We start from the raw sequence: 104774 nt of genomic DNA, 5'->3' as shown, positions 1-104774 counted from the left end.
TTTCTTCTCTCCTTCATATATTTATATATTTTCCCTTTAGACCCTTATCAAGGAACTGAAGAGCTTGTACTACTTTCTCATAAGCCTTTTGTTTACTATTCTTGAATACGTTGCGCGGAGGTCATGTGAATTTGCTATTATAATCACATTGTGTTTTAAAGTGTACTTGTCACTTCAGGTGACTTTTTAGAATTAACGTTTTTCCTTGCGACAATTACCATATATCTGGCCGTGATATTATTTGTATCCAGCAAATATGATTTGCTCCATACATCTGCATCACATGAAGTTTTATATCAAAGCAGAATGTTGTAGAACCTGCTGATTCCTAAAACCATATGTCTTTAGTAGTGATGAGAGGCAGGGGAAATATTCGAATTTGCAATATTTCGCGAATATTTGGTAGAATATTTGTGAATTCAAGGTTATTTTCTTGATCGCGAAAAATCGGCAATGTAATATTCGCTTAATTCACGCACAATACAGACGTGGGTCACTTTTGCTACATTTTTTCAAGCTGCTAGACGTTTCCTGAGACTGGAGAAAATGGTCGGCACGGCAGAACATTACAATAGCTTTATATGCAGATAGAGTGCTCCAATATATTCACGATCGCGAAATTGGCACTAATGATGCAAATATTTTATCGCAATACGTGCAACTTCACATTTTATCAGGTCTGACTACTTATTAGCGATTGGTGCACTAAGTATTATTGTGAACTTGTGACATCACAGCACTATGTACAGTACAGACCAAAAGTTTGGACACACCTTCTCATTCAAAGAGTTTTCTTTATTTTCATGACTATGAAGGCATCAAAACTATGAATTAACACATGTGGAATTATATACATAACAAACAAGTGTGAAACAACTGAAAATATGTCATATTCTAGGTTCTTCAAAGTAGCCACCTTTTGCTTTGATTACTGCTTTGCACACTCTTGGCATTCTCTTGATGAGCTTCAAGAGGTAGTCCCCTGAAATGGTTTTCACTTCACAGGTGTGCCCTGACAGGTTTAATAAGTGGGATTTCTTGCCTTATAAATGGGGTTGGGACCATCAGTGGCGTTGAGGAGAAGTCAGGTGGATACACAGCTGATAGTCCTACTGAATAGACTGTTAGAATTTGTATTATGGCAAGAAAAAAGCAGCTAAGTAAAGAAAAACGAGTGGCCATCATTACTTTAAGAAATGAAGGTCAATCAGTCAGCCGAAAAACTGGGAAAACTTTGAAAGTAAGGGCTATTTGACCATGAAGGAGAGTGATGGGGTGCTGCGCCAGATGACCTGGCCTCCACAGTCACCGGACCTGAACCCAATCGAGATGGCTTGGGGTGAGCTGGACCGCAGAGTGAAGGCAAAAGGGCCAACAAGTGCTAAGCATCTCTGGGAACTCCTTCAAGACTGTTGGAAGACCATTTCAGGGGACTACCTCTTGAAGCTCATCAAGAGAATGCTAAGAGTGTGCAAAGCAGTAATCAAAGCAAAAGGTGGCTACTTTGAAGAACCTAGAATATGACCTATTTTCAGTTGTTTAACACTTGTTTGTTATGTATATAATTCCACATGTGTTAATTCATAGTTTTGATGCCTTCATAGTCATGAAAATAAAGAAAACTCTTTGAATGAGAAGGTGTGTCCAAACTTTTGGTCTGTACTGTATGTAGCATGTATGTATGGACAGCAGAACCTATCAGCTACACTATATCACTATCTAACCTACACTGGCTATCTGTATTATAAACACTGCTCAAAAAAATAAAGGGAACACTTAAACAACACAATATAACTCCAAGTCAATCACACTTCTGTGAAATCAAACTGTCCACTTAGGAAGCAACACTGAGTGACAATCAATTTCACATGCTGTTGTGCAAATGGGATAGACAACAGGTGGAAATTATAGGCAATTAGCAAGACACCCCCAATAAAGGAGTGGTTCTGCAGGTGGTGACCACAGACCACTTCTCAGTTCCTATGCTTCCTGGCTGATGTTTTGGTCACTTTTGAATGCTGGCGGTGCTTTCACTCTAGTGGTAGCATGAGACGGAGTCTACAACCCACACAAGTGGCTCAGGTAGTGCAGCTTATCCAGGATGGCACATCAATGCGAGCTGTGGCAAGAAGGTTTGCTGTGTCTGTCAGCGTAGTGTCCAGAGCATGGAGGCGCTACCAGGAGACAGGCCAGTACATCAGGAGATGTGGAGGAGGCCGTAGGAGGGCAACAACCCAGCAGCAGGACCGCTACCTCCGCCTTTGTGCAAGGAGGAACAGGAGGAGCACTGCCAGAGCCCTGCAAAATGACCTCCAGCAGGCCACAAATGTGCATGTGTCTGCTCAAACGGTCAGAAACAGACTCCATGAGGGTGATATGAGGGCCCGACGTCCACAGGTGGGGGTTGTGCTTGCAGCTCAACACCGTGCAGGACGTTTGGCATTTGCCAGAGAACACCAAGATTGGCAAATTCGCCACTGGCGCCCTGTGCTCTTCACAGATGAGAGCAGGTTCACACTGAGCACATGTGACAGACGTGACAGAGTCTGGAGACACCGTGGAGAACGTTCTGCTGTCTGCAACATCCTCCAGCATGACCGGTTTGGCATAGGTTCAGTAATGGTGTGGGGTGGCATTTCTTTGGAGTGCCGCACAGCCCTCCATGTGCTCGCCAGAGGTACCCTGACTGCCATTAGGTACCGAGATGAGATCCTCAGACCCCTTGTGAGACCATATGCTGGTGCGGTTGGCCCTGGGTTCCTCCTATTGCAAGACAATGCTAGACCTCATGTGGCTGGAGTGTGTCAGCAGTTCCTGCAAGACAAAGGCATTGATGCTATGGACTGGCCCGCCCGTTCCCCAGACCTGAATCCAATTGAGCACATCAGGGACATCATGTTTCGCTCTATCCACCAACGTCACGTTGCACCACAGACTGTCCAGGAGTTGGCAGATGCTTTAGTCCAGGTCTGGGAGGAGATCCCTCAGGAGACCGTCCACCACCTCATCAGGAGCATGCACAGGCGTTGTAGGGAGGTCATACAGGCACGTGGAGGCCACACACACCACTGAGCCTCATTTTGACTTGTTTTAAGGACATTACATCAAAGTTGGATCAGCCTGTAGCGTGTTTTTCCACTTTAATTTTGAGTGTGACTCCAAATCCAGACCTCCATGGGTTGAAAAATTTGATTTCCATTTTTTTATTTTTGTGTGATTTTGTTGTCAGCACATTCAACTATGTAAAGAACAAAGTATTTCAGAAGAATATTTAATTAATTCAGATCTAGGATGTGTTATTTTTGTGTTCCCTTTATTTTTTTGAGCAGTGTATATATAAGCTAACTAACTAACTAACTAACTAACTAACTAACTAACTATCTAATGTAATGACACAGTAAAGCACAGAGCACAGCAATAACACTGCTGTCTCTCTCAGATCTGCAACAAACTGCAGAAAATGGCTGCTGGGGAGGTTCTTATATAGTAAGGGGGAGGCAGCTTTCCTATTGGTTGCTAGGGATGTTGCTAAGCTCAGACAAAGACATTGCAGCCTTCTCATTGGCCCACAAGCAAGAAGCAGGGAGGTTACTGATGGAAAATTAATCTACAATATTCGAAATTACGAATATACACTGCTCAAAAAAATAAAGGGAACACAAAAATAACACATCCTAGATCTGAATTAATTAAATATTCTTCTGAAATACTTTGTTCTTTACATAGTTGAATGTGCTGACAACAAAATCACACAAAAATGAAAAAATGGAAATCAAAATTTTCAACCCATGGAGGTCTGGATTTGGAGTCACACTCAAAATTAAAGTGGAAAAACACACTACAGGCTGATCCAACTTTGATGTAATGTCCTTAAAACAAGTCAAAATGAGGCTCAGTAGTGTGTGTGGCCTCCACGTGCCTGTATGACCTCCCTACAACACCTGTGCATGCTCCTGATGAGGTGGCGGACGGTCTCCTGAGGGATCTCCTCCCAGACCTGGACTAAAGCATCTGCCAACTCCTGGACAGTCTGTGGTGCAACGTGATGTTGGTGGATAGAGCGAGACATGATGTCCCAGATGTGCTCAATTGGATTCAGGTCTGGGGAACGGGCGGGCCAGTCCATAGCATCAATGCCTTCGTCTTGCAGGAACTGCTGACACACTCCAGCCACATGAGGTCTAGCATTGTCTTGCAATAGGAGGAACCCAGGGCCAACCGCACCAGCATATGGTCTCACAAGGGGTCTGAGGATCTCATCTCGGTACCTAATGGCAGTCAGGCTACCTCTGGTGAGCACATGGAGGGCTGTGCGGCCCTCCAAAGAAATGCCACCCCACACCATTACTGACCCAATGCCAAACCGGTCATGCTGGAGGATGTTGCAGGCAGCAGAACGTTCTCCACGGCGTCTCCAGACTCTGTCACGTCTGTCACATGTGCTCAGTGTGAACCTGCTTTCATCTGTGAAGAGCACGGGGCGCCAGTGGCGAATTTGCCAATCTTGGTGTTCTCTGGCAAATGCCAAACGTCCTGCACGGTGTTAGGCTGTAAGCACAACCACCACCTGTGGACGTCGGGCCCTCATATCACCCTCATGGAGTCTGTTTCTGACCGTTTGAGCAGACACATGCACATTTGTGGCCTGCTGGAGGTAATTTTGCAGGGTTTTGGCAGTGCTCCTCCTGTTCCTCCTTGCACAAAGGCGGAGGTAGCGGTCCTGCTGCTGGGTTGTTGCCCTCCTACGGCCTCCTCCACGTCTCCTGATTTACTGGCCTGTCTCCTGGTAGCGCCTCCATGCTCTGGACACTACGCTGACAGATACAGCAAACCTTCTTGCCACAGCTCGCATTGATGTGCCATCCTGGATAAGCTGCACTACCTGAGCCACTTGTGTGGGTTGTAGACTCTGTCTCATGCTACCACTAGAGTGAAAGCACCGCCAGCATTCAAAAGTGACCAAAACATCAGCCAGGAAGCATAGGAACTGAGAAGTGGTCAGGTCACCACCTGCAGAACCACTCCTTTATTGGGGGGGTCTTGCTAATTGCCTATAATTTCCACCTGTTGTCTATCCCATTTGCACAACAGCATGTGAAATTGATTGTCACTCAGTGTTGCTTCCTAAGTGGACAGTTTGATTTCACAGAAGTGTGATTGACTTGGAGTTACATTGTGTTGTTTAAGTGTTCCCTTTATTTTTTTGAGCAGTGTATATCACTATATTCTAAATATTTGCAAATTCTTGAAGTGCCGATATTCGCGATTATTATTCGCTATTCGAAAATTCGTGACCAACGCTAGTCTTTAGTTAACCTGAAGAGTCTACATGGGAAGAATTGAAAGAGTCCTACGCTAGCTACGAAAGGAAGAGCCAACAAATCTGAGGGTATCAGGAAACATTTATAGACATCGCTTATTATATTTGACACCTACAGTACTCTGCATGTTCTCAAAGGTGTCTACTTCTCATGTCTTCCATTGCGTCCATACACATGGTCAGGCAGGGTACATCCGTGACCACTGATCCATTCACACTACTCATTCTGGTTTAGCAGTGAAGCGTAATAGGTGGCTCTGATCTCCTGTTTTAGTGATCAGTATGACCCAGCTATAGAGCCCCTGGATATAATACATATTAATACGTATCCCGAGGATAAGTCTTCAATGCTTTTTATGGGATCACGTAATTAAATAAAGGAGGAGTCATCTGTATCACTGAGTGTCAGCCAGAGGAGGATGAGGAGAGCTGCAGTTGTACAGTAGGATCAGAACAGGTGACAGCACAGAGGACCCCAGGGAAGATCAGATGGAGGAGGCTCAAATATACGAGTGGCTTCACCTGTTAGGTCTCCTGTCTCTATCATATCTGGTCCTAAAACAGGTGTGGAACCTGCTGGTTGGGTTCAAAAACCATATACTCTCCCGGTGGTGGAGGCCTAACTTCACGAAGTATGATGGATGGGCAGGTAAGTGGGGACGGGGTGCACTACGACTCACACCGACCATACTATAATCTGCCATTGGCTACACTGCTGATTCCCACATAATGTCAAACGATGAATAGAATGTCATACTTTGACCACAGTCATATACTGTCCACATAGTTGAAGAACATGCTCAAGGAGTGGCAAACTTTTGCCCACATAGATCCAGAAATTGCTTATATATATATCCATTGAGAGCCTACATAGTGCTCTACAGATAAATGGCCATAGTTCACAGTACCACCACCACCACTGACCAACCACGTTGTAACAGGAACCTGTCAGGAGCTTCATGCTAATGGAACCACACGGAGAAGAGTCACCCGAGCAGTTTCCCGCCAGCTTTTTCACAGGCCTCTCAGACAGTGCCCTATAATGTCCCTATTAACAGTACGAGTTAGAGACTTCTTGCTATTAACTCCTGGAGTCAGAGAGTCCCATGGATAAAAGTCTAGAACACTCACTTGAGTCAGAAATCCAAACCATGGTGAGTTCAGCCCAAGTAATCAAGAAATGGGATCCAGAGGGTAAATAAAATCCAAAAAGTTATTGAAGTAAATCCTTTAAAAATCAAATCCCCTTCTGTGCATTGCTGACAAGTTTCGACCAACTGTAGCGGTCTTAGTCGTAGCATACAAACACCACGAAAGCCGACCACAGGACCAATCCCGCTGAGCAATCTAATACCTCTGTGTGAATACCACGCTAGGGTCACGTTAATGATGATACATACGTCCACAAAGCGATCAATTCATATAATGATAAACACGGAATCAGTTCACTCAATAATGGGACATAAGGTCCATGGGAGCACGTGTGGTTAGAGTCATGATCCAATACGCCTCACTATCCTGGAGGTGATGTTCAATATTTCCTCCTCTGGGGGTGTTTTCACATCTCAATAGCCCTTACTCTGCAGGAGGCCAGCTATCCTTCATCGCACTCTTCAAAAAATGCCTGGAGGCCCCAGAAATGTTCAGATGATCACTTCCAGAGATACCATTAAGAGGCTCCAGGATCTGCATTGTTACCCATCTAGATGTGCAAACCACGAATGAGATGTCGCATAATGGGCATGACATTTAGTAAATAACTGATATTACAATTAACGTAATTCTTTATGTAAAATGTGGTTGTATGATTGGTAAAGCTTGTTATAGGTTTAGCGTACATACAGGTTCTGCACGGAGGCCACATCGATAAAAGCCACGACAGTGCAGCCACGTTTTATTAGATTGTACAGGACGTAGGGAGCTTGGACAAATGTGTCTACCTATTGTAGGTGTAGATTACTTTGCATCTCTGTCATAATAAAAATTGGAGTTTCTCATCTTCATAAAGTAATGGTAGGTAGCTAAATAGGATATCTCGTATTTGTGTGAACTGAGGGCTATATTCTCAAACTTCTACTGGAATGTTGTCTCTTTTTTGGATTTATTGCAATATGTTCCGAAAAGGAGATCCTGATGGGATCTTGTATCAAATTTACCAATAGCCCTGTCCAACAGAGAGTCAGAGAGTGCTCCATTATATCTGCATTATCAGTGTATGTCAGAGAGCGCTCCATTATGTCTATATTATCAGTGTATGTCAGAGAGTGCTCCATTATGTCTGTATTATCAGTGTATGTCAGAGAGCGATCCATTATGTCTGTATTATCAGTGTATGTCAGAGAGTGCCCTATTATGTCTGTATTATCAGTGTGGGTCAGAGAGTGCCCCATTATGTCTGTATTATCAGTGTGGGTCAGAGAGTGCTCCATTATGTCTGTATTATCTGTGTGGGTCAGAGAGTGCTCCATTATGTCTGTATTATCAGTGTATGTTAGAGAGTGCTCCATTATGTCTGTATTATCAGTGTATGTCAGAGAGTGCTCCATTATATCTGCATTATCAGTGTATGTCAGAGAGTGCTCCATTATGTCTGTATTATCAGTATGGGTCAGAGATTGCCCCATTATGTCTGTATTATCAGTGTATGTCAGAGAGTGCTCCATTATGTCTGTATTATCAGTGTATGTCAGAGAGTGCCCTATTATGTCTGTATTATCAGTGTATGTCAGAGAGTGCCCTATTATGTCTGTATTATCAGTGTATGTCAGAGATTGCCCCATTATGTCTGTATTATCAGTGTATGTCAGAGAGTGCTCCATTATGTCTGTATTATCAGTGTATGTCAGAGAGTGCCCTATTATGTCTGTATTATCAGTGTATGTCAGAGAGTGCTCCATTATGTCTGTATTATCAGTGTGAGTCAGAGAGTGCTCCATTATGTCTGTATTATCAGTGTGGGTCAGAGAGTGCTCCATTATGTCTGTATTATCAGTGTATGTCAGAGAGTGCTCCATTATGTCTGTATTATCAGTGTATGTCAGAGAGTGCTCCATTATGTCTGTATTATCAGTATGGGTCAGAGAGTGCTCCATTATGTCTGTATTATTACTGTAGGTCAGAGAGTGCTCCATTATGTCTGTATGATCAGTGTGGGTCAGAGAGTGCCCCATTATGTCTGTATGATCAGTGTATGCCAGAGAGTGCTCCATTATGTCTGTATTATCAGTGTATGTCAGAGAGTGCTCCATTATGTCTGTATTATCAGTGTATGTCAGAGAGTGCCCCATTATGTCTGTATTATCAGTGTATGTCAGAGAGTGCCCTATTATGTCTGTATGATCAGTGTGGGTCAGAGAGTGCTCCATTATGTCTGTATTATCAGTGTATGTCAGAGAGTGCTCCATTATGTCTGTATTATCAGTGTATGTCAGAGAGTGCTCCATTATGTCTGTATTATCAGTGTATGTCAGAGAGTGCCCTATTATGTCTGTATGATCAGTGTGGGTCAGAGAGTGCTCCATTATGTCTGTATTATCAGTGTATGTCAGAGAGTGCTCCATTATGTCTGTATTATCAGTGTATTTCAGAGAGTGCCCCATTATGTCTGTATTATCAGTGTATGTCAGAGAGTGCTCCATTATGTCTGTATTATCATTGTATGTCAGAGAGTGCCCCATTATGTCTGTATTATCAATATGGGTCAGAGAGTGCCCCATTATGTCTGTATTATCAGTGTATGTCAGAGAGTGCCCCATTATGTCTGTATTAACAGTGTATGTCAGAGAGTGCCCTATTATTTCTGTATTATCAGTATGGGTCAGAGAGTGCTCCATTATGTCTGTATTATCAGTGTATGTCAGAGAGTGCTCCTTTATGTCTGTATTAACAGTGTATGTCAGAGAGTGCTCCATTATGTCTGTATTATCAGTGGATGTCAGAGAGTGCTCCATTATGTCTGTATTATCAGTGTATTTCAGAGAGTGCCCTATTATGTCTGTATTATCAGTGTATGTCAGAGAGTGCTCCATTATGTCTGTATTATCATTGTATGTCAGAGAGTGCTCCATTATGTCTGTATTATCAATATGGGTCAGAGAGTGCCCCATTATGTCTGTATTATCAGTGTATGTCAGAGAGTGCCCCATTATGTCTGTATTAACAGTGTATGTCAGAGAGTGCCCTATTATTTCTGTATTATCAGTATGGGTCAGAGAGTGCTCCATTATGTCTGTATTATCAGTGTATGTCAGAGAGTGCTCCATTATGTCTGTATTAACAGTGTATGTCAGAGAGTGCCCTATTATTTCTGTATTATCAGTATGGGTCAGAGAGTGCCCCATTATGTCTGTATTATCATTGTATGTCAGAGAGTGCTCCATTATGTCTGTATTATCAGTGGATGTCAGAGAGTGCTCCATTATGTCTGTATTATCAGTGTATTTCAGAGAGTGCCCTATTATGTCTGTATGAACAGTGTGGGTCAGAGAGTGCTCCATTAGGTCTGTATGATCAGTGTGGGTCAGAGAGTGCTCCATTATGTCTGTATTATCAGTGTAACTCAGAGAGTGACCCATTATGTCTATATTATCAGTGTGGGTCAGAGAGTGCTCCATTATGTCTGTATTATTAGCGTGGGTCAGAGAGTGCTCCATTATGTCTGTATTATCAGTGTATGTCAGAGAGTGCCCTATTATGTCTGTATTATCAGTGTGGGTCAGAGAGTGCTCCATTATGTCTGTATTATCATTGTGGGTTAGAGAGCGCTCCATTATGTCTGTATTATTAGTGTATGTCAGAGAGTGCTCCATTATGTCTGTATTATCAGTGTGGGTCAGAGAGCGCTCCATTATGTCTGTATTATCAGTGTGGGTCAGAGAGTGCCCCATTATGTCTGTATTATCAGTGTATGTCAGAGAGTGCTCCATTATGTCTGTATTATCAGTATGGGTCAGAGAGTGCTCCATTATGTCTGTATTATCAGTGTAACTCAGAGAGTGACCCATTATGTCTATATTATCAGTGTGGGTCAGAGAGTGCTCCATTATGTCTGTATTATCAGCGTGGGTCAGAGAGTGCTCCATTATGTCTGTATTATCAGTGTATGTCAGAGAGTGCCCTATTATGTCTGTATTATCAGTGTGGGTCAGAGAGTGCTCCATTATGTCTGTATTATCATTGTGGGTTAGAGAGCGCTCCATTATGTCTGTATTATTAGTGTATGTCAGAGAGTGCTCCATTATGTCTGTATTATCAGTGTGGGTCAGAGAGCGCTCCATTATGTCTGTATTATCAGTGTGGGTCAGAGAGTGCCCCATTATGTCTGTATTATCAGTGTATGTCAGAGAGTGCTCCATTATGTCTGTATTATCAGTATGGGTCAGAGAGTGCTCCATTATGTCTGTATTATCAGTATGGGTCAGAGCGTGCTCCATTATGTCTGTATTATCAGTGTAACTCAGAGAGTACCCTATTATGTCTGTATTATCCGCGTGGGTCAGAGAGTGCTCCATTATGTCTGTATTATCAGTCAGAGAGTGCTCCATTATGTCTGTATTATCAGTGTTGGTCAGAAAGCGCCCCATTATGTCTGTATTATCAGTGTGGGTCAGAGATTGCTCCATTATGTCTGTATTATTAGTGTAATGCAGAGAGTGCTCCGTTATGTCTGTATTATCAGTATGGGTCAGAGAGTGCTCCATTATGTCTGTATTATCAGTATGGGTCAGAAAGTGCTCTATTATGTCTGTATTATCAGTATGGGTCAGAGCATGCCCCATTATGTCTGTATTATCAGCGTGGGTCAGAGAGTGACCTATTATGTCTGTATTATCAGTGTAACTCAGAGAGTGACCCATTATGTCTGTATTATCAGTATTGGTCAAAGAGTGCCCCATTATGTCTGTATTATCAGTGTATTTCAGAGAGTGCCCTATTATGTCTGTATTATCAGTGTAACTCATAGAGTGCTCCATTATGTCTGTATTATCAGTGTAACTCAGAGAGTGACCTATTATGTCTGTATTATAAGTGTATGTCAGAGAGTGCTCCGTTATGTCTGTATTTTCAGTGTAACTCAGAGAGTACCCTATTATGTCTGTATTATCAGTGTGGGTCAGAGAGCACTCCATTGTGTCTGTATTATTAGTGTATGTCAGAGAGTGCCCCATTATGTCTGTATTATCAGTATGGGTCAGAGAGTGCTCCATTATGTCTGTATTATCTGTGTGGGTCAGAGAGTGCTCCATTATGTCTGTATTATCAGTGTAACTCAGTGTGCTTCATTATGTCTGTATTATCAGTATGGGTCAGAGAGTGCCCCATTATGTCTGTATTATCAGTGTAACTCAGAGAGTGCCCTATTATGTCTGTATTATCAGTGTATATCAGAGAGTGCTTCATTATGTCTGTATTATCTGTGTGGGTCAGAGAGTGCTCCATTATGTCTGCATTATCAGTGTGGGTCAGAGTGCCCCATTATGTCTGTATTATCAGTGTATGTCAGAGAGTGCTCCATTATGTCTGTATTATCAGTATGGGTCAGAGAGTGCTCCATTATGTCTGTATTATCAGTATGTGTCAGAGCGTGCTCCATTATGTCTGTATTATCAGTGTAACTCAGAGAGTACCCTATTATGTCTGTATTATCCGCGTGGGTCAGAGAGTGCTCCATTATGTCTGTATTATCAGTGTTGGTCAGAAAGCGCCCCATTATGTCTGTATTATCAGTGTGGGTCAGAGATTGCTCCATTATGTCTGTATTATTAGTGTAATGCAGAGAGTGCTCCGTTATGTCTGTATTATCAGTATGGGTCAGAGAGTGCTCCATTATGTCTGTATTATCAGTATGGGTCAGAGAGTGCTCTATTATGTCTGTATTATCAGTATGGGTCAGAGCATGCCCCATTATGTCTGTATTATCAGCGTGGGTCAGAGAGTGACCTATTATGTCTGTATTATCAGTGTAACTCAGAGAGTGACCCATTATGTCTGTATTATCAGTATTGGTCAAAGAGTGCCCCATTATGTCTGTATTATCAGTGTATTTCAGAGAGTGCCCTATTATGTCTGTATTATCAGTGTAACTCATAGAGTGCTCCATTATGTCTGTATTATCAGTGTAACTCAGAGAGTGACCTATTATGTCTGTATTATAAGTGTATGTCAGAGAGTGCTCCGTTATGTCTGTATTTTCAGTGTAACTCAGAGAGTACCCTATTATGTCTGTATTATCAGTGTGGGTCAGAGAGCACTCCATTGTGTCTGTATTATTAGTGTATGTCAGAGAGTGCCCCATTATGTCTGTATTATCAGTATGGGTCAGAGAGTGCTCCATTATGTCTGTATTATCTGTGTGGGTCAGAGAGTGCTCCATTATGTCTGTATTATCAGTGTAACTCAGTGTGCTTCATTATGTCTGTATTATCAGTATGGGTCAGAGAGTGCCCCATTATGTCTGTATTATCAGTGTAACTCAGAGAGTGCCCTATTATGTCTGTATTATCAGTGTATATCAGAGAGTGCTTCATTATGTCTGTATTATCTGTGTGGGTCAGAGAGTGCTCCATTATGTCTGCATTATCAGTGTGGGTCAGAGTGCCCCATTATGTCTGTATTATCAGTGTATGTCAGAGAGTGCTCCATTATGTCTGTATTATCAGTATGGGTCAGAGAGTGCTCCATTATGTCTGTATTATCAGTATGTGTCAGAGCGTGCTCCATTATGTCTGTATTATCAGTGTAACTCAGAGAGTACCCTATTATGTCTGTATTATCCGCGTGGGTCAGAGAGTGCTCCATTATGTCTGTATTATCAGTGTTGGTCAGAAAGCGCCCCATTATGTCTGTATTATCAGTGTGGGTCAGAGATTGCTCCATTATGTCTGTATTATTAGTGTAATGCAGAGAGTGCTCCGTTATGTCTGTATTATCAGTATGGGTCAGAGAGTGACCCATTTTGTCTGTATTATCAGTGTAACTCAGAGAGTGCCCCATTATGTCTGTATTATCAGTGTATGTCAGAGAGTGCTCCATTATGTCTGTATTATCAGTGTAACTCATAGAGTGCTCCATTATGTCTGTATTATCAGTGTAACTCAGAGAGTGACCTATTATGTCTGTATTATAAGTGTATGTCAGAGAGTGCTCCGTTATGTCTGTATTTTCAGTGTAACTCAGAGAGTACCCTATTATGTCTGTATTATCAGTGTGGGTCAGAGAGCACTCCATTGTGTCTGTATTATTAGTGTATGTCAGAGAGTGCCCCATTATGTCTGTATTATCAGTATGGGTCAGAGAGTGCTCCATTATGTCTGTATTATCAGTGTAACTCAGTGTGCTTCATTATGTCTGTATTATCAGTATGGGTCAGAGAGTGCCCCATTATGTCTGTATTATCAGTGTAACTCAGAGAGTGCCCTATTATGTCTGTATTATCAGTGTATGTCAGAGAGTGCTTCATTATGTCTGTATTATCTGTGTGGGTCAGAGAGTGCTCCATTATGTCTGCATTATCAGTGTGGGTCAGAGTGCCCCATTATGTCTGTATTATCATTATGGGTCAGAGAGTGCCCCATTATGTCTGTATTATCAGTGTGGGTCAGAGAGTACTCCATTATTTCTGTATTATCAGTGTAACTCAGAGAGTACCCTATTATGTCTCTATTATCAGTGTGGGTCAGAGAGCGCTCCATTATGTCTGTATTATCAGTGTGGGTCATAGAGCGCTCCATTATGTCTGTATTATTAGTGTATGTCAGAGAGTGCCCCAATATGTCTGTATTATCAGTGTGGGTCAGAGAGTGACCCATTATGTCTGTATTATCTGTGTAACTCAGAGAGTACTCTATTTTGTCTGTATTATCAGTGTGGGTCAGAGAGCGCTCCATTATGTCTGTATTATTAGTGTATGTCAGAGAGTGCCCCATTATGTCTGTATTATCAGTGTATGACAGAGAGTGCCCCATTATGTCTGTATTATCAGTATGGGTCAGAGAGTGCCCCATTATGTCTGTATTATCAGTGTATGACAGAGAGTGCCCCATTATGTCTGTATTATCAGTATGGGTCAGAGAGTGCCCTATTATGTCTGTATTATCTGTGTGTGTCAGAGAGTGCTCCATTATGTCTGTATTATCAGTCAGAGAGTGCCCCATTATGTCTGTATTATCAGTGTATGACAGAGAGTGCCCCATTATGTCTGTATTATCAGTATGGGTCAGAGAGTGCCCCATTATGTCTGTATTATCAGTATGGGTCAGAGCGTGCTCCATTATGTCTGTATTATCAGTGTAACTCAGAGAGTACCCTATTATGTCTGTATTATCCGCGTGGGTCAGAGAGTGCTCCATTATGTCTGTATTATCAGTGTTGGTCAGAAAGCGCCCCATTATGTCTGTATTATCAGTGTGGGTCAGAGATTGCTCCATTATGTCTGTATTATTAGTGTAATGCAGAGAGTGCTCCGTTATGTCTGTATTATCAGTATGGGTCAGAGAGTGACCCATTTTGTCTGTATTATCAGTGTAACTCAGAGAGTGCCCCATTATGTCTGTATTATCAGTGTATGTCAGAGAGTGCTCCATTATGTCTGTATTATCAGTGTAACTCATAGAGTGCTCCATTATGTCTGTATTATCAGTGTAACTCAGAGAGTGACCTATTATGTCTGTATTATAAGTGTATGTCAGAGAGTGCTCCGTTATGTCTGTATTTTCAGTGTAACTCAGAGAGTACCCTATTATGTCTGTATTATCAGTGTGGGTCAGAGAGCACTCCATTGTGTCTGTATTATTAGTGTATGTCAGAGAGTGCCCCATTATGTCTGTATTATCAGTATGGGTCAGAGAGTGCTCCATTATGTCTGTATTATCAGTGTAACTCAGTGTGCTTCATTATGTCTGTATTATCAGTATGGGTCAGAGAGTGCCCCATTATGTCTGTATTATCAGTGTAACTCAGAGAGTGCCCTATTATGTCTGTATTATCAGTGTATGTCAGAGAGTGCTTCATTATGTCTGTATTATCTGTGTGGGTCAGAGAGTGCTCCATTATGTCTGCATTATCAGTGTGGGTCAGAGTGCCCCATTATGTCTGTATTATCATTATGGGTCAGAGAGTGCCCCATTATGTCTGTATTATCAGTGTGGGTCAGAGAGTACTCCATTATTTCTGTATTATCAGTGTAACTCAGAGAGTACCCTATTATGTCTCTATTATCAGTGTGGGTCAGAGAGCGCTCCATTATGTCTGTATTATCAGTGTGGGTCAGAGAGCGCTCCATTATGTCTGTATTATTAGTGTATGTCAGAGAGTGCCCCATTATGTCTGTATTATCAGTGTGGGTCAGAGAGCGCTCCATTATGTCTGTATTATTAGTGTATGTCAGAGAGTGCCCCATTATGTCTGTATTATCAGTGTATGACAGAGAGTGCCCCATTATGTCTGTATTATCAGTATGGGTCAGAGAGTGCCCCATTATGTCTGTATTATCAGTGTATGACAGAGAGTGCCCCATTATGTCTGTATTATCAGTATGGGTCAGAGAGTGCCCTATTATGTCTGTATTATCTGTGTGTGTCAGAGAGTGCTCCATTATGTCTGTATTATCAGTCAGAGAGTGCCCCATTATGTCTGTATTATCAGTGTATGACAGAGAGTGCCCCATTATGTCTGTATTATCAGTATGGGTCAGAGAGTGCCCCATTATGTCTGTATTATCAGTATGGGTCAGAGAGTGCTCCATTATGTCTGTTTTATCAGTGTATGACAGAGAGTGCCCCATTATGTCTGTATCATCAGTATGGGTCAGAGAGTGCCCTATTATGTCTGTATTATCTGTGTAACTCAGAGAGTGCTCCATTATGTCTGTATTATCAGTGTGGGTCAGAGAGTGCTCCATTTTGTCTGTATTATCAGTGTGTGTCAGAGAGTGCTCCATTATGTCTGTATTATCAGTCAGAGAGTGCCCCATTATGTCTGTATTAATAGTGAAGATCAGTGAGTGCCCTATTATATCCCTATTAACAACGCAGTTCAGAGAGTCCCCCGTTATGTCCCTATTAAAGCTGCAAGTCAGAAAGACCTCCAATTTGTCCCCATTAATAATGCTGGAAATAGAATGCCCACATTATACTACGGGTAAGAGAGTGCCCCATTATATCCTTAGGGCCAAAGAGTCCCTCATTATGTCGCTATTAACAGTAAGGGTCAGTAAGTGCTCCCTATTAACTCCTACGAGTCAAAGAGTGCCCCTTGATGTCCATATTAACAGTGCAGGTCAGAGTGCCCCATTGTGTCTTTATTAACATTGCGGTGTCAGAGAGCGCTCCATTATGTTTGTATTAGCAGTGCAGGTCAGAGAGTGCTCCATGTTAACACTAGGGGTCAGACAGTATGCTATGTTCCTATTAACAGTGGGGGTCAGAGTGCCTCATTATGTCCCTATTAACAGTGCGAGTAAGAGAGCCCCATTATGTCTCTATAAACACTGTGGTTCATAGCGTGCCCTATTATTTCCTTATTGACAGTGTGAATATGGGAGTGCCCCATTATGTCCCCATAAACAGTGCTGGTCAAAGAGTTTACCACAATGTCCCTATTAACAGTGCAGGTCAGAGAGAGACCCACCATGTCCCTATTAAATACTTGTCAGAGAGTTCCCCATTTAGTCCCTATTAACACTGTGGGTTAGAGAGCGCCCCATAATATTCCTTATTATTCCTTATTAACTCCCATCATGCCAAGGTATGTGTATTTTTAACACCACATCATAGATCCAGCTCAGTCTACAAACAAGCGTTTGCTCGAGGCAATGACTGGATGAGCATATATTCCTATAAACGTTCGCTCCTGATCATCGTCTTACACAAAGTCCCCTAAGACCCGCCCTGTCTTATGTCTTGTCTGAACAAGAGCAGCCTCTTCAGCTTATTTCAGCAGTATGATCTCCACAGGGTATTGGTTCTCTAGAAGCTTCTGGGCTTCTAAATCAAGAAGATCGAGTCTGTGCACTTTTACAGTAATATCAGCCGGAAGTCAACTGAGGGCAAGAGTGTGACACTCATGATCTGACTGGTGGGACCCTCCAACAATGATCTAACAATGGTCTATGGTGTCCATGTGTGTGATATGGTCTAGGAGGTCAATGAATGTTTGGCTTCAATGACACAAAGCAGAGACCCTGAAAATGATAGGGAACTGAAACAAAGTATGTTCCATATAACTATGGTCTGTTTATTCTTTCCACAGTGGTAACTGGAGCGACAGATGGAATCGGGAAGGCTTACGCAAAGGAGGTCAGTAGCCTGTGGTCTATCAGTCTATTTATCTATCTCTTATACCTGTCTCATACTTCAATGTCTTCTGTGTAGTTGGCCAGGAGAGGCCTCGATGTCGTCCTCATCGGTCGGAATGTAGAGAAGCTGGAAAAAGTTGCAGAGGAGATAGGTAAGGGGCAAGAAGTTCTTATCCATGATACCAAGTAAACAATTGCATTAGATACAAGATGAATGTTTACTCAAGACATCAAATATCAAGAAAAAAGACCTGATCTTCATATGTATCTTATATCCACAGAAAAAGAGAGCAAACGAAGAACCAAAATCATCCAGGTAGACTTCACAGAAGGGCTTGACATCTATGCAAAAGTGGAACAGGAACTGAGGAACCTGGTAATCTGTGTTTTAGGTAGGTCAAGATGTGCAACTGGTGTTCCTTACAGCTCCACTCCTGACGTCCACAAATCTTTATCCCACAGCACTGAGGAACCATCTAGAGGTTCCTTTTACAGTGTTAAGTCTTGATTTGTAGGCCCACTTTTGTCTGGTCTCTTATTATGGGGTCATCATGAACGTTGGTCTTAAGTGAATGTTCTCACTTGCTGAACTACCTTTAGGTGATCTGTGACCACTCGAGTCCTGGACAGCTTCAATATTATCCCTCATCATCTCCACCTTTGGTTCAACCCACATCCTCGAGGCTTAGCAATGGCTTAATATTCCTTACTAAGTTTTAAGTATCTTTGTTCAGGAAGTCCTATTAAAGGGGTTTTTCAGGACTTAGATATTGAAGGCCTATCCCCAGGATAGGTCATCAATTTAAGAGCAGTGTAGGTCCAGTGTCGGTGTACTGCAGGTCCACTCTCACTCGCTTGCAGTATCAGGCATGACCACTACACAGTGGACAGAACCCTGTGCTCCTGCGTCACTGTAAAGTTGCCAATGCCAGCTAATGCTGAAAACAGCTGATCGGTGTGGGTGCGGGGTGTCAGACCCCCACTAATCTGAAACCGCTGACCTATCCTGGGGACAGGTCATGAATATGCAAGCTCTTTAAGTTAGCAGCATGTTCCATCCGTCTATCCAGTGTGTGGGGATGGAGGAGGCAAACCTTTTAGTTTTTTTTTTTGCATGGCGCAGACCTTATGGTCACTCCACAGGAGGGCATGGTACATATCAAACATTGCATCACAAACATATCTACAGTCCATACTCTAAGTGGTTATGGCCCTCAGAATGAGGGTATAGCTCTTGATTGTCACAGTCTATTAAATGCACAGCACGCTTACTGGTTGCAGTAAGGGCAAATACACTTAGTGGTTACACATCTGTAGTAAAGAGGCAAAAAAAAAGCCTATTAGAAGAGGGACTGTCTTCAACTATTGACATTCCATAAGATGCAAGTTGCACCTTCTGGATCCAGGGTCAATGTTACAGCCTGTAGGCCTCAAACTCGGCAGTCTCCTCTAAGTTGTTATACCGTACTTACTTGGGGTATTACTCGTTCTGCTGTTCCAGTTTTTCTCGGGACTGACATTGGTTTCCCTTTGGCGCAGCAGAACTAAGGCTACTGCTTCAATTCTCAGAAGACCTTTGGTCACCTATAACGCACCTGGTTGTTGTCTCAGCAGTCAACATCTGCAACTGTATTGTCTTATTTGGTGGCATGTCTGCAAGGAAGAAGACTCCTTCTGTCATGCCACAGCTCAAGCAGCTGCTCAGATCCTCTCTTCATAGCCCTTTCTTAGGGATTACTTTTACAGACTAAACTGCTGGGCCTGCTATGCGGCCCATTCTTCAGTGAACCCTTCCTGACGTTCTTCTGCAGCTTGCCTTTCACTGATGCAGGTCCACCATGTGGCATGCTCCATGTTTACCCCACTACCAGACTTCCATTGGTGGTGGGGCAGTACCATCTAGTGGCAAAATTGTGCTACTACATCCAAGCTGCCACATGTTTTCAGCTTGCAACTCTGGAAATCAGACCAGAACTTATGTAAGAGGACTGAAAACAGCCTATTGCAAGAAAGGTTGCATCCCTTTCAGGTTTGGCCCGGTATTTGTGCCAATATCACCTACGTCGACCTGTTCTGTGACTTACTGCTTTGCACTGTTATGCTTATTGCATGCCATTATATCTCCCTGCACTTACAAGTGCCATGAAATGTAATGTGTCTTTAAGCCTCTGTGAGACGCTAAGTAATCAAATGCATATAAGCAATGCATAAAAATGCCCAATGTGTGTCACGGTGCTCCTACCTGGATACCGTCGCTCTCCAGGGTTAGTCTCCGCAGCAATAAAGGGGAGGATGATAGTTGGTGGATAAAGAGTCCAGACTTGGTAAAAGTTCAACAGCTTTACTTGAAAAAAAAACTTGCATCCAGACAATATTTGGTCTTTCTCTTGGCTTCAGTAGGTTTTGGGGTAAACTGGCAGGCAAACTTGGATACCTTCCTTTTTCTTTCTCTGCTATGCTAGACTCTGCCTGCTAGTTGGACTTCGGTCTGGTAGTTGGACTCTAAGACAGTTCTGGTACCCTTGAGGGAGCTGCCTTTGACTGTTGACCCCTCATAATACTCTGTCCGTAAACTGTAAGGAGTCAAGGTGCTCTATGAGCTGCTTCCCTTGGAAGACTCCTACTGCACCATGTTTCTTTTCTCCAACTCTCAATTATCGGCTGACTATAGCAGGGATGGCCAGCCTGCGGCTCTCCAGCTGCTGCAAAACTACAGCTCCCACCATGCCCTGCTGTAAGCTGATAGCTGTAGGTAGTCTGGGCATGCTGGGAGTTGTAGTTTTGCAACATCTGGAGAGCCTAAGGTTGGCCATCCCTGGACTATAGACTGACTACAGCTTCCTGCAACACCTCCCTTTGGTAGAAAACAGAACTAGCCCAGTTCTGCCCAAAAAGGTGGAGAATATAATGGTAAGTTACAGTCTATCTAAAAATCTCTCTCTGCCAGATACACTGCCACCTACTGGTCAACCAGGCACATTGCATGAAATATAATAAATAACTGTTACATAACAAGACTTTTAAGGCACAGTGTAAGAGGACCTGGAATAAATACACAGATGACATTATTGGCTAGTAGTATTGAGCAAACTTGTGATTTGCAAGTTCAGCCTTCGGGTTATCTAAGAATTCCATAATGGATTCCATTACCATGGACCATAACGGAATTCTATGATGGCATGCACCACGGAAGCCTATCAGAGGCATTCTGTATTGCATTCTGTCATAATAGAAGTCTATGATAGGCTTTCATGGTGCATGCCATCATAGAATTCCGATATGGTCCATGGTAACGGAATCCATTACAGAATTCTTAGATAACCCGAACGTTGAACTTGCAAATCCCAAGTTTACTCAACACTATTGGCTAGCCATAAGAGACAGTTAGCAGGGTGTAGGAATGGTAGTGCCCTCTCTGGGGTACTACAGTTGGGCTACTGGTATTGGATTATATGTGTTCAGGACCTTCTTGGCTCATATGTTCAAAAGATCCAGGCCCTTGAGTTAGGGTACTTTCACACTAGTGTCAAAGTTTTCCGGTGTAGAGTTCCATCGTAGGGGCTCAATACCGGAAAGAAACGCTTCAGTTTTGTCCCAATGCATTCTGAATGGAAAGCAATCCGTTCAGTATGCATCAGGATGTCTTCAGTTATGGAATTTGGCCGGAGAAAATACCGTAGCATGCTGCAGTATTTTCTCCGGCCAAAATTCCGGAAAACACTTGCATTAATTTCCATTTATAATGTATTAATGTCGGATCCGGTACCAAGTGTTCCTGATTCTTCTAACGCTAGTGTAAAAGTACCCTTAAATGGAGAGTATGTATTTGTGAGATGATAAATGGCTGGGCCCTGAAGGCCTCATGTGAGACTCTCACCACTAAACCCCTTGTAGAAGGTTTCTGACCACCAAGCTTGTAACCTCAAGTGTGGTCAATAAAAGCCAATGTTTCTGTCAGACCTGTCTCTATCACCATCCATGAGTGGGGAGCCATGTGTAGTACCACTTACAAGCTAAAACATGGCTAGGTATATGTGACAGCCCTGACGGCCGCAGGTGACGTCTCACCAGTGTTCTCTCTGGTTACAGTCAATAACGTCGGGATGGCTTACCACCACACAAGAACAAGATTCTACGAGGTCTTTTATATTAACAAGGTGAGCTCAACAATAGAGGATTACTGCTCTTTCTGACATAGAGAATGTATTATACAATATTCTTTGTATTACATTATGTACGATGAAGGGTTATTGTATAATATTTGAACTGGGTGATAAGTATATTCCGTTGATGGGATCACACAGAGAGGTTGGTACATGCTTAGCATATGTAATTAGTAATTAGCATATTCATTTAGGTCATGTGACCTTCAGGAAAGGTATATGTATTTGACTATGTTCACATTGTAAGTTGCTTGAGAAAGACCACACAGTTCGAAGCGTCGCACTGCATTGGTGAATAGACCTTTGGATACTGAAGACAAGGGTGGAACCACCACATAAAGGAACGGTATACCGCTTGTCGTTGTGCTGCTACACCTTTTTTCTTTCTTTTCTTTTTCTATGGTCATGATAATACGTCATTGGTGAAGGTGAAAACAGGCTGTGACTGATGGCACATGGTTAAATATCCTGTACTGATCCTGAGTTACATCCTGTATTATACTCCAGAGCTGCACTCACTATTCTGCTGGTGCATAATTCTATACATATACATTTATATTTTCCATTTGCTTTTATTTCCAGAAAATTAGTGACGTCATAAACTGCAATATACTATCAATGGTGCAAGTAAGTATCATTACTAGAAGTACTATAGGTCAAGACTTTTCAACTCCTCCTGCAGGGTGATACATATAGAAGGAGCTATGAGTCTGCCCCTCCTCCTGCAGGGTGATACATATAGAAGGAGCTATGAGTCTGCCCCTCCTCCTGCAGGGTGATATATATAGAAGGAGCTATGAGTCTGCCCCTCCTCCTGCAGGGTGATACATATAGAAGGAGCTATGAGTCTGCCCCTCCTCCTGCAGGGTGATACATATAGAAGGAGCTATGAGTCTGCTCCTCCTCCTGCAGGGTGATACATATAGAAGGGAGCTATGAGTCTGCTCCTCCTCCTGCAGGGTGATACATATAGAAGGAGCTATGAGTCTGCTCCTCCTCCTGCAGGGTGATACATATAGAAGGAGCTATGAGTCTGCCCCTCCTCCTGTAGGGTGATATATATAGAAGGAGCTATGAGTCTGCCCCTCCTCCTGCAGGGTGATACATATAGAAGGGAGCTATGAGTCTGCCCCTCCTCCTGCAGGGTGATACATATAGAAGGAGCTATGAGTCTGCTCCTCCTCCTGCAGGGTGATACATATAGAAGGGAGCTATGAGTCTGCTCCTCCTCCTGCAGGGTGATACATATAGAAGGAGCTATGAGTCTGCTCCTCCTCCTGCAGGGTGATACATATAGAAGGAGCTATGAGTCTGCCCCTCCTCCTGCAGGGTGATACATATAGAAGGAGCTATGAGTCTGCTCCTCCTCCTGCAGGGTGATACATATAGAAGGAGCTATGAGTCTGCTCCTCCTCCTGCAGGGTGATACATATAGAAGGAGCTATGAGTCTGCCCCTCCTCCTGCAGGGTGATACATATAGAAGGAGCTATGAGTCTGCCCCTCCTCCTGCAGGGTGATACATATAGAAGGAGCTATGAGTCTGCCCCTCCTCCTGCAGGGTGATACATATAGAAGGAGCTATGAGTCTGCCCCTCCTCCTGTAGGGTGATACATATAGAAGGAGCTATGAGTCTGCCCCTCCTCCTGCAGGGTGATACATATAGAAGGAGCTATGAGTCTGCTCCTCCTCCTGCAGGGTGATACATATAGAAGGAGCTATGAGTCTGCTCCTCCTCCTGCAGGGTGATACATATAGAAGGAGCTATGAGTCTGCCCCTCCTCCTGTAGGGTGATACATATAGAAGGAGCTATGAGTCTGCCTCTCCTCCTGCAGGGTGATACATATAGAAGGAGCTATGAGTCTGCTCCTCCTCCTGCAGGGTGATACATATAGAAGGAGCTATGAGTCTGCCCCTCCTCCTGCAGGGTGATACATATAGAAGGAGCTATGAGTCTGCCCCTCCTCCTGTAGGGTGATACATATAGAAGGAGCTATGAGTCTGCCCCTCCTCCTGCAGGGTGATACATATAGAAGGAGCTATGAGTCTGCTCCTCCTCCTGCAGGGTGATACATATAGAAGGAGCTATGAGTCTGCTCCTCCTCCTGCAGGGTGATACATATAGAAGGAGCTATGAGTCTGCCCCTCCTCCTGTAGGGTGATACATATAGAAGGAGCTATGAGTCTGCCTCTCCTCCTGCAGGGTGATACATATAGAAGGAGCTATGAGTCTGCTCCTCCTCCTGCAGGGTGATACATATAGAAGGAGCTATGAGTCTGCCCCTCCTCCTGCAGGGTGATACATATAGAAGGAGCTATGAGTCTGCCCCTCCTCCTGCAGGGTGATACATATAGAAGGAGCTATGAGTCTGCCCCTCCTCCTGCAGGGTGATACATATAGAAGGAGCTATGAGTCTGCTCCTCCTCCTGTAGGGTGATACATATAGAAGGAGCTATGAGTCTGCTCCTCCTCCTGCAGGGTGATACATATAGAAGGAGCTATGAGTCTGCTCCTCCTCCTGCAGGGTGATACATATAGAAGGAGCTATGAGTCTGCTCCTCCTCCTGCAGGGTGATACATATAGAAGGAGCTATGAGTCTGCTCCTCCTCCTGCAGGGTGATACATATAGAAGGAGCTATGAGTCTGCTCCTCCTCCTGCAGGGTGATACATATAGAAGGAGCTATGAGTCTGCTCCTCCTCCTGCAGGGTGATACATATAGAAGGAGCTATGAGTCTGCCCCTCCTCCTGCAGGGTGATACATATAGAAGGAGCTATGAGTCTGCTCCTCCTCCTGCAGGGTGATACATATAGAAGGAGCTATGAGTCTGCTCCTCCTCCTGCAGGGTGATACATATAGAAGGAGCTATGAGTCTGCCCCTCCTCCTGCAGGGTGATACATATAGAAGGAGCTATGAGTCTGCCCCTCCTCCTACAGGGTGATACATATAGAAGGAGCTATGAGTCTGCTCCTCCTCCTGCAGGGTGATACATATAGAAGGAGCTATGAGTCTGCTCCTCCTCCTGCAGGGTGATACATATAGAAGGAGCTATGAGTCTGCCCCTCCTCCTGCAGGGTGATACATATAGAAGGAGCTATGAGTCTGCCCCTCCTCCTGCAGGGTGATACATATAGAAGGAGCTATGAGTCTGCCCCTCCTCCTGCAGGGTGATACATATAGAAGGAGCTATGAGTCTGCTCCTCCTCCTGCAGGGTGATACATATAGAAGGTGCTATGAGTCTGCCCCTCCTCCTGCAGGGTGATACATATAGAAGGAGCTATGAGTCTGCTCCTCCTCCTGCAGGGTGATACATATAGAAGGAGCTATGAGTCTGCCCCTCCTCCTGCAGGGTGATACATATAGAAGGAGCTATGAGTCTGCCCCTCCTCCTGCAGGGTGATACATATAGAAGGAGCTATGAGTCTGCTCCTCCTCCTGCAGGGTGATACATATAGAAGGAGCTATGAGTCTGCCCCTCCTCCTGCAGGGTGATACATATAGAAGGAGCTATGAGTCTGCTCCTCCTCCTGCAGGGTGATACATATAGAAGGTGCTATGAGTCTGCCCCTCCTCCTGCAGGGTGATACATATAGAAGGAGCTATGAGTCTGCTCCTCCTCCTGCAGGGTGATACATATAGAAGGAGCTATGAGTCTGCCCCTCCTCCTGCAGGGTGATACATATAGAAGGAGCTATGAGTCTGCCCCTCCTCCTGCAGGGTGATACATATAGAAGGGAGCTATGAGTCTGCCCCTCCTCCTGCAGGGTGATACATATAGAAGGAGCTATGAGTCTGCTCCTCCTCCTGCAGGGTGATACATATAGAAGGAGCTATGAGTCTGCTCCTCCTCCTGCAGGGTGATACATATAGAAGGAGCTATGAGTCTGCTCCTCCTCCTGCAGAGTGATACATATAGAAGGAGCTATGAGTCTGCCCCTCCTCCTGCAGGGTGATACATATAGAAGGAGCTATGAGTCTGCCCCTCCTCCTGCAGGGTGATACATATAGAAGGAGCTATGAGTCTGCCCCTCCTCCTGCAGGGTGATACATATAGAAGGAGCTATGAGTCTGCTCCTCCTCCTGCAGGGTGATACATATAGAAGGAGCTATGAGTCTGCCCCTCCTCCTGCAGGGTGATACATATAGAAGGAGCTATGAGTCTGCCTCTCCTCCTGCAGGGTGATACATATAGAAGGAGCTATGAGTCTGCTCCTCCTCCTGCAGGGTGATACATATAGAAGGAGCTATGAGTCTGCTCCTCCTCCTGCAGGGTGATACATATAGAAGGAGCTATGAGTCTGCTCCTCCTCCTGCAGGGTGATATATATAGAAGGAGCTATGAGTCTGCCCCTCCTCCTGCAGGGTGATACATATAGAAGGAGCTATGAGTCTGCCCCTCCTCCTGCAGGGTGATACATATAGAAGGAGCTATGAGTCTGCCCCTCCTCCTGCAGGGTGATACATATAGAAGGAGCTATGAGTCTGCTCCTCCTCCTGCAGGGTGATACATATAGAAGGAGCTATGAGTCTGCCCCTCCTCCTGCAGGGTGATACATATAGAAGGAGCTATGAGTCTGCTCCTCCTCCTGCAGGGTGATACATATAGAAGGAGCTATGAGTCTGCTCCTCCTCCTGCAGGGTGATACATATAGAAGGAGCTATGAGTCTGCCCCTCCTCCTGCAGGGTGATACATATAGAAGGAGCTATGAGTCTGCCCCTCCTCCTGCAGGGTGATACATATAGAAGGAGCTATGAGTCTGCTCCTCCTCCTGCAGGGTGATACATATAGAAGGAGCTATGAGTCTGCTCCTCCTCCTGCAGGGTGATACATATAGAAGGAGCTATGAGTCTGCCCCTCCCCCTGCAGGGTGATACATATAGAAGGAGCTATGAGTCTGCCCCTCCTCCTGCAGGGTGATACATATAGAAGGAGCTATGAGTCTGCCCCTCCTCCTGCAGGGTGATACATATAGAAGGAGCTATGAGTCTGCTCCTCCTCCTGCAGGGTGATACATATAGAAGGTGCTATGAGTCTGCTCCTCCTCCTGCAGGGTGATACATATAGAAGGAGCTATGAGTCTGCTCCTCCTCCTGCAGGGTGATACATATAGAAGGAGCTATGAGTCTGCTCCTCCTCCTGCAGGGTGACACATATAGAAGGAGCTATGAGTCTGCCCCTCCTCCTGCAGGGTGATACATATAGAAGGAGCTATGAGTCTGCCCCTCCTCCTGCAGGGTGATACATATAGAAGGAGCTATGAGTCTGCCCCTCCTCCTGCAGGGTGATACATATAGAAGGAGCTATGAGTCTGCTCCTCCTCCTGCAGGGTGATACATATAGAAGGAGCTATGAGTCTGCCCCTCCTCCTGCAGGGTGATACATATAGAAGGAGCTATGAGTCTGCCTCTCCTCCTGCAGGGTGATACATATAGAAGGAGCTATGAGTCTGCTCCTCCTCCTGCAGGGTGATACATATAGAAGGAGCTATGAGTCTGCTCCTCCTCCTGCAGGGTGATACATATAGAAGGAGCTATGAGTCTGCTCCTCCTCCTGCAGGGTGATATATATAGAAGGAGCTATGAGTCTGCCCCTCCTCCTGCAGGGTGATACATATAGAAGGAGCTATGAGTCTGCCCCTCCTCCTGCAGGGTGATACATATAGAAGGAGCTATGAGTCTGCTCCTCCTCCTGCAGGGTGATACATATAGAAGGAGCTATGAGTCTGCCCCTCCTCCTGCAGGGTGATACATATAGAAGGAGCTATGAGTCTGCCCCTCCTCCTGCAGGGTGATACATATAGAAGGAGCTATGAGTCTGCTCCTCCTCCTGCAGGGTGATACATATAGAAGGAGCTATGAGTCTGCTCCTCCTCCTGCAGGGTGATACATATAGAAGGAGCTATGAGTCTGCCCCTCCCCCTGCAGGGTGATACATATAGAAGGAGCTATGAGTCTGCCCCTCCTCCTGCAGGGTGATACATATAGAAGGAGCTATGAGTCTGCCCCTCCTCCTGCAGGGTGATACATATAGAAGGAGCTATGAGTCTGCTCCTCCTCCTGCAGGGTGATACATATAGAAGGTGCTATGAGTCTGCTCCTCCTCCTGCAGGGTGATACATATAGAAGGAGCTATGAGTCTGCTCCTCCTCCTGCAGGGTGATACATATAGAAGGAGCTATGAGTCTGCTCCTCCTCCTGCAGGGTGACACATATAGAAGGAGCTATGAGTCTGCCCCTCCTCCTGCAGGGTGATACATATAGAAGGAGCTATGAGTCTGCCCCTCCTCCTGCAGGGTGATACATATAGAAGGAGCTATGAGTCTGCCCCTCCTCCTGCAGGGTGATACATATAGAAGGAGCTATGAGTCTGCTCCTCCTCCTGCAGGGTGATACATATAGAAGGAGCTATGAGTCTGCCCCTCCTCCTGCAGGGTGATACATATAGAAGGAGCTATGAGTCTGCTCCTCCTCCTGCAGGGTGATACATATAGAAGGAGCTATGAGTCTGCCCCTCCTCCTGCAGGGTGATACATATAGAAGGAGCTATGAGTCTGCCCCTCCTCCTGCAGGGTGATACATATAGAAGGGAGCTATGAGTCTGCTCCTCCTCCTGCAGGGTGATACATATAGAAGGGAGCTATGAGTCTGCCCCTCCTCCTGCAGGGTCATACATATAGAAGGAGCTATGAGTCTGCTCCTCCTCCTGCAGGGTGATACATATAGAAGGAGCTATGAGTCTGCCCCTCCTCCTGCAGGGTGATACATATAGAAGGAGCTATGAGTCTGCTCCTCCTCCTGCAGGGTGATACATATAGAAGGAGCTATGAGTCTGCCCCTCCTCCTGCAGGGTGATACATATAGAAGGGAGCTATGAGTCTGCCCCTCCTCCTGCAGGGTGATACATATAGAAGGAGCTATGAGTCTGCTCCTCCTCCTGCAGGGTGATACATATAGAAGGAGCTATGAGTCTGCCCCTCCTCCTGCAGGGTGATACATATAGAAGGAGCTATGAGTCTGCCCCTCCTCCTGCAGGGTGATACATATAGAAGGAGCTATGAGTCTGCCCCTCCTCCTGCAGGGTGATACATATAGAAGGAGCTATGAGTCTGCCCCTCCTCCTGTAGGGTGATACATATAGAAGGAGCTATGAGTCTGCCCCTCCTCCTGCAGGGTGATACATATAGAAGGAGCTATGAGTCTGCTCCTCCTCCTGCAGGGTGATACATATAGAAGGAGCTATGAGTCTGCCTCTCCTCCTGCAGGGTGATACATATAGAAGGAGCTATGAGTCTGCTCCTCCTCCTGCAGGGTGATACATATAGAAGGAGCTATGAGTCTGCTCCTCCTCCTGCAGGGTGATACATATAGAAGGAGCTATGAGTCTGCTCCTCCTCCTGCAGGGTGATATATATAGAAGGAGCTATGAGTCTGCTCCTCCTCCTGCAGGGTGATACATATAGAAGGAGCTATGAGTCTGCTCCTCCTCCTGCAGGGTGATACATATAGAAGGAGCTATGAGTCTGCCCCTCCTCCTGCAGGGTGATACATATAGAAGGAGCTATGAGTCTGCCCCTCCTCCTACAGGGTGATACATATAGAAGGAGCTATGAGTCTGCTCCTCCTCCTGCAGGGTGATACATATAGAAGGAGCTATGAGTCTGCTCCTCCTCCTGCAGGGTGATACATATAGAAGGAGCTATGAGTCTGCCCCTCCTCCTGCAGGGTGATACATATAGAAGGAGCTATGAGTCTGCCCCTCCTCCTGCAGGGTGATACATATAGAAGGAGCTATGAGTCTGCCCCTCCTCCTGCAGGGTGATACATATAGAAGGAGCTATGAGTCTGCCCCTCCTCCTGCAGGGTGATACATATAGAAGGAGCTATGAGTCTGCTCCTCCTCCTGCAGGGTGATACATATAGAAGGTGCTATGAGTCTGCTCCTCCTCCTGCAGGGTGATACATATAGAAGGAGCTATGAGTCTGCCCCTCCTCCTGCAGGGTGATACATATAGAAGGAGCTATGAGTCTGCTCCTCCTCCTGCAGGGTGATACATATAGAAGGAGCTATGAGTCTGCTCCTCCTCCTGCAGGGTGATATATATAGAAGGAGCTATGAGTCTGCTCCTCCTCCTGCAGGGTGATACATATAGAAGGAGCTATGAGTCTGCTCCTCCTCCTGCAGGGTGATACATATAGAAGGAGCTATGAGTCTGCCCCTCCCCCTGCAGGGTGATACATATAGAAGGAGCTATGAGTCTGCCCCTCCTCCTGCAGGGTGATACATATAGAAGGAGCTATGAGTCTGCCCCTCCTCCTGCAGGGTGATACATATAGAAGGAGCTATGAGTCTGCTCCTCCTCCTGCAGGGTGATACATATAGAAGGTGCTATGAGTCTGCTCCTCCTACTGCAGGGTGATACATATAGAAGGAGCTATGAGTCTGCTCCTCCTCCTGCAGGGTGATACATATAGAAGGAGCTATGAGTCTGCTCCTCCTCCTGCAGGGTGATACATATAGAAGGAGCTATGAGTCTGCTCCTCCTTCTGCAGGGTGATACATATAGAAGGAGCTATGAGTCTGCCCCTCCTCCTGCAGGGTGATACATATAGAAGGAGCTATGAGTCTGCCCCTCCTCCTGCAGGGTGATACATATAGAAGGAGCTATGAGTCTGCCCCTCCTCCTGCAGGGTGATACATATAGAAGGAGCTATGAGTCTGCCCCTCCTCCTGCAGGGTGATACATATAGAAGGAGCTATGAGTCTGCCCCTCCTCCTGCAGGGTGATACATATAGATGGAGCTATGAGTCTGCTCCTCCTCCTGCAGGGTGATACATATAGAAGGAGCTATGAGTCTGCCCCTCCTCCTGCAGGGTGATACATATAGAAGGAGCTATGAGTCTGCTCCTCCTCCTGCAGGGTGATACATATAGAAGGAGCTATGAGTCTGCCCCTCCTCCTGCAGGGATATAGAAGGAGCTATGAGTCTGCCCCTCCTCCTGCAGGGTGATACATATAGATGGAGCTATGAGTCTGCTCCTCCTCCTGCAGGGTGATACATATAGAAGGAGCTATGAGTCTGCCCCTCCTCCTGCAGGGTGATACATATAGAAGGAGCTATGAGTCTGCTCCTCCTCCTGCAGGGTGATACATATAGAAGGAGCTATGAGTCTGCCCCTCCTCCTGCAGGGTGATACATATAGAAGGAGCTATGAGTCTGCCCCTCCTCCTGCAGGGTGATACATATAGAAGGGAGCTATGAGTCTGCTCCTCCTCCTGCAGGGTGATACATATAGAAGGGAGCTATGAGTCTGCCCCTCCTCCTGCAGGGTGATACATATAGAAGGAGCTATGAGTCTGCCCCTCCTCCTGCAGGGTCATACATATAGAAGGAGCTATGAGTCTGCTCCTCCTCCTGCAGGGTGATACATATAGAAGGAGCTATGAGTCTGCCCCTCCTCCTGCAGGGTGATACATATAGAAGGAGCTATGAGTCTGCCCCTCCTCCTACAGGGATATAGAAGGAGCTATGAGTCTGCTCCTCCTCCTGCAGGGTGACACATATAGAAGGAGCTATGAGTCTGCCCCTCCTCCTGCAGGGTGATACATATAGAAGGAGCTATGAGTCTGCCCCTCCTCCTGCAGGGTGATACATATAGAAGGAGCTATGAGTCTGCTCCTCCTCCTGCAGGGTGATACATATAGAAGGAGCTATGAGTCTGCTCCTCCTCCTGCAGGGTGATACATATAGAAGGAGCTATGAGTCTGCTCCTCCTCCTGCAGGGTGATACATATAGAAGGATCTATGAGTCTGCTCCTCCTCCTGCAGGGTGATACATATAGAAGAAGCTATGAGTCTGCCCCCCCTCCTGCAGGATGATACATATAGAAGGAGCTATGAGTCTGCCCCTCCTCCTGCAGGGTGATACATATAGAAGGAGCTATGAGTCTGCCCCTCCTCCTGCAGGGTGATACATATAGAAGGAGCTATGAGTCTGCTCCTCCTCCTGCAGGGTGATACATATAGAAGGAGCTATGAGTCTGCTCCTCCTCCTGCAGGGTGATACATATAGAAGGAGCTATGAGTCTGCCCCTCCTCCTGCAGGGTGATACATATAGAAGGAGCTATGAGTCTGCTCCTCCTCCTGCAGGGTGATACATATAGAAGGAGCTATGAGTCTGCTCCTCCTCCTGCAGGGTGATACATATAGAAGGGAGCTATGAGTCTGCCCCTCCTCCTGCAGGGTGATACATATAGAAGGAGCTATGAGTCTGCCCCTCCTCCTGCAGGGTGATACATATAGAAGGAGCTATGAGTCTGCTCCTCCTCCTGCAGGGTGATACATATAGAAGGAGCTATGAGTCTGCCCCTCCTCCTGCAGGGTGATACATATAGAAGGAGCTATGAGTCTGCCTCTCCTCCTGCAGGGTGATACATATAGAAGGAGCTATGAGTCTGCTCCTCCTCCTGCAGGGTGATACATATAGAAGGAGCTATGAGTCTGCTCCTCCTCCTGCAGGGTGATACATATAGAAGGAGCTATGAGTCTGCTCCTCCTCCTGCAGGGTGATATATATAGAAGGAGCTATGAGTCTGCTCCTCCTCCTGCAGGGTGATACATATAGAAGGAGCTATGAGTCTGCTCCTCCTCCTGCAGGGTGATACATATAGAAGGAGCTATGAGTCTGCCCCTCCTCCTGCAGGGTGATACATATAGAAGGAGCTATGAGTCTGCCCCTCCTCCTGCAGGGTGATACATATAGAAGGAGCTATGAGTCTGCCCCTCCTCCTGCAGGGTGATACATATAGAAGGTGCTATGAGTCTGCTCCTCCTCCTGCAGGGTGATACATATAGAAGGAGTTATGAGTCTGCCCCTCCTCCTGCAGGGTGATACATATAGAAGGAGCTATGAGTCTGCCCCTCCTCCTGCAGGGTGATACATATAGAAGGAGCTATGAGTCTGCCCCTCCTCCTGCAGGGTGATACATATAGAAGGAGCTATGAGTCTGCTCCTCCTCCTGCAGGGTGATACATATAGAAGGAGCTATGAGTCTGCTCCTCCTCCTGCAGGGTGATACATATAGAAGGAGCTATGAGTCTGCCCCTCCTCCTGCAGGGTGATACATATAGAAGGGAGCTATGAGTCTGCCCCTCCTCCTGCAGGGTGATACATATAGAAGGAGCTATGAGTCTGCTCCTCCTCCTGCAGGGTGATACATATAGAAGGAGCTATGAGTCTGCTCCTCCTCCTGCAGGGTGATACATATAGAAGGAGCTATGAGTCTGCTCCTCCTCCTGCAGGGTGATACATATAGAAGGAGCTATGAGTCTGCTCCTCCTTCTGCAGGGTGATACATATAGAAGGAGCTATGAGTCTGCTCCTCCTCCTGCAGGGTGATACATATAGAAGGAGCTATGAGTCTGGTCCTCCTCCTGCAGGGTGATACATATAGAAGGAGCTATGAGTCTGCCCCTCCTCCTGCAGGGTGATACATATAGAAGGAGCTATGAGTCTGCTCCTCCTCCTGCAGGGTGATACATATAGAAGGAGCTATGAGTCTGCCCCTCCTCCTGCAGAGTGATACATATAGAAGGAGCTATGAGTCTGCCCCTCCTCCTGCAGGGTGATACATATAGAAGGAGCTATGAGTCTGCTCCTCCTCCTGCAGGGTGATACATATAGAAGGAGCTATGAGTCTGCTCCTCCTCCTGCAGGGTGATACATATAGAAGGAGCTATGAGTCTGCACCTCCTCCTGCAGGGTGATACATATAGAAGGAGCTATGAGTCTGCTCCTCCTCCTGCAGGGTGATACATATAGAAGGAGCTATGAGTCTGCCCCTCCTCCTGCAGGGTGATACATATAGAAGGAGCTATGAGTCTGCCCCTCCTCCTGCAGGGTGATACATATAGAAGGAGCTATGAGTCTGCTCCTCCTCCTGCAGGGTGATACATATAGAAGGAGCTATGAGTCTGCTCCTCCTCCTGCAGGGTGATACATATAGAAGGAGCTATGAGTCTGCTCCTCCTCCTGCAGGGTGATACATATAGAAGGAGCTATGAGTCTGCTCCTCCTCCTGCAGGGTGATACATATAGAAGGAGCTATGAGTCTGCCCCTCCTCCTGCAGGGTGATACATATAGAAGGAGCTATGAGTCTGCCCCTCCTCCTGCAGGGTGATACATATAGAAGGAGCTATGAGTCTGCCCCTCCTCCTGCAGGGTGATACATATAGAAGGAGCTATGAGTCTGCCCCTCCTCCTGCAGGGTGATACATATAGAAGGAGCTATGAGTCTGCCTCTCCTCCTGCAGGGTGAATGATATAGAAGGAGCTATGAGTCTGCTCCTCCTCCTGCAGGGTGATACATATAGAAGGAGCTATGAGTCTGCTCCTCCTCCTGCAGGGTGATACATATAGAAGGAGCTATGAGTCTGCTCCTCCTCCTGCAGGGTGATATATATAGAAGGAGCTATGAGTCTGCTCCTCCTCCTGCAGGGTGATACATATAGAAGGAGCTATGAGTCTGCTCCTCCTCCTGCAGGGTGATACATATAGAAGGAGCTATGAGTCTGCCCCTCCTCCTGCAGGGTGATACATATAGAAGGAGCTATGAGTCTGCCCCTCCTCCTGCAGGGTGATACATATAGAAGGAGCTATGAGTCTGCTCCTCCTCCTGCAGGGTGATACATATAGAAGGTGCTATGAGTCTGCTCCTCCTCCTGCAGGGTGATACATATAGAAGGAGCTATGAGTCTGCCCCTCCTCCTGCAGGGTGATACATATAGAAGGAGCTATGAGTCTGCCCCTCCTCCTGCAGGGTGATACATATAGAAGGAGCTATGAGTCTGCTCCTCCTCCTACAGGGTGATACATATAGAAGGAGCTATGAGTCTGCCCCTCCTCCTGCAGGGTGATACATATAGAAGGGAGCTATGAGTCTGCTCCTCCTCCTGCAGGGTGATACATATAGAAGGAGCTATGAGTCTGCCCCTCCTCCTACAGGGTGATACATATAGAAGGAGCTATGAGTCTGCCCCTCCTCCTGCAGGGTGATACATATAGAAGGAGCTGTGAGTCTGCCCCTCCTCCTGCAGGGTGATACATATAGAAGGAGCTATGAGTCTGCCCCTCCTCCTGCAGGGTGATACATATAGAAGGAGCTATGAGTCTGCTCCTCCTCCTGCAGGGTAATACATATAGAAGGAGCTATGAGTCTGCCCCTCCTCCTGCAGGGTGATACATATAGAAGGAGCTATGAGTCTGCTCCTCCTCCTACAGGGTAATACATATAGAAGGAGCTATGAGTCTGCCCCTCCTCCTGCAGGGTGATACATATAGAAGGAGCTATGAGTCTGCTCCTCCTCCTGCAGGGTGATACATATAGAAGGAGCTATGAGTCTGCCCCTCCTCGTGCAGGGTGATACATATAGAAGGGAGCTATGAGTCTGCCCCTCCTCCTGCGGGGTGATACATATAGAAGGAGCTATGAGTCTGCCCCTCGTCCTGCGGGGTGATACATATAGAAGGAGCTATGAGTCTGCTCCTCCTCCTGCAGGGTGATACATATAGAAGGAGCTATGAGTCTGCTCCTCCTCCTGCAGGGTGATACATATAGAAGGAGCTATGAGTCTGCTCCTCCTCCTGCAGGGTGATACATATAGAAGGATCTATGAGTCTGCTCCTCCTCCTGCAGGGTGATACATATAGAAGAAGCTATGAGTCTGCTCCTCCTCCTGCAGGGTGATACATATAGAAGGAGCTATGAGTCTGCTCCTCCTCCTGCAGGGTGATACATATAGAAGGAGCTATGAGTCTGCCCCTCCTCCTGCAGGGTGATACATATAGAAGGAGCTATGAGTCTGCTCCTCCTCCTGCAGGGTGATACATATAGAAGGAGCTATGAGTCTGCCCCTCCTCCTGCAGGGTGATACATATAGAAGGAGCTATGAGTCTGCCTCTCCTCCTGCAGGGTGATACATATAGAAGGAGCTATGAGTCTGCTCCTCCTCCTGCAGGGTGATACATATAGAAGGAGCTATGAGTCTGCTCCTCCTCCTGCAGGGTGATACATATAGAAGGAGCTATGAGTCTGCTCCTCCTCCTGCAGGGTGATATATATAGAAGGAGCTATGAGTCTGCTCCTCCTCCTGCAGGGTGATACATATAGAAGGAGCTATGAGTCTGCTCCTCCTCCTGCAGGGTGATACATATAGAAGGAGCTATGAGTCTGCCCCTCCTCCTGCAGGGTGATACATATAGAAGGAGCTATGAGTCTGCCCCTCCTCCTGCAGGGTGATACATATAGAAGGAGCTATGAGTCTGCCCCTCCTCCTGCAGGGTGATACATATAGAAGGTGCTATGAGTCTGCTCCTCCTCCTGCAGGGTGATACATATAGAAGGAGTTATGAGTCTGCCCCTCCTCCTGCAGGGTGATACATATAGAAGGAGCTATGAGTCTGCCCCTCCTCCTGCAGGGTGATACATATAGAAGGAGCTATGAGTCTGCCCCTCCTCCTGCAGGGTGATACATATAGAAGGAGCTATGAGTCTGCTCCTCCTCCTGCAGGGTGATACATATAGAAGGAGCTATGAGTCTGCCCCTCCTCCTGCAGGGTGATACATATAGAAGGGAGCTATGAGTCTGCCCCTCCTCCTGCAGGGTGATACATATAGAAGGAGCTATGAGTCTGCTCCTCCTCCTGCAGGGTGATACATATAGAAGGAGCTATGAGTCTGCTCCTCCTCCTGCAGGGTGATACATATAGAAGGAGCTATGAGTCTGCTCCTCCTCCTGCAGGGTGATACATATAGAAGGAGCTATGAGTCTGCTCCTCCTCCTGCAGGGTGATACATATAGAAGGAGCTATGAGTCTGCTCCTCCTCCTGCAGGGTGATACATATAGAAGGAGTTATGAGTCTGCCCCTCCTCCTGCAGGGTGATACATATAGAAGGAGCTATGAGTCTGCCCCTCCTCCTGCAGGGTGATACATATAGAAGGGAGCTATGAGTCTGCCCCTCCTCCTGCAGGGTGATACATATAGAAGGAGCTATGAGTCTGCTCCTCCTCCTGCAGGGTGATACATATAGAAGGAGCTATGAGTCTGCTCCTCCTCCTGCAGGGTGATACATATAGAAGGAGCTATGAGTCTGCTCCTCCTCCTGCAGGGTGATACATATAGAAGGAGCTATGAGTCTGCTCCTCCTCCTGCAGGGTGATACATATAGAAGGAGCTATGAGTCTGCACCTCCTCCTGCAGGGTGATACATATAGAAGGAGCTATGAGTCTGCTCCTCCTCCTGCAGGGTGATACATATAGAAGGAGCTATAAGTCTGCCCCTCCTCCTGCAGGGTGATACATATAGAAGGAGCTATGAGTCTGCCCCTCCTCCTGCAGGGTGATACATATAGAAGGAGCTATGAGTCTGCTCCTCCTCCTGCAGGGTGATACATATAGAAGGAGCTATGAGTCTGCCCCTCCTCCTGCAGGGTGATACATATAGAAGGGAGCTATGAGTCTGCCCCTCCTCCTGCAGGGTGATACATATAGAAGGAGCTATGAGTCTGCTCCTCCTCCTGCAGGGTGATACATATAGAAGGAGCTATGAGTCTGCCCCTCCTCCTGCAGGGTGATACATATAGAAGGGAGCTATGAGTCTGCCCCTCCTCCTGCAGGGTGATACATATAGAAGGAGCTATGAGTCTGCTCCTCCTCCTGCAGGGTGATACATATAGAAGGAGCTATGAGTCTGCTCCTCCTCCTGCAGGGTGATACATATAGAAGGAGCTATGAGTCTGCTCCTCCTCCTGCAGGGTGATACATATAGAAGGAGCTATGAGTCTGCACCTCCTCCTGCAGGGTGATACATATAGAAGGAGCTATGAGTCTGCTCCTCCTCCTGCAGGGTGATACATATAGAAGGAGCTATGAGTCTGCCCCTCCTCCTGCAGGGTGATACATATAGAAGGAGCTATGAGTCTGCCCCTCCTCCTGCAGGGTGATACATATAGAAGGAGCTATGAGTCTGCTCCTCCTCCTGCAGGGTGATACATATAGAAGGAGCTATGAGTCTGCCCCTCCTCCTGCAGGGTGATACATATAGAAGGAGCTATGAGTCTGCTCCTCCTCCTGCAGGGTGATACATATAGAAGGAGCTATGAGTCTGCTCCTCCTCCTGCAGGGTGATACATATAGAAGGAGCTATGAGTCTGCTCCTCCTCCTGCAGGGTGATACATATAGAAGGTGCTATGAGTCTGCCCCTCCTCCTGCAGGGTGATACATATAGAAGGAGCTATGAGTCTGCCCCTCCTCCTGCAGGGTGATACATATAGAAGGAGCTATGAGTCTGCTCCTCCTCCTGCAGGGTGATACATATAGAAGGAGCTATGAGTCTGCCCCTCCTCCTGCAGGGTGATACATATAGAAGGAGCTATGAGTCTGCCTCTCCTCCTGCAGGGTGATACATATAGAAGGAGCTATGAGTCTGCTCCTCCTCCTGCAGGGTGATACATATAGAAGGAGCTATGAGTCTGCTCCTCCTCCTGCAGGGTGATACATATAGAAGGAGCTATGAGTCTGCTCCTCCTCCTGCAGGGTGATACATATAGAAGGAGCTATGAGTCTGCTCCTCCTCCTGCAGGGTGATACATATAGAAGGAGCTATGAGTCTGCTCCTCCTCCTGCAGGGTGATACATATAGAAGGAGCTATGAGTCTGCTCCTCCTCCTGCAGGGTGATACATATAGAAGGAGCTATGAGTCTGCCCCTCCTCCTGCAGGGTGATACATATAGAAGGAGCTATGAGTCTGCCCCTCCTCCTGCAGGGTGATACATATAGAAGGAGCTATGAGTCTGCTCCTCCTCCTGCAGGGTGATACATATAGAAGGAGCTATGAGTCTGCCCCTCCTCCTGCAGGGTGATACATATAGAAGGAGCTATGAGTCTGCCTCTCCTCCTGCAGGGTGATACATATAGAAGGAGCTATGAGTCTGCTCCTCCTCCTGCAGGGTGATACATATAGAAGGAGCTATGAGTCTGCTCCTCCTCCTGCAGGGTGATACATATAGAAGGAGCTATGAGTCTGCTCCTCCTCCTGCAGGGTGATATATATAGAAGGAGCTATGAGTCTGCTCCTCCTCCTGCAGGGTGATACATATAGAAGGAGCTATGAGTCTGCTCCTCCTCCTGCAGGGTGATACATATAGAAGGAGCTATGAGTCTGCCCCTCCTCCTGCAGGGTGATACATATAGAAGGAGCTATGAGTCTGCCCCTCCTCCTGCAGGGTGATACATATAGAAGGAGCTATGAGTCTGCTCCTCCTCCTGCAGGGTGATACATATAGAAGGTGCTATGAGTCTGCTCCTCCTCCTGCAGGGTGATACATATAGAAGGAGCTATGAGTCTGCCCCTCCTCCTGCAGGGTGATACATATAGAAGGAGCTATGAGTCTGCCCCTCCTCCTGCAGGGTGATACATATAGAAGGGAGCTATGAGTCTGCTCCTCCTCCTGCAGGGTGATACATATAGAAGGAGCTATGAGTCTGCCCCTCCTCCTACAGGGTGATACATATAGAAGGAGCTATGAGTCTGCCCCTCCTCCTGCAGGGTGATACATATAGAAGGAGCTATGAGTCTGCCCCTCCTCCTGCAGGGTGATACATATAGAAGGGAGCTATGAGTCTGCCCCTCCTCCTGCAGGGTGATACATATAGAAGGAGCTATGAGTCTGCTCCTCCTCCTGCAGGGTGATACATATAGAAGGAGCTATGAGTCTGCTCCTCCTCCTGCAGGGTGATACATATAGAAGGAGCTATGAGTCTGCTCCTCCTCCTGCAGGGTGATACATATAGAAGGAGCTATGAGTCTGCACCTCCTCCTGCAGGGTGATACATATAGAAGGAGCTATGAGTCTGCTCCTCCTCCTGCAGGGTGATACATATAGAAGGAGCTATGAGTCTGCCCCTCCTCCTGCAGGGTGATACATATAGAAGGAGCTATGAGTCTGCCCCTCCTCCTGCAGGGTGATACATATAGAAGGAGCTATGAGTCTGCTCCTCCTCCTGCAGGGTGATACATATAGAAGGAGCTATGAGTCTGCTCCTCCTCCTGCAGGGTGATACATATAGAAGGAGCTATGAGTCTGCTCCTCCTCCTGCAGGGTGATACATATAGAAGGAGCTATGAGTCTGCTCCTCCTCCTGCAGGGTGATACATATAGAAGGAGCTATGAGTCTGCCCCTCCTCCTGCAGGGTGATACATATAGAAGGAGCTATGAGTCTGCCCCTCCTCCTGCAGGGTGATACATATAGAAGGAGCTATGAGTCTGCCCCTCCTCCTGCAGGGTGATACATATAGAAGGAGCTATGAGTCTGCCCCTCCTCCTGCAGGGTGATACATATAGAAGGAGCTATGAGTCTGCCTCTCCTCCTGCAGGGTGATACATATAGAAGGAGCTATGAGTCTGCTCCTCCTCCTGCAGGGTGATACATATAGAAGGAGCTATGAGTCTGCTCCTCCTCCTGCAGGGTGATACATATAGAAGGAGCTATGAGTCTGCTCCTCCTCCTGCAGGGTGATACATATAGAAGGAGCTATGAGTCTGCTCCTCCTCCTGCAGGGTGATACATATAGAAGGAGCTATGAGTCTGCTCCTCCTCCTGCAGGGTGATACATATAGAAGGAGCTATGAGTCTGCTCCTCCTCCTGCAGGGTGATACATATAGAAGGAGCTATGAGTCTGCCCCTCCTCCTGCAGGGTGATACATATAGAAGGAGCTATGAGTCTGCCCCTCCTCCTGCAGGGTGATACATATAGAAGGAGCTATGAGTCTGCTCCTCCTCCTGCAGGGTGATACATATAGAAGGAGCTATGAGTCTGCCCCTCCTCCTGCAGGGTGATACATATAGAAGGAGCTATGAGTCTGCCTCTCCTCCTGCAGGGTGATACATATAGAAGGAGCTATGAGTCTGCTCCTCCTCCTGCAGGGTGATACATATAGAAGGAGCTATGAGTCTGCTCCTCCTCCTGCAGGGTGATACATATAGAAGGAGCTATGAGTCTGCTCCTCCTCCTGCAGGGTGATATATATAGAAGGAGCTATGAGTCTGCTCCTCCTCCTGCAGGGTGATACATATAGAAGGAGCTATGAGTCTGCCCCTCCTCCTGCAGGGTGATACATATAGAAGGAGCTATGAGTCTGCCCCTCCTCCTGCAGGGTGATACATATAGAAGGAGCTATGAGTCTGCTCCTCCTCCTGCAGGGTGATACATATAGAAGGTGCTATGAGTCTGCTCCTCCTCCTGCAGGGTGATACATATAGAAGGAGCTATGAGTCTGCCCCTCCTCCTGCAGGGTGATACATATAGAAGGAGCTATGAGTCTGCCCCTCCTCCTGCAGGGTGATACATATAGAAGGGAGCTATGAGTCTGCTCCTCCTCCTGCAGGGTGATACATATAGAAGGAGCTATGAGTCTGCCCCTCCTCCTACAGGGTGATACATATAGAAGGAGCTATGAGTCTGCCCCTCCTCCTGCAGGGTGATACATATAGAAGGAGCTGTGAGTCTGCCCCTCCTCCTGCAGGGTGATACATATAGAAGGAGCTATGAGTCTGCTCCTCCTCCTGCAGGGTAATACATATAGAAGGAGCTATGAGTCTGCCCCTCCTCCTGCAGGGTGATACATATAGAAGGAGCTATGAGTCTGCTCCTCCTCCTGCAGGGTAATACATATAGAAGGAGCTATGAGTCTGCCCCTCCTCCTGCAGGGTGATACATATAGAAGGAGCTATGAGTCTGCTCCTCCTCCTGCAGGGTGATACATATAGAAGGAGCTATGAGTCTGCCCCTCCTCGTGCAGGGTGATACATATAGAAGGGAGCTATGAGTCTGCCCCTCCTCCTGCGGGGTGATACATATAGAAGGAGCTATGAGTCTGCCCCTCGTCCTGCGGGGTGATACATATAGAAGGAGCTATGAGTCTGCTCCTCCTCCTGCAGGGTGATACATATAGAAGGAGCTATGAGTCTGCTCCTCCTCCTGCAGGGTGATACATATAGAAGGAGCTATGAGTCTGCCCCTCCTCCTGCAGGGTGATACATATAGAAGGAGCTATGAGTCTGCCCCTCCTCCTGCAGGGTGATACATATAGAAGGAGCTATGAGTCTGCCCCTCCTCCTGCAGGGTGATACATATAGAAGGAGCTATGAGTCTGCCCCTCCTCCTGCAGGGTGATACATATAGAAGGAGCTATGAGTCTGCTCCTCCTCCTGCAGGGTGATACATATAGAAGGGAGCTATGAGTCTGCTCCTCCTCCTGCAGGGTGATACATATAGAAGGAGCTATGAGTCTGCCCCTCCTCCTGCAGGGTGATACATATAGAAGGAGCTATGAGTCTGCCCCTCCTCCTACAGGGTGATACATATAGAAGGAGCTATGAGTCTGCCCCTCCTCCTGCAGGGTGATACATATAGAAGGAGCTATGAGTCTGCCCCTCCTCCTGCAGGGTGATACATATAGAAGGAGCTATGAGTCTGCTCCTCCTCCTGCAGAGTGATACATATAGAAGGAGCTATCAGTCTGCCCCTCCTCCTGCAGGGTGATACAGAAGGGAGCTATGAGTCTGCCCCTCCTCCTGCAGGGTGATACATATAGAAGGAGCTATGAGTCTGCCCCTCCTCCTGCAGGGTGATACATATAGAAGGAGCTATGAGTCGGCTCCTCCTCCTGCAGGGTGATACATATAGAAGGAGCTATGAGTCTGCTCCTCCTCCTGCAGGGTGATACATATAGAAGGAGCTATGAGTCTGCTCCTCCTCCTGCAGGGTGATACATATAGAAGGAGCTATGAATCTGCCCCTCCCCCTGCAGGGTGATACATATAGAAGGAGCTATTAGTCTGCCCCTCCTCCTGCAGGGTGATACATATAGAAGGAGCTATGAGTCTGCCCCTCCTCCTGCAGGGTGATACATATAGAAGGAGCTATGAGTCTGCTCCTCCTCCTGCAGGGTGATACATATAGAAGGAGCTATGAATCTGCCCCTCCCCCTGCAGGGTGATACATATAGAAGGAGCTATGAGTCTGCCCCTCCTCCTGCAGGGTGATACATATAGAAGGAGCTATGAGTCTGCTCCTCCTCCTGCAGGGTGATACATATAGAAGGAGCTATGAGTCTGCCCCTCCTCCTGCAGGGTGATACATATAGAAGGAGCTATGAGTCTGCTCCTCCTCCTGCAGGGTGATACATATAGAAGGAGCTATGAGTCTGCCCCTCCTCCTGCAGGGTGATACATATAGAAGGAGCTATGAGTCTGCTCCTCCTCCTGCAGGGTGATACAGATAGAAGGAGCTATGAGTCTGCTCCTCCTCCTGCAGGGTGATACATATAGAAGGAGCTATGAGTCTGCTCCTCCTCCTGCAGGGTGATACATATAGAAGGAGCTATGAGTCTGCTCCTCCTCCTGCAGGGTGATACATATAGAAGGAGCTATGAGTCTGCTCCTCCTCCTGCAGGGTGATACATATAGAAGGAGCTATGAGTCTGCCCCTCCTCCTGCAGGGTGATACATATAGAGTGGAGCTATGAGTCTGCCCCTCCTCCTGCAGGGTGATACATATAGAAGGAGCTATGAGTCTGCTCCTCCTCCTGCAGGGTGATACATATAGAAGGAGCTATGAGTCTGCTCCTCCTCCTGTAGGGTGATACATATAGAAGGAGCTATGAGTCTGCCCCTCCTCCTGCAGGGTGATACATATAGAAGGAGCTATGAGTCTGCCCCTCCTCCTGCAGGGTGATACATATAGAAGGAGCTATGAGTCTGCTCCTCCTCCTGCAGGGTGATACATATAGAAGGAGCTATGAGTCTGCTCCTCCTCCTGCAGGGTGATACATATAGAAGGAGCTATGAGTCTGCCCCTCCTCCTGCAGGGTGATACATATAGAAGGAGCTATGAGTCTGCTCCTCCTCCTGCAGGGTGATACATATAGAAGGAGCTATGAGTCTGCCCCTCCTCCTGCAGGGTGATACATATAGAAGGGAGCTATGAGTCTGCCCCTCCTCCTGCAGGGTGATACATATAGAAGGAGCTATGAGTCTGCCCCTCCTCCTGCAGGGTGATACATATAGAAGGAGCTATGAGTCTGCTCCTCCTCCTGCAGGGTGATACATATAGAAGGAGCTATGAGTCTGCCCCTCCCCCTGCAGGGTGATACATATAGAAGGAGCTATGAGTCTGCCCCTCCTCCTGCAGGGTGATACATATAGAAGGAGCTATGAGTCTGCTCCTCCTCCTGCAGGGTGATACATATAGAAGGAGCTATGAGTCTGCTCCTCCTCCTGCAGGGTGATACATATAGAAGGAGCTATGAGTCTGCCCCTCCTCCTGCAGGGTGATACATATAGAAGGAGCTATGAGTCTGCCCCTCCTCCTGCAGGGTGATACATATAGAAGGAGCTATGAGTCTGCCCCTCCTCCTCCTGCAGGGTGATACATATAGAAGGAGCTATGAGTCTGCCCCTCCTCCTGCAGGGTGATACATATAGAAGGAGCTATGAGTCTGCCCCTCCTCCTGCAGGGTGATACATATAGAAGGAGCTATGAGTCTGCTCCTCCTCCTGCAGGGTGATACATATAGAAGGAGCTATGAGTCTGCCCCTCCTCCTGCAGGGTGATACATATAGAAGGAGCTATGAGTCTGCCCCTCCTCCTGCAGGGTGATACATATAGAAGGAGCTATGAGTCTGCCCCTCCTCCTCCTGCAGGGTGATACATATAGAAGGAGCTATGAGTCTGCCCCTCCTCCTGCAGGGTGATACATATAGAAGGAGCTATGAGTCTGCTCCTCCTCCTGCAGGGTGATACATATAGAAGGAGCTATGAGTCTGCCCCTCCTCCTGCAGGGTGATACATATAGAAGGAGCTATGAGTCTGCCCCTCCTCCTGCAGGGTGATACATATAGAAGGAGCTATGAGTCTGCTCCTCCTCCTGCAGGGTGATACATATAGAAGGAGCTATGAGTCTGCCCCTCCTCCTGCAGGGTGATACATATAGAAGGAGCTATGAGTCTGCTCCTCCTCCTGAAGGGTGATATAGAACAATCAGTTTTGTTTTAAAATGTATCACATTTCTATTGTTTTTCAGATGACCAAGATTATTCTCCCTAAGATGTTGCTGAGGTATGTCGGTGTCTGTCTCTCTGTCTCTGTTGGGGGTGGAGACTTAATGTTGTTACATTTGTATCTTCATCCTTTCTCTTGCTCTCCAGTTGCGCTCAGTGCAGAGGTACATACACTATAATTTATCTCTGTATAAGTGAAATTCTACAACTTTCCAGTATTCTTTATGTTTTAATGTTTTCAATGCCTCTGCTTGCTGTTAGAGACTATACATCTCCCCCTAATAATACCTCCTTCTGCTCAGCCCTGGTAGAACAGAGTGGTTATTATTAATTAAGGACCTGGTGGGACAGGATCGTCCATGAACTTCCATGAGGACAGAGCCTTGTTAACCTTGGGCTCATTTTGCTTGGTCGTAGAGATCACAATTAACAATGTTGTACGTGAGTCAAGACCTACTGTACCAATGACTGGAAGCAACCTCAAGTATCATTCAAATGTCCATAGTAAGGATCTTGAAGGACTCCCCTCCAGTGATACTTGGGGCAGGATGAACCGACCTTCAGTGTAACTACCGTTATGTGGCCAGGGCAAGAGGGGGCCCAGTTGGGATCATCTCCTCTTCTACTGGGGTTGGAAACTTGGTCAGGTCTCTATCTTCTAAAGGAACTACTTTTAGCAAATGAGGCAGTGGAAAAAATGGCCCACTAGTCATTGAAAGGGGTTTGGGTGGAAACCCTTCTGTCCTGTGTGTGGGGGGCCTGGTTTGATCCTTGCTATGTGGCCCTTACTTCACTATGTTAGCCACTGCCTTCAGTCTACATACTTCTCCAACACTAGTAAGACAGTGGAGGTCATCATGAAGTTGTAAAAGTATTACCTGCCTCAACCTTCACTGGGCTTCACCCAGCGGCAGTGCCATGGCCTGGAAAACCTCTCCACTGTACAATCGAGATCTACCATAAAAAATAAAAAATGCCCTATATCGCTGGGAGCTGGAAAATGTGAAAACCGTGAAGCTGATGGTCACTGACTGGCATTGACCTCTCTTTCTTAGGAAGAAAGGACTGATCATAAACCTCTCCTCCGCTGCTGGAAACCGTCCTTATCCAATGTCAGCGATGTATGGTGCATCTAAGGTACCTGTAGTATCTCATATAAAGCATATGCCCAATCTGTGTCCACCTGTGGTATATTGATTAGCCTCATGTGTGGTGGCACTTGGAGTCTCTTCAGGTTTGTATGGTAATTATAGGGATGTGGGTGATAATGATGATGTTGGTAATCAAAGTAGCGGTGATGATGATAGGAGTAACATTGCTAACTCTACTGATGATGATGTTAGTAAGATTAGAGATGATAAGTTTAGTGATACTGATGGTTAAAGTGATGATGATGATGAAGATCGGGACAGTGGTGAATATAGCAATTAGCGTATCATCATTATAAGCACAATCATCGATAGAATTTTCATTATCACTATCATTATACTATAGTCGTCGCTATAATCACCCACATCACTATCATTATCAGCATGATCACCATTCCCATTGGCGGGCCGGCCAGGGACATTTTCTGACTCCCTGTGGGCCTCCTAAGCCCTCCTCTTATAGAAGCTCGATGGTTGGCCCTCAGTGGTCGGGTGTTTACACTCATCAAATAGTCAATAAAAACACAGCACTCCATAGAGTCTTTTAATTGAACGCTTCTGTGTTTATCTCTCCATCCAAAAGAAGGTTATACAGTGTCCAACGTTTCTGTCCTCTCCCAGGACCTTGTTCACGGCCAGATCATGAAGCAGTAGACTGCGCTGTTGGATGGAGGAACGCCACCAGGGAAGAGTTCAATTAAAAGAATCTACTGAGTGCTGTGGTTTTTTCAACCATAAGCCCTTCTCTTGGCCGCCAGCCAGGTACATAAAGATCTAATGCTCTCAGCATTGATTAATGTAGAAACATCACACCCTGTATGGCTATGCTCAGGATGATGATATGGTTTTATACTGGGGCGTGAGTGACAGTATATTCTGCTGCACTGTGGTATTTGGTTCTGCTGGGGCAGTATATTATGCTGCACTGTGGTATCTGGTTCTGCTGGGGCAGTATATTGTGCTGCACTGTGGTATCTGGTTCTGCTGGGGCAGTATATTGTGCTGCACTGTGGTATTTGGTTCTGCTGGGGCAGTATATTGTGCTGCACTGTGGTGTTTGGTTCTGCTGGGGCAGTATATTGTGCTGCACTGTGGTATTTGGTTCTGCTGGGGCAGTATATTGAGCTGCACTGTGGTATTTGGTTCTGCTGGGGCAGTATATTGTGCTGCACTGTGGTATTTGGTTCTGCTGGGGCAGTATATTGTGCTGCACTGTGGTAATTGGTTCTGCTGGGGGCAGTATATTGACCTGCACTGTGGTATTTGGTTCTGCTGGGGCAGCATATTGTACTGCACTGTGGTATTTGGTTCTGCTGGGGCAGTATATTGTGCTGCACTGTGGTATTTGGTTCTGCTGGGGCAGTATATTGTGCTGCCCTGTGGTATTTGGTTCTGCTGGGGCAGTATATTGTGCTGCACTGTGGTATCTGGTTCTGCTGGGGGCAGTATATTGACCTGCACTGTGGTATTTGGTTCTGCTAAGGCAGCATATTGTACTGCACTGTGGTATTTGGTTCTGCTGGGGCAGTATATTGTGCTGCACTGTGGTATCTGGTTCTGCTGGGGGCAGTATACTGTGCTGCACTGTGGTATTTGGTTCTGCTGGGGCAGTATATTGTGCTGCACTGTGGTATCTGGTTCTGCTGGGGCAGTATATTGTGCTGCACTGTGATATTTGGTTCTGCTGGGGCAGTATATTGTGCTGCACTGTGGTATTTGGTTCTGCTGGGGCAGTATATTGTGCTGCACTGTGGTATTTGGTCCTGCTGGGGCAGTATATTGTGCTGCACTGTGGTAATTGGTTCTGCTGGGGCAGTATATTATGTTGCACTGTGGTATCTGGTTCTGCTGGGGCAGTATATTGTGCTGCACTGTGGTAATTGGTTCTGCTGGGGCAGTATATTGTGCTGCACTGTGGTATTTGGTTCTGCTGGGGCAGTATATTGTGCTGCACTGTGGTATCTGGTTCTGTTGGGGCAGTATATTGTGCTGCACTGTGGTATTTTGTTCTGCTGGGGCAGTATATTGTGCTGCACTGTGGTATCTGGTTCTGCTGGGGCAGTATATTGTGCTGCACTGTGGTATCTGGTTCTGTTGGGGCAGTATATTGTGCTGCACTGTGGTATTTGGTTCTGCTGGGGCAGTATATTGTGCTGCACTGTGGTATTTGGTTCTGCTGGGGCAGTATATTGTGCTGCACTGTGGTATTTGGTTCTGCTGGGGCAGTATATTGTGCTGCACTGTGGTATTTGGTTCTGCTGGGGCTGTATATTGTGCTGCACTGTTGTATCTGGTTCTGCTGGGGCAGTATATTGTGCTGCACTGTGGTATCTGGTTCTGCTGGGGCAGTATATTGACCTGCACTGTGGTATTTGGTTCTGCTGGGGCAGCATATTGTACTGCACTGTGGTATTTGGTTCTGCTGGGGCAGTATATTTTGCTGCACTGTGGTATTTGGTTCTGCTGGGGCAGTATATTGTGCTGCACTGTGGTATTTGGTTCTGCTGGGGCAGTATATTGTGCTGCACTGTGGTAATTGGTTCTGCTGGGGGCAGTATATTGACCTGCACTGTGGTATTTGGTTCTGCTGGGGCAGTATATTGTGCTGCACTGTGGTAATTGGTTCTGCTGGGGCAGTATATTGTGCTGCACTGTGGTATTTGGTTCTGCTGGGGCAGTATATTGTGCTGCACTGTGGTAATTGGTTCTGCTGGGGGCAGTATATTGTGCTGCACTGTGGTAATTGGTTCTGCTGGGGCAGTATATTGTGCTGCACTGTGGTATTTGGTTCTGCTGGGGCAGTATATTGTGCTGCACTGTGGTATCTGGTTCTGCTGGGGCAGTATATTGTGCTGCACTATGGTATCTGGTTCTGCTGCGGCAGTATATTGTGCTGCACTGTGGTATTTGGTTCTGCTGGGGCAGTATATTGTGCTGCACTGTGGTATTTGGTTCTGCTGGGGCAGTATATTGTGCTGCACTGTGGTAATTGGTTCTGCTGGGGGCAGTATATTGACCTGCACTGTGGTATTTGGTTCTGCTGGGGCAGTATATTGTGCTGCACTGTGGTATTTGGTTCTGCTGGGGCAGTATATTGTGCTGCACTGTGGTATTTGGTTCTGCTGGGGCAGTATATTGTGCTGCACTGTGGTATTTGGTTCTGCTGGGGCAGTATATTGTGCTGCACTGTGATATTTGGTTCTGCTGGGGCAGTATATTGTGCTGCACTGTGGTATTTGGTTCTGCTGGAGCAGTATATTGTGCTGCACTGTGGTATTTGGTTCTGCTGGGGCAGTATATTGTGCTGCACTGTGGTATTTGGTCCTGCTGGGGCAGTATATTGTGCTGCACTGTGGTATTTGGTTCTGCTGTGGCAGTATATTGTGCTGCACTGTGGTATTTGGTTCTGCTGGGGCAGTATATTGTGCTGCACTGTGGTATTTGGTTCTGCTGGGGCAGTTTATTGACCTGCACTGTGGTATTTGGTTCTGCTGGGGCAGTATATTGTGCTGCACTGTGGTATTTGGTTCTGCTGGGGCAGTATATTGTGCTGCACTGTGGTAATTGGTTCTGCTGGGGGCAGTATATTGTGTTGCACTGTGGTATCTGGTTCTGCTGGGGCAGTATATTGTGCTGCACTGTGGTATTTGGTTCTGCTGGGGCAGTATATTGTGCTGCATTGTAGTATCTGGTTCTGCTGGGGCAGTACATTGTGCACTACATTGTGCTGCGCTGTGGTATTTGGTTCTGCTGGGGCAGTATATTGTGCTGCACTGTGGTATGTGGTTATGCTGGGGCAGTATATTGTTCTGCACTGTGGTATTTGGTTCTAGTGGGGCAGTATATTGTGCTGTACTGTGGTATTTGGTTCTGCTGGGGCAGTATATTGTGCTGCACTTTGGTAATTGGTTCTGCTGGGGCAGTATATTGTGCTGCACTGTGGTATTTGGTTCTGCTGGGGCAGTATATTGTGCTGCACTGTGGTATCTGGTTCTGCTGGGGCAGTATATTGTGCTGCACTGTGGTATCTGGTTCTGCTGGGGCAGTATATTGTGCTGCACTGTGGTATTTGGTTCTGCTGGGGCAGTATATTGTGCTGCACTGTGGTGTTTGGTTCTAATGGGGCAGTATATTGTGCTGCACTTTGGTATTTGGTTCTGCTGGGGCAGTATATTGTGCTGCACTGTGGTATTTGGTTCTGTTGAGGCAGTATATTGTGCTGCACTGTGGTATTTGGTTCTGCTGGGGCAGTATATTGTGCTGCACTGTGGTATTTGGTTCTGCTGGGGCAGTATATTGTGCTGCACTGTGGTAATTGGTTCTGCTGGGGGCAGTATATTGACCTGCACTGTGGTATTTGGTTCTGCTGGGGCAGTATATTGTGCTGCACTGTGGTATCTGGTTCTGCTGGGGCAGTATATTGTGCTGCACTGTGGTATTTGGTTCTGCTGGGGCAGTATATTGTGCTGCACTGTGGTATTTGGTTCTGCTGGGGCAGTATATTGTGCTGCACTGTGGTATTTGGTTCTGCTGGGGCAGTATATTGTGCTGCACTGTGATATTTGGTTCTGCTGGGGCAGTATATTGTGCTGCACTGTGGTATTTGGTTCTGCTGGAGCAGTATATTGTGCTGCACTGTGGTATTTGGTTCTGCTGGGGCAGTATATTGTGCTGCACTGTGGTATTTGGTTCTGCTGGGGCAGTATATTGTGCTGCACTGTGGTATTTGGTTCTGCTGGGGCAGTATATTGTGCTGCACTGTGGTAATTGGTTCTGCTGGGGGCAGTATATTGACCTGCACTGTGGTATTTGGTTCTGCTGGGGCAGTATATTGTGCTGCACTGTGGTATTTGGTCCTGCTGGGGCAGTATATTGTGCTGCACTGTGGTAATTGGTTCTGCTGGGGCAGTATATTGTGCTGCACTGTGGTATTTGGTTCTGCTGGGGCAGTATATTGTGCTGCACTGTGGTATTTGGTTCTGCTGGGGCAGTATATTGTGCTGCACTGTGGTAATTGGTTCTGCTGGGGGCAGTATATTGTGCTGCACTGTGGTATTTGGTTCTGCTGGGGCAGTATATTGTGCTGCATTGTAGTATCTGGTTCTGCTGGGGCAGTACATTGTGCACTACATTGTGCTGCGCTGTGGTATTTGGTTCTGCTGGGGCAGTATATTGTGCTGCACTGTGGTATGTGGTTATGCTGGGGGAGTATATTGTTCTGCACTGTGGTATTTGGTTCTTCTGGGGAAGTATATTGTGCTGCACTGTGGTAATTGGTTCTGCTGGGGCAGTATATTGTGCTGCACTGTGGTATCTGGTTCTGCTGGGGCAGTATATTGTGCTGCACTGTGGTATTTGGTTCTGCTGGGGCAGTATATTGTGCTGCACTTTGGTATTTGGTTCTGCTGGGGCAGTATATTGTGCTGCATTGTAGTATCTGGTTCTGCTGGGGCAGTACATTGTGCACTACATTGTGCTGCGCTGTGGTATTTGGTTCTGCTGGGGCAGTATATTGTGCTGCACTGTGGTATGTGGTTATGCTGGGGGAGTATATTGTTCTGCACTGTGGTATTTGGTTCTTCTGGGGAAGTATATTGTGCTGCACTGTGGTAATTGGTTCTGCTGGGGCAGTATATTGTGCTGCACTGTGGTATTTGGTTCTGCGGGGGCAGTATATTGTGCTGCACTGTGGTATCTGGTTCTGCTGGGGCAGTATATTGTGCTGCACTGTGGTGTTTGGTTCTGATGGGGCAGTATATTGTGCTGCACTTTGGTATTTGGTTCTGCTGGGGCAGTATATTGTGCTGCACTGTAGTATCTGGTTCTGCTGGGGCAGTATATTGTGCTGCACTGTGGTATCTGGTTCTGCTGGGGCAGTATATTGTGCTGCACTTTGGTATTTGGTTATGCTGGGGCAGTATATTGTGCTGCACTGTGGTATTTGGTTCTGCTGGGGCAGTATATTGTGCTGCACTGTGGTATTTGGTTCTGCTGGGGCAGTATATTGTGCTGCACTGTGGTATTTGGTTCTGCTGGGGCAGTATATTGTGCTGCACTGTGGTATTTGGTTCTGCTGGGGCAGTATATTGTGCTGCACTGTGGTATTTGGTTCTGCTGGGGCAGTATATTGTGCTGCACTGTGGTATTTGGTCCTGCTGGGGCAGTATATTGTGCTGCACTGTGGTAATTGGTTCTGCTGGGGCAGTATATTGTGCTGCACTGTGGTATCTGGTTCTGCTGGGGCAGTATATTGTGCTGCATTGTAGTATCTGGTTCTGCTGGGGCAGTATATTGTGCTGCACTGTGGTATCTGGTTCTGCTGGGGCAGTATATTGTGCTGCATTGTAGTATCTGGTTCTGCTGGGGCAGTATATTGTGCTGCATTGTAGTATCTGGTTCTGCTGGGGCAGTACATTGTGCTGCGCTGTGGTATTTGGTTCTGCTAGGGCAGTATATTGTGCTGCACTGTGGTATGTGGTTATGCTGGGGCAGTATATTGTTCTGCACTGTGGTATTTGGTTCTTCTGGGGCAGTATATTGTGCTGCACTGTGGTAATTGGTTCTGCTGGGGCAGTATATTGTGCTGCACTGTGGTATTTGGTTCTGCTGGGGCAGTATATTGTGCTGCACTGTGGTATCTGGTTCTGCTGGGGCAGTATATTGTGCTGCACTGTGGTGTTTGGTTCTGATGGGGCAGTATATTGTGCTGCACTTTGATATTTGGTTATGCTGGGGCAGTATATTGTGCCGCACTGTGGTGTTTGGTTCTGCTAGGGCAGTATATTGTGCTGCACTGTGATGTTTGGTTCTGCTGGGGCAGTATATTGTGCCGCACTGTGGTATTTGGTTCTGCTGGGGCAGTATATTGTGCTGCACTGTGGTATCTGGTTCTGCTGGGGCAGTATATTGTGCTGCATTGTAGTATCTGGTTCTGCTGGGGCAGTATATTGTGCTGCATTGTAGTATCTGGTTCTGCTGGGGCAGTACATTGTGCACTACATTGTGCTGCGCTGTGGTATTTGGTTCTGCTAGGGCAGTATATTGTGCTGCACTGTGGTATGTGGTTATGCTGGGGCAGTATATTGTTCTGCACTGTGGTATTTGGTTCTTCTGGGGCAGTATATTGTGCTGCACTGTGGTAATTGGTTCTGCTGGGGCAGTATATTGTGCTGCACTGTGGTATTTGGTTCTGCTGGGGCAGTATATTGTGCTGCACTGTGGTATCTGGTTCTGCTGGGGCAGTATATTGTGCTGCACTGTGGTGTTTGGTTCTGATGGGGCAGTATATTGTGCTGCACTTTGATATTTGGTTATGCTGGGGCAGTATATTGTGCCGCACTGTGGTGTTTGGTTCTGCTAGGGCAGTATATTGTGCTGCACTGTGATGTTTGGTTCTGCTGGGGCAGTATATTGTGCCGCACTGTGGTATTTGGTTCTGCTGGGGCAGTATATTGTGCTGCACTGTGGTATTGCTGGACCTGCCTACTTCTGTTGTTGCTCCGTAAATTTCGACCCGCCTACAATATCGGGCCACTTTTTTTTTTTTCCAGGGCTACTTTAAGTTCCCAGTCCGCTTTTAACCATTACTTTTACTATTGTTATTATGACTGTCGCCTTCACCTTCATCATCTCATCATCATGCTGTCTCTTTTTTAGGCTTTTGTGGACTTCTTCTCCCGCTCCCTCTACTACGAGTACAAACATGATGGGATTATAGTTCAGGTAACAGTATTACCTCCATTAGCTGTCAATCACACATACTACAGTGGATTAGAGATGCCGCGAACATAAAATTTTCCGTTCGCGAACGTGAATTTCCGCAAATGTTCGCGAATGGGCGAACCGGGCGAATCGCCATAGACTTCAATAGACAGGCGAATTTTAAAACCCACAGGGACTCTTTCTGGCCACAATAGTGATGGAAAAGTTGTTTCAAGGGGACTAACACCTGGACTGTGGCATGCCGGAGGGGGATCCATGGCAAAACTCCCATGGAAAATTATGTAGTTGACGCAGAGTCTGGTGAGTTAAATTCGCAATGCGATTAATATAACCTGTATTAATCGCATTGCGATTACATCTTAGATCTGAGTTCCTAATGGTTGTATTGCTAGAATATAACGAATATTGAGAATATAGTGCTATATTCGTCAATTCTAGCAATTTTAGCAATACAACATAAAGTAACACAGTACTGTGTGTTAAGTAGTACTATTCTTATCAGTTTAATCCCTGTTATGTTCCCTATCAGGGGACGTGTATATGGAATAGATTTTAGGAACCGGGAGATGGAAAAAGATGCTTGGTCGGTCCTCCTACGTCCAATTTGGGGCACTGCGCGTGCGATCTAATGTGCCACCAGATATGAGTGGTGTGTTAAGTAGTACAGTCGTGGCCAAAAGTTTTGAGAATTACATAAATATTGGAAATTGGAAAAGTTGCTGCTTAAGTTTTTATAATAGCAATTTGCATATACTCCAGAATGTTATGAAGAGTGATCAGATGAATTGCACAGTCCTTCTTTGCCATGAAAATTAACTTAATCCCAAAAAAACCTTTCCACTGCATTTCATTGCTGTCATTAAAGGACCTGCTGAGATCATTTCAGTAATCGTCTTGTTAACTCAGGTGAGAATGTTGACGAGCACAAGGCTGGAGATCATTATGTCAGGCTGATTGGGTTAAAATGGCAGACTTGACATGTTACAAGGAGGGTGATGCTTGAAATCATTGTTCTTCCATTGTTAACCATGGTGACCTGCAAAGAAACGCGTGCAGCCATCATTGCGTTGCATAAAAATGGCTTCACAGGCAAGGATATTGTGGCTACTAAGATTGCACCTCAATCAACAATTTATAGGATCATCAAGAACTTCAAGGAAAGAGGTTCAATTCTTGTTAAGAAGGCTTCAGGGCGTCCAAGAAAGTCCAGCAAGCGCCAGGATCGTCTCCTAAAGAGGATTCATCTGCGGGATCGGAGTGCCACCAGTGCAGAGCTTGCTCAGGAATGGCAGCAGGCAGGTGTGAGCACATCTGCACGCACAGTGAGGCGAAGACTTTTGGAAGATGGCCTGGTGTCAAGAAGGGCAGCAAAGAAGCCACTTCTCTCCAAAAAAAACCATCAGGGACAGATTGATCTTCTGCAGAAAGTATGGTGAATGGACTGCTGAGGACTGGGGCAAAGTCATATTCTCCGATGAAGCCTCTTTCCGATTGTTTGGGGCATCTGGAAAAAGGCTTGTCCGGAGAAGAAAAGGTGAGCGCTACCATCAGTCCTGTGTCATGCCAACAGTAAAGCATCCTGAGACCATTCATGTGTGGGGTTGCTTCTCATCCAAGGGAGTGGGCTCACTCACAATTTTGCCCAAAAACACAGCCATGAATAAAGAATGGCACCAAAACACCCTCCAACAGGAACTTCTTCCAACAATCCAACTACAGTTTGGTGAAGAACAATGCATTTTCCAGCACGATGGAGCACCGTGCCATAAGGCAAAAGTGATAACTAAGTGGCTCGGGGACCAAAACGTTGACATTTTGGGTCCATGGCCTGGAAACTCCCCAGATCTTAATCCCATTGAGAACTTGTGGTCAATCCTCAAGAGGCGGGTGGACAAACAAAAACCCACTAATTCTGACAAACTCCAAGAAGTGATTATGAAAGAATGGGTTGCTATCAGTCAGGAATTTGCCCAGAAGTTTATTGAGAGCATGCCTAGTCGAATTGCAGAGGTCCTAAAAAAGAAGGGCCAACACTGCAAATACTGACTCTTTGCATAAATGTCATGTAATTGTCGATGAAAGCCTTTGAAACGTATGAAGTGCGTGTAATTATATTTCACTACATCACAGAAACAACTGAAACAAAGATCTAAAAGCAGTTTAGCAGCAAACTTTGTGAAAACTAATATTTGTGTCATTCTCAAAACTTTTGGCCACAACTGTACTATTCCTATCAGTGTAATCCCTGTTACGTCCCCTATCAGGGGCCGGTGTATGGAATAGATTTTAGACAACCGCAAAGAGTTGTCAATAGTTGACACACTCATGACAAATTTTATTCCTCTATGCGTCAATCTTGGTGTAGTGATGACTGTGCTCGTGCGCACGTTTGGGAGATTGCAGGCGATGGCGGTTTTTCAAAGCCTATGGTCGTGCTGAGGTAGTTCAGTGACAGTTAAGTGACCCAGAAAACAATGATTCTGCAGTTTGGGCCCATTGTTGGCCTAGTAGGCTTTAATGATCACCTTAGATGATCACAAACAAAATTAATGTTTTTTCTATGCAAAATTATCCAGCCGATCGCTTTTGGTCTGTTCACAATGAAGCAACGACCTTATCATCTGGGGTGTGCCAACATTGCCATTGCCAACACACTCATAGAGGTGGTCGCTTCATTGTGATACGCAAGCCCCTTCACCACAACAAGGTAACGATCACGAAGGGGAATTGACACATGTATGTGCCTTTTTTTTGGGGGGGGGGGGGGGGGGGGGGTTGAAGCCACAGTGCAGCACCAGAGGCCAGAAAAATTAGGCATGTACACATGCCTGAAAAATTTATGTTTGTTTCCCAGGCAGAAAGTGCACTAAAACATTGCGGCTTGAACCCTAGTTGGTGGCGGATAAGTCACGCAAGTCATCCGGCATGCAGAGATAAAATACAGCAGCGTGTGGACCATTTTTAGCCCAAAGCAGCTCATCTCATCACTAGGCCTTTTTTAGTTGAATGTATCGCCCACTGTCAGTCCCTTCGGGATCCATCCCTCATTCATCTTAATAAAGGTGAGGTAATCTAGACTTTTTTGACCTAGGCGACTTCTCTTCTCAGTGACAATACCTCCTGCTGTGCTGAAGGTCCTTTCTGACAGGACACTTGAAGCGGGGCAGGCCAGAAGTTCTATCGCAAATTGGGATAGCTCAGGCCATAGGTCAAGCCTGCACACCCAGTAGTCAAGGGGTTCATCGCTCCTCAGAGTGTCGATATCTGCAGTTAAGGCGAGGTAGTCTGCTACCCGTCGGTCGAGTCATTCTCTGAGGGTGGACCCCGAAGGGCTGTAGCGATGCGTAGGACTTAAAAAGCTCTTCATGTCCTCCATCAACAACACGTCTGTAAAGCGTCCTGTCCTTGCCGGCGTGGTCGTGGGAGGAGGAGGATTTTTTTTTCACCTCTTCCCCTGTTAGATTCCCGTTGTACTGTGACATCACCCTTATAGGCTGTGTGAAGCATACTTTTTGATTTATTTTGGAACTGCTGCATCCTTTTCGACTTGCGGTAATTCGGTAACATTTCAGGCACTTTCTGCTTATACTGGGGGTCTAGTAGCGTGGCCACCCAGTACAGGTCGTTCTCCTTCAGCCTTTTTATGCGAGGGTCCCTCAACAGGCACAACAGCATGAAAGACCCCATTTGCAGGTTGGATGCCGAGCTACTCATGTCCCGTTCCTCGTCCTCAGTGATCTCACTGAAGGTATGTTCTTCACCCCAGCCACGTACAACACCACGGGTACCAGATAGGTGACAACGAGCACCCTGGGATGCCTGTTGTAGTTGGTCTTCCTCCTCCTCCTCAAAGCCACATTCCTCCTCTGACTCCTCTTCCTCACAATCCTCTTCCAGCGTTGCCGCAGGTACAGCAAGCGATGCTGATAAGGCTGTTTCTGGTGGTGATGGTGACCACAACTCTTCCTCTTCCTCTTCACGCTCATCTACGGCCTGATCCAGCACTCTTCGCAGGGCACGCTCCAGGAAGATAACAAATGGGATGATGTCGCTGATGGTGCCTTTGGTGCGACTGACTAGGTTTGTCACCTCCTCAAAAGGATGCATGAGCCTACAGGCATTGCGCATGAGCGTCCAGTAACGTGGCAAAAAAATTCCCAGCTCCGCAGAGGCTGTCCTAGCACCCCGGTCATACAAATACTCGTTGACAGCTTTTTCTTGTTGGAGCAGGCGGTCGAACATTAGGAGTGTTGAATTCCAACGTGTCAGGCTGTCGCAAATCAAGCGCCTCACTGGCATTTTGTTTCGCCGCTGAATATCGGAAAAGTGCGCCATGGCCGTGTAGGAACGCCTGAAACGGCCACACACCTTCCTGGCCTGCTTCAGGATGGCCTGTAAGCCTGGGTACTTATGCACAAAGCGTTGTACGATCAGATTACACACATGTACCATGCACGGCACATGTGTCAACTTGCCCAAATTCAATGCCGCCAACAAATTGCTTCCGTTTTCACACACCACTTTGCCGATCTCCAGTTGGTGCGGAGTCAGCCACTGATCCACCTGTGCGTTCAGGGCGGACAGGAGTGCTGGTCCGGTGTAACTCTCTGCTTTCAGGCAAGTCAACCCCAAGACTGCGTGACACTGCCGTATCCGGGATGTGGAATAGCCCCTGGGGAGCTGGGGAGGTGCCGTTGATGTGGAGCAAGACGCAGCAGCAGAAGAGAACTCAGCCGAGGAGGTTATGGAAGAGGATGGAGTAGGAGGAGTAGAGGAGGTGGCAGCAGGCCTGCCTGCAAGTCGTGGCGGTGTCAACAACTCCTCTGCAGAGCCACGCATTCCATGCTTGGCAGCCGTCAGCAGGTTTACCAAATGTGCAGTGTAGGTGATATACCTGCCCTGACCGTGCTTTGCAGACCAGGTATCAGTGGTCAGATGGACCCTTGCCCCAACACTGTGTGCCAGACATGCCATGACTTCCTTTTGCACAATCGAGTACAGGTTGGGGATTGCCTTTTGTGAAAATAAATTTCGGCCGGGTACCTTCCACTGCGGTGTCCCAATAGCTACAAATTTTTTGAAGGCCTCAGACTCCACCAGCTTGTATGGTAAAAGGTGGCGGGCTAAGAGTTTCGACAAGCCAGCTGTCAGACGCCGGGCAAGGGGGTGACTCTGTGACATTGGCTTCTTATGCTAAAACATGTCCTTGACAGACACCTGACTGTGGGCAGATGAGCAGGAACTGCTCAAGGCGAGAGGCGGAGTGGCGGATGGTTGAGAGGGGGCAGGGAGGACAGCAGTGGTTGATGTGGCTGAAGAGGCTGGACCAGGAGCAGGATGGCGGCTTTGAGTTTGTGTGCTGCTTGTACTCATGTGTTGATCCCATAGGCGTTTGTGATTTGAGATCATGTGCCTTCGCAAAGCAGTTGTACCTAGGTGGGTGTTGGACTTCCTACGACTCAGTTTCTTTTGGCACAGTTTGCAAATGGCATCGCTGTTGTCAGAGGCAGACACACAAAAAAAATGCCACACTGCTGAGCTCTGCAATGACGGCATTCTGGTGGTGGCAACAGCATGCGTTGATTGGCGTGCTGTCTGGCTGACCCCGGGTGCCGATACTTGCTGTCTGACTGTGCCACTAGCTCCTTGCGACGACCTCCCCCTGCTTCCATCTCGTCTCCTCCTCTCTGTCTCCCCATCTGAACTTTCCCCCTGTTCTTCTTCTCTTTGAGCGGGCACCCACGTGACATCCACGGACACATCGTCATCATCAACCGCTTCACTTGTATCTGACAACTCAGCAAAGGAAGCAGCAGCGGGTACAACATCATCATCATCACACAGTACGTCCATGTGTGTAATGCTGCCTGACTGAGACATATCCCTGTTATCTACATCCTCTGGCAATAATGGTTGCGCATCACTCATTTCTTCCAACTGATGTGTAAATAACTCCTCTGACAGATCAAGTGAAGCGGCTGTGGTGCTAGTGTTGGTGGTGGCGGCAGGCGGGCGAGTGGTAACTTGAGAGGTGCCCGAAGCTGAGCTGGAGGAGGATGGTGCGTCAAGGTTCCGAGCGGAAGCTGTAGAAGATTAGGTGTCCTGTGTTAGCCAGTCAACTATGTCCTCAGAACTTTTCGAGTTCAGGGTACGTGGCCCCTGAACACTGGGCATTATTCTAGGGCCAAAGGGAATCACAGCACCACGACCACGATGGCCCCTGCGGGGTGGCCTGCCTCTGCCTGTCATTTTTTTAGATTCGTTAAGTTGTACTATGTGTGCAAGGTACTGTGACACCAGATATGAGTTGCGCTGGTGACACTATGCGCTTGCAGCTGGGCCTTAAACACACAAACACGTGCAGGTAACTGACTGCTATTTATTCAGTCAAAATTGTTGTTTTTCTTTAAATGGAATCGAATGTGACACCAGATATGAGTTGCGCTGGTGACACTGTGCACTTGCAGGGCATGAAACACACACGCTTGCAGGCAACTGACTGCTATTATATTACAGTCCAAAAACTTTTTTTTTTTTTTTTTAAATGCAAGCTACTGTGACACCAGATATGAGTGGTGGCACTGGGCAAGTGGGCACAGTATACGCTGTGAGCCTGACACACACGCTGGCAGGCAACTGCTTCCGAATGAATCTAAAATGGATGCTGTCCAGGAGGTGGGAGGGTCTGGGAGGGAGGGTCTGCTGCTGATTGGCTGGAATGTGTCTGCTGACTGTGAGGTACAGGGTCAAAGTTTACACAATGATGACGAATAGGGGGCGGACCGAACATCGCATATGTTCGCCCACCGCGGCGAACGTGAACAAGCAATGTTCGCCGGGAACTATTCGCCGGCGAATAGTTCGGGACATCTCTACAGTGGATATCAGATGGAAGTAGAGAACCTGTGTCCTTGACACTATCTGGGGTTCTCTGATGACCTCTAGGGCCAGAACTGAAGACTACCATGATGTGACATATTAACCCTTGCTGTTCTTTAATTTACAGCATTCACTTAATAATGTAACGATTAAGGAGCAGGCACCAAAACTCCATACATGTCCCCTCTTCTCCTTGTTCCAAAAATGCTGTGATGATGGTCAGAAATGCTGCATCTGATACTCCAGTCACACCTAGTGCTGCCCAAAAAATGTACTGCAAGCACTGACCGCATGTCAATTCGTCCTATAATTTCAGGCATTTAAAGGAAATTTGTCCCCAGGAGGAGCGATCTGTTGTATGATTCTGGAGAAAAAGTACTTTTAACCAATATGTAGATGAGCAGGTCATTGCATTGAGGGTGGTCTCACCTTTAATCCTCCTCCGTCCTCTGCCAGCTCCTCCTTCTTGATTGACAGGGCCAGGTTCCTGCATAGTCCTCTCACCTGAAGGAGATGGAGGGGTTGACAGAGAAGAAGGAGGAGGAGCACAGGTGCACAGAGGGGCTTAATCCACTTCACTTTTCATTTCATATGAAGTAGAACAAGAAACAGAGTTACATAGTCCATACAGTTCAAATAAGACATACGCAGGGCCGGTGCAAGGCTTTTTGCTGCCCCCTCATGTCACTCACTGACTGACACACACACACACACTGACAGGCACGCACTCAGACACTCACTAAATGACGTACACAGAAACTCACTGACAGACACACATACACTCACTGACAGACAGACACACACTCACTGACAGACACACACCTACCCACTGAAACACACACACACACACACACGGAAACTCACTGACAGACACTCACTCACTGACAGACAGACACACACTCACTGACAGACAGACACACACTCACTCACTGACAGACACACACCTACCCACTGAAACACACACACACACACGGAAACTCACTGACAGACACTCACTCACTGACAGACACTCACTCACTGGCAGACACACATACATTTACTGACAGAAAGACAGACATACATACACTCACTGACATAGACTCACTGACAGACACTCACTGGCAGACAAACACATACTCACTGACAAACACACAGACACTTACTGACCGACAGACATCCACACTCACTGACATACACTCACTCACTGACATACACACACACAGACACTCAATGACAGACACACATACATTTACTGACAGAAAGACAGACATACATACACTCACTGACATAAATACACAGGCAGACACTCACTCAGTCAAACACTTAAACACTCACCTCCCTGGGGTCCGGTGTGGTGCAGCTCCTCAGTCCTCCAGCGCGCCGTTTAGTATACCGGGGCCGGAATGACGTCATATTCCGGCATCACAGAGGGCGCGCGAGGGAGGAGTGGGGAGCTGCTAGAACAGCCTCCCTTGCCGCCTGCCTCCTCTCCTCCAGTAATTTACTGGCAGAGCAGGCACCTGCCATCAGGGTAAGCAGATGCCTGCTCTGCCATATTTAAGAAGGACCTCCACCTCCTGGCCCCCCTGTAACGGCGCTGGGGGCGGCTCAAGAGCCGCTCACCCAGGGCTGCAGCCCCAGTCAGGGGGAGCCCACCAGGGCTCCCCCAGCAGACCGGCGCCCAAGGCGAACGCCTAGTTGGCCTATATGGTTGCACCGGCCCTGGACATACGTCCATGTCCCCAGACAATAGAAACGTGTCCCCAGGTATCTAAAAAGACGTAACAAGTCTATCAGAAAAATCTTCTGAGGCTACAAACACTGGGTAGTTATGTCCAAGATGATGGACAGATACAATGTAATGGGGGGGGGGTTTCTGCTATTTAGCTCTACTTCTCATGTCCAGTATATCCCAGTAGTCTCAGATCTTCCCTATCACAGGACACTCTCAAATCTGCATTAAATCAAGAGCAGAGGACACTGTGTAACATGTTTATTCCAAATGATCACAAGCAAAAACAATGTTAAGAGCACTCAGTATCAAAATCCATGTGGGACTCGTAGGCCGACCCAGGTTTTTCCCCTCAAATGGCTTTTTCTGGGGCATGGTCATCATCCAGCCACCCGGTATAGACATAGTTACAATGGAGTAAGTCCAAATACACATGTATAATACTTCACTTCTCCAATGGCATAGTCTTATCCCAGCTATAAAAATCCAAATACAAATAAGAACTGCACATTTTCTCCTTATTATTGATATTTCTCTATAGCCAGTAAGCCCCAATTATGGGGGATTCAGGTATACATTTCATCACAAGTACATAACAATAAAGTTGGACTAAGGAAATACTGGTTCTTCAAGATATTAATAAATTGCGGAGGGTTTCAGGATTTTATTTTAAACCCATATCTATGCAAGAAAAAAACCTATATGCTCCCCACAATCTACAATTTTTTTATTGTTTATTATTCAAATGTTTATTGATTTAAAATAGCATAACAAGATGTGCAAAGATAGGCTGCATTTACAATAAAAGTAAATATCAACAATAAGGGAAGTAAAATAATGAGACAAGTATGAACAATATATCATGACAATAAGAGGGTTTACACAGTGATCCTTCCTGACAATTGCTCATCAGGGGAGTTGACCACTGGATTTACATGCAGCGATCTCCTCCACAGTATGGGTAGGAGAGATCACGAATGCCATCGCTCGTCCCCATACAGATTCATTGTTTGCCGGTAGCAGAGTGCCGTCTAGACAGCATGGTCTGCTTTCCACAAACGATGATTTAGATGTCCGCACAAACGATCCTATCACCTGATGAATGAGCATTTTGCTCGTTCTCTGGGTAATCAGCGGCACCTTTCACCGGCAGATTGGCAGTGTAAAGGGCCCTTTAGACACTGATAATATGGTGTGCAAAACAGGGGGTAGCAAAGTAGGTAAAAAAAGGCAAGGGAGGGTAGTGAAAGTTGTGGGAAACCGGTTAGGAACATATAAGGTAGAGAAGAGAAGAAAAAGAGAAAAAAAGAGAGGAGAGTGAAAAGGGAGATGAATGGAAAAAAAAGGCCTTTTGGGGAAAAGTTGGGTTGCTATAGGTCTCAGCAAATGGCAAATTAGGCATAAAGGGAGGAGTTCAGGGGAATGTGACAGAAAGTTTCCCAGTAAAAACAGGTTCTAGCGTAAAGAATTCTGTCTTTGGGCATATGGGAGAAGAGTTCTTCCATGAGTTGCATTATAGCAATCTCCTCGTGCCATTCAGCAGGCATGGGAGGATCAGTGGAATGCCAGTGGCATAGGATAATCGTCTTGGCAGCCTGAAGGAGGTGTTGAGATAAGCCAAACATAAACAGATGCACTGATTCCAGGTTATTTGAGATAGGAGTGCCTGTTACTACGTGGATAATATTCAGGAACACATCCCAAAAGCCACTAAGAAGAGGACAACCCCACCATATGTGAGTCATAGTACCTTCTAAGGTGCCACAAGGCCAATAGCTGTTTGAAACAGTCAGATACCACTGATGTAAGATAGTTGGGACTCAATGCCACCTGGACAATACTTTATAGCATGCTTCTTGGGCTTTAGTAGATAGCAATCGATGAGTTATGTGTGAAACATTTTGACCATTGGGCAGTAGAAAATGTATTCCTATGCCTGGCAAAAGGGGGGTGTATCCAGAATTCCAAGATACTAGAAGCTTACATACTATGGAAATTGTATGGGTTCTTGTGGAGGACTGTAATCAAATATTTCCAAATAGAGTCAGTTCTTGAGCTGTCATTTTATTTTTTTACTGAGGGGAAAAAAATTGTTGCAATTGAGTATATTCAAATTGATGATGGGGCAATATAGATTCAGATACAATTGAATTGAGGGGTTTCATAGTTCCTTTGGAGAGAGAACATGGTGGACTCTTAAAGGGAACATATTTTTACTGTTAATAAAGGAGAGAGCGGATGATCCTGGTCGGAATAACGGATTGTCCGTAATGGGGATTAGAGGGCCTTTCATGTCAACAAGAGGATCTTGGTGTTTATTAAGGAACAAGATAGGGATGGCTTGCCATTTGTGAATGATAATTGGGTTGTTATGGTAGATGAGGATGGCTATATCCATGGAAGGGATGCAGAGATTGTGGCCAGAGATCATGGGCAATGCCGACCTATGATTTAGAACCATTATCGTGGAGCAGGTCAATAAGCCGTTACCTAAAGTTAACAATCCAGAAGGCCAATTCCACCTGCATTGTTCGGGCGAATGAGAATTTAACTATGAATTTTGGGTTTTCCTGAAGGCCGTATGAAAGAACCGAATAAGCAGTGTTTTTTATGTCCAGTAAGAAGTATGTATACAGATGGGTATGGTCTGCAGGAGTTACAACAGGCGAGGCAGAAGAGACATTTTCAGAATACTAATTCTGCCGAACTATGAAAATTATTTACGGTTTTAGTTGTTCTTTTTGCCCAATCCAATAACTTGACCCAGAGGATTAGTGGGTTCTTGTCCGCTTTGGACCAGTAATGTATTATGGGTATTCCTCACTTTTTATTGCAAGATATTGGAATTCCCATTCATAAATATTTTTTTCTCCCCCTGCATTCTCTAATAATTTAAATTCCTTCTTATATTTTTCAATTGGGTAATTTTTATTTTTTTCATATTTCCAGGACCCTCTGTATAATAATCTATCCCTTCCTTATCTGCTGGTTTTATCATCACACTTATCATACGCTCGCTCCGTACAGTATTGAAACAAAGTTCTATGTGAATCAACTTCGGATGTTTCATCCGGAGTCGATTCACTCTTTCCTAATGGTAACCCATCAGCACATTTCCAATCATATAGGTCTAAATATTACACTTAAGCTACACATCGATCTTAGCCGTGACCAAAGATCGCTAAGGAACAGGACGCCATTAAACTTGAGATACTGTTTCCTTTACTACCCAGAGTTTGTAGCTGTTGTAGCTTTGTGAATGTTATAAATTGACTATTACTGTCACATCTGTGACAGGTCCCAGAAGGTCTGAAAGATTATCTACGCATTAGTTATCTGACAGCCTCTTTTGGTTTTACTTTGTCTGTGTGTTGCTGGTATGTCCACACCTCCTGTTCAGGTGTGGATCATGTGACCTCTACCACACCCTATTTAGTCTGACTTTTCCCATCACTCCTTGCTTGGGATAGCTTCATTTGGTCTTGGAAGAGCTGGAGTGTGGTTCGTGTTGAAGTCCTGTTCATCCTTCATCCTCTGAAGTTAAGTGTTCCGCTTGTCGTGTTTTGCATCCCCCCCTCCCCGGTTGTTTACTAGGCCTCAGTGAGACGCTAGTTCCTTCACCAGGGAAGGAACAGGTGGTCTCTGCCCTGTCATTATCTTTAGGGCATCTGAGGGTCACCAGGGTTTTCTAGGTTCCCGTGTATGGGTATCTCTACCATCGAGAGGTGCCCATACGGATAGGAGTTAGGGCCAGGAGCAGGGTTTTATAGGTGGTGACCCTTTTCCTTCCCTAGCGGTGAGGCCTAGTGTCTTTCCCCTTCCTTCTTGATTGTCTTTTTGTGTTCTCCCCTACTACATCCGTGACAATTACCCAGTTTCTCCATATTCCTCTTGTCTGTGTCTCCGCATTGCTAACAGTATCAGACTGTGCACACACAACTCAATGCATGGCTGTGTACTGTAGCTGTTCAACCATAGTTAAAATAAGTTGTGTCATAAAAAGTCTCCATGCAGCCCAGGCCTTATTTATACGTTTCCAGGAGAAATAACAGAGGAATGCCACAGCAAACTTGTTACATAAATGAGAATATAAAGGTTTACTATAACAGACATGTCAGGCAGATGACTGATCCTCTATAAATCAATGGCAATTTCTTCTCTTCACTTTTCTTCTCCATCTGGCCCAGACTGCTATGATGACTTCTTTTGACAGCATTTCCAACTTTGACAGCAGCACAAATAAATGCAGGTCCTTAAACTAATTGCAGACACTAGTAACAGGAAAATGTCCAGCCCCTCCTCTCATACAGTAGTCTCTGAAAGACTCCCACCAGTCTTTCTTTTTAAATACTAGTCACAGCCGGACTCCCTAATTTCTTCCATACAGTAGCCACAGCAGGAATCCTCCGGGACATCCTTTATACTGTAGTCACAGCAGGACTGTCCTCCGGCCTTCTACTCTCACAAAGTAGTCACAACAGGAATGCCCCCAACCCCTCCTCTTATAATAGAGTCACAGAGTGCTCCCAAAAGTCCCAATCTCTCACACAGTAGTCACAACAGGACTAGCCCCTCTCCTCAGCCTCTCTAGCAACCTCTAAATAAATGAATACCCCAAACAAAACCCCTAAATTAATCCATGGCCTAGATTTTTAAATAAATTTTAATCATGGACCCTAAAATTACTTCAGACCCCAGACAAGGCCTAGATAAGACCCCAAAATAGCCAATCAAAAGGAAATAAGAAATAAGGGCTGTTTAAAGTGATGGCTAACCTCTGTCTCCACAGTCTGTTCTGCCATACCTGGTGTCCACCAACCTGACTCGCAATCCAGCCACCAGCATTCTGGTGAAGACCAGCGATGACTTTGTCCGGAAAGCTCTGAACACCGTGGGGTACACCCATCGCACCAATGGCTGCATCTCCCACTCCATCCAGGTACAACCAACTTATCTTCTCAGGCTGTACTGGCTCTTTAAATGGCAACTGAAAAGGGGTCGTTTATTTACAGTTGTTTTTCCTTTGCAGGGATACATCATAGATAACCTGCTGATTGAGAACATCATGACCTCTTGGCTCTGTCAATACATTGCTGGCTGTGCCATGAGTCTGCTGGTCAAGATAATAAAAGTCAACTAGAGCCATCAATAAACAATCATGGAAGTTGTACTGTGCACTGTCTGTAAAGCGCTGAGAAATATGCTGATTGTATACCAATAAAAAAAATATTATCTGTACAGGATAAGATATTGAGCATTAGAAGAGAATACAGCAGGACCAAAGAAATGGTACTGTGCATGTGGTCGTACAAGGAACCCCTGGACAAGAGAGGATCCATGTATACAGAATAAGGGCAGATACTGAGGAACTCTTTTTTAATTTTATACAAAAATACAAAAACGTTGCCATAAAATTTTCCAAACAAGGTATAAAGTATATACACTTACCCTACTGGCCCAGCTACATGCATACTATCTCATTCATACCTACTAAAAAAAGAAAATGGAGAAAATGAAACTTAGCCTAACGTAAACATCCGATCCGGCTGAGCCCCGACTATATACAAATTTATACAAATTAATCAGAACAGAAACTAAATTACAACTTCTTACAATAAAAAATAATAAACATAAAATAATCATAACAGAAATATCAAATAACTATAATAATTTTTATTTTTTTAAAATTATTTTTAATTTTTTTTTTTTTTAATGTAAATTTATTTTTATTTTTTTACACACATATATGAGAAAACAAACCTATACTAACCCTACCAATCTATCTATCCCATCACCTTCACCCAGGGCCAACCTCCGCCTCCTGTCCCTCCATGAGGCCAGCCCTTCCACCACCACCCACACCCAGCCCCTCGCCTCATGTCCTCCTATGTCCGCATAGTCCAGGGCTGGATGCAGGTCTCCCCATACAAAAATATGAACCCCCCCACCCCATCCCACCCAACCTAACTACACCCCACTTACCCTATCATACAATATATACATCTTATAACAAACATATCAATCTATACAAACCAATATTAAAATCCACCCGAAGGCCCAAGTTCAGTCATTTGCAAACCTTTCTTCAAAAACTCATCTTAAATACAAAACAAAAACCTAATGTGAAAGCCTCAGCCCAACACCAGGAAAAGTGCTACTGAGGCTAAGGCACATCAAAGGTGAAGCCTCTCCAGAGGTAAGAGACCCCATCCGTACCCACCTTCTCGCACTCAAGAGAGCGAACCTTCGCCAGGTCACCTAGAATGTTCCTACACACCTCTTCCACAGGGAGGACTTTCTGCTGGGTTGAAACTAAACACCGTGCGTTCCATGTGAAGTACCTGATCACTATGCTAACTATAAAAGCTGTGCATGGGTCCCTTCTTCCCAAACCTTTGAATGCTCCATAAGCCCATTCCGCATAGGAGAGGTTGGCTAGCCTAGGCCAGCCAATGGATGCGCCCACCCGTTTGTATACCTCTGTATTAAAGGGACACTGAAGCAGGAAGTGCTCCATACTTTCCAGTATGTCGCCACACTCCTCCCGGGGACAACCCCTTTCATCAGAGTTCCTGTACTTCAAGTTGTCCCTTACATACAGCTTCCCGTGAAAGCAGCGCCAAGCCAAGTCCCAAAACTTCAAGGGGATCCTTGCCGAATTTAACAACTGTAACCCCTTGTCTAGATCCCGGCTTGGGCAATCCTTAAGGGCCAGGGGCTTCCAGAAGTGGGTCAACAAGACCCTCTCGTCAAGGCATCTCCTTGACTGGGTCTTGATTTCCCTCACTCCCAAACCCCACCGGCGGATCACCTTCAGAATCGGGGTGACATAAGCCGGAAGATATCCGTGAGGTGTACGCAAATCCTTCACTTGCCCTCCTGTCTCCCACTCCTGGAAGAAAGGCCGAAACCAACCCCTGCAAGAGACTACCCACGGAGGAGCCCTCTCTTTCCAGAGGTTTGCCAGGTTGATCTTAACCAGGGCCGGCCTTTGGGGTGTGCGGGCTGTGCGGCCGCACAGGGCGCCATAGTAACAGGGGCGCTGGGCGGCCGACAGCTCGCAATGTAATATGCGGCAGGCGAGGCTGAACTTGTGTTCTCCCTCGGGGCGCCCCCTCCATCTCCCCCTCCATCTCCCCCTCCCCTGTCTGACCTGATTCGTTCCTTCTCCCCTGTGTCTGACCTGCCTGCTGCCCCCACCGCTGCCAATAAGAAGAGAGATGGGAGGAGGAGGGGAGGGGCTGTGGCCACTGTGCCACCAACGTTTCTTATAAAGTTATACAAATACAGGAGGCGGGTGCTGGAATCAAATAGCCGGCACCCGACCTCTGTGACAGGGAGCTGCGATCAGCTGCAGTTGAGTTAACCCTTCAGGTGCGGTACCTGAGGGGTTAACTGCCGCTGATCGCAGCTCCCTGTCATAGAGGTCGGGTGCCGGCTATTTGATTCCAGCACCCGCCTCCTGTATTTGTATAAGAAACGTTGGTGGCACAGTGCGCCCCCCTCCCAACACCCCAGTATAAGAAACGGTGGCACAGTGCGGCCCCCCCCCCCCCCCACACCCCAGTATAAGAAACGGTGGCACAGTGCGCCCCCCCCCCCCCCCCCCTCAACACCCCAGTATAAGAAACATTGGTGGCACAGTGGGAAGTGCCAGTGAGGGTTAAAAAATAATTTAAAAAAATTAACTCACCTCCTCCAGTTGATCGCATAGCTGCCGGTCTCCTGTTTTCTTCAGGACCTGTGGTGACGTCACTGAGCTCATCACATGACCCATTACCATGGTGATGGATCATGTGATGAGCACAGTGATGTCACCACAGGTCCTTTGACAGGTCATGAAGAAAGAACAGAAGACGATCAATTGGAGGAGGTGAGTTAATTATTTTTTAACCCTCATTGGCACTGCCCACTGCGCCACCAATGTTTATTATATTGAGGGGGGGCGCACTGCACCACCAATGTTTATTATATTGGGGGGAGGCGCACTGCGCCACCAATGTTTATTATACTGGGGTGTTGGGGGGGAGGCGCACTGCGCCACCAATGTTTATTATATTGGGGGGGCGCACTGCGCCACCAATGTTTATTATACTGGGGTGTTGGGGGGGCGCACTGCGCCACCAATGTTTATTATACTGGGGTGTTGGGGGGGCGCACTGCGCCACCAATGTTTATTATATTGGGGGGGCGCACTGCGCCAATGTTTATTATATTGGGGGGGGCGCACTGCGCACAACGATGGGTTAGGGAAATTTCACAGCAGAGTGTGCACGCGCTGGGAGCCTCGCCGGCGGTTAGGGTAGGGAAAAATTATGGGCCAGTGCGCAGGTGCGGTGATAGGATGGATGTTCTCAGCTGGACACCGGCCGACACTGCGCATGCGCTGGGAGCCTCACCAGCAGTTAGGGTAGGGAAAAAGCACTGGCCCGTACGTAATTTTTCCCTTCCCTAACCGCTGGTGAGGCTCCTGGCGCATGCGCACTCTGCTGTGAAACTTCCCTAACCTGTCGTTGTGCGCCTGCGCGGCGCTGCACACCTCCTCACGTCATGTCCGGTGCGACTGGAAGTCACGAGGGTAGGGAAATCTCACGAAGTAGGGAAGTATAACATTACACCGGCCTTTGGGGTGTGTGGGCTGGTAACTACTTGGTTGGATAGTCAGCCAGCCTATGCCATGATGCCAGCAACAAGCAGTGTTTTTTTTTTTTTTTTTGGGGGGGGGGGGCGCCACAAGGTTAGCTCGCACAGTGCGCCTGAACACCTAAGGCCGGCCCTGATCTTAACAAAGGTGTTCACAAGGAACACCACAGGGTTGACCATACCCAACCCCCCTAATCTCCTCGTACAGTATGTCACCTCTCTCTTGACTAGGTTCAGCCTATTACCCCATAACAGTTGGAAGAACAGACTATAAACCCGAGTCCAGAGAGGTTCTGGCAAGACACATACACTGGCCAAATAGATAAGCAAAGGGAGAAGGTAAGTCTTGATCGGGTTCACCCTTTCCCTGAGGGTCAAAGACCAATCCTTCCACTGGTCAACCTTCTGAGCGGCGATCGTGAGCCTGCTGTTCCAATTTTGGGTGGGATAATCCCCATGGCCGAATTGAACGCCTAGGAATTTGGCTGACGACTAGGGCTCCGAGCCAGAGACTCTCACACTTATCCCGGTTAATCACGGACCCGGAGACTTCCGAGTAGCGTTCTACCTCCGACATCACGTATTCCGCCTCCCCTCCCGAGGACACGAAAACAGTGACGTCATCAGCATACGCCACCACCCTCAGAGTGGCTTCTGGCTCCTCCAGACTCATCCTGACTCCTGCTAATGGTCCTCGATCAATCCTCCTAATAAAAGGATCAATCGCAAACACGTATAAGAGCGGGCTCAATACACAACCCTGACTCCAGACCCAACCACAAAAGGGCTGCCAGACCAACCATTCACCAGTGGGAAACTCTCTACCCCTGCATACAAGATCTTTAACTAATCGACAAATCTCGTGGTTAACCCGATCAAAAGCCTTTGCCTGATCTAAGGCCAGCATGTACCCCTTCCAGTTACCCGCCCTACTCCGTTCCACTGCCTCTCGGACACCGAGCACACCCCAAGAAAAGGCACTCATTGAAAACCTTAGTCAAGAGGGGAACCAAGGAGTCCTTAAAGGTCTTAGAAAACTCAGATGTTAAGCCATCCGGGCCTGGCGACTTCTTTAGGGCAAGCCCTTCGATCGCCAGGCTGACTTCCTCTTCTCTGATTTCTTCTATCAAAACGTCAAGAGAGCGGTCTACTCTTGACTCAAGGATGGTTTCAGCCAGGAAAGCCGAAATCCTGTCCCGATTCAGATCCTTCTTCCTCAAGAGGCACGAGTAGAAGGACTTGACGATTTCCAAGATCCGTGATCTGGACGTATCCAGAGATCCCGTACCATCGACCAGTCCCATCACCAACTTACTTTTCACTGACATCTTACAGTTTCTGTAAGGGTCGGGCGAGCAGTACTTCCCGAAATCCCTCTCAAAAACCAAAGATGTCTGCCTATCGTACTGGCACCTCTTAAGCAAAGATTTCACCCTGGAGATATCCTCTCGGCTACCTCCAGTCGAGACCAGTAGTTCAAGTTTCCTCCTCAGACCCTTATACAAGCAGGACTTGTCCAGGGACCTGAGGCTCGAGAGCTGGCGGAAGAATTTTGCCATCCAATCTTTAAATATCTCCCACCACTCCGACTTAGTGTCACAAAGATCCAGCAACTCTACCTGACTCTGAAGGAAATCCTCAAAGGATTGTCTCACCTCTGCTTCCTCCAGGAGGGCCGAATTAAGCTTCCAAAAGCCTCTTCCCATTTGGGGGGATTCTGCAACATTCAAAGAGAACATAATCATACAGTGATCGGAGAATTCCACCTCTACCACCTCTAAAGGTGAAAAAGTAGTCTCCTCCTTTAAATAAAACCTGTCTATTCTAGACCTAATCTGACTACCTCTATAATAAGTGAAACCACCGTGGCCTGGGGTGTGCCTAATGTAGACATCCACCAGACGAGCCTCGCTAGCTATGCTATTCAGGGATACACTATCATAAGCCAGCCGGTCTCTGGCGCCTCTCCGGTATTGGGACCTTGTGACTGTATTAAAGTCCCCGCCAAAGACCACCTGCCGACTCGTAAAAAGGAAAGGTTTGATCCTCATAAAGAGACGCTTCCGATCCCACCTGGTTTGGGGACCATAGATGTTTATCAGGCGAAGCTCTGAGGACATCTAAAATCAAACACCTCCCCATTTCTAACTCAATCACTCGTCGGCTTTCTACTGGTGCGGTAAAAAGAACCGCCACTCCGCTATACGGCTCAGCCGCAAGAGACCAATATGATGGACCACACCTCCACTCCTTTTTTGCTTTATATACAGCCGCCAAATCTGGCAGCCTGGTCTCTTGCAAAAAATAAAATGTCAGCTTCAACCCGGCTGAGAAAATCAAAGGCTGCAAACCTAGCCGCATCCGATTTAATACTGGCGACATTAATGGTCGCCAGCGTCAACGGAGTGAGTGCCGCCATACAGAGTGATTAAGTTAGACGGCCTTCTTCCTTCCCTTCCCCTTCTTCTTCTTCTTCTTACCCCTCTTGGGGCTACCCCCTAAGGTGGCACGATCTCTTTTGAGAGAGACAGTGGTGTCCATCTCATTAGTCACCACCGCCTCCCCCTTCGCACCACCCTTGTCATTCCCATTCCCAGTGTTCAGACCCGCCCCACCTCCCGAGGACCTTGCATCCTCACCGGAGGGAGGCGCGGGCCCTTCCAGAGGCTCCTTCTCTTGCCCCTCCAGCTCCCCACCTTCGACCCCCTCCCCGAAAGAAGAGGAGGCGGAGATCTCATCCAAGGTGAGGTACCGGTTGGAAAGATCCAGGGGAAGAGAGTCAGGATTAGAGAGGTCCAGGGGGGAGCTGGCTTTGCCTTCCACAGGCACTCTAGTCGGGCTAGATCTTTTTTTGGTCAGACGTTTCCTTCTTATTCTTTTAGACTCTGTCTCACTCCCCTCTATTGCACTCTCATAGCAAGAGGACAGAGTCACCTCGGAACGGTCTAGTCTCCTGAGTTCCTCATTCACCTCGATATCCCCCAGGGTCTCAACTCTAGGAGAGGCATTCTCTTGGGAGGGCACAGGCATCACCCCAGGACGGGGTTCCACCTGCCCCCTCTCCATTTGACCCCTCTCCCTCCATCTCTGCTGGGACGGGCCGTCTTTTCTCTTCACCGACCCCACTGCCCTGTCGCCTTCGCCAGCACTCGCCCCGGCGGTGGGGGCCTCCGGGCTCACCTCCGCACGCGCACGAGCCACGTTGGCGACAGAGCGAGGGCAACGACTGAACGGGTGCCCTAGTTCACCACACAGGTTACATCTAATCTGCCCGCACAACGCGCACCTCTGCACTTGGCAGCTGGCGCTGAAGTGCGAAGGGCTGCCGCACTTGTAACACAGCTTAGGCTGCCCCCTGTAGAACACCATGATCCTATCCCGACCAAGGAAAGCAGATGATGGTATGTGGGGAACCGACCCCCCTGAATGTTTCAACTTAATCTGAAACGTCCAGGCACTCGACCAGATGCCAAACTCATCCAGGTTCTTGCTAGGAAGACCCTGGACGTCCCCGTACCTGCTCAACCAGGTCAAGATGTCAACACAAGAAAGTGACTAGTTACGGGTCAGAACGGTCACTTTCTTGACCTTATTCTGGCGGGTTATCGCTTGCACAAAAAACCCCTGCCAGTCCGGCTGGTCTTTTGCGAGTTCATACCCAGACCAGAAAAGTTCAAGGCCCTTTGGCCGGGCAAAACTGACATCAAACTCCCGGGTGCCATACGGATGTATCAGGGCAAAGATGTCACATGCCCTGATGCCCATCCGAAAGAGAAGCTCTGCCACCCTCTTCCTGGTAGGGCACGCTTCATTGCCTCTCCATTTCAGACAGACAACATTCTGCCTGGTTGACCCGGGGCCGGTTGTGGGTGAGGACCAGGTGGTCTCGCCCCCGCCTTGCTCTCGGAAGGCACGCAGGCCATGCCTGTCTATTCAGAAGGATAGATCCACCTGCTGCCCCCCTACTGTAATGGAATTCTCCCCTCTCCTAAGAGCCTCTAGAACAGTGGTTCTCAACCTTTCTAAAGCCGTGACCCCTTAATACAGTTCCTCATGTTGTGGTGACCCCCAACCATTACATTTTTTTCCTTGCTACGTGATAACTAATTTTGCTACTGTTATGAATTGTAATGTAAATATCTGATATGCAGGATGTATTTTTATTGCTACAAATTGAACATAATTAAAGCAGAGTAATTAATCACAAAGACATCCACAGATCCCCCCCTAAACAGTGCCATCCACAGATCCCCCTCCCCTAAACAGTGCCATCCACAGATCTCCCCCCTAAACAGTGCCATACACAGATCCCTCCTCCCCTAAACAGTGCCATCCACAGATCCCCCCTCCCCTAAACAGTGCCATCCACAGATCCCCCTCCCCTAAACAGTGCCATCCACAGATCTCCCCCCTAAACAGTGCCATCCACAGATCCCCCCCTAAACAGTGCCATCCACAGATCCCCCTCCCCTAAACAGTGCCATCCACAGATCTCCCCCCTAAACAATGCCATCCACAGATCCCCCCTAAACAGTGCCATCCACAGATCCCCCCTAAACAGTGCCATCCACAGATCCCCCCTAAACAGTGCCATCCACAGATCCCCCCTAAACAGTGCCATCCACAGATCCCCCCTAAACAGTGCCATCCACAGATCCCCCCTCCCCTAAACAGTGCCATCATGGCACTGTTTAGGGGAGGGGGGATCTGTGGATGGCACTGTTTAGGGGGGGATCTGTGGATGGCACTGTTTAGGGGGGATCTGTGGATGGCACTGTTTAGGGGGAAGATCTGTGGATGGCACTGTTTAGGGGAGGGGGGATCTGTGGATGGCACTGTAGGCGGATCTGTGGATGGCACTGCCATCCACAGATCCCCCTACAGTGCCATCCACAGATCTCCCTCCCCGATGCTCACAGCAGTATATTTATAAACTAATCAGTAACTACTTTAACTTTAATCATTGCTCATTGCTGAGCTCTTTACTTGGATTATAATTTATTTGGATATGGGATATCTTACTTTGTCTTAGCTCCGGTAATGGCAGGCAGTGCGGGGGGCGCCTGCGCCGCCTAGTGGGAGGAGCAGGCGCGTGACGTCAGTGAGTGAGCACCGCCCCCCGCACTGCCTGCTATTACCGGAGCTAAGACAAAGTAAGATATCCCATATCCAAATAAATTATAATCCAAGTAAAGAGCTCAGCAATGAGCAATGATTAAAGTTAAAGTAGTTACTGATTAGTTTATAAATATACTGCTGTGAGCGGCGTGGCCCTGTATATTCTAACCCCCAGGCAAGCGTCCCTGTCACCATGGGAACACCTGGGGGTTAGAATATACCATTGGATTTGAGTTTTTACAATCTCACTGAGCTCGTAAAACTCAGATCCGATGGTATATTCTAACCCCCAGGCAAGCGTCCCCGTCACAATGGGAACGCCTGGGGGTTAGAATATACCATCGGATCTTCTGAGTTACTCAGCCGCAAAACAAGCACCGGCGACCCCCCGGAAAGGGCCGATCGACCCCCAAAGGGGTCGCGACCCCTAGGTTGAGAACCGCTGCTCTAGAAGTTGCCACTGCAAATTACCGTCACCAGACATTGGTAATGGGGAGGACAATGGGGACCGCCCCTCCCCCCCTACACCGGCGACCACACCAGCATAACTTCTGCCAGGCGTAACCAACGCAGGAGGGGCAGCTGGACCGGGCCCACCCCCACCCCCCCCCCCCCAGACCTATCTACAGCAGGTGCCTCTCCAGACCCCTCTGAAGGGACTACATGAGGCGCAACATTCACCCCTCCATCAGGGCCCGGGGCAACACCACTAACAAAAACTGTATTTACACAAGTGACCACTTCTTCAGTGGCCACTACCGCACTCTCCCCTCCCCCCACACACACTGCTGGGCCAGAGGGGACAGAGGTCACGCTATTAGTTTTGTCCAGCATCTCCTTGCTGGACACATTTTTAACAGTCTTTCCTAATTTTTCAAGCCGGCGGGCTGTAGAACCACTGGTCCCAGCCACGCCGGCCTTATCCACTTGACGGACAGTGCAGGAGGGAGGGGCGGTGCGCACCACACTCGCATCAAGACCGCCCTCTCTGCCTACAGACACACTGCTTTGAGCTCCTTTCTGAATATCCGAAGCCCCACCCCCTCCACCCTCGACCACTCCCACTGTGCCTCCACTCCCCGCCGCCACAACAATACCAGCGGAAGGGACTGAAGCGGAGCAGACCAGGGCAGAGGAGACTGGAACCCCGGCAATGACTTGGGCATACAAATTGGGAGGGGCGGAGGCAGCCACCTCGCACCCTTCCCCTGCAACTCCGGATCGGGACACCGCTGTACCCGCGGACCCACCCCCTCCACCCACAGCCAACCCCCACCACCCTCGCCCCCCCGTCCCCCGCTGCCATGCCAAAACCGGCAGGGGGGACTGCAGGGCGCACGGGAGCGGCGAAGCAGACCGGGGCAGAGGAGGCAGACCCCAGGACAGGGATCCCAACAACGACCTCTGCAAGGGGGTCAGTGGCAGCCACACCGCCCCGCCGCACCTCCACCTCCAGTGCCCCAGCAGAGGCGGGCGGAGCCATCCGACGACCAACCATGTCCCGCTCGCCGCCCGCCCCGGGAGCCTTCCTGTCTGGCCCTTCCTGCTTCTCCTCACCGCCCCTGTTACCGCAAACAGGGACGGCGTCCTGTGCCATCTTTGCCACGTCTGTCTCCCCACTCCTACGCACCGATCCCACAGCAGAGACCGGGCCAGGGAGGATGGTGAGGTTCGTGCCCTGAGCTGGCTTTGCAGCTGGCCCAGGGCACGCAGGGTGGGTCACATAGATATACCTCACCTCTGGCTTTAATGTATTTGTCTTTCTCTTCTTTCCTATCGGCTCATCTTCAGGTAATTCATTACCAAAGCAAATGTCCTCACGAATTTTGGGGGACTCCAGGTGGCGTGTTTCGGCCATAAGCTGCCCCCCAACTCCGCTGTTCTCACTGTACTCTATTTCCTCGTCAGAACTAGTGGGGGGCAGGCATACCTGCTCTGCGGTGATACCTGTGGCGAAACCAGTTTCCGCAGGTTGCCCCCCCCGTGTCCGACTCTTCCTCCTCACTAGAGGAGTCATCTTCTTGTTGTTCACGGCTTCCAGCCATTTCATTGAACCTTTCGTCGTTCTTTAGCTTTTCTTTAAAGGGACCACTGTTTTCCAGAATGGCCGCCCTTCTTTCTTGCAGCTCTTTAATAATTTCTTTTAAGCCTTTTATTTTATTTGATATTTCTGGCCTGTTTTTTCTTGCCGCTTTATCAACCTTCCCCCTCTCAAGCTTTAAGTTCTCCCTAAGCTTCTTGAGGGTCCTATTCGCTTCCTCGTACTCCCGGAGGTAGGCCGTGATCCGGGAGCTGTAAACGGCGATTAGTTCCTGGGACTTCATGCTGCCCCAGTCAGCCTCAACCAAGCCCGGCCCACCCCAGGAGCACTCTGCATACCTCTTGGAGGGCTACTGTCTGCCCTCCTGGAACTGCCATCGATGGACACGGCTTCACCTCCGGGGGCTGCAGGGGCTGCTGCACCACGACTCCTGCTGGATCTTCTGACCCCCGGGGCGGAAGATGGAACTGAGGCCGGTAGCTCACCTCCCCTACCTCCCGCCGGCCTACCCCAGGAAGTAGGATCCTGGGTCTTCAGTCGCTTCATGGCCCAGGACCCTACCAGCTCCCTGGGGAGAGGCAAGGCCTGGGCTGGGAGAGATGGAAAAATACCTGGTAGTCTGTTAGCAATCAGCAGGAGCTCCTCCAGACACAACCAACCCGTCGACTGGCTCCTGCACACTGAGGATTACACTCAGGATACAGGACAGGAGAAGTGGTACTGTGCAGGGTCCATATATACAGAATAAGAGCCAATACTGAGGAACTCTTTTAATTTTATACAAAAATACAAAAACATTTTCCATAAAATTTCCAAACAAGATATAAAACAAAGGTATAAAGTATATACACTTACCCTACTGGCCCAGCTACATGAATACTATCTCATTCATACCTACTAAATAGAGAAAATGAAAAGAGAAAAAGAAACCTAGCCTAACCTAAACATCCGATCCGGCTGAACCCTGACTATATACAAATTTATACAAATAGTTTATAACCGAAAATAAATGACAACTTATCACAAAAAAAATAATCAACACAAATGAAATAATCATAATAGAAATCATAATAGAAATATCAAATAACTTTTTTTCTTTTTTTTTTTTTTATATTATTATTATATTATTTTTATTATAATTATTTTTTTTTTTTTTTTAATACACACACACACATTTATGAGAAAACCTATACTATCCCTACCAATCTATCTCTCCCATCACCTTCACCCAGGGCCAACCTCCGCCTCTTGTCCCTCCATGAGGCCAGCCCTTCCACCACCACCCACACCCAGCCCCTCGCCTCATGTCCTCCTATGTCCGCATAGTCCAGGGCTGGATGCAGGTCTCCCCACACAAAAATATGAACCCCCCCACCCCATCCCACCCAACCTAACTACACCCCACTTACCCTATCATACAATATATACATCTTATAACAACCATATCAATCTATACAAACCAATATTAAAATCCACCCGAAGGCCCAAGTTCAGTCATTTGCAAACCTTTCTTCAAAAACTCATCTTAAATACAAAACAAAAACCTAATGTGAAAGCCTCAGCCCAACACCAGGAAAAGTGCTACTGAGGCTAAGGCACATCAAAGGTGAAGCCTCTCCAGAGGTAAGAGACCCCATCCGTACCCACCTTCTCGCACTCAAGAGAGCGAACCTTCGCCAGGTCACCTAGAATGTTCCTACACACCTCTTCCACAGGGAGGACTTTCTGCTGGGTTGAAACTAAACACCGTGCGTTCCATGTGAAGTACCTGATCACTATGCTAACTATAAAAGCTGTGCATGGGTCCCATCTTCCCAAACCTTTGAATGCTCCATAAGCCCATTCCGCATAGGAGAGGTTGGCTAGCCTAGTCCAGCCAATGGATGCACCCACCCGTTTGTATACCTCTGTATTAAAGGGACACTGAAGCAGGAAGTGCTCCATACTTTCCAGTATGTCGCCACACTCCTCCCGGGGACAACCCCTTTCATCAGAGTTCCTGTACTTCAAGTTGTCCCTTACATACAGCTTCCCGTGAAAGCAGCGCCAAGCCAAGTCCCAAAACTTCAAGGGGATCCTTGCCGAATTTAACAACTGTAACCCCTTGTCTAGATCCCGGCTTGGGCAATCCTTAAGGGCCAGGGGCTTCCAGAAGCGGGTCAACAAGACCCTCTCGTCAAGGGATCTCCTTGACTGGGTCTTGATTTCCCTCACTCCCAAACCCCACTGGCGGATCACCTTCAGAATCGGGGTGACATAAGCCGTAAGATATCGGTGAGGTGTACGCAAATCCTTCACTTGCCCTCCTGTCTCCTACTCCTGGAAGAAAGGCCGAAACCAACCCCTGCAAGAGACTACCCACGGAGGAGCCCTCTCTTTCCAGAGGTTTGCCAGGTTGATCTTAACAAAGGTGTTCACAAGGAACACCACTGGGTTGACCATACCTAACCCCCCTAATCTCCTCGTACGGTTTGTCACCTCTCTCTTGACTAGGGTCAGCCTATTCCCCCATAACAGTTGAAAGAACAGACTGTAAACCCGAGTCCAGAGAGGTTCTGGCAAGACACATACACTGGCCAAATAGATAAGCAAAGGGAGAAGGTAAGTCTTGATCAGGTTCACCCTTTCCCTGAGGGTCAAAGACCAACCCTTCCACTGGTCAACCTTCTGAGCGGCGATCGTGAGCCTGCTGTCTCAATTTTGGGTGGGATAATCCCCATGGCCGAATTGAACGCCTAGGACTTTGGCTGACGACTGGAGCTCTGGGAGGGTGTCCGGGAGACCGAAAGATGGATCACCCCCTCCCAGCCAGAGACTCTCACACTTATCCCGGTTAATCACGGACCCGGAGACTTCCGAGTAGCGTTCTACCTCCGACATCACGTATTCCGCCTCCCCTCCCGAGGACACGAAAACAGTGACATCATCGGCATACGCCACCACCCTCAGAGTGGCTTCTGGCTCCTCCAGACTCATCCTGACTCCCGCTAACGGTCCCCGATCAATCCTCCTAATAAAAGGATCAATCGCAAACACGTATAAGAGCGGTCTCAATGGACAACCCTGGCGGACTCCAGACCCGACCTCAAAAGGGCTGCCAGACCAACCGTTCACCAGCGGGAAACTCTCTGCCCCTGCATACAAGATCTTTAACCAATCGACAAACCCTCCCGGCAGGCCATATTTCAGAAGGACTGCCCAGAGGTACTCGTGGTTAACCCGATCAAAAGCCTTTGCCTGATCTAAAGCCAGCATGTACCCCTTCCAGTTACCCGCCCTACTCTGCTCCACTGCCTCTCGGACACCGAGCACAGCACTAAACGTGATTCGGCCTGGAACTGAGCAATGTTGGGTCTCCGAAAGGAGCCGGGGCGCAAACTGCACCAACCGTTTAAACAGTATCTTGGCCAGGATCTTTCTGTCCGTATTGAGAAGCGCTATGGGATGCCAATTCTCAATACGGCTCGGATCTTTACCCTTTCATATAAGGATCAGAGCTGACCTCCTCATTGACTTCAGCAGAGCACCCGAGGAAAGGCACTCATTGAATACCTTAGTCAAGAGTGGAACCAAGGAGTCCTTAAAGGTCTTATAAAACTCGGATGATAAGCCATCCGGGCCTGGCGACTTCTTTAGGGCAAGCCCTTCGATCGCCAGGCTGACTTCCTTTTCTCTGATTTCTTCTATCAAAATGCCAAGAGAGAGGTCTACTCTTGACTCAGGGATGGTTTCAGCCAGGAAAGCCGAAATCTTGTCCCGATTCAGATCCTTCTTCCTCAAGAGGCACGAGTAGAAGTACTTGACAATTTCCAAGATCCCTGATCTGGACCTATCCAGAGATCCCGTACCATCGACCAGTCCCGTCACCAACTTACTTTTCACTGACATCTTACAGTTTCTGTAAGGGTCGGGCGAGCGGTACTTCCGAAATCCCTCTCAAAAACCAAAGATGTGTGCCTATCGTACTGGCACCTCTTAAGCAAAGATTTCACCCTGGAGATATCCTCTCGGCTACCTCCAGTCGAGACCAGTTGTTCGAGTTTCCTCCTCAGACCCTGATACAAGCGGTACCTGTCCAGGGACCTGAGGCTCAAGAACTGGCGGAAGAATTTTGCCCTCCGATCTTTGAATATCTCCCACCACTCAGACTTAGTGTCACAAAGATCCAGCAACTCTACCTGACTCTGAAGGAAGTCCTTAAAGGATTGTCTCACCTCTGCTTCCTCCAGGAGGGCCGCATTTAGCTTCCAATAGCCTCTTCCCATTTGGGGGGATTCTGCAACATTCAAAGAGAACATAATTAGACAGTGATCAGAGAATTCCACCTCTACCACCTCTAAAGGTGAAAAAGTAGTCTCCTCCTTTAAATAAAACCTGTCTATTCTAGACCTAATCTGACTACCTCTATAATAAGTGAAACCATAGTGGCCTGGGGTGTGCCTAATGTGGACATCCACCAGGCGAGCCTCGCTAGCTATGCTATTCAGGGATACACTATCATAAGCCAGCCGGTTTCTGGCGCCTCCCCGGTCTTGGGAACTTGTGACTGTATTAAAGTCCCCGCCAAAGACCACCTGCCGACTCGTAAAAAGGAAAGGTTTGATCCTCATAAAGAGACGCTTCCGATCCCACCTGGTTTGGGGACCATAGATGTTTATCAGGCGAAGCTCTTGACCCTTTATGAGGACATCTAAAATCAAACACCTCCCCATTTCTAACTCAATCACTCGTCGGCTTTCTACTGGTGCAGTAAAAAGAACCGCCACTCCGCTATACGGCTCAGCCGCAAGAGACCAATATGATGGACCACACCTCCACTCCTTTTTTGCTTTATATACAGCTGCCAAATCTGGCAGCCTGGTCTCTTGCAAAAATAAAATGTCAGCTTCAACCCGGCTGAGAAAATCAAAGGCTGCAAACCTAGCCGCATCCGATTTAATACTGGCGACATTAATGGTCGCCAGCGTCAACGGAGTGAGTGCCGCCATACAGAGTGATTAAGTTAGACGGCCTTCTTCCTTCCCTTCCCCTTCTTCTTCTTACCCCTCTTGGGGCTACCCCCTAAGGTGGCACGATCTCTTTTGAGAGAGACAGTGGTGTCCATCTCATTAGTCACCACCGCCTCCCCCTTCGCACCACCCTTGTCATTCCCATTCCCAGTGTCTGGACCCGCCCCACCTCCCGAGGACCTTGCATCCTCACCGGAGGGAGGCGCGGGCCCTTCCAGAGGCTCCTTCTCTTGCCCCTCCGGCTCCCCACCTTGAACCTCCTCCCCGGAAGAAGAGGAGGCGTAGATCTCATCCAAGGTGAGGTACCGGTTGGAAAGATCAAGGGGAAGAGAGTCAGGATTAGAGAGGTCCAGGGGGGAGCTGGCTTTGCCTTCCATAGGCACTCTAGTCGGGCTAGATCTTTTTTTGGTCAGACGTTTCCTTCTTATTCTTTTAGACTCTGTCTCACTCCCCTCTGTTGCACTCTCGTAGCAAGAGGACAGAGTCTAGTCTCCTGAGTTCCTCATTCACCTCGATATTCCCCAGGGTCTCAGCTCTAGGAGAGGCATTCTCTTGGGAGGGCTCAGGCATCACCCCAGGACGGGGTTCCACCTGCCCCCTCTCCATTTGACGCCTCTCCCTCCGTCTCTGCTGGGACGGGCCATCTTTTCTCTTCATCGACCCCACTGCCCTGTCGCCTTCGCCAGCACTCGCCTTGGCGGTGGGGGCCTCCCGGCTTGCCTCCGCACGTGCACGAGCCACGTTGGCGACAGAGCGAGGGCAACGACTGAATGGGTGCCCTAGCTCACCACACAGGTTGCATCTAATCTGCCCACAAGATGCAGCTAGATGGCCTTCTCCCCCGCACAACGCGCACCTCTGCACTTGGCAGCTGGCGCTGAAGTGCGAAGGGCTGCCGCACTTGTAACACAGCTTAGGTTGCCCCCTGTAGAACACCATGATCCTATCCCGACCAAGGAAAGCAGATGATGGTATGTGGGAAACCGACCCCCCTGAATGTTTCAACTTAATCCGAAACGTCCAGGCACCCGACCAGATGCCAAACTCATCCAGGTTCTTGCTAGGAAGACCCTGGACGTCCCCGTACCTGCTCAACCAGGTCAAGATGTCAACACAAGAAAGTGACTCGTTACGGGTCAGAATGGTCACCTTCTTGACCTCATTCTGGCGGGTTATCGCTTGCACAAAAAACCCCTGCCAGTCCGGCTGGTCTTTTGCCAGTTCATACCCAGACCAGAAAAGTTCAAGACCCTCTGGCCGGGCAAAACTGACATCAAACTCCCGGGTGCCATACGGATGTATCAGGGCAAAGATGTCACATGCCCTGATGCCCATCCGAAAGAGAAGCTCTGCCACCCTCTTCCTGGTAGGGCACGCTTCATTGCCTCTCCATTTCAGACAGACAACATTCCGCCTGGTTGACCCGGGGCCGGTTGTGGGTGAGGACCAGCTGGTCTCACCCCCGCCTTGCTCTCGGAAGGCACGCAGGCCATGCCTGTCTATCCAGAAGGATAGATCCACCTGCTGCCCCCCTACTGTAATGGAATTCTCCCCTCTCCTAAGAGCCTCTAGAAGTTGCCGCTGCAAGTTACCGTCACCAGACAGTGGTAATGGGGAGGACAATGGTGACCGCCCCTCCCCCCCTGCGCCGGCGACCACACCAGCATAACTTCTGCCAGGCGTTACCGACGCAGGAGGGGCAGCCGGACCGGGCCCACCCCCACCCCCCCAGACCTATCTACAGCAGGTGCCACTCCAGACCCCTCTGAAGGGGCTACATGAGGCGCACCGGCCACTTGTACAGTGGCCGGCCGACCTCCAACATTCACCCCTCTATCAGGGCCCAGGGCAACACCACTAAAAAAAACTGTATTTACACAAGTGACCACTTCTTCAGTGGCCACTACCGCACTCTCCCCTCCCCCCACACACACTGCTGGGCCAGAGGGGACAGAGGTCACGTTATTCGTTTTGTCCAGCATTTCCTTGCTGGACACATTTTTAACAGTCTTTCCTGATTTTTCGGGCCGGCGGGCTGTAGAACCACTGGTCCCAACCACGCCGGCCTTATTCACTTGACGAACAGTGCAGGAGGGAGGGGCGGTGTGCACCACACTCGCATCAAGACCGCCCCCTCCCTCTCTGCCTACACACACACTGCTCTGAGCTCCTTTGTGGATATCCGAAGCCCCACCCCCTCCAGCCCTGACCACTCCCACTGCGCCTCCACTTCCCGCCGCCACGACAATACCAGCGGAAGGGACTGAAGCGGAGCAGACCAGGGCAGAGGAGACCGGAACCATTTGGGCATACAACTTGGGAGGGGCGGAGGCAGCCACCTCGCACCCTCCCCCTGCAACTCCGGATCGGGACACCGCTGTACCCGCGGCCGCACCCCCCCCACTTACAGCCATCAGGCTTTAGGCTTACGTTTATTGATTACCATGTCAATTGCCTGTAACGCTTCAGGTTTACGTTTATTAATTACCATATCTGTCGCCAGTCACGTTTCAGGCTCACTTCCATTTCCTTTTAATCCGGTACGATTTCAGGTTTGGTGTTCATTTTTCATCCTTTCCTCTAACCTTCCTGCCTTGCTGTCACGTCACTTTTGCTTCCCCAGGCCATTTCACGCTCTAGTCCGCCCAGGTCCTCCACAGTAACGGCCGTTTTTTATCAAGCACCAGGCACTTGCCCAACTCAATAGTTTCCTTCTTCCACCATTCACGGCTCGGAGCTCTCTTCCGAACTGCAGGGCCTCCAGCTCCGCTATTAATCTCCGTTTGTCATCTCACATTTGCAGTATGTCGCATACGTCCAACATTGAAGAGGCCTTGTCGGTTCCTCAAACCCCCGCATCCGAGCAGGCCAGCATTTCATCTTTAAGGAACTGGACAATTCCGAAATTAATTGCTGAGCTAAATAGGAGAGGGATTCAACACCCGGCCTCCTCCCGGAAGGCGGAATTATACAGACTTCTGACGGCTGAACCGGCAGCCCCAGATTTGGAGCAAGTCTCCATGTCTACTCTCCAGCTATCACTGACTCAACTTCATTTAATAATGAATAACATTGCCTCCTCAGTCTCGGATGTGCAGACCAGGCTCCTGGCTGTAGAATCCTACCAAGGATCGGCAGCTACCCAGTCTGCACCACCCGTGCCAGTAGCCTCCACTTCAGGGCCCTTTCCCCCAGGTAGGGTCCTAAGCGCGCCCGAAGTAGCTCCCTCACATTTCATCCCCAGCAATATAAAAAAATACATCCTAGAGGGCAAAGACGTCAACCTAGCATCCATCCTGATAGCCACGCACGACACAGTAGAGAGTAAAACGATCGCGTGCGGCGATGTGTCCATCGTCCTCAAGTCCACCCTGAGAGGCAGGAGGAGTTGGACACCAATCTTTACCGGGTCACGAACTTGGGCCATAAGTACGGTGGGCATGCTTTCTACGACTACCACCGCTCGTTTTCGGCCAAAGCTGCCGCCGCGCTGGCCCAATTCCAGCACGTCACAAATTGGGCTTCCATGGACATGGAGCTTTTTTACCGGCACTTCGCAGGGCTCAAGCCCCCGACGTGTGCCTCTTGCCAGTCAATCGCTCACTCCTCAGATTGGTGCCCCAATGTAGGATCCTCCATGTCCCAGGGCAGATCTCTTCCCAGTAGCTCCGGGTCCCAACAAAGGTCTGGCCCAACCATGGACAAATTGGGGCATCCCATAGTTTTTTTGGGTAACAGCCAGGTCTGCAACAATTACAACCAGAACGCCTGTTACTACAATAAATGTAGGGCCCTCCATGTATGTTCCGTATGTTTCAGGGCACACCCCCAAATGGCTTGTCCTCAAAGATCCTCCAGACCATCATGACTAACCGGGGTCAATGTGGACTTACTGGCAGCCCTTCTGCAAGGCCACCACAATCCGCAATTTGTCCAATTTTTGGTTTCTGGGTTCACCACAGGCTTTCACACAGGTCTAGTAGCTCTTCCCCAGTCCACTTGGGAGGGTCCCAACCTCTTGTCAGCAGCCAGGGATCCCGAGTCGGTGGGGACGCTAATCAAGTCAGAATTAGAAAAGGGGTTCCTCATCGGTCCATTTTCCGTTGTCCCCTTCGACCATTGGAGAATCAACCCCATAGGCATTGTGTCGAAAAAATCTACCAATAAAAAACGTTTGATTTATGACCTTTCTGCACCTCATGGCTCTAGTATACCCAGCTTAAATTCCTTAGTTCCCTCTGAGGAGTTTTCCATGCGCTACTCCTCAATAGACGAGGCCATTCAGCTCATCCTCCAGGTAGGCAGGGGGGCATGGTTGGCCAAGGCGGACATCGCTGACGCTTTGGAAGTTCTATGGCATCAAGTGGCAAGACCAATACTTCGTTGCGAACCGCCTGACTTTCGGGTCTAAGAGTAGCCCCTGGCTTTTTGACCAGTTTGCGCAGGCCTGGATGGAAAAGATGACACAAAATAACTAAAGCAGAAATCACACTTATCTCTCTGAGCTGGAACAGACAGAGAACCTTCCTTCCTAGCTTCCAAGACCACAATGATTTGTATAATCCGCTCAGAGCACTGGGCTGGTGAGCCCTTTAAACTAATGACCCCACCCAGTGCACCTGATGAGAGGCGGATCCAGCACGGCTCCAAAACAAACACTAAACTCGTGCTGCAATCCTGGCCGACCTCCGCACATCGTCAGAGTGGGGCATGACACTCATTCGTTTAGATGCCCAATTCATGGCCAACCTGGCCATGTGGAGGGACTTTCTGGCCGAATGGAACAGAGTCTCCCTGTTCGTTCCACAACTGGGGCCCGCTTCCACTTTGATTTTCTCGGCCGCCGCCGCCTCCAGGGGTTTTGTGGCAATCTGCGGGAATAAGTGGTTTGCGGACGCCTGGCCATCAGAGATTTCATCAGCTAAAGTCGCTTTGAAATCTACTCCGTTGTTTAGAATTCTACCCGATCGTGGCGGCTGCCCAAGTCTGGGGCAGGCAATGGGCCAATTCTTCCGTGGCTTTCATCACCGACAACCAGACAGTGATAGAAATCATCGCTAGGGGCAGATCCCAGTCATCCCAGATCATGTCTTTGGTCCGCAGGCTGGTTTGGCTCTCCCTGCAGTATAATTTCCACGTTTCATGCAGGCACATTCAGGGCATACGTAACGTCGCCGCAGACACATTATCACGTTTCAATTTCGATGCTTTTTTCCAGATCAAGCCGGAGTCAGAACGAGTGGGGCTCCCCCCTCCGGTTTATCAAACACTAATAATGGATTAAAATCATTCATTTCTTCAGCCAAGTCTCTGATGCAGAAGTCTCTGTCTGTTAACACGGCCAGGAATTATAAAACCGCTTGGAACACGTTTAACAGGTTCACACTCCTTCATCCAAGAAAGGACACCGACAGGACCACATACATCACAGCCTTCATAGCTTACTGTCATACTGACCTCAAACTGTCCTACAACACTATCAAGTTGTACTTGGCCGGGGTCCAGCATTTTGGAGGATCCAGAAAGTAGGTCGGTTTTCTTGTCCCAGGCAATTAAAGCGACACTCAGAGGCGTTCAGAAGAGTAGCGAAGGGGCCGTTCCGAGCAGACAGCCGGTGTCAGGGGAACTCTTCAGGAAGCTTTCCACCTCCCTAGATGGTCTTCCTTTTGGGCTCCATTCCAGCACAGTCATCAAAGCAGCCATGTACCTTAGCTTCTATGAGTTCTTAAGACCCGGCGAATTCACCAGCATTTCGGCCAAGGCAAAGGGCTTAACTAGGGGTCAGCTGGTATGGCATAGCGACCATTTCTCCCTATACCTTCTGGCGTCCAAGACCTCTCAGGTAGGGCCATCATTTGAGGTGAAGTACTTTCAGACTTTCAACGCATGGTGCCCAGTTCAAGTTCTTAGGAACTTGCTGTCAGTTTTGGGAGACTCCGCCCCGGACAGTCCTTTGCTCCTGTTCAAGGTCAGGGCCTTCTCAGTTCATCGCACAGATTCGTACCTTGGCATCTGGTTTGGACTTCGACCCCAAGGGAATTTTAGGGCACACCTTCCGCATTGGGGCGGCATCCGTGGCTTCAAAGCATAATGTCCCCGGCCATGTTATTCGTAAAATGGGCTACTGGAACTCCTCGTGCTTTGCCCGTTATATCCCGAATCCCCAGGCCGAGATATCCAAGGCCTTTCGCAGTTTGGCTTTATGATTCGGTACAGGTTCAATAAAGTTACTCTCTACTCTACTTGGTTTGTTTTTTGCCCCCTTATAGGCCTACCCATGGCATGGCTAAGGACACCCTACCAGCCATTTAGTTAGGTCAGCAAGCCGTTAGTCAGTTAGGTCCCGGCTCTTCACTGTACTAGGTCTTCCGTAGCTGTGACCACAAATAGGTAAGGCTGACAAGTCAGCCTGCATTTGTGGGAGGGGCGCAGGCACCTATAAAACGGGGGCACGCCCTCACCTGCTTGCGTGCGTTCCGGTGCCCCACCCTCCCTCCCCTTTTCTTTCCATATTCCTCAGGGTATGCCCCCTTATAGGCCTACCCATGGCATGGCTAAGGGCACCCCGCCAGCCATTTAGTTAGGTCAGCAAGCCGTTAGTCAGTTAGGTCCCGGCTCTTCACTGTACTAGTTCTTCCGTAGCCGTGACCACAAATATCTTATAGTGAAAGGAAGGGTTCATCTTGGAGAACAGTCCTTACAATATCTTAGCCACAGGATGAACCTTAAAACCTTTACATAGAGTCTGAATGGCTATACATGGAATGATAGTTTGGTCAGTAGACTGCTCTGCAGATACTTGAAGAATGATTTTGTCCCTTTCGGGCAAGGGGTGAAGCTCAGCAGGCAGAATAGACCCTTTCAGGAAAAGAAGGAGAGGCCTCTTATTTCTGGACAATAGAACTCAATCAGTCTGTCAACATCTCCAGAATAAAGATTCATTCTAAGATTATATTCTGGATAAGAAAGACAGCAGGTAGACAGGTTTTTCTATTAATCTCTTCTACAGAAGAGACCTTTGGTATCACTTACAGCAAGTCCTAGAGACAGGATTTCAAGAAGGAGAGGATGTCTCACATCTGGTCTAAAGTACTTGATGACTTTAGGAATCTGCTGATGAGTGGCTGATCTGGGAACATCTCCGTCAAACACAGAAAAGCCCTTCTGAGGAACCATCACTGAGTATATTGAACCCAAAGATAGAAGAGATCTGATACCGGGATCTGAAGATATGTTTCTCTGAAGATCTCTAAAGTGGCCAGGGGCAGGCATTTATGGCAAGAGTGAGATAGACAAGGTAATTCATGGTAGAATTAGTAAAATCAGTTTACTAGTAGATGGTAATCATCTTAACTTGAAGGTAGAAAGAGTGTTTGAGTGTTCGACAATCCATCGTCAATTAGGAACTGGAGAGAAGCCAAACGAGGGCTTTGAACTGTAGATGATACAGTGCATTCAGATCCTTTGACTTTTTTCACATTTCGTTATGTTGTAGCCTTGTGCTAAAATAAAATAAAAAATCTAGTTCCCCCCTCCATCTTTCTGCACCTAATAATAAGAAAGTAAATGCAGAAATCTTTACTAATTTATTGAAAAGGAAAAACGAAAGTTTTGCATTGGCATAGGTATTAATTAAGTACTCAAACCCTTTACTTAAGATTTGCACACCTAGATTTGAGGATTTTCATCATTCTTCTTTGAAGATCTTCTCCAGCTCTGTCAGGTTGGATGGGGACTGTTGGTGCGCAGCCATTTTTAGGTCTCTCCAGAGCTGTTAGATTGGGTTCAGTTCAGGGCTCTGGCTGGGCCACACAAGGACATTTACAGAGTTTTCCCTCAGCCACTCCTGTGTTGGCTGTGTGCTTAGGGTCATTGTCTTGTTGGAAAGTGAACCTTCAGCCCAGTCTGGTTCAGGCTTACATTAAAAATATTTCTGTACTTTGCTCCATTTAACCCCCAACCCTGACCAGTCTCTCTGTTCCAGCCACTGAAAAACACCCCCACAGCGAGATGCTGCCACCACCATGCTTCACTGTAGGCATGGTATTAGGCAGGTGACGAGCAGTGCCTGGTTTCCTTATGACATGACACTTAGAATTGAGGCCAAAAAGTTCTCTCTTGGTTTCATAAGATCAGAAAATCTTGTTTCTCACAGTCTGAGAGCCCTTAAGGCGCTTAAACAGAATTATTCAGCACCTCCTGCAGGATAAAGTAAACACGCAGGTGCACATAACCAAAGGGGGAAACAGGATAATGTATACCGTACATCAGCACTCTATAAAGGTAAAACACATGATCTTTATATACACTAAGGCCTCTTTTACTATACATATAAACATGAGGTGCTTAGCAAATAAGTTTGGATCAAAAATATCTGTGCCTATCCACCACGGCAAGGTGACCTTGATTTGGATGGGAACCTAACTAGGTTAAATACCTATCACTGTGCTGTTCATGGGGAGCAGAACCCACCCATATATGCTGTGTCTACTATAATTGTTACTTCTAAGGTCAGTGGTCCACAACATGTTGCATGGCTTCATGCCTGTGGACCTCTATTGAGTGAGAGGGGACCTCATGTTTACATGTGTAGTGAATGTTTTACATTTATAGAGTACTGATGTACGGTATACATTATCTGTTTTCCCCTTTGGTTACGCTCACCTGTGTATTTACTTTACCCTGCGGGAAGAGCTGAATAATTCTAAGTACTTAACCCCTTAGTGACCACCCATACATCACTTCAGCCCAAGCTAGCGCTACAGTACCTCAACAAAGATCGTGGCGGTGGCCTGCTTAGACTATATGCCGGCCGCTGCCACGCGTACCGCTGTTCTCTCTCCTCAGGAGTGGAGAGAGTGTAAATGATTATGCAATTAGGCAATGTGGCCCCTATAAGTTTAATAAAGGGCAGGGGCCCCCTCCCCACTGTAAAATAAAAAAAATAAAAAATGGTGCAGACATTTACTGTGCTGAAGATCTGCCTTCAGCACAGTAACCATCAGGGACAATTACTATTGGTCCTTGATCATGTGGTCTCTATGATAACCCTATCATGGAGATCACATCCATTATATTTACTAAACACAGCCAGAACATAGGCCGTGCTTCTCTCTCCCCTCAGTGCAGTTGTTCTGTAAGGAGAGAGAGAGATCAGACTTCTGTCCTGGCTGTGCGATTTACTGTGAAAAAAAGAAAAATCCGTTTATAAACTGTCCATCCGTAACTGGCGGGTAGTGGGCGTCCGTCATTAGGCGTCTATTAGGGACGGTCAGTTACTTTCATTAGGGACCCCGTGTGTCCATCTGTCACTTGCGGTCATAGGCCATCTGTTACTGTCCGTCTGTCACTGAGAGTCAGAGGCCATCTGTTACTGTCCGTCTGTCACTGAGAGTCAGAGGCCAACTGTCACTGTCCATCTGTTAGTCGGTCAGTGGGCATCTGTTAGGGTCCATCCATAATTGTCGGTCAGTGGACTTACTGCTACTGATGCTAGCGAACACTTACTTTGAATTTTTAGGGTGGGATATATATAATAATTTTTTTTTCTTTCAGAGCTTTTTAGTAAATAAAATGTCTCAAAGATTATTCAGTGCAGGCATATGAAGTTCTATGAATCGACACAGATTCAGAGGTGGAAATATTTTCCGATAGCAGGGACTCTAGCTCCGCTTCCATGCCCAGATCCCATAGCCCTATGATGGTAGAAGTCGCCACCTCATCGCATTCTCCACCCAGCAGTCCCGTCGCTTCTACTACTTATATTTATATAAGACGGTGGACCCCCAAAGGTGTCCCTGAAATGAAAAAAATCTTTGGGCTTACCCTGGACATGGGCATTGTAAAAAAGCCATCTGTCCGATCGTATTGGGCTGCGAGTACTGTCCACTCAACCCCTCTGTTTGCCGCAGTTATGTCCCGAAACCGCTATGAAGCCCTAATGCGGTTTATGCATTTTTCAGATAATTCCCAAGTTCCCCCCAGAACTGACCCAGCCTACGACCGCCTAAATAAATTGAGATTCCTTATTTCCCTTATTTACTCTTAAATGGTAACTGTCATAATTCCATTTAAAAAAATCAATTTTAGCATATGTTACTGCTGCAGCAGCATTATGCATAAAGCAATCTTTAGTTTCTTCACATACCACTGTTTTCCTTGAGTTTTTCCCTTAGTTACGGCTGTTTAACCCCTTCACGACGGCCATATAGCTATATACCTGCTATTTGCACATACCCCGTGCAGATAGCACGTATATAAACGTCATAGCAGCTCTTTAATCCAAGCTCTGCAAAGCGCTTGGATAAAAGCTTCTTCCCCTGTACTGCTGCTGTCACGGACAGCGTACAGTCCAGTAATGCCGGTAAGGGACCAATCAGAGTGGTCCCTTGTCGGTGATCGCTCCAATTGGTTAGTGTGTGCAGACTAACCAATCGGATCGCGGCAGTGTAAAAATGCCGGTTTCAGGCTCTGATCTGCACTCTGCAGATCAGAGCCTGAAATTAGGCATCAGCTGATTTGTGCCCCAATCTGCACCCCCCATTTGTGCCCCCTGATGTGTCCTGCCGTGCCACTCCTGTGCCGGCCGCACCTCTTCTGTGCCAGCCGTGCCCCTTATGTGCCGGCCGTGCCCATCTGTGCTCCCTTCATGCTGGCCATGCCCCCATTTGTGCCCCCTGCCCCTGATGCGGTCCCCCTGCTGTATTTAATGGTGGCGTCTCCGTTCCTGCGATGGCAGCGGCCTGACACCTTGCAAAGGCGTCCAGTGTTGCCATCTATCAGTATAAAACTGATAGTCTTATACTTTGCAATGCAAGAGCATTGCAAAGTATAGCACAGCCATCAGCCCCACTGGATTTTCAAGATCCAAGTGGGACTTGATAAAAAAGTGTAAAAATAAATAAATAAAAATGTAAATGTAAATTTAAATAAATTGCCTTTTCTTATATCCACTCATTTATAAGAGATAGAAAAATAAAAAAATAAAAATAAACTACACATATTAGGTATCACCGCAGCCGTAATGATCGGCTCTATAAATATATCACATGATCCACCCCGTCCAATAAACAACATAAAAATAAAAAAGGTGTAAAAAAAAAAGCAATTTTTGTCACCTTACATCACAAAAAGTGCAACACCAAGCGATCAAAAAAGCATATGTCCCACAAAATGGTACCAATAAAACAGTCACCTCATCCCGCAAAAAATTTGCCCCTATATAAGAAAATCGCTCAAAAAATAAAAAAAACTATGGCTCTCAGAACATGGAGACACTTAAAACATCATTTTTTTGGTTTAAAAAATTCTATTATTGTGTAAAACTTAAATAAATAAGAAAAAGTGTACATATTAGGTACTACCACGTCCATAACGATCTGCTCTATATGTCACATGACCTAACCCCTCAGGTGAACGCTGTAAAAATAAATAAATAAAAACTGTTCCAAAACAAAAGTATAATAATGAATGATCAAAAAATTATATTATCCAAAAATGGTAGTAATAAAAACGTCAACTCTTTCTGCAAAAAACGAGCCCCTGCACAAGACGATCGGCAGAAGAAAAAAAAAATAAGGCGTTCAGAAAATAGAGACACAAAAACAGAATTATTTTCCAAAAATGCTTTATTATGTAAAACTGAAACAAACAAACAAAGGAAGTAGACATATTTAATATCATTGCATCCGTAACAACCTGCTCTATCAAAATAGTACATGGTGTACCCTGTCAGATGAATGTTGTAAAAAATAAAAAATAAAAATGGTGCCAAAACAGACATGTTTTGGTTACCTTGCCTCACAAAAACGCAATATAGAGCAATTAAAAATCATATTATCACGGTCGGCGTGACTATCACATACGTGACACAGAGGGAGGGAACAAGGAAGGCCCTGCCCAAGTGAGAGGGAAGGTGGTGACCCCTGACTCACCTAGCGGCTGGCACCTGGCTGCCCTGACGTCCCTAGACGGGTTCCTCACCCGTACGCCGATCACGTGCCTAAAGCCCTGGCTTTACCTAAGCTGAGCCCTAGATAGTGAACAGGGCGGTGGGAACACTCTTCCGCACCACTAGCTCTAAAGGAAAACACCAAGGGAAGGACAGACAATACAAACTCAACATATAATCCCAGGTGGGCGACAACAGGAGACAACAAGAAGCCCAACAGGGATCCGGAGGGTAGCACTCTGGAACGACAACCAGGATTCACAACTCCAGTGGGTCAGTATAGATGTCCAGGCAGGAAGCTCTATAACTGGCAACCAGAGAAGTGTGAGGGGAGAATATAAGGAGGTTGGGAGTGGCAGACAAGAAACAGCTGAGGAGGAGAAGCTACGGATCCCTGATTGAGACAAAAAGGATAGCAAGGCAAACACAGAAAACAATAACTAAGAAACAACGTGATCTTTAGATATAGAGCGCGCAGCCACCCGCTGCGACCTCCTGACCCCGGGTATAACGGAGTCAGACGTGGCTCTAGATACCCTCGTGACAGTACCCGCCCTTTCACGAGGGGCCTCCGGACACTCAGGACCAGGTCTCTCCGGATGAGAGGTATGGAAAGCCTGAATTAACCTGTTGGCGTTTACCTCTGACGCTGGAACCCACATTCTTTCCTCGGGACCGTAACCCCTCCAATGCACCAGATACTGAAGAGAGCGGCGGACCCGACGAGAATCAACAATTCTGGCTATTTGAAACTCCAGATTACCATCCACAATAACAGGAGGAGGTGGCAGCGGTGATGGTTCTAGAGGTGGAACATACTTCTTGAGTAACGATTTATGGAAGACGTTATGGATCTTAAAAGTCTGAGGTAGCTCCAGGCGAAAAGCCACAGGGTTAATGACGGCTACTATTTTATAAGGACCAATGAACCTAGGGCCCAGTTTCCAAGAGGGAACCTTCAACTTAATATTCCTAGTAGACAACCACACATAGTCATTCACTCCTAGGTCCGGACCTGGCGACCGTTTCTTATCGGCCATGCATTTATATTTACCACTCATCTTTTTCAAGTTAACTTGCACCTTCTGCCATACCGAAGAAAGAGATGAAGAAAACCTTTCCTCTTCGGGAACCCCAGAAGACCCCCCCTCTTTGAAAGTACAAAATTGGGGATGAAAACCGTATGCACCAAGGAATGGTGACTTGCCAGTGGACTCCTGATAATGATTATTTATGGCAAACTCAGCTAACTGTAAATATGATGACCACAACTCTTGGTTTTCAGACACAAAACACCTTAAATATGTTTCTAGGTTTTGGTTGGTACGCTCAGTCTGTCCATTCGACTGAGGATGGAAAGCTGAGGAAAAGGACAAGTGTACACCCAAACGGGAACAAAAAGCTTTCCAAAACTTAGAAATAAACTGGGTTCCCCGATCCGAAACCACATCGGAAGGGACCCCGTGAAGCTTCACGATTTCACTGATAAACACCTGAGCAAGAGTTTTAGCATTAGGAAGTGCGGGTAGCGCAATAAAGTGTACCATTTTGCTAAACCTGTCTACTACTACCAAAATAACTGTTTTACCCGCCGACAACGGTAAGTCAGTGATGAAATCCATTGACAGATGTGTCCATGGCCTATTGGGGATAAAAAGAGGCAATAAAGACCCTGCTGGACGTGTATGAGAGACTTTCGCGCGTGCACAAGTAGAGCAAGTAGACACGAAATCCATTACATCCTGACGCAACCTTGGCCACCAAAAACGACGAGATAATAGCTCCAAAGTTGCTTTACTACCCGGGTGCCCAGCAAGTGCCGAATTATGATGTTCTTTTAATAATTCAAGACGCAGGTTTAAAGGTACAAACAATTTCTCTGAGGGGCAAGAGGCCGGGGCGTCCCCCTGGGCCTCTAACACCTTTCTCTCTAGAACAGAGTGTACAGCAGAGACAACCACTCCTCTTTGTAAAATAGGTACCGGATCACTAGCATTACCCCCTCCAGGGAAACTACGAGATAACGCGTCTGCCTTGGTATTTTTTGCCCCAGGACGATAGGTGATTACAAAGTTAAATCTGGTAAAGAATAGCGACCACCTAGCTTGTCTAGGGGTGAGACGCTTAGCCGATTCTAGGTACAGAAGGTTTTTGTGATCCGTAATCACCGTGACGGGGTGGATTGCTCCCTCTAAGAAGTGACGCCACTCTTCAAGCGCCAGCTTAATCGCCAACAGTTCCCTATTTCCAACATCATAGTTCTTCTCTGCAGAAGATAATTTTTTGGAAAAGAAAGCGCAAGGGCGCCATTTGCCAGGAGACGGACCCTGAGACAATACAGCTCCCACTCCCACCTCTGACGCATCTACCTCAACAATAAAAGGCTGGGAGACATCAGGTTGAATTAGAACAGGTGCCGAGGTAAACCTCTCCTTTAGAGAGGAAAATGCATCTTTAGCGGCGTCAGACCATTTGGAAAAATCAGTCCCCTTCCTAGTCATGTCGGTAAGGGGTTTAACGATCACTGAATAATTTTTAATGAACTTTCTATAGAAATTTGCGAAACCCAAAAACCGTTGTAGGGCTTTAAGGTTCTCAGGAAGATCCCAATCTAAAATTGCCTGGACCTTCCCAGGATCCATACGGAAACCTGAAGCAGATAATATATATCCCAGGAACTGTATTTCCTGAATGGCGAAGACACATTTTTCAATTTTCGCATATAATTTATTCGTCCGTAGGACCTGCAGTACTTGCCTGACATGCACCTCATGTGTTTTCAGATCAGCCGAATAAATTAAGATATCATCTAGGTATATGACAACAAACCTGCCGATGAGATGACTAAAAATATCATTAACGAAATGTTGGAAGACAGCGGGGGCATTGGTCAGACCGAAAGGCATAACTAGATTTTCATAATGCCCCTCAGGGGTGTTAAAAGCTGTCTTCCACTCATCCCCTTCCCTGATACGAATCAGATTGTAGGCCCCCCTAAGATCAAGTTTGGAGAACCACTAGCACCCGCAATCTGATTAAAAAGGTCAGGAATGAGAGGAAGAGGGTATGGGTCACGGATGGTTATCTGGTTTAACTCACGGAAATCTAAGCAAGGACGCAGGCCCCCATCTTTCTTTGTAACAAAGAAAAACCCTGCAGCCACGGGTGAAGAAGAGGGTCTGATGTGTCCCTTAGCCAGACTCTCGGAGATATAATCTTTCATGGCTTGTCTCTCGGGACCCGAAAGATTATACAACCTGGACTTGGGTAATTTTGCACCGGGAATCAGGTTAACCGGGCAATCATAAGGACGATGAGGTGGTAGCTTCTGACAACCCTTTTCAGAAAAAACGTCCTCAAAGTCCGAAATAAATGTAGGTAGGGAAACTATGGAGGCGATTAAGCAATTGTTATTTAAGCAATTCTCTCTGCAATGCTCACTCCACTCCAATATCTCCCTGGCCTGCCAATCCACCACTGGATTGTGCGCTACCAACCAGGGAAGACCCAATACCACCGGAGAGGGAAGCCCCTCCAGAACGTAACATGAAAGACACTCATTATGGTGATCCCCTACCCGAAGGTGTAAATTATGAACATGTGGGTGAGGTTTCTCTGAGACAGAGGAGCCGAATCTATAGCGAATACGGGAATAGGTCTCTGCAGCGTACAGAGAGACAAACCCATAGTGCGGGCAAAATGGGCATCAATCAAATTTACCCCTGCTCCACTGTCTAGAAAAAAAGAAATAGACTCCGTCTTAACACCAAAAACAATGACCGCTGGTAACACAAATTGAGATGTTCGTATGGAGGAAACGTATACCCCCCGGCTGACATCCTCCGCACAGCCTGGGGTTAGTAGTTTTCCGACGGTCTTTTGTTTTTGAGAAAGGAGGGACAGACATTAATGAAATGACCCTTCCCCCCACAGAAAAAACAAGCCCCCCCCCTACGGCGAACCTCAGGAGGACGGACCTGACGAGAAGTTCCGCCTAGCTGCATAGGCTCATCTAAGTCCGTACAGACTAATTGCTGCTTGGGAGAGGTAACCAATTGCTCCGGAATTTTCGATCTCTCCCTGGCGCCTATCTATTCTGATAGAGAGGGACATAACAGCATCAAGGGAAAGGGGGGTCTCATACAGCGCCAGTGCATCCTTAACCCTTTGAGATAACCCAGAGCAGAACTGACTCCTGAGAGCCGGGTCGTTCCACTGAGTATCCGTAGCCCACCTACGGAACTCTGAGCAATATTCCTCTGCTGACCGATCTCCCTGTAGGAGTCTCCGTAATTTCGACTCAGCCAGGGCGACTCGGTCAGGGTCATCATATATGAGACCCAAAGCCCCAAAAAATCCCTACACTGACCAGAGAGCCTGGGAACCAGGGGGTAACGAGAACGCCCAGGATTGTGGGTCCCCCTGAAGCAGGGAAATGACAATCCCAACCCGCTGTTCTTCATTACCTGAGGAGTAAGGGCGCAACTTAAAGTATAATTTGCAGGCCTCACGGAACGTTGCAAATTTGTCCCTTCCCCCAGAAAATCTGTCAGGAAGAACAACCTTGGGTTCTGTAACAACCTGGTTACCCATAGCAACCGCTGGGGGTGCGGTCTGCTGCATTTGCTGCTGTTGTTGGAGGACAGACGCCTTCAATCCTGCCATCTCCAAAGACAGGCCTTGAAGCTGTTTTGCCAAGGCAGCAATAGGATCCATATTGGATTCTAAGTAGAGAAAAAAAAAAACAACAAAAATAAAAAATATTTTTTTTTTCTCTCAAAAAGTAAAGGCCAGTTATAATATCACGGTCGGCGTGACTATCACATACGTGACACAGAGGGAGGGAACAAGGAAGGCCCTGCCCAAGTGAGAGGGAAGGTGGTGACCCCTGACTCACCTAGCTGCTGGCACCTGGCTGCCCTGACGTCCCTAGACGGGTTCCTCACCCGTACGCCGATCACGTGCCTAAAGCCCTGGCTTTCCCTAAGCTGAGCCCTAGATAGTGAACAGGGCGGTGGGAACACTAGTCCGCACCACTAGCTCTAAAGGAAAACACCAAGGGGAGGACAGACAACACAGACTCAACATATATTCCCAGGTGGGCGACAACAGGAGACAACAAGAAGCCCAACAGGGATCCGGAGGGTAGCACACAGGAACAACAACCAGGATTCACCACTCCAGTGGGTCAGTATAGATGTCCAGGCAGGAAGCTCTATAACTGGCAACTAGAGAAGTGTGAGGGGAGAATATAAGGAGGTTGGGAGTGGCAGACAAGAAACAGCTGAGGAGAAGGAGCTACGGATCCCTGAGAGAGACAAAAAGGATAGCAAGGCAAACACAGAAAACAATAACTAAGAAACACCGTGATCTTTAGATATAGAGCGCGCAGCCACCCGCTGCGACCTCCTGACCCCGGGTATAACGGAGTCAGACGTGGCTCTAGATACCCTCGTGACACATATATACCCCAAAATAGTACCAAAAAAATGGCACCCTATCCCCTAGTTTCCAAATTGGGGTAACTTTTTGGGATTTTCTACTGTAAGGGTGCATCAGGGGGGCTTCAAATGGGACATGGCATCTAAAAACCAGTCTAGCAAAATCTGCCTTCCAAAAACCATATGGTGCTCCTTTTCTTCTGCGCCCTGCCGTGCGCCCTTACATCAGTTTACGACCACATGTGGGGTGTTTCTGTAATTCTTCCTTATAGGGTTAACAAAGTTTGTAAAATCAGTTTTGAGTAACTTGAGGGGTGCAGTTTCTACAATTGGGTCATTTATGGGGGGTTTCCACTATGTAAGCCTCACAAAGTGACTTCAGACCTGAACTGGTCCTTAAAAAGTGGGTTTTGGAAATTTTCCTAAAAATTTTAAGAATTGCTTCTAAAATTCTAAGCCTTCAAACGACCTAAAAAAATAAAATGACATTTACAAAATGATGCCAACATAAAGTAGACATATGGAGAATGTTAAGTAATAAATATTTTATGAGGTATCACTTTCTGTTTTAAAAGCAGAGAAGTAGAAATTTTGAAAATTGCAAATTTGGAAAATTTGGGATTTTTTCATAGATAAAGGTTAAATATATTGACAAAAATAAGTAAAAGTGTTCCAAAGTTAGGCCTCATGCACACGACCGTTGTTGTGTTCCGTGTCCGTTGTTCCGTTTTCCGTGATTTTCTGCAGACCCATTGACTTTTAATGGGTCCGTTGAAAACTCGGATAATGCACCGTTTGTCGTCCGTGATCCGTGTTTCCAGTCCGTCAAAAAAATATGACCTGTCCTATTTTTTTAACGGACAACGGTTCGCGGACCCATTCAAGTCAATGGGTCTATGAAAAAACACGGAGACACACAAGATTGTCATCCGCGTCCGCGTCCGTTTTTTCCCTATCATTTGCAAGGCAAACTTGACTTAGATTTTTTTTTCACTTTTCATGTCTGGTAATCCTCCAAAAATCAAGGAAGACACACGGAAACAAAAACGGAAACGGATCACGGAACAGCTTTTTGCGGACCGCAAAGAAATACTGTCGTGTGCATAAAGCCTTAATAGCACATAAAGTGACACATATCAGATTTGCTAAATTAGACATGGTCACGAAGGTCAAAAATGGCTTGCTCTTGAAAGGGTTAAACATTTACAATATGAGGACCTTCTCAAGATGGCTTCTCTGCCAGTTCTCTGAGGCCAAAACTGCCTTCCCTCACTTCCCATGCACACTTGCTCCAGCTAGCAGCTCCCTGCCAGCCAATCAGATTAGATTACTGAGATACATGCCTCCTCACTCTGAAGCCTAAAGCAGGCATACAGTGTGGAAGACCGCCCCTCTGTCTTCTGTTTATACTAAAAGGAAGACAGACGAGCCCTAGCAACAGTCTTTAAAGGGAACAGTGGAAAGGGACAGAGGACATTAATGAAAGCTGTTATTATAATGTAATTACAGATTTTTGGACAATTATTGACAGACTAACTCAGGTGTACATGCCCAGCTCTAATAAACTGCCAAATAAAAAAAATATGACAGTTACCCTTTAAAATTATATACGTTACCCCTGATAAAAATCTGTCAGTTGATGAATCCCATTTTTGGTTTTAAAGACCGCCTTTCCTTCCGTCAGTTTATTCCTTCCAAGCATGGCAGATATGGGGGCAGAGACTTCCAACTTAACCTCACAGGCTGCCCCAAAATTATTGGGACATCAGGCAAAATTGTGTGGGATCTATTGGCACCATTCCTGCACAAAGGGTACCACGTGTACACTGATAATTTTTATACCAGCATACCCCTTTTTAAATCCCTCCATGCTGCAAACACAGGGGCTTGTGGGACAGTCCGTAAAAATAGAGTGGGATGCCCACAACCGCTGGTGTCCAAGTGTTTAGAGAAAGGAGCATCCTTCGCTCTTGCAAGTGACCAGCTGCTGCAGTGAAGTGGAAGGACAGGAAGGATGTCTACATGCCGACCACCGTGCACGCATCCACCACAGTGGCAGTTAGGGAGAGGGGGGCTACTGCTGACAAACCGGTTTGTGTGGCAGATTATGATAAATTTATGGGAGGTGTAGACCTCTCGGACCAGACTCTTTAACCCTACCTGGTGAAGCGAAAAAAACAGGGCCTGGTATAAAAAGGTAGCAATCTACCTCATTCATGTTGTATTTAAAAAGGCCTAAGGGACCCTCAACTTCCTCAAGTTCCAGGAGAAGGTGGTTTAGAGTCACCTGTTTGAGTCCGCACTTGGGCAAGCCTTTGAATCTGAGGATGTTCGAAGGCTTTCAGAACGCCACTTCCCTCACCCGATGCCGGGTGTGTAGAAAACACGGAAGGAGGAGGGACACCCGATTTTACTGCCCCAGTTGCCCATCACAATCAGGCCTCTTCAATTACCCCTGTTTTGAGACGTACCATATGGTTGCTAATAATTAATTTTATTTAATACTAAAAAGGGTGTGGGTGGGGGGTCTTTTCAGGAAGTAAATTTATTCTCATTTTCTGTTTAGTTTGTGGACTTTCCAGGGAGGGAGGGATCCTTTTGGGATGGGTTGTGGAGCTAATTTTTTATGACTATGTCCTGCCACACAAAGCTGTTAATTCCATTCACATTACTGTATCATGATATTGGCATGATATTTTTTTTATTTGGAGGATCTCTAATGATTGAGTTGTTCTTCACTAGTACACTAAGGGCTTTCTTAAGAAATTTTTTGTGGACCTCTTACACCCAACAACGCGTCTAGAAATCCTGACATCATTTTGGGAATTAGTGATCCATTACTGTTCCTACAGACGGTTCTGGACACTGTCCTTTTATATATTCTGTAGGTGACTGGCTGACTCTGCGCATAGCGGTTTCTACCGGGAAGGGGCCTGTTATGGTGCACCGCGTCACTTAGGACGTTCATCTCTCATATAGGGATTGATGAGGCTAAAGAGACGTTGTACGACCAGTCACTGTCCTTAAATGCCAGCTTGTCATTATAGTTCAAAATAAAAAGTAGAGTCTCTGTGTAGGGTATTAGTCTCCTCAAGCGTTGCAAATCCTAGGACAAAGTGGGTGAAAAGTCCATGAAATAGTGATAAGGAGAAGGATTGCGCTGCAAGGGAAGATTCTTTTCTGTTATTTCTTTCCCCTTATAAACGTAACAGTCTTCGGTTAAAAGGACCACATGCAAACGATAACTTTCAATAATGCTATGCCCTGGCAGCATAGATTGTTCTTAATACGTTTTATTTCTGTACTTTTGTGAGTATATTAAACCATTTTTATCTGAAACATTGGTACGTACTTCACTACTTTGGACCCTCCTTCCTTTGAGATCCTTGGAAGTGCGAGTCGGGTGATATCTTTTGGAAGTGGCACCTCATTGTCTGGATTACGGTTTTAATCAAGATCTCCTGAATCGACGTCTCCTGATTCATGCCTGTTCCATCGACAGAGCTTTTCTGCTGAAGACATCTACGAGGTCTCTTTCCATGCGTCTCACAAGTGGAGTCTTGTGAGTATATTGTATTCACCCGGTGCGACAGGTGTTCCAAGCATACTACACCATAGTGCGTTTTCTTACTGCATTTCAGATTTCCATACCATTATTGAAAGTTATCGTTTGCATGTGGTCCTTTTAACCGAAGACTGTTACGTTTATAAGGGGAAAGAAATAACAGAAAATAATCTTCCCTTGCAGCGCAATCCTTCTCCTTATCAGCTTGTCATTATAGCCCTATCCGTGTTCTTGTATCTTGTGAACAAACTGGAATTTGCAACATAGTTGGAGACATTTTGCTCCGTTTTCTTGGACTTGTTGCCTTTCATTACAGTTCAGTTTTTTTTCTCCTTTTTTTCATGTACTTCAAAAAAAAATTAATTGATGTAAAATGGTAACTCTCCTAAATTAAAAAAAAAGTTTAATTTTTTTGTAAGTGCAGCCAAAATAAAGTGAAGATGTGGAAATATATTTCTGATAAAAATATTGAATAGTATTTACCATATTTTTCGCCCCATAAGATGCACTTTTTCCCCCTACTAATGAAGAGCTTTATTAGTACCAGAGGATCGGGAAGCGGTGAAGGCTCTGTACTCACCGCTTCCTGGTCCTCGGCTCGACTATCGGCTGTGCAGGGCTGCGCACAGCGTGAGGGC

General features: G+C 47.4%; 1 protein-coding gene across 1 annotated transcript; it reads left to right on the top strand.

Annotated features, from left to right (window-relative positions):
- Nucleotides 1–5718: 5718 nt before the first annotated feature.
- Nucleotides 5719–67607, top strand: LOC120986585 (very-long-chain 3-oxoacyl-CoA reductase-B-like). Its single transcript, XM_040415246.1, has 11 exons — nt 5719–5969; nt 17567–17613; nt 17689–17764; nt 17894–18004; nt 21702–21769; nt 22358–22402; nt 44933–44967; nt 45965–46046; nt 53714–53779; nt 67159–67308; nt 67399–67607. The coding sequence occupies exons 1-11, from the start codon at nt 5810–5812 to the stop codon at nt 67507–67509; spliced, it is 951 nt and encodes a 316-aa protein (XP_040271180.1). The 5' UTR covers nt 5719–5809; the 3' UTR covers nt 67510–67607.
- Nucleotides 67608–104774: the final 37167 nt, after the last annotated feature.

Source organism: Bufo bufo, chromosome 1, assembly GCF_905171765.1.
Source record: "Bufo bufo chromosome 1, aBufBuf1.1, whole genome shotgun sequence".
Taxonomy (NCBI): domain Eukaryota; kingdom Metazoa; phylum Chordata; class Amphibia; order Anura; family Bufonidae; genus Bufo; species Bufo bufo.
This window is presented reverse-complemented; position numbering and strand designations above follow the sequence as displayed.

Bases quoted from the DNA above. Each gene is read 5' to 3' on its own strand.
- LOC120986585 (XM_040415246.1), top strand. From the start codon at position 5,810: ATGGAGGAGGCTCAAATATACGAGTGGCTTCACCTGTTAGGTCTCCTG. The intron at 17,614-17,688 runs GTCAGTAGCCTG...TCTTCTGTGTAG, and splicing joins GGAAGGCTTACGCAAAGGAG to TTGGCCAGGAGAGGCCTCGA. The intron at 67,309-67,398 runs GTACAACCAACT...TTTCCTTTGCAG, and splicing joins GCATCTCCCACTCCATCCAG to GGATACATCATAGATAACCT.